The 112,575-nt window shown below is 38.7% G+C and overlaps 6 protein-coding genes across 11 annotated transcripts; 3 read left to right on the top strand and 3 right to left on the bottom strand.

Annotated features, from left to right (window-relative positions):
* Positions 1 to 7,405: 7,405 nt before the first annotated feature.
* On the top strand, positions 7,406 to 25,892 carry m6pr (mannose-6-phosphate receptor (cation dependent)). The gene is made up of 7 exons (XM_057833332.1): positions 7,406 to 7,677; positions 11,742 to 11,914; positions 11,978 to 12,159; positions 16,446 to 16,555; positions 18,186 to 18,316; positions 18,415 to 18,541; positions 24,791 to 25,892. The coding sequence occupies exons 1-7, from the start codon at positions 7,672 to 7,674 to the stop codon at positions 24,911 to 24,913; spliced, it is 852 nt and encodes a 283-aa protein (XP_057689315.1). The 5' UTR covers positions 7,406 to 7,671; the 3' UTR covers positions 24,914 to 25,892.
* A 3,292-nt stretch (positions 25,893 to 29,184) lies between these two features.
* Positions 29,185 to 55,987, top strand: phc1 (polyhomeotic homolog 1). 4 transcript variants are annotated; one of them, XM_057833325.1, is made up of 14 exons: positions 29,185 to 29,329; positions 35,412 to 35,557; positions 35,634 to 35,744; positions 35,814 to 35,879; positions 35,953 to 36,096; positions 36,179 to 36,328; positions 40,057 to 40,710; positions 40,769 to 40,904; positions 44,628 to 44,800; positions 45,081 to 45,144; positions 45,219 to 45,306; positions 49,748 to 49,922; positions 54,514 to 54,745; positions 54,824 to 55,984. In XM_057833325.1, exons 2-14 carry the CDS (start codon positions 35,420 to 35,422, stop codon positions 54,973 to 54,975), a joined length of 2,283 nt encoding a protein of 760 aa, XP_057689308.1. In that variant the 5' UTR covers positions 29,185 to 29,329; positions 35,412 to 35,419; the 3' UTR covers positions 54,976 to 55,984. The 4 variants fall into 4 exon arrangements, with proteins under 4 accessions (XP_057689308.1, XP_057689305.1, XP_057689306.1 ...); XM_057833322.1 differs by having other exon boundaries at positions 35,634 to 35,879; positions 54,824 to 55,986; XM_057833323.1 differs by having other exon boundaries at positions 29,198 to 29,329; positions 35,415 to 35,557; positions 35,634 to 35,879; positions 54,824 to 55,987.
* On the bottom strand, positions 55,591 to 70,830 carry styk1b (serine/threonine/tyrosine kinase 1b). Its single transcript, XM_057833331.1, has 10 exons — positions 70,754 to 70,830; positions 70,448 to 70,520; positions 67,261 to 67,431; positions 65,982 to 66,302; positions 65,731 to 65,912; positions 65,563 to 65,637; positions 58,921 to 59,129; positions 56,543 to 56,583; positions 56,346 to 56,442; positions 55,591 to 56,275 (listed from the first exon to the last, which is right to left on the bottom strand). Exons 2-10 carry the CDS (start codon positions 70,500 to 70,502, stop codon positions 56,086 to 56,088), a joined length of 1,341 nt encoding a protein of 446 aa, XP_057689314.1. The 5' UTR covers positions 70,503 to 70,520; positions 70,754 to 70,830; the 3' UTR covers positions 55,591 to 56,085.
* A 1,806-nt stretch (positions 70,831 to 72,636) lies between these two features.
* LOC130914291 (glutathione S-transferase kappa 1) lies at positions 72,637 to 83,301 on the bottom strand. The gene is made up of 7 exons (XM_057833333.1): positions 83,018 to 83,301; positions 82,852 to 82,933; positions 79,596 to 79,724; positions 76,037 to 76,182; positions 75,831 to 75,947; positions 75,662 to 75,755; positions 72,637 to 72,784 (listed from the first exon to the last, which is right to left on the bottom strand). The coding sequence occupies exons 1-7, from the start codon at positions 83,084 to 83,086 to the stop codon at positions 72,726 to 72,728; spliced, it is 696 nt and encodes a 231-aa protein (XP_057689316.1). The 5' UTR covers positions 83,087 to 83,301; the 3' UTR covers positions 72,637 to 72,725.
* Positions 83,302 to 84,019: 718 nt separating this feature from the next.
* rap1gapl (RAP1 GTPase activating protein-like) lies at positions 84,020 to 96,061 on the bottom strand. Its single transcript, XM_057833326.1, has 19 exons — positions 95,938 to 96,061; positions 94,447 to 94,803; positions 94,311 to 94,337; positions 94,072 to 94,198; positions 91,876 to 91,923; positions 91,589 to 91,786; positions 90,631 to 90,728; positions 90,141 to 90,219; positions 89,948 to 90,001; positions 89,789 to 89,872; positions 87,301 to 87,401; positions 87,090 to 87,219; positions 86,799 to 86,966; positions 85,023 to 85,094; positions 84,786 to 84,872; positions 84,535 to 84,687; positions 84,389 to 84,472; positions 84,262 to 84,281; positions 84,020 to 84,205 (listed from the first exon to the last, which is right to left on the bottom strand). The coding sequence occupies exons 2-19, from the start codon at positions 94,515 to 94,517 to the stop codon at positions 84,142 to 84,144; spliced, it is 1,665 nt and encodes a 554-aa protein (XP_057689309.1). The 5' UTR covers positions 94,518 to 94,803; positions 95,938 to 96,061; the 3' UTR covers positions 84,020 to 84,141.
* On the top strand, positions 95,831 to 111,579 carry casp2 (caspase 2, apoptosis-related cysteine peptidase). 3 transcript variants are annotated; one of them, XM_057833330.1, is made up of 12 exons: positions 95,831 to 95,978; positions 96,296 to 96,449; positions 99,600 to 99,749; positions 99,828 to 99,893; positions 100,807 to 100,876; positions 101,260 to 101,351; positions 104,354 to 104,536; positions 104,615 to 104,743; positions 104,824 to 104,914; positions 107,435 to 107,635; positions 108,333 to 108,469; positions 110,126 to 111,579. In XM_057833330.1, exons 2-12 carry the CDS (start codon positions 96,300 to 96,302, stop codon positions 110,258 to 110,260), a joined length of 1,404 nt encoding a protein of 467 aa, XP_057689313.1. In that variant the 5' UTR covers positions 95,831 to 95,978; positions 96,296 to 96,299; the 3' UTR covers positions 110,261 to 111,579. The 3 variants fall into 3 exon arrangements, with proteins under 3 accessions (XP_057689313.1, XP_057689312.1, XP_057689310.1); XM_057833329.1 differs by having other exon boundaries at positions 99,600 to 99,893; positions 107,435 to 107,623; positions 108,360 to 108,469; XM_057833327.1 differs by having other exon boundaries at positions 99,600 to 99,893; positions 108,360 to 108,469.
* Positions 111,580 to 112,575: the final 996 nt, after the last annotated feature.

Raw genomic sequence — 112,575 nt, 5'->3', positions numbered from 1 at the left:
TTAACATTCTTTCTGTGAAAGGGATCCACGGATAGAAAGACTTGTAATTCTTAAAAGATAAATGTGAGTACAAGTTATAGTAATTTTATATTAAAACCCCTCTGTATGTTTTCGTTTTAATAAAATCAAAAAATAAACTAATAGCTTGCCATTGTGGAACATAGTGATTGAAATACACCACAAGGTGTCAGGGGCGAGTTTTAAATTAATTAGAGATATAGCCAAGTTTTTCTAGTTCGTTTTGCCCCTCGACTGACGCTGTAGTTTCCGGGTTCATTGTACCTTATGTTCATTTGACTGTTGACTTCACAACGTACGAGACCTATGATAGTTTGTATATTGTGACTAAATATTGCCATGTAGTGTATTTGTTGAGCTAAACGAAATGGTTGAATAGAGTTTGACCAAAGTCTGAGTATTATTTTGCATAGCTATTTTGATTTGGAATGCCAGTTCTCTTTGCATTGAGCGATTTTCTTTTTGTGAACATTATTTTTTTGAGAGATGGGAATATTATTTTTGTTGCGTTTGCAGTAAATGATACTTTAGCGACTTAACTCTTCCGCCCAAATTCATGATGGGAAGTTGGGCAACCATGACTGTCAGTGGTGGCTGCAAATGGTATATCTTCTCTGCGTTGTGTTCAATACAGGGTGTTATGAAAAAGATCTTCGGTCATTCTACCCTATTCGCCACAATAGTTATAATTGTTGTGAAAGAGATGCCAAAGCTTATGCCAATAAATAGGGCGGCCCTATTGAATGCCTGAGTCCACTCCTCTCGCTTGTCTCTGCCTCTTAGCTCTCAATATACATAAAATGGCACATTGTAGTCTGTTTGTGGTAATGCACGAGTGGGTCGTCTCGCGAATGCGTTGGATATTTTAACGTGATTAATTAAAAAAATGAATTACCGCCCGTTAATGTGATAAATTTGACAGCCCTAGTTAAAACCCTTTCAAGTTGAGGAACATTAATGGGCACGACAGCACTGTCGAAATTTCATAAAACGAGCAGCAAAAGCAAAATGAACAGGAAAGACGGGATGAAACGAGACGAGAGTAGGACAAAAACGGTGTTCTGCCAAAATGTGCTACACCGGCATAACGTGCTACAAGAGGTGGATTTGACGCCCAAAGTACCTCCGTGGCTTTCAGCTTGTTTTGTTTAGATGTATAGACAGGACATACTAAAGATGCCTTAGGAAAATACTTAAACATAGTAATATCAAATAAGGTTGGGTTAAATATGCTACGTGACTAATGTGGTCAACAGATTGACAATCTGCTTTAAAGCTACCAGAAAACACAATGCTTAAAAGTATGAGAAGGAAACACATGCAAAAAGTATTTTGAGGCAATGAAAAGGTAATAAAAGATTCAATAAAAACACAAATAGTAAGTAATCAGCGCTTTTAACCGATGTGCGGATATGTTGGACGTCTCGCCGCGTAGAAGGAATTGGAGTAACCCGGTATTGTTCGTCTAGTGACCGTGACAATCTACGTCACCACCCCAAGCCTCCATTGCTCGCATAAAACATGGCGCCCTCCATAGGTCAAAACATGTACTAAATATTATAGATTTTTAAATTAATGACAATATTTTATGTGTTTCTAATAACTTATTTTAGTAAAAGATTCTGGCTTATTAGAGCCTATAAGTCTTTAAGTCCGAGGTACCCTTTAAAAATAAAGTGGGCAATTTCTTAAAAGAGACATTATGGAAACCTGACTGAAGTGCAAATAGCACTCTACAGCCAGTGAAATAACCATGGCTAAGTAGCGCACAAATCAGTGGTAAGAGCTTTAGCTTCTGATAATAAAACAAATGTATTACTGTTGCCTGGTGATGAAATTGAATCTCTATAGGTGCCAGTTTTCTGGCGGTCCACGCGTTTGCGTTAGAAAACAACGTAAACTTGTGAAATGCGGCACTTCATTGAAATTTTTAGAAGTACGGGGGTTGGGCAGTGTTTGTGTTTGGCAATGCATCTCTGCACCACAAAAATGCTACTTCAGAACTGTGGTTTTGCAAGTTGAATGAGTGAATAAGAAAATGGTGGCAAGAACCAAACTGGCAAGATGCACCAAAGCTTATTAGTAATCAATATGCATAATCTGATACTGTAAAGATAAATTAGTGCATTAAATGTTCCACTCAAATGAAGTTAGTACCATTGGTGGAATGTAATGAAGTTTTTGTTTCTGAAGATTTTTCTGATATCTGTACTTTACTTACATACTTTTTGTACATCCTTCATATGGTAAGAAATATAAGGTTACCCACCTTTAAAGCGCTATTAAGAAATGTAATGTATCAGTTCATGTGTCGACTAAATGAGTCTGAAAATAGTATTTTAATGCAAAAAACGGACCCTTCAAATAGTTATAGGTGTAGGTCAAGCATGTGGCACCATTGGCGTTAAAGCCTGTTTGTTGTGCACAGATAGTTTGTGTCTTTTTAATATTCTTTCTTTTGTAGTTTCTATTCCTGTGTTTTCTTATGTCATTTTTCTGTTGGTTTGTGTGCTACGGACACCCTGTGTGACTCCTGTATAAAGATCTTATATATATACAGTATACCGTATTTTTCGGAGTCACAGTTTTTTTCATAGTTTGGCTGGGGGTGCGACTTATACTCTGGAGCGACTTATGTGTGAAATTTTAACACATTATTATCTCGTTGCACATGTTATTTTTGTGTTTTGGAGTGACACTAATGGTTTGGTAAACTTGTTAGCATGTTCTTTATACTATAGTTATCAGAATAACTTTGAATAGCTATGTTACGTTAACATACCGGCCACGTTCACATTTCGTTGTTCATGCATCATGTAACAATATCATACTGTTGTGGTGACCCTTTGTTGGACATAATTCACCCACCCTACTTGTCTGTTTGGCCGAGCGCGTTACCGGCTGCGTCACAGTCACGTGACGGACCTTATAAAGAGCCGCGCGCGTTCCGGCTCATTAGAGTAGTGACGGGATCTGTCGTTCACTTGAGTAAACGAATCCATTCCGGTTCGTTCAGTAAAACGATTCGTTCAAACGAATCGTTCAACGAATCGTTCGCCCCCCTCATCTCCCTCCCCACCCAAATGAATCGTTCGGTTAGTGAACGGGAAGTGACGTTGCCGAACGAATCACCAAAGACCGCTTCGCAGTATAACTGAACGGGAAGTGACATTGCTTGGTCCCTCCCTCTCTTGCACATTGACCACTCGTCGTAGTTTCAGAAATGAGTGACAGGCGATATCATTCTGCTCTCAGAGACAGCCTCGTCTCCCTCCCGCTGCTGCAAAAGCGAGGGAGAACTTCCGCGTCGTCTGTCCTAGTTCTATGGGCTCAAAGTCATGGCTCGTGCTTGCATTTCGAATTAGGACACGGTTAAACATTTTCCTTTTGAGGGGGAAGTCGGGGTTTGGGGTCGGGGGCGCACGGACTTTCTTTAGCATGATCTTGCTCACATATACAATGCTGCTGCTAACAGCCAACGCGGCATGCCTGCTGTCACGAAAATAAAAATAAATCGAAAGTTTAATTTCTAATTATGGAACAGCCAACACATCATATTAACCTCTCGCTCTGTTGTATTTTTGTTTTTTATTATTAAGATGATCGTTTTGAATTTTTGCACTGGTATTAATAAATAAAATAATCCGGTCAGCTCCCCTGTCGTCCCCGCATCTCAGATCGTCAAATGCTGACGAGAAATAATTGTTTGCTTTATGATTTCGCCTTTCTACTCTCATTAGTCTGTTAAGAAAAATGTAGACATATTGCGACATCTCCCGTGTCCGCGCGCTTTGTTTTTGGGGCGCTTGAGTAGCACATGATGGACGGATTGACATAATTTGTCAAACCAACCGACACCCTCTGACACGAAAAAAAAAAAAAACACTCGGAAAAAATTGACATGTATATACAGTTTCATTGCAAATCAGTTATGGTGATCATACTAAATATTATTTTTTTTCTGTGCACATATGAGGTACATATCGCTGCCATGAAGCCTCCATATAGTGACAGTTCTCTGCCCGCTTCACTGCCGTCACGCGACCGCAGCTCAGGTTTTGCTTGCCTCGCAGCTACGCGTGTTTTAAATTACTGTAAATTTGATAGTATATCGTCATAGGCACAGTCCCGAGTCTGTTGAGAAAAGTAGAACACTAAACCATGCTCGCTAGATTTGTGTGGTGTTTTTGTCTTTTTGAGCAGCATTTGATAGGCTCCACGTTAACAAATATGTGACAAAGTCGTTTCCTTTCATTTTATGACTCGTTCACCGCATAGTCATTACTGGAAAGTCAAGTTAGCAGCAAGCTAGGTCAGGAACCGGAGGACCGAATCACTGAACGGGAAGTGACAAAACTCAGTCTTTCCCCCCTGCCTGCACGCTGGCTGCTTATTGGCCACACGTGGAAATGAGTGACATACGCCATGATTCTGTTTCCGCTCCCTCCCCTGCCCGCGATGAGGCTGGCGTCTGATTGGTCGTGTGCGATGTCAGAAGACGCTGCCGCTTGCTCAACGCCCTCCCACGCAGCGAACAAGCGCCACCAACTTCATAGAACGAATCAGTGCAGATGGTGATTAGTTCGGTCTCGTTCACCCAAACAATTCGTTCAAAAAGAACGAATCGTTCGCGACCGATACAACACTACATTAGAGAGAGAGTGCACGAGAGTTGGACACAGCAATTTGAGCAATAAAGACTCTTAGCAAAGCATCCCGCTTCACTGGTGACCCCGACAGCCTCGCTGAAGTCTCAGAGGCATTTTCGAACACTTTTGAGCAATGGCGGATTCTAGCTTTCTCGAGCTAGCGATGTTTTCCGAGTCTTCTGCGGCCGCGTGGTTCGCTAACGCGGAGGAGCAGTTCGTCCTCCGTGGTGTTTCAGAAGACACCATGCGCTTCTACCACGTGGTGGCCGCGCTCGGGTACTCGACGGCGGTTAGAGCACAGCGCTTCGTGGTCTATCCGCCGAAGGTGGGCAAGTACACGGGGCTCAAGGCGCACCTCCTCAGACTTTATGAACCGTCGTACAAATCGACTTCAGAGGCGCCCAAGGTGCCCGCCTCGCGAACCTTGCTGCCCGTGGTACCCGCCATAGATGGCGGCACTTCCGCCCCGGTTCCTCGCAGCCGTACTGCTGTCCCGGTACCCGCGCCACCGCCGCGCGCTTCTGCTCTGGCTCTTCCCGACGCCGAAGTTGCTGTCTCGCCTCCGGCCCCGCTCTCGCTCGCCTCGGCTCCGTCGCCGCTCTCCGTCGACGCCGCTGCGCCCGTCCCTGGCTTTCCCGGCTACGGCGCCGTTGCGCCCGCCTGCGGCCTACTCGACGACGGTGCGCCCGCCTGCGGCCTACTCGATGACGGTGCGCCCGTCCCTGGCTTTCCCGGCTGCGCCGCCCTTGCGCCGGCCTGCGGCCTACTCGACGACGCCCCGTCCGCCTGCGGCCTACTCGACGACGCCCCGTCCGCCTGCGGCCTTCTCGACGACGCCCCGTCCGCCTGCGGCCTTCTCGACGGCGTCCCGTCCGGCCCTGGTCCCCTCGACGGCGTCCCGTCCGGCCCTGGTTTTCTCGGCGACACTTCGCCTCACGACGTCATTGCTGCGCCTGCTTCTGGCCTTCCTAACGACGCCGCTCCAGCACCTGCGCCTCTGGAAGTCTCCGAGGTCGCCCCTCTACTGGCGCCACTGGACGCCGCCGCCTCTGACCTCACTCCAACGCCTCCGGGAGTCTCCGAGGTCAGTCATCAGCCTACGCCGCTGGCCATCGCCGCTAGCCTTGCTGCTGTGCCGGCGCCTCCGGTAGTCTCCGAGGTTGCATATCGGCCAGCGAACGCCGCCCCCGACGTCTCTCCTCGTCCTCCGCCTTTGGACAACGATGATGTCGCTCCGGTTTCGGCGTTTCCCCCGCTCCTGCTACGACCGGTCGGCCTGGTTCGTCTCGCCTGTCGCCCTTGTCCACGACCGGGCGACTCCGACCGCCGCACCGGTCGCCGTCGTCTCCGGCCTCGACCGGCCGATTCCGACCGCCGCGCCCGTCGCCCTCGTCTGCAGCCTCGACTGGGTGGTGCTGCTCGTCGCAAGTCTCGACCGCTGCTCAGCGACGCGTGCCGCCTCTCTCGGCGTCCGCTTCTCCGGCCTCGCCTGCGCGGTGCTGCACGGCGCGCTCCTCGTCATGGGCGTCCTCCAGACCGTTCTGCTCGGACGTCCCGCATCTGGCGTTCTGGACGGCCGCCTGATCGTCGCGTTCCGTCGCCCGCCGCCTGGCATCCTGGGCGTCCTCCAGACTGTTCTGCTTGGGCGTCCCGAGTCTGGCATCCTGGTCGGCCGCCTGACTGTCCGTTCGGTCGTCTTCCACTGACGTCCCAGCCGCGCAACCCTTCCGTTCCGTACTGTTGATTCGGGTTGCGCCTGGCGTCCTGTGTGGGTGAATTCTGGGGGGACCTGTGTGGTGACCCTTTGTTGGACATAATTCACCCACCCTACTTGTCTGTTTGGCCGAGCGCGTTACCGGCTGCGTCACAGTCACGTGACGGACCTTATAAAGAGCCGCGCGCGTTCCGGCTCATTAGAGAGAGAGTGCACGAGAGTTGGACACAGCAATTTGAGCAATAAAGACTCTTAGCAAAGCATCCCGCTTCACTGTACACTTATTCAGCATGTTTTTCTCTATTGTATTAATTAAAAAACATTAATAATAAAGTAGAATACACATGGGCCAGACTTATTTGAATTTATGTCTTCATCCTTCTTTTTTACCCTTTATAACAACCTGTTAATTTTGGGGGGGAATTTTAAAATATTATTTAAAAAAAATAATTTTCTCAAATGAATTTTATTTTATCTTTTAATTATTTATATATTTTTTTTCATTACAATTTTTTTTGTGCAGTTTTTGTAATTATTTTTTATTTAGTACTATTCAAATAATTTTTTTTTTACCCAAAATAGATCCTTAATTTTTTAAAATGTATGTATTATTTTTTTATTACCAATTGCAAAGTACATGCGGGCAACAGTAATATTACAACTGGAGGTCAAAAAGGGACCGCAAAATATTGTCGTAGGCCGCAATAGGCCCCTGGGCCGCATGTTTGAAACCACTGTCCTTTTTGAAAAGGCTAGTTTCGGTCAACTGTTTATACTTTGACTTTTGTGTATGTTTTAAAATTTTAAACAACCAGCTGTTTCCATCATGTTTCCCACAACCTGCTCAGTTCCTTTTGAACTGTTTTTTGCCGTTTGAAACCTCAATTGTACCCTATGTAGTCCACTTTTCAGGGCACTTCAGGGCGATTGGAACGCAGCTTTAATAACACTTCTGGTCAGCTGACATATTGTCAAAAAAAATCGCGCCAGTCATTGGTGGATTTTATCACGTGACTTTATGTTTGGTTTCACTTCCGCAATTTGTTCACCGTTGCACACTAGCCGGTCGGGTGACGTGTAAAACATTTGTTTAAAGAGATTATCGACCTGTTAAAAAAGTCCAGGCGTTTTTAGCCTCGTAAAACTATGTCTTATTTCATTTGAGGATAAATATGAAGTAACTCGTCTGTTAAGGTCAACCAGGAAGTGGTGTTAACGGTGCATCACTTGTGTACGCTCCAGTAACTAACTGGCTGCTTGGACGGGAAACAGCTGCTAAAAGCAGAAATAATGCAGGTAAGTTAACATGGCCTGAACATTGCACATTTACTTATTTGTTCAGTTTAACGTATAGCATTCGCTCTGTCCAATGCTATTTGAACTCGACACTGTTGCGATTGCACTTCAGCGTATATTTACCTACTTAAATGGGCTTTTTTTTAAATGAAGGCATTGAAAAAAGGTACGTAATCCTTAAACAAACAAGCCGAAGCGTTTAGAAAACGACAGATTGTAGCCCGAGTGAAATCCAATAAATACTTTAAATAACTACTAGGGGATAACAGGGTTGGTTGTCACAATTTTTACTCTTTCATGAATATTTTCCCAACACGTCTAAGTCATTCATTTATCACAAGGAGGCTTAATATCTTGGGTTGGATTTAACATCTTTCCCAGATAACAGAGAGACGTTGAAAAGATGTTGGGTCAACATTCCGTTGTCGATCTTATATCGTTGAACCCACGTTACTTCTACACCCTCAATTAATGTTGTTTCGACGTTGAAATCCTTACAAAACTTGAATGTCATTTCGATAGTTAACAATATTGGAACAATGTTGAATCAGTGTTATGTTTTTCGACCAAAAAGCCCGCTCATCCATAATTCAATGACTTTTCAATCATATTTCCCGGTCAATCATGAATCAAGTATTTGTCAACATTAGTTTATCAACTATAAAACAACGTTAACTAGGGTTGTTCTGATCGTGGTTTTTTTTTTTGTGCTCCCGATCCGATCCCGATCGTTTTAGTTTGAGTATCTGCCGATCCTGATATTTCCTGATCCGATTTCTCTTTTTTGCTCCCGATTCAATTCCAATCATTCCCGATAATTTTTCCCTATCATATACATTTTGACAATGCATTAAGAAAAAAATGAATAAAACTCGAATATATACATTCAACATACAGTACATAAGTACTATATTTGTTTATTATGACAATAAATCCTCAAGATGGCATTTACATTATTAACTTTCTTTCTGTGAGAGGGATCCACGGATAGAAAGACTTGTAATTCTTAAGGATAAATGTGACTTTGGATATGGTGACCAAATTTTGCCATCTAGTGTATTTGTTGAGCTTTCAGTAAATGATACGGCAGCAATTTAACTTCTGTCCAAAATCCAAATGCATGATGGGAAGTGCAACCATGACTGTGCGTAGGGGCACCAATTGATATATCTTCTCAGCTTTGGGAAAGAACATAGGGTATTAAGAAAATGATCAACTACTACCTTTCTTCCCCACATTACCTCCCACGTTATTTTTAATTGCTGAGAGAGGTATTGTAAGGCTTTAGCCACATATAAAAAATGGCTCCAAAGGCTGTCAAAATTCTCTCTACTCATTATACGCTGCCTTTTAGCGCTATCTATAGGTAAAATAACGTCTTTATAAATTGAACGCGACAATGCATGAGTGGGCCGTGCAGCGCATGCGTTAATTGCGTTAAATATTTTAACGTGATGAATTGAAAAAAACATTAATTACCGACGCTAACGGGATAAATTTGATAACCCTACCTTAAGCCTAAACTAAAGACTCTGGATGAGTGTAACATATTATGTCTGTAACGTTAAATACAATTAGAAAACGATTTAATTAAAAAATATATATATATTATTATTATATAATTATTATATATTAAAAAAGGCATGTCCGATATTTTTTTGCCGATTCCGATACTTTGAAAATGACGTGATCGGACCCGATCGATCAGGATGCCGATCGAGCGGGACATCTCTAATGTTAACCCAACCATAGCCTGACATACCATAGAACTATGTTGTTTCAACGTCACTTGACGTCAAAAATTTCGATGTCAACCACACTGATGATTTTGATGGAAAATCAACGTTTATTCAATGTTGGTCTGCTATCTGGGTTTTCATTTTTTAACTCGGTAGTTTTTAGTAATGACACAGACACCTGACACTTTGAGACATTATTTTTTTTTTTTAATTATGTTTATAAATAGGGATGTCCCCTATCCGATCATGTGATGATGGAAATCTGCCTGATCGGGCCATTTTTCAGAGGATCGGAATCGGGTGAAAAACATTGGATTATTGATTTTAAAATATATATTTTTAAGGGCTGAAAAAGCAACAAAATAGTCCAGTAATACAATGGCGTTGCCAAAAGAAACAAAAATATATACGTTTTATACTCCGCAACACTCCTGGAAAAAGTGCCCAAGTAAGTAAAAGTAAAATGAATGTGTTGATTAAAAAAAGAAACTCACATTAATTCCCAGTGGTTTCGTATTTTGATGACGTTATGCTATCCAGATCAAAACAACCTATAAGTCTATGCAGCAGTCATTGCTCTCTATGGGGCGTAAACACACTTCGTTCGCTCGCTCCCACGTGAACGCATGCAACCTGATTATTGCTGCTGATTGATTGTCAGTATCTCAGCACCCACCTAATGTTATACTACAAGACGACATGTTTCTGAAACCCCCAGCACCTGGCCAAGCACCGGGGGAAAAAAAGACAGCTCAGGAAAGAGAACGTCTCCAGAGGAGTTGAGGGAAAGCAAAATCAAATATGAAAAGAAAAGGGCGAGAAAGTTTCAGCCCCAGATTGCTGGAATTGGCTCGGCTACGATGTGACAAAAAAAACCGAGGGTTACTGTGAGGTGTGCAACTCAATGCCAACAAATGCAAACAAGTAAGTCCGAGAAAGGTTAACGTGTATGAAACCTTTGGTATGAACTAGGGCTGTCAAAATGATCGCGTTAATGGGCGGTAATTAATTTTTTAAATTAATCACGTTAAAATATTTGACGCAATTAATGCACATGCCCCGCTCAAACAGATTAAAATGACAGCACAGTGTCACAATGTCCACTTGTTACTAGAGTTTTTTGGAGTTTTGTCGCCCTCTGCTGGCGCTTGGGTGCGACTGATTTTATGGGCTTAAGCAACCATGAGCATTGTGTAATTATTGACATCAACAATGGCGGGCTAGTAGTTTATTTTTTGATTGAAAATTTTACAAATTTTATTAAAACAAAAACATTAATACCCCTTTCCCACTGGCCAAAAAACCTGTGTCAACCCGCTAACAATCGGCTTTTGGTGGCAGTGGGAAAGGTGCAGCGACCCGCTTCGACCCGTGTCAATCAACCCGCCAAGCGACCCGCGTTAAGATCACCTCGGCTCTGATCGCCATGCAGTGTGAAAGCAAAACCCCGGGTCAACAGTCAACACCCTAATCTACGTGGTGAATTCCAAACACACCCTTCTTCCTGCGCACAGCCCGCCCCACAAGAGCCTTCAAAAGACTGAATGTTTAACTAAGCATTGTCATTTTTTTCGTGAAATTCTGATATGGTGACTTTGGAACGAGTTTGCCCCTTCGCCTGAGTGTTTCTGTTTCGCCTTGCCGTTTTGATCTCTGTCGATCCTGAATAAATTGTCAACCTGTTTTCGGTGAGCCCCCTTTAAACCTTTCAAAAATGGAGTCAGTACAAAGGGTTAAGACTGAGGTGAATGCGCGGAGTTTGCCCTTCTGGCCTGATTGCCGGGGTCCCCCCGGACCGTTGGATCTGCGCCAGCGCGGGTCCGGCGGTTCGGCTAGCGTGATTCCGGCGATCTGGCTAAAAGGTCAGATTCCTTCAATAATTCGATAGGCGCGCATGAAAACAGTTAATTCCAAAATTTCGGAACAAACCTTCTTTGCCGCGTATGTCTGTGATGTCAGTGTAAGTGTTTCTGTTCTAGATGAACATGTTGTTGGAGATATTAAAAGATATTATAATTGTTGAAAGACCTGACGGTAGGAAAATGTGGCAAATAGGCAAAATAACGCTCACGTTTAAAGTAGAAATGTATGTGCGCCACGTTTTGTTGAAATTGAAGTCGCTTCGACTTCTTTTTTTACTACTATGATTTCCAGTATACAGTATTTGGTCAATCTGTGCATGTCAAAATAATTTCTTCCGACCAAAAGTTGGAATGTCTGTAAAAATAGTGCATCGGATAATTTTAATCCGAACGCTAATCGGATTAAAGAAAATTCATCCATGTAAACGTAGCCAATGCTAATTGTTCTATTGTCATGTTACAGGTGCTAACAAATTCCATTGGCGGGTCTCTCCTGGTGTGGACACTAGCGATCCAGTTGCTCCCGCTAGGAAGCGGAGTGCACGCCACCAACGTCACCAAAAACTGCAAACTCAACTTTGAGTCAGAGTCTGAACGCAAAGACCTCCAACGAATAGAGCCGCTCGGCCACAGGAAGTAAGTTGTGGATCGGATGGCCACAACAAACATGAAAGCTCACTTGAATCTCCCTCATTATAGCTTTTCAGCAGAATTCATTATCGGAGACGACAAGTACACATACGTGTTTCAGTTATGCGGCGATGCGGGCGGCGTTCCCGGAGCTGGTATCATTCAAGTGAAAGCCCAGAAAACGGAGCAGAGCACAGAGAAGAGTGTAACCATCATTGGCTTGTACAATGCAACAGAAGTCATTGGAGGAAGTAAGTTGCTATCCCTTTAAATTTGTATTTTTAAATATTTGCATGCCATTGACGGGGCTAGATATCCACTTCATTTAAACTGAGACGACTGGTCATGAGCGCTCATCTTTAAATGCCATTGACATTGTCATTCGCCCCTTCCAATTAAAATGGATTGGACGTCGAGCACTATCATAGCAGCCATTGAGTTAAAGGATTGTCCTATAAGGATTAAAAACAGGCATGAAAATCTCTCACCTTTCGGCGAAATTCGCCGTTTTGAAGTAAAAAAGGATGACCTACGTGAATCGTGTAGATCCGAGGAGAAACATTTTTAAGGTGGGGGGGGGGGGGGGGGGAGTCGTTTGTAGGCATGTGCCAGTTACCTTCACGGATTACCATGCTATGAAAACGTCGCGGTTACAAAACCACTAAAATTTTCCGTCATACAGTAGTACGTATTCGTTATTTTTCATGTGTCGAAAATGCAGCCAGAATTAGCTTGGCGCGGCAGCGCTTACCCCTTCCCCTGTTTGATGCTGCGTGTGTCAGTGACGCTATTCCAGCAAACCCAAAAACAAGCACTCCAAATGCAAGGCGTAAAAACTTTTTTTTAAATTTATTGATCTCTCAAATCGTGGTAACTGAAATATACCAAATGAATACATTTAAAACGTTGTACACTCGTATTTTTCCACATGTGAGTAGCTTCAACAGTTTAGCTTCATGAAAAAGTTCGTCAAAAACAAAACACACATTTTCCTTTCAAATTCAATACACAAAGTTACTAACAACTTACAAAGACGAATGATAGGCAAGGCTTAGCTAGGACAGCAACTTCATTGAGGTTAATCACAGCCGCTGAGAGAGAAACAAGTTTGTATGCGGGGAGGAAAAAAAGGAAAAAAAAAAAAAAAAAAAGAGCGTCAAAGATCGCTAATTGCGACAGATGATCTTGTACTAAGCACAAATTCACATTCGCTGGAGGAGGTAAAGTATCACTCCCAATTGTTTTTAGATGAATGCATTTGCCAGCATATTGAATTTAGTGAGTAATGGTTTTCGTTTTCATATTTTGTGGTATGACAAAGTTACTGCCGTTCGTTGCAGCTTGCGTTGAACACTGCCGGAGCGTCCGGTGAAAAAATAGCTCCCGTTAAGGTAGCGTCAAGCTTGTGTATTTAACGGTAATATAAAAGCAGTGTTGTCAATAACGCGGTATCGTAATGCGTAACTAATCTGATTACTTTCTTTCAGTAAAGAACAATCTAACGCGTTCATTTTTCTAAATCAGTAATCTGAGTAAAATTACTTTCCTTGATGCCTGTGCGTTACTATTTTGTTATTGCCCCATAATGTGTGTAGAATGAAGAATACTGTAGTCATGGGAGTGACATCACATGTCACATTTTTTAATCGGGGATGGAACAAAAAGGGTCTCGTGTATTACCATGATGCGTGAGCGCTGGGAGTTCGTGGCCAAAACAACATAGCCTTGCTACCTCGCCAGGATGCAATGAAATAGGCAGGAGATATACTACAAACGGCTGCATTTGCACACTGGAAACACAGCCATTACTTCACATTTTTGTCCAGTAAAGATAACAAAAATATCCCCGTGCGCTGCAAACTTTGCGCTGGCTCAAAAAGACTGTCCACCGCTATAAGCATCCATTTCAAGCACCACTTGGAATTACAGCACAACAGGTAACACGACAGCCAGGACTTTTTGATACTGCTCGTGCTCAATCCTCGGTTCAAGCTCAGTTGTTGTTGAGGGTTTTGAAAGCTTAGGTTTAAAGAAATTCTAAATATCCATCTTGCCTCCTCAGCTGTAGTTTTGGCTAAGCAATGCAAACGGCTGTCTCTAAGGTTATATAGTCACATGATCTGTTCGAAAAATAATTTGGACCCATTATGAAATACTTTGAAGGATTCCTGTTCATTTTATTCATTTGTGTTGTTTGTTTTATTGCTCTAAAACTTTTATAGACAACATTTTAAGGGCCATATTCATTGGTCTTTATTTTAAAGGGGAAGTTAAGAATTTTTTACATTAGGCTTAATCTTTGAGTTAGCCGGGGTTTAATTAGTCGTTGGAAATGATTTGAACAAATTCTGTGCAGTTTGACAGTTATTTGTTAGTTTCAGGGCTCCGGAGTGGCTAAGCTAGCGCGAGTCAATGGTGGTTGAAATCAACTCCTTCAACTAATTAAACCCCCGTTAACTCGAATATTAAGCCTTATGTGAAAAATTAAAATGGTCAAATTCGCCACATGTAGGACGTTTTGCCGACGGCGGACATTTTGGCAGAACGCCGGAACATATTTCCTCCACACCTTTCTCACCTTTTTAACCCCTGACCCATTTTCATGCCTGTAAAAAGAAGTCATCATTTTTGCATGAAAGGGTTACATCCAGTGTTGTTAATCTTACTTTAAAAAAGTAATCAATTACAGTTAAAATTTCTTCTCTGAAAAAGTAATTGCGTTAGTAACTCAGTTACCTGAATGTAAGAGTAATTAGTTACTTGGCAAAGTAACTAGTGATAATTTTCATGTTTTTTGTTTTTTTTAAAAAAAAAAACAAAACAAAAATAACAAAACAGGTCACATAATGTGAAGTTTAAAGGGTTTTTGGGACAATTAGACCTAGCCCAATTCTTTACCCTAAACTTAACTAGACACAGGGGTATTGCGGATATTGCGATAACTAGATAGTAACCTTTGCTATGTGTAGAAGTCATTTAATGTTGTGAATCAACCGTTAAAGTTGTTAAAATTGCTCCCGTTATTGCATTAGTTCCCCTCTGTCTATTTTTGACATGTGTAAATTTTAAAACTGTTTCATCATTTAATGATAGATTTAAGTTAAGTTTTGCCGATTTAGGAGCAGTTTAGATAAAAAGTTACTTAGATTCGCTAGGAAGGTTCTCTACAACATAGCCTTCCTGAGAAGTCTACTGCTTTAAGATGTCGGCTGTTTACTAACGCATCTACCCTAATTTTTGCACTATAAGGCGCACATGACTATAAGCCGCCACCCACCAAATTTGGCACGAAAAGGGCATTTGTTCAGGGATAAGCCGCACTGGACTATAAGCCGCGGTTGTCCTCACTGTATTATGGGATATTTACACCAAAAGATATTAACCGGTAACACTTCGATTGACAGCGGCATCATATGACTGTCATAAGATCAAATGAACCTCCATGAAGCTATGAACCAACTGGCTGCAAAGCTTCCTTGCTTCAAGGAGCTTCATTTGGCCATTGCTGCTCCCTTGGGATAGACAGTCAACCTCTGCTGCCACCTGCTGTCAACACTGTTGTTGTCCAACATGCCTCCTAGCATACATTGCACCGCTACAGATGGAAAGAACAATCAAAATTCATGTTCTGTGCTCATTATTTTTTCAGTTACTTTTGGAGTTGTTTCATTAATTGCTAGTTATGGTATTTGTTAACACTATATTTGACAGTGGCGTCATAAGGCTGTCATTAGATAAGATAATTATGACATTACACTGTCATGAGCATTAGTGAATGGTTTTACCAGATGTCATTTAGTGTTATCTGGCAATTTATTTCACTTTTGAATGGATGTAAAAGATCCAAGATTGACATAAATGGAGTTAGTGACACAATTTTCCATATGACACTTATGACACAAGCATTCATGATAGTGTCATGTCATAATTATGACGGTCTTATGACAGTTTTATGACGCCGCTGTCAAGTAAAGTGCTACCTATTAACCCATATAAATCAATAAATAAGCCGAACTGGACTATAAACCGCAGGATTCAAAATGACGGAAAAAAGTAGTGGCTTATAGTTCGAAATTTACGGTAGTTCTTTATTATACATGTTCCTAATGCCGCCGTGTCTGTCATTTGCATCTAGTTCGGTACATATGTGATACAGTATCTACCGAAGCATCATGTGGGCGTAGTTTGTAGGCTATCTGCTACAATCAGGTATTATTGGAGCCACCTAGCATAGTAGCATTTGCAATGGCGTCACACTCCCTTGCCTCCTCCCCGCTCCTGCTCTGCTCTCTCGTCTCAGTGAGTCTGTCTTTTTCAGACTTTTCTCGCGTCAGTCAACCAACATCATAACGCATAGTAACGCACGCCTTTCCTGCCTTAGTAACGGTAACGGTTTTGCCAAGATGGGAAAAGTAATTAATTAGATTACTCACTACTGAAGAAAATAACGCCGTTAGTAACGCTGTTATATTCTAACGCTGTTATTAACAACACTGGTTACATCTGTTTTGAAACTCCTCTGTCCACTTCCTCACAGCCGACTTTGTGTGGCTGGCCTACGGCAACGGAGAAAAATATGACAACCACTGCTCACAAGAACAGAGGAAAGCCTTTGTAATGATTTTTTGCAACCGGAATATCGACGTGGTGAGTACGTGGACTCAAAACACAGGCAAGATTAAAGTGCTTGTGACACGAAAAAGCATGTTTATTCCTGGATGATATGGGCCGCTTGGATGTGTGTGGAAGCGATCGCTATTTTTATTTAGTTTTTTGAATCCCGCGCCATGAAAATGAGTGACTTCCGGCTTCGGTCTTGCATTGAGGAGGAGGGCGCTGTGACGTGTACGGTAGAAGACGTCCTCTTCACGCTACAGTGTACTGTTGTGTATGAGGACGAAGGATTCAGCTGATTTTGCGGATTAATACGTTTTATTTTTCGCATCACGCCAGCCAAACGGCTGCAGAAAAATCATTCTGTATGAGGGAGAGGCGTATGCGCCTTTTTGGAGTTTCAAAAGGTTCCCATTCACTGTGGATATTTACTGTGGGACCATTGGACTTACGAGGAAGTGAGTAAACATCTTGTTTTGTATTATGTCAAATACGAATACAGCGATTACAAACTAAACACTACAAACTTCCTTTAAATGAAGGACTACTTACGTTTGATCATTGATAGGCATGTAAAAAACTCTCCTAATGCTCATTAGCAGCAGCACGTTAGCTGCACAACAAATCCAGCCACCCTCCTCCGGGGAACGAACTGTAAATTGCTATCCGCCGGGCAGTTTGCCGATCCACTAAGACAATCGACAACCGGGTCATCATGTCAAATAATCCAGGATAGTTATGTGTGATCTTCCACTTCGAAGACTTTGAAACATCACTCGGTCCGGGTTAGCATGTCGGCTAGCTGTCACGGCTTCTGGTTTGTTTACATTCTCCGAAGCCGGGGAAGGGAAATGACATATGTCCGATTTAGGTGTCATAAAATATCGTTCGGGAGGTGCGACAGTAAAGGTGAAGTCGACATTTTTGACCATAATGGAGTAATTTTGCCATGTCGTCCTGAATAAATGCATTTTTATTATTTCATATTCCATTCAGCACAAGACTGTTATTTGTTATGAACATGCCATTTATTTAGCAATTGGGGAAAATACTTGGATAAAAAGAATATCCTGTAAAAATATTGAAGTAAAGAGACAGAAACAATGACATTTTGCCGCTCTCTTCGTCGCGTTTTCCTCGTTGTGAATAGTTCCCCCTCGACGGGCTGACTGGTCCTTCTCAAGCCATTTATATAGCTATTGGGGAAAATACTTGGATAAAAAGAATATCCTGTAAAAATATTGGAGTAGAGAGACTGAAACAGTGACATTTTGCGGCTCTCTTCGTCGCGTTTTCCTCGTTCTGAATAATTCCCCCTCAATGGGCTGAATAGTAAAACCGATGAGCCCAGTCTACTGCTGACGTCATCCACCTGTTGGGGACGCTAAAGCCCTATAATGGTAGGCGTGGCTAACCGGCAGATTAAAAGACTAATTTCTCGTCATCTGCGCTTTGCTAAATTGTTGTATATAGTCGAATCGTCTCAAAATATGATTCTAATTCACATAATAATGCCGTTTAAGACTTTTTTTCTCGTGTCATATGCTCTTTAAAATGTTATCAAGTTTTTCCAGTAGGAAATAACAAACATTAAATGTATTTATACGAGAGTCAACAAATTTAGAGTGACAAAAGCCTTATAAGAGCTTTCTTGGTTTTCCAGAGTCAACTCGTAGTGGTGCAGGAGAACAGAGAACGGAAGCAGAACTGCTTCTACCTGTTCAAACTGGAGTCCAGTGCCGTATGCCCTCCTTTGGAATACAAGCTTAGCGCCGGCTCTATCATACTCATCATGTGAGTACGTGACGGGATAGGACGTAGTACAAACAGAAGTATGAATACCTTTTGAGATTTATCTTCTTCTATTGATTAATTCTCATCTCTTCTTATAGCGGGTTCTGCCTAGTGGCTGTTTACCTCATCGTAGGGTTCCTCTACCAGCGACTCATCGTCGGGGCCAAAGGCATGGAGCAGTTTCCCAACTACGCTTTCTGGGTTGAGGTCGGCAATCTCTCTGCCGTAAGTCCAACCTGCAGTCACCGAGTAGTAGGGTCATGTCGTACACAATCGTATTTTTTCGGACTAAAAGTCGCATCAGTCAGATGCACGAAGATGAAAAAACATACTGGAGTGTAAGTTGTTGTTTTGTTTTTTTTGTGGTGAGGGGTTTATTTTCTAAGAGATGAAGAACAATCAGTAATAACAATATACAGTAACAGAAAACAATAGGCTAAATAAGTGTCTCTCAACCAAATAGGTAATGATTGACCAATATGTGATTCTCAAAGTTGATACCGATGCCAATATAAAAAAATATATATTTAGCCAATTGCCGATGTTTAAAGGTACTATATGGAATTTATAGTGTTAATGTAAAATACTTTTCTACTCCATTCGTGCTCCACCAATGCCCCAATACACAGAGTCCAAAAAGCCTTTTTTCTTTCCATCAATAGCGAGTGTTCGGGTCAAACACTCTGGGCGAACACGCACATCCCCATGGCAGCATTGCTGTTTCACGGAGTGTCCGCGTATTCTCCGCTTGGCAAAAACACTGTGCACACACACGCGAGCAGGCCGGTAACTGTCCACAATTTACCGTCAATTCTGCAGACAATAAGAAGAGACCGGCTTCCAGCACAGCCCGAACTCCAGCTTTATGTTCGACCTTGTACAAGTATGCACGCCATTCACGAGGTTTACACAGAGGCTGCAGTTAAGAAAGAAAAAAAAAAAAAAGAAAAAAGTGACAAACTCCATATAGCACCTTAAAGCCGATTACTTTTTTTTCAAGCACATTGATTATCAGAAGCAATTTTAACATTCATTTAAATGTATATATTTGAGGTTATGTTTTTCTTCTACAGTCCCTGACAAAAGTTTTGTCGCTTATCCATTTTGTAGAAACAATTGCTAATAACCTGACTTTTAATTATTCAGTTGGTTTCAGAAATGGCTCATATAAAAGCTAAATCCCTCCCAAATGATTTTGAATGTACAAAAATATATTTGTTTCACTGAAAAAAGATTTATCATTTAATGAAGACATAAAGGTCAAATTTTGGCAAGACAAAAGTTTTGTCGCCTACAGAAAGTAGTGTGAAAATTGAACAAAAATGTACTTCAAATACAAAAACATGTTACATAATTAAGTAGTGGTGCTGTGAGATCCAAATTTGATATTTTGTATGACTTCCATGGGCTTCGGCAGGGTTCATACAATTTGTTGATGAAGTCATTAGGAACAACAAAGAAAGCAGTCTTTCATGCCTCCCAGAGTTCATCAACATTCTTGGGTTTCGTCTTCCATGCTTCCTCTTTCATCCTACCCCAGACATCTCAATGATGTTGATGTCTGGTGACTGGGCTGGCCAGTCCTGGACGATCTTGATCTTCTTTGCCTTGAGGAACTTTGAGGTAGAGATTGAAGTATGCCATTGAGCACCATCCTGCTGCAGATTTTGTCCCTTTTTATGGTTAGGAATGTAAGAGGCATCTAAGATTTGTTGATATTTCAGACTATTTATCTTTCAGGGTGCAAGCAATTAAAAAAACGTACGGCATTTGCCAAGGCCCACAGCCTGTCAAAAGGATGGAGGCTGGAAAAGTAACAAAAGGTGGATTTTTCAGATGAATCTTCCAATGAATTACACCACAGTCACCACAAATATTGCAGGAGACCTACTGGAGCCTGCATGGATCTGAGATTCACTCAGAAAACAGTGAAGTTTGGTGGTGGCAAAATCATGGTCTGGGGTTACATCCAGTATGGGGGTGTGCGAGATATCTGCAGGGTGGAAGGCAACATAAATAGTCTGAAATATCAACAAATCTTGGCTGCCTCTTACATTCCTAACCATAAAAAGGGACAAATTCTGCAGCAGGGCGGTGCTCTATCGGATACTTCAATCTCCACCTCAAAGTTCCTCAAGGCAAAGAAGATAAAGATCCTCCAGGACTAGCAAGCCCAGTCACCAGACATGAACATCCTTGAGCATGTCTGGGGTAGGATGAAAAAGGAAGCATGGAAGACGAAACCCAAGAATGCTGATGAAGTCTGGGAGGCATGCAAGACTGCTTTCTTTTAATGTTCCTGATGACTTCATCAACAAATTGTATGAACACTGCCGAAGCCCATGGAAGTCATCAATAAATTAAATTAATAAAATCCTTGCACAACCGCATGGATGCAGTCCTTCAAGGCCATGGAGGTCATACAAAATATTAAATTTGGATCTCACAGCACCACTGCATATGTTATGTAACATATTTTTGTATTTGAAGTACATTTTTTGTTCAATTTTCACACTACTTTCTGTAGGTGACAAAACCTTTGTCTTGCCAAAATTTGACCTTTATGTCTTTATTAAATGATAAATGTTTTTTCAGTGAAACAAATATATTTTTGTACATTCAACATCATTTGGGAGGATCTTAGCTTTCATATAAGCCATTTCTGAAAACACTTGAATACTTAAAAGTCAGGTTATTAGTAGGGCTGTCAAAATTATCTCGTTAACGCGCGGTAATTAATTTTTTAAATTAATCACGTTAAAATATTTGACGCAATTAACGCACATGTCCCGCTCAGACAGTATTCTGCCTTTTGATAAGTTTTACAGCAAGGTTTTTATTGCTGTCTAACAGCGAACTCTTGTGGTCGCTTTGCGACATGGTTTATTGCTTTCTTGCCAGTTCAATATGGCTGCACGACGTCTCGGGCTGACGCCTACGTTGTAATGTTGTGCTCATATGATCCTTGGACAAGATTTGTCTGTAAGTATGGTTGTTGTAAAGAATGTACATATTATGTTAGTAAGCGAAATGTTACATTTTTTGTATGAGACGATTTTTGTTTATGTTTAGTGAACCTGTATAGTGTGCTAAGCTAACGTTGTTGCTAATGCAATGCTTGTGTACTTTTTTTTGTAGTTTCACTACGGTCTAAAGAGGACAGTGGTTTGAGGCCATTTTATTAATATATCAGATGAAAAAGGAAGAAGTCTGATTATTAAGGCGTCGTTCACTAGCTGTCTAGCTTTGGAAAAAGTAGACGCTTCGGAGTGAGGACAGCATAGACAGATTTAAATGGCAGTAGAGTGAAATGCCCACTACAGTCCTTATGTACCGTATGTTGAATGTATATATCCATCTTGTGTCTTATCTTTCCATTCCAACAAATTATTTTACAGAATATATATATATATAATTTATAGAAAAATATGGCATATTTTATAGATGGTTTGAATTGCGATTAATTGCGATTAATTACGATTAATTAATTTTTAAGCTGTAATTAACTCGATTAAAAATTTTAATCATTTGACAGCCCTAGTTATTAGCAATTGTTTCTACAAAATGGATAAGCGACAAGACTTTTGTCAGGGACTGTATATTAGAGGTTATGTTTTTCTTCCACTACAGTACGTCCTTATGTAACACTGGCCACCAGGTGGTGCAAAATTACAAATAATATAGATCCTCACCCAAATAGTAAACATAAGTTTCCGCTTTGGGATTTTTTTGTTTTTTTTGTTTTGTTTTATAAATCTCTTGTGACCTCAGATAGCTTAACTCTTTGGCTAACATTGACGGCAATAGACGTCGCTTCCAGCCCCTCCCAATTAAAATGGCTTGGACGTCTATTCCCGTCAATTGGAGCGTTTACTATCTAGTTCCCTCTTTCAATAACTACCACAAGACATATTCTGACCTGGCCTGGCACTGTATGTGTTAAGCAGTGTTGTTAATCTTACTGAAAAAAAGTAATTAATTATAGTTACAAATTACTTCTCCCAAAAAGTAATTGCGTTAGTAACTCAATTACCTGAATGTAAGAGTAATTAGTTACTTGGCAAAGTAATTGGTGATAATTACTTTTTTACTTTTTTTTTTCCTCAAAAAAAAAAAAACATTGGCCACACTATGTAAAGTTTTTTTGTGAAGGTTTTTGGTCAAATTGGCCCGAGCCCAATTCTTTACCGTAATTTACCCTTTACCCTGAATCAACTGTTAAAAGTTGTAAAATTGCTCCCATTATTGCATTAGTTCCCTTCTCTCTACTTTCGACATATGAAAGTTTTAAAACTGTTTCATCATTTAAAGATAGATTCAAGTCAAGATTTTGCCGATTTAGAAGTATTTTAGATAAAAAGTTACTTAGGTTCGCTAGGAAGGTTCTCTACAACAGAGCCGTAATAAAAGGTCTACTGCTTTAAGATGGCGGCTGTTTACTAACGCATCTAGTGCCGTGTCTGTCATTTTGCATCTAGTTATATCCATATACAGTATATGATGTCTACCATGTCTACCATATCTACCATAACATGCGGGCGTAGTTTCTAGGCTATCGGCTACAACAGGTATTATTGGAGCTACCTAGCATCGCGTTTGCTCGGCGTCACAACTTTCTTGCCTCCTCCCCATTCCTGCTCTGCTCTGTCGTCTTGGTGAGTCCGTATCCCTCAGACTTTTCGACCAATATAATAATGCATAGTAAAGCATGCCTTTCTATCCTCAGTAACGGTAACGGCGTTGCCAAGATGAGAAAAGTGATTAATTAGATTACCTGCTACTGAAAAAAATAACGCCGTTAGTAACGCCGTTATATTGTAACGCCGTTATTAACAACACTGGTGTTAAGCTAATGACAAGTTTTGAATTGATGTCCACTGTAGTGGCAGTTATAGTCCGTAGAGGTGGGAATCTTTGAGCCCCTAACGATTCGATTACGATTCAGAGGCAACGATTCGATTATAAATCGATTATTGATGACACCCACAACCCCCCCAAGTTGTTAGCTGCTTTCAATGTTTCGTACATTAGTTAGAAAAATTGTACAAAAAGCCTCTCAGGCTTAAATAAACGACTATTTCAGTATTAAGTTAACAGTTCAAAACAGTAAATAAAATATTCAAGTCCCCATTCTGTATCAGCAGCTTTAAACTACATTTAATTAATTTAATGTTGTGAATCAACCGTTAAAGTTGGTAAAATTGCTCCCATTATTCCATAATTTCCCTTCTGTCTACTTTAGACATGTGAAAGTTTTAAAACAGTTTTAAAGACAGATTCAAGTCAAGATTTTGCCCATCTATGAGTATTTTAGATAAAAAGTTAAATTAGGTTCGCTACAACAGAACCTTCTAGAGAAGTCTCCTGCTTTAAGATGGCGGCTGTTTACCAAGGCCGGCAAGTTTGTAATTCGCATCTAGTTTTCAATACATGTGCTGCTAACGCCATTCAGTCTGTTATTTTGTATCTAGTTCTGTATAGATGATATCTATTACCTACCGTAACATGATATGGACGTAGTTTGTAGCGGCTGTCGGCAGCAGTCAGGTGTTATTGTTTTTTTTTTTTTTTTATCTAGCGGCATGAGTTGAGCCAGAGCCGTGAGTTGAGCATTGTCATTAGCCAGGTAATGTAAGTCGAGGAAATATGACAAAGCGTACGTAGTGTTTGGCTTCACTTTTAATACAGTGGGAGATGAGCAAAGACCAATATGTTTTCTGTGTCTAAAAATGTTGGCAGCGGACGGCATGAAGTAAAATCAATGAAGACGTCACTTAAAGACATTGGACCCCACTCACATTGATAAGCCGCTTGAATGTTTTTCAACGAAAATGTGCTGAATATTGCCAACAATCGTCCGCTTTGTGAGTGCTACATCAGTAAACTAGTGAGCACTGTTAAGGCTGATTTATGCTTCTGCGTTCCGGTGACGGTGGAGCGACAACGTAGACCCTACGCCGTCATTGTGCATTCGAAGTTTTGTGTCAAGGGTTATAAAGTTACACTTTATTGTAAGTTGATTTATATATTTTTTTGTTATTGTTAACGAGGAAAGAATGTTATGCAGACATGTGCCTATAATAATTTTATAGATAAATGGTACTATTTACAGTGGCAGCAGAAAGTTGTGTGGGGGGCGAAACATTTACCTTTTCCTGGGGGGTCGTAACAGAAAATAATTGAAGCACTGCATTAAGCAAATATGTCCATTGATTAAAACTACTGTGCTTTAGAAACTATTGATAGTAACAGTCTAGACTTGTGTAATATTCTTGAGCACCAGAGCTCGGTTTAGTACAAAAGGTATGATTTTTGTGCATTATTTTTACCGGTCTAAAAATATAGGAATCTGATTGGTATCGGCAAAAAATGTCTTTAAAAAAATCTGAAAGTAAAAAGGGAAGTAAAAAAAAATGCATCGGGACATCCCCACTTTCAATTCACTAATACGTACGTACGTCATCCCTTCCACAGGACGGCTGCGACTTTGTGTGCCGCTCGCGGGATCGAGACGACGCCCCGGCTTACAGGGGAGTGTCGACGGAGCCTTTGGACGAGGAGCCGGAAGAGCGAGATGACCACTTATTGCCAATGTGACCTGGCTTCCATCATTTTTTTCCCCCTCAATTTTGTGACTTTCTGGCGGCTTTGAAACTGCTTGTAGGCAAACTCAGTTGTTTCGGTGCACCTCTTTTAGGTGTTTGATGCTACGATTACAGTGAGGAGTTTTTGCACGAAATCAGCCAAAGTTTGCGTTCTACATATTCACACTGATACAGTAATTACTGATTTTGTTCCCTGCTGTTGACGTCTGAAAAATTTAATGTATAGGTTATCAAACACTGCTTTTCCTTTCGTAACTTTTAAGTTAGGAACAGTTACATAATGTGAATGTTTAAGTACAGCCATGTTACATGAATTCTTTTAAACATGCTGTTCTACTTCAAGTCACAAACTGTTAGCATTACTATGCGACCTACAAATTTAACATATGACTAAAACACACTTAATCCAAACTTTTCCCCTTAGACTTCTGTAAAAGCAGCTATATAAAACTAAGAAAATATATTTTAATACAATATATGCACTTTCATTGCACATTACCAAAGCTGATAGAAAATAATAATAATTTCAACTACTGGAAACAGCTAATTAAATGAATGGGGAAAATGAAAGTTTCTACATACAAATAATTTGAATATTGTAGCAACTTGAGCACTTGCCCTGTATTTTAAGATGTCCTAATGTTTCTGTTGAATACAGTTGAGAAGTGGTTGAGTTTTCCATTAAGCTGATTCAATGGTTTATTTCCATCAATTAGTCCCACGCTTCGTGGTATAATCAAGAAATTTCCAGTATCTGAAATTTGCTGTCGGCATCTTTAAGTTGGGAAGAAGGGACTGTTTTGGTCGCAATAGTTTGTACCTTTTGTGGCATTTCTGCATGCAGCAATGTTTAAATAAAAATATTTCATGCTCTTTCTTTTTTTTATAAAATCTTTATTGGAAGAGTTTTTTTTTCTCTTATGTCAAATATACAGTTATGTTGTTTACGATGGAATTTAGTTATAGCATTTTTACCTAGTTTTTTTTTTTATGTGAGTCAAAATACTTCATTTTTATATTTTTAACCCTTTCATGCACAAATTATGATTTATTATTATTTTTTAATCCTAATGTTTAATCTTAAATCTGTGGCCAAGGGACCAATTGTAGCCCACATTTGACATGTAATTGTACTATTGGTGTTTTCTACATATATTTTACAAAGGCAGGGGGGAAAAAAATTGAACAATTGAAGGATCCATTGCGGGGCTGTTTAGGGCGGACTATTATTTAACCCCTTCAGACCCACATTTTTCTACTGGATAAATAGAAAAAAATCTGCGCTGATTTTCACTCTACTCAAACACCAGATCAAAGTGCAATTTTTGGGGATATTTCATGCTTGCATTGGTTATTTTTAATGTTAATGTGTTTTTGATGATAAATGAGCACTTTACGTTATCCTTTTTGAAGTCTTGCGCTTGGTAAGCCATTTTCAAAGATGGCAAAGAGGCCATGGCAATCCTCATGATTTGATTTCGATGGGTAAAGTTTTATCTAATCATTCCCAGAAGTGGTAATAGCAACTATATTCAGTGTGTTTATTGGTTTAAAGACGCAAACGCATCATGTCCTTCAGCAGCATGCTTAGGTTTGAAGGGGTTAAATAGTAATAAGTAAAAAATAATTTAAAAAAAAAAAAAAAAAAAAAAAAAAAAAATTCAAAAAGCCATGAGTAATGAAAAAAATCAAGTTTAAATAATAGTAATTAAGACTTTAAAACATAATTTAAAAAGTTTTAATAAATTGTAAACTAAACATATATGGTGGAAAACACTAGGTGACTTGAAGTTTGCTCTGAGACCCTCAATTTGGTCAAATTTCAAAACTGTCCAAAATGCATTTGTGATACATAATTGGAAAGCTTAAAATCTCAATTTTCTGGGGGAAGAAAAATTTTGAACAGGAGGGCATTAAAAAAAAAAAAAAAACAAACTGGAGGTGAGAGCATGAGAGAGCATAATTAAAGACGCCATAATTTTAACGAGATATTATCACGTACTTACCTTGTTTCAATCCAAAAACTCAGTGTAGCATGTCTCACCAAGTGTCGAGACACAGCTGTGAACGGCCACAGCCGGACTTTTTGGGGATTTTATGGGTGAAATACGGTAATATAACAAGGGTCGAAATGCAGAAATCGCAGACATCAAAGAGGGGTCGAGATTTTCTTTTTTCAATTTTTCTTTGTTTGGACCAATTATCATCTAAAATATCAGGGAAAATGCGACATAAACCAAAAAAAAAAAAAAAAAAAAAACAATTAAGCGATAGAGATACTGTACTGTAGACGTATTTACAGACACTATTTTTTCATAGTTTAAAAGTTTAAAATATGCTCGTGAATAATTCTATAAAGTCGTTTTTTTTTTTAAAACTAAATATTAGACATCAATTAATGATTCCAAGCTAAACATGATAGACATTTCGAATGATAAATATAATTACTTACCTTTTTTTTTTTTTTATGGCTGGGTTGAAACAAAAGCGGTTGCGCAGTGTCTGTAAACGAGGGTCTCCTGGGTAAAACGGACAAATTAAAAATAGTTCGGGGGCTTAATGCACCATTAAACTGCTATGGCAGCATATAGACATACAGTATATCTCTATCAAACGCAACAGGTCTTTTGGCTTAAAATACAGCAGTTTATTTTAAAGAGGGGTGCAAGAGCATAAACTGCTTTTTCAGCCTTGTCTATGTTTTCCGCCATATCTCTCTCTCTCTCTCTCTCTCTCTCTCTCTCTCTCTCTCTCTCTCTCTCTCTCTCTCTCTCTCTCTCTCTCTCTCTCTCTCTCTCTCTCTCTCTCTCTCTCTATATATATATATATATATATACTATAAACACATACTCTGTGACCTGGGCTAGCAGTGAATGAGTTAAGCTAATGATAACTTTTGAATAGATGTCCACTGTCGTTACCACTGTTGCTAAAATGGGATAAATTTTACATAAGCAGATTTTAAGGGGGGGCAGGTCCCCCGGTGGCCGAAAAGTGTCATTGCATTTAAATGACTTTCCTATGTATATAAAAGTTGTAAAGCAATACAACTGCAACAAAAATGAATTTAATGAACAAAAAATTTTTTTTTATAATGGGTCAAAATTATTTTTCAAACAGATCATGTGAATAGCAACTGAGACGGTCATTTTCTTTGCATATAAATTTAAAAAAAAAAAAGTTTCAAATGATTTTTTTCTTTGATTGAAAATATATATATATTTTTGATTGAAGCAACATATTTTGGGATTAAATGATTTAGACACAAATTTCCCATATGGCCCAAACACAAAAAAGATTGCTTCAATCAAAGGAAACGTTTTCGATGAAAAATTAAGTGTTCAAATGCAAAATTTTCAATCGCAAATATTTTTTCGCATTCAAAAACGTTTATCATCATTGAATTTGAAAGTGATTTTTCTTTTTGAAAATATATATATTTTTTGAAGCAACTTATTTTTTTGATTGAATAATGACAAAAATGTACTAGCCAAAATGTGACCCAAACACAAATCAACATAATTTCAATCAAAGAAATTGCTTCAATCTTAAAAAAAAAAAAAAAAAAAAAAAATCTAACAAAAATAGCTTTCGCATGAGTTTCACATTTATTTTTGCATTCAAACACATTTTTTTTTTCGATTGAAGCGACTTATTTTTTTGGCTGAAAATATATATTTTGATTAAATAATAAAGACACAAATCTATCTCTATATGGCTCCGCCCAGGGGATACAGTTTTTGACTGAGGTAACTACATTGGCACGACACCAGTGGGCGTACCATATTGAATGGATGACGATCTTTGCGAAATGTATTGCCTAAGCAGCCTGATTTAGAATTCCCCTAAAAAATGATGAGAAACAAAAAACGCTCATTGTCAATATAAATATTGTTGTAAGTTAATTTTATTGCTGACACTGTGTTTCGAGGTCATCAACATGTTGTGCCCCCCCTGCCCCAAAAGTCAAACTCTGCCTATGTAATTTTAAACTGCCACCCTCCCAGTTCAAAAGAATTGGACATTAAGCACCAAGAATGGCAGCCAATGGATTGGACTTTACATCTGGAAATAACCTTTCCAATATCTGGTTCTTGCTTTTACATTGCTCTAGATTTGTCTGCCCTCTGGTTGGCCTTATATTTTGTATTTTTTCATGTAACGAACCTCGAAATGTTATGTGTAACGTCGATACTCTCCAATAGAGGGCAGAATAATTTTCTCATTCTATTCACCAAGCACCAAAAATTGAGGCGAGGAAAAAAATCGACCTGTTGGGGGCGGATTTTTTTCTTTATGGAGCCAAAAAGCCGATAAAAGACTTTCGGCGTCATCGTTTGAAACCTGTTTCGGAGCATCTAATTTCATGGAAATTGGAGAGAAATTAGCACACTTACTCAGAAAAGAGGTAAGAATACAAGCACGCCGTTTGAGACGCCGGACGATGACTTCTTGCATGGATGATCGCCATGTAGCTTCCAAGGCTAACTAGCTACTCCCATCTAAGAAGGTCATTATTCAACTTTTGCTTCGGCTGTTAAAACTCATTTTCAACTCGTTTTAAAATGCTACGCTTGTATGATCTAACGATCATATCTTTCTTCTACGACTTGGTAGCCTTTTGGTAGCCTTTTGCCTGTCCGGACTAATGATGCGCTTTCTTGCTGAACGCTAGTTATAAATTGCCTTCTTTTGGGAAAGGTTTGGTGTATTGTTATCATAGTTTGAGATGTACATGGAAACATCATCAATGTAGTGAGGTCTGCTTGGCTTGTTGTGAACAGCATCGGCTAGGAATATATATCCCGTTTATATTCTGGGTCCAGTGCAGCATCAGCACCAAAAAGATTAGCATGTTGAAATTTACATGATTAGACGTCAATGAATTACTTTAGATTTGTAAATTAAAAAAAAGATTTTCATGTAATTAATCGAGAACGCTTACATTTTAAAGCGACAGTGCCTAAAATGCACAAAAATAAACTAGTTATGACTCAGTAATCAGGGTTATCTTCTTTATTTTCCCTTGAGGCATGACAAATCCAAACATAAAGCATTCATATATATTAGGGCTGTCAAACGATTAAAATATTTAATCGAGTTAATCACAGTTTAAAAATTAATTAATCGTAATTCAAACCATCTATAAAATATACCATATTTTTCTGTAAATTATTGTTGGAATGGAAAGATAAGACACAAGACGGATATATACATTCAACATACTGTACATAAGTACTGTATTTAGGGCTGCAGCTATCGATTATTTTAGTAGTCGATTAATCGATGAACTAGTTAGTTCGAATAATCGAGTAATCGGATAAGGAACATGAAAAATTAAAATACCTGAGCTGAGCCTCAACCGGTATAAAAAAATAAATCAATGAGGATCTATGTACAACAAAGGAACAACTGGCTAACTTACATAGCAAAATTCCGCTAGCTTAAATGTTATAAAATGCTAACTTTTTTTTTTTTTTTTTTTTACAATGCTCTTAACAAATGGTTCAGACACATATTTCCGCAAAAATGGCTAAATATAAACTAAATTACGAATACATTAAAAAAAAAAAAACATTAGCTCATACAAAAACGTAGCTCATGTTGGTCTTAAAAGGGAGCAGCTGGATTCAATCATGTGAAATGAGGCACAGTAGAGGGCAGTGTATCCACCCAAATCAATAAAACTAAATGCAAACACTTTCAAATTAAACCACTACAACGCCACTTTAATTAAACGAATACTCGAAGTAGGGCTGGGTGATATGGCCTTAAGTAAGTATCACGATAAATTGAGCAGATTTACCTCGATAACGATAAATGACGATAAATTCGCCCAAGCAGACTGTTATAAAATTTGAATATTTTAATCAATGCATGGAATACAAATGATCCATTTCTCATTAAATTTATTTAACCAGCTTTCAATCTAACAATTGCACATGCAGTCTAAACATTAAGTATTAAAAAAAATCTTGTAAACAATAAGAATTCTAGTGTGAACATTTATAACAGCTTGTATGACTTGGAAAATGTACAACATTATAAAAATCAATATGATGACTGTGCAAACATGTCATTCTAACACAAATGACTTGCAGCTTTAACAGTACACTTCAGACAATTTATTGGTCATGGCTGCTGTGACATAATTGTTCAACACAAGTGTTTACGTCAAGGTTTCAGTTTTTTTTTGTTTTCCCCGAAACATTTTTAATACATGCACCCCACACACATACACAACCAGATTAAAGCTGTATTGCTCTGATGCCAATGAAACATTTAAGGTTTTATGATGGCAGAATAAAGCAAACACATACAGAAAAATAGCTGTGGCCATTAAACTGTCATATTATACAGTGCTGCTCGAAAGTTTGTGAACCCCACAGCGATGGTCAGATTTTTTGTAAAAAAAACTAAAATAACCTTATTAAATGTTAAGTTATACCCAAATCCACAATACTGACATTCCAAATAATGGACTGAAACAAAAGAAATAGTTATATTGTCATTCTTTATTTAACAAAAGTGGTTGATTTAAGAAAAACTCAGATATCATGTGTGCAAAAGTATGTGAACCCCTTCAGTTAATAGGATATTGCGCCTCCTTTTGCAGAGATTACCTCAACCAAACGGTTTCTGTAGTGACTAATCAGCCTCTCACATCTACTTTGGGGGATTTTTGCCCATTCTTCCTTGCAGAACGCAGTCAGTTGAGAGAGGTTTGATGGGCGTCTGGCATGAACTGCTCGCTTCAGGTCCCGCCACAGCATTTCAATGGGATTTAGGTCAGGACTTTGACTGGGCCAGTCCAGAACACGAATCTTCTTCTTTTTCAGCCATTCCTTGGTTGTATTGCTGGAATGCTTTGGATCATTATCATGTTGCATGATCCACCTTCTGCCAAGCTTGAACTTCAAAACAGATGGCGTCAGGTTATGTTCTAGGATTTGACAATATTCCTCAGAATTCATGATTCCCTGGACTATGTGGAGTTGTCCAGGTCCTGAGGATGAAAAGCAAGCCCAGATCTTGACATTCCCACCTCCATGCTTCACTGTTGGGAGAAGGTTCTTTTGGTGGTATGCAGTGTTGACTTTTCGCCAGACATGGCGGTTTTGGTTGTGACCAAACAGTTCAATTTTGCACCTACATCAGTTGATGAAAACTCTTTTTAATTTAGTCTCGACAACACAACTGTTAAAAAAACAAAAAAAAAAACTACTGAATTGATTGATTAGGAAATCAGGTTGAAATAATAGAAAATTCCAAAATGTTGAGGGGGTTCACAAACTTTTGAGCAGCACTGTATATAGGCTTCACTGTTGGATTAGGCTACTTTATGCTGAGTGCTTTACCATCATGAACGCTTCACACAGAGATGCCAAATAACGCGACATGATGATTTCTACATGAAGTCCGTGCCCAGTCCACTCATTAATTTCAGCCGTTTCGACAAGGTTAGAGCCGCTGTCCGACTCTTTCACGTTCATTTGTAGCCGTTGTTAGCTGCTAGCGTTAGCATGTGGCTTGGCTACCCGAAGAACGCACTGAAAGCATCCTCTCCTAATATCGTGAGAACCAGGGAGGACAGCGGGTGAAAGCCCGTCTGGAACCCGCCAAGAGTTTACTTAATGTCGGGTGAAAGTTTGGCGAAGCTAATTTAGCTAACTTAAGCCCGACTGCATCCCGTTTACTTTTAGCGTTAGCATTAGCATTAGCCTACCGGCCTTCTGTTTGATTGGCTTCCTGAAAACCACGTGACTCCATACGTCAGCACACTCTCTGCTTTCTTAAAGGGGAATGAACATAGCCGAACAACACAGCGTCAAAGCGGGATAAAAAGACTATATTTTCTTGTTTTATTAAATTACCGAATTTACCGACATGGTCAAAATTACGTCGGTCATCGTGAAGAATTTCGGTGACGGTAAATTTTCGGTTTACCGCCCTGCTCTAACTCGAAGCAGAAAAATTTAATTCGAATATTTTTTTCTAATCGAATACTCGAGGTAATCGATTAATCATTGCAGCACTAACTGTATTTGTTTATTATAACAATAAATCAACAAGATGGCATTAACATTATTAACATTCTGTTAAAGCGATCCATGGATAGAAAGCCTTGTAGTTCTTAAAAGATAAATGTTAGTACAAGTTATAGAAATTTTATATTAAAACCCCTCTTAATGTTTTCGTTTTAATAAAATTTGTAAAATTTTCAAACAAAAAATAAACTATTAGCTCACCATTGTTGATGTCAATAATTACACAATGGTCACGGATGGTGCTGAAACCCATAAAATCAGTCGCACCCAAGCGCCAGCAGAGGACGACAAAACACCAAAAAACACAAGTAACAAGTAGAGGTGGAAATCTTTGGGCACCTAACGATTCGATTACGATACCGATTCAGAGTCTACGATTCGATTATAAATCGATTATTGATGACACCCCCCTCTGCTATTAGCTGCTTTTAATGTTTTGTACATTAGTTACAAAAACTGTTAAAAAAAAAAAAGCCTAGCAGGCTTTTAAATAAACGACTATTTCAGTATCAAGTTAACAGTTAAAAACAATAAATAATATACTCAAATCCCCATTCTGTATCAGCAGCTTTAAACTACATTCAATTAATTTAATGTTGTGAATCAACCGTTAAAGTTGTTAAAATTGCACCCGTTATTCGATAATTTCCCTTTTGTCTACTTTCGACATGTGAAAGTTTTAAAACTATTTTAAAGATAGATTCAAGTCATCATTTTACCGATTTAGGAGTATTTTAGCTAAAAAGTGAATTAGGTTCGCTTGGAAGGTTCGCTACAACAGCCTTGCAGGGAAGTCTACAAACATCTTGTTTTGTATTATGTCAAATACGAATACAGTGATTACAAAGTAAACACTATAAAATTCCTTTAAATAAAGGACTACTTACGTTTGATCATTGATAGGCATGTAAAAAGCTATCCTCATGCTCATTAGCAGTTAGCTGTTAGCGCGTTAGCTACACAACTCCAGCCACCCTCCTCCAGGGAACGAACTGTAAATTGCTCTCCGCCGGGCGGTTTGCCGATCCGCAAAGAAACTCGACAACCGGGTCGTCATGTCAAATAATCCAGGCTAGTTATGTGTGATTTTCCACTTCGAAGACTTTGAAACATCCCTCGGTTCGGGTTAGCATGTCGGCTAGCTGTCACTCCTTCTGGTCTGTTTACATTCTCCGAAGCCGGGGAAGGGAAATTACATATGTCCGATTTAGGTGTCATAAAATATCGTTCGGGAGGTGTGACAGTAAAGGTGAAGTCGACTGTTTTGACCATTATGGAGTAATTTTGCCATTTCGTCTTGAATAAATGGATTTTTATTATTTTATATTCCATTTAGCACAAGATTGTTATTTGTCATGACCATGCCATTTATTTAGCAATTGGGGAAAGTACTTGGGTAAAAAGAATATCCTGTAAAAATATTGAAGTAAAGAGACAGAAACAATGACATTTTGCCGCTCTCTTCGTCGCGTTTTCCTCATTGTGAATAGTTCCCCCTCGACGGGCTGACTGGTCCTTCTCAAGCCATTTATATAGCTATTGGGGAAAAATACTTGGATAAAAAGAATATCCTGTAAAAATATTGGGAGTAGAGAGACTGAAACAATGACATTTTGCAGCTCTCTTCGTCGCGTTTTCCTCGTTCTGAACAATTCCCCCTCAATGGGCTGAATAGTAAAACCGATGAGCCTAGTCTACCGCTGACGTCATCCACCTGTTGGGGACGCTAAAGCCCTATAATGGTAGGCGTGGCTAACCGGCAGATTAAAAGACTAATTTCTCGTCATCTGCGCTTTGCTAAATTGTTGTATATAGTCGAATTGTCTCAAAATATGATTCTAATTCACATAATAATGCCATTTAAGACTTTTTTTCTGGTGTCATATGCTCTTTAATTTTATTTAGAATATTTCAGTTATTATTATTATTATTTTTTTTTAACTTAACATTATACTTATGTTCCAATTTGCTAATAGATTTTGAAAAATAAAAATCCTGTTCAACAGAAAAAAGTAAAAAAAAAAATATTATTTTTTTTTTTTATAAACCCAGATATCTCAAAGTAACAAATTTTAGAGCTGTTATTGCAATACCGTAAAACCGTGATATTTTTACTTAAGGTTATCATACTGTCAAGTAGGAAACCATTACAAATTCCAAAACTCTGTAGTTATCCAAGAATCCCACAATTTCCAACTCTAAACAAGTTCTAAATGAACTTCGACCTCCTGGCTCCCTCTACGTGTTAACTCAGAACTTACGTCCACGAATAACAGAAGAGCAATTATTTAAACTGGGTGGACAGGCTGTGAATGCTCATCTGTCAATACCATTGACGGCGACGCTAGACATCTAGCTGCATCAATGGGAGCTATTGATTTTGTAGAAATGTGCTCACATCAAGTTAAGGGATAAACGGCCACTGCTTTCTTTGTTTTCCAGCAGCTAACATGGACACAAATGAGGACCAAAACAGCAGCACCAGCACAACCAACACCGCCACCACCAATGGAAACCCTCAGACTAGCAGAACCTCCCGGCCGCCGCAGATAGCCCACATGTCTCTCTATGAGCGGCAGGCCGTACAAGTGAGCACCTGAACAAATTCTTCAGCAAATTCAAATTAAATTTGCCTTCCACTTTTGACTACATACTTCTTTTTAGGCTCTCCAAGCATTGCAGAGACAACCCAACGCAGCTCAGTACTTCCAGCAACTCATGCTTCAACAGCAGATTAACAATGCTCAGCTGCATAACTTGGCAGCTGTGCAACAGGTAGACCGAGGACGAATTTTATTGAGGGGATATAACTTTTGCTACAAGTCTTCTCTCTTTTTCAACCAGGCAACACTTGCAGCAAGTCGCCAGTCAAACACCCCAAGCAGCAGTATCTCACAGGCGACCACCACTGTACGCTTTATGATAATTACTCCTGTTCAAAACATGATTTGGATCAAAATGTTCGATTTTTACATTCTCCCAGGTGAATCTTAGCACCACGTCAGCAGGGGGAACCGCGACCACCCCTCGTCCCCACGGGCCGGCCACCTCCGCGACATCTACCACGCTCAACCAGTCAGTGTTGTTGGGCGGCAGCTCGCCAGGACAGGGGCAGATGTACCTCCGGGTGAGTTAGATGAGTGAACACCCTTTTGATACCGTTTTTTTTTTTTTTTTTAAGTATTATCTCTAAACAACATGTTTTTCAGGTGAACCGTTCTCTCAGGGCGCCACTGGCCTCTCAGCTCATCTTCATGCCAGGTGGCACAGCAACAGCTACTGTGGCCACAGTGGCTCAAACCCAGCAGCAGCAGACTGAAGCTCCTACCTCAGCCAACGCTCAATCCGACAGTGATCAGGTTGGTGCAACATCACACTCCAGTCACGTAACAATGTTTCACCCAGAAAACCTGCAAAGTGATAGTATAGAAGCTAGGAGTGGGAACCTCTTGTTACCTCACGATGCGATACGATTTGTGATACAAAGCTCACGATAACGATGACCTGACAATATGGCGATACCACGATTATCGATACATTGGTCAGGAAATCATTGTAGGATATTCTACAAACAACTAATAAACAGAAAAACAAGCTTCTGCTGCGAATTGGAATAAGTTTATCACTAGTAGACGTCCAATCCATTTGAACTGGGAGGGTGTCAGCGAATGAATGTTCATTCGCTGCCATCCCTCCCACTTCAAACGGATCGAACATCTATGGCCCCCATTGGCAGCCAATGAGGTAAATAGGCTTTTCCCAGAGTGCTGTATCAAGGCACCTCAGTGGGAAGGAAAAAGTGTGGCAGGAAACGCTGCACCCTGACCGCACCCTGAGAACGATTGTGGAGAAGGGCTGATTCCAGACCTTGGGAGACCTGCAGAAACAGTGGACTGAGTCTGGAGTAGAAACATCCAGGACCACCGTGCACAGGCGTGTGCTAGGAATGGGCTACAGGTTCCGCATTCCCCAGGTCAAGCCACTTTTAAACCTGAAACAGCGGCAGAAGCGCCTAACCTGGGCTACAGAGAAGCAGCACTGGACTGTTGCTCAGTGGTCCAAAGTACTTTTTTCAGATGAAAGCAGGGTTAGGGTCATTCGGAAATCAAGGTGCCAGAGTTTGGAGGAAGACTAGGGAGAAGGAAATGCCAAAATGCCTGAAGTCCAGTGTCAAGTACCCACAGTCAGTATGGTCTGGGGTGCCATGTCAGCTGCTGGTGTTGGTCTACTGTGTTTTATCAAGGGCAGGTTCAATGCAGCTAGCTAGCAGAGGATTTTGAAGCACTCCATGCTTCCATCTGCTGAAAAGCTTTATGGAGATAAAGATTTCGTTTTTTCAGCACGACCTGGCACCTGCTTACAGTGCCAAAACCACTGGTAAATGGTTTACTGACCATGGCATTATTGTGCTCAATTGGCCTGCCAACTCTCCTGAGCTGAACCCCATAGAGAATCTGTGGGATATTGTGAAGAGGAAGTTGAGAGACACCAGACCCAACACTGTGGATGAGCTTAAGGCCGCTATCGAAGCATCCTGGGCCTCCATAACACCTCAGCAGTGCAACAGGCTGATTGCCTCCATGCCACGCCGCATTGAAGCAGTCATTTCTGCAAAAGGATTCCCGACCAAATATTTCTAGTATTGGTCAGATGAAATATGCTAGTTTTTTGAGATAGGGATTTTTGTTTTTTCTTGACTTTTTTGCCAAAATCATCAATATTAAAACAATAAAAGGCTTGAACTACTTCAGTTGTGTGTAATGAATCTAAAATATATGAAAGTCTAATGTTTATCAGTACATTACAGAAAATAATGAAATTTATCACAATATGCTAATTTTTTTAGAAGGACTAGTATGTGAAAACAATTTCCCGGGTCGACTGACACGGAGATTACGCGGACATTCCACAGGTCGCGTCTAAGTATAATGTCCGGGACTTCCAGGGAAGCGGTGTGCGTGAAAGCAGGCATTAAATTCCTGGGTCACAGCACGATGGCTGATGACGTAAATATCATGGCGGGCCGATCGTCACTTACTCTCTATTCGCAGTACGACAGAGGAAGCGGTAAACAAACATCGTAATTATCAACATAGCAAGCTGGAAATAGCTAAATTAAACAGAAAACATAACGAAATTAAATTGCTACGGGATCATAGAGCCAAAAGAAGAAAGTCCATAGTCCATCTTTAGAAATGTGTGGTTTATTTTGTCGCCGATATTAGCATCCGCTACTGCGGAAACAAGGTTGTACTTCAAAGCACAAAACAACGGAGGGATGCGTTCAAGGGTTTATTAAATACCGAAAAAAATGCAGGCAACCACGGATAAGGGGGAATAACACAATTGGTCCGTGACAGTAAGTCGACAGGGATCAATAATACTAACCTAAGCAGTATGCAGAGAGCCGATAAGAAAACAAAACAAAGCCAGCGGGATTCTTCCTTTCCAAGCTAATGGGATTCTTCCTTCAACCCTTATTTTGGATCGCCTGGGCTTAAATACAGTCTTGATGAGCTTGAATTGGCTGCAGTTACGACGTCGGGAACGTGCCCTCCGGAACAAAACACGATTTGACAGACAGCCGATGCCGACAAAAAAATGACGTAATGTCCGGGTTATAAAATTGCGCCAGCAGCCCTCCCCGCACAGAGAGCGCCAGTGGGCAACACGGGTGAAAGAGTCCAACCCGTGTCATTCTCGGGACATCTCTACATGCGTGAAAGCAAAGACGCGAGTAAATCCCGCGTCACCTTACACCGGAATTTCTTGGATATGCGTGTGAAAAGGGCTAATGTGTGACATTTTATGTGTAGTTAGCCTCCATTGTGTTCCCCCTCCACCCTTTAGCCGTTAAAGGTCTGTGTGCTGAGTAATCATCACACACTAAATCTGACTCGTAGTGTTAGCATTGCTTTAGCATTAGGGCTAATGCTAACGGCGAGCATCCTCTTAAACTCTCGTACACTTTTTTTTTTTACTTACTGTTCGTGACGTCCAGGTGGATATAATTAATTTAAAATGATGGCCTTTTTTTTCCTGCTGAATGGTATTATCACCAGGAAGTTGGCATTGTCCTTGTAGACGCTCCAATATGGGCTTGTCGGTCAGTGTTCATTCAAATCGTTGGAAATCTTTATTTATTTTTAGAGTAAATTTTTAAAATTTTACAGACGAAAACATTTTTAGGAAATGTCGACTAAAACTAGACGAAAAGAGTTTTTGTTAACAACAATTAGACGAAGACACACATTAGAGGTGACTAAAATATGATTGAGACTTATAAGTATTATCGTCCAAAAGTCTAATTAAAAGGCCTGCCAAAAACAACACTGCCTGGAACTAATTAAATTAATATGTAGAGGTACCACTGTACAATGCAATTCACAGCAACGGCAGAGAGCTGGGACAGGTTTGTTTAGATATCATAAGATTTCGCCATTGCACTTTCAACCCGATTATCACCAGACGTAGTTAAAATCTTTTCATTTAACCACAATTTTTTATACTTTCTTTTGCAGCACTGTTTTATCCTGGAGGCAGGATGACCCTGCATAATGTCAACCTTATGTTAATTTTTTTTGTACATTTTTATATCCACAGAGGAAAATTGGTTTGTTTTATGGTGATGTGGGAGTAAAACAATTATGTAATGTCGCGTCGCTAAAAGAATAATAATACCGAATGATTGTGGTACAGCTCATTTAACCAGAACACTTGTTACATGGTGTTCGTGAGGTTTGGAAAACGTATGAAAAGCTCATATTACAAAGTAGTATTCAGTAATTTGATGATGGATTAAAGAAAACATTCTAATTTTGGTATCAGAGACAGAGTTAACCATTTGATTTTGAAATTAGGCAAATTCCAATCTGATACCTCAGCAATGGTTTAAGGTGATTTTAGGGGCATTTCCGGGTCACTTCCTATTCATTTTGGGGCATTTCTGCATCACTATTTAACCTATTCGTTTTGCATCACGTCCTGTCGATTGATATTTCTGTATCACTTCCTATTGATTCTTTGAAATATATTAAACTAAAAACTTTTTTTTCCCATTTATCTCATGACTTCTTCATGATCTCAGGTGCAGAATCTGGCCTTACACTGCGGGTCCACTCCCAGAGCGGTCGCCGTCAAATCCGAGCTCCCTGACAGGAAAGAGTCCAGCAGCTTTCCCCAAGTTCAACCCCAACAACAAGCAGGCAAATCATCGGCCACCACCATGGCTGGCAAAGGCGGCAACCAACCCGCGATGAGCGCCGCTCCGCCCGCCGCCTCGGTAGCCCCCTCCGCAACCTCCTCTCCGGCACTCCCGCTTTCCCAGCTTCTCCTGTCACCCTCTGCTGCCCCCGTAATCCTGGTGCCCACCTCCAACGTGCCTACCTCCACCCAGGGTTACTCCCTCGGCTCGGTCGCCCCCAAGGCTAACGTTAACACTCAGACTCTCGTGGTGCAGCCGCTCCAGCAGGCCGGCGCCGACAAAGGCCCCGTGCCCATCCAGCCCAAAACGGCACAGGGACACCGCTTACCTGTGCAGGTGTCCCCCCGTCAACCGCTGCCCATTCTCCCTGCGCCGGCCAGCAACACAACCCACAACCCGCCACACATTCCCGTGCAGCTAGTGGGAGCCAGACAGTGCGTGGCAGGTAGCGTGCAAGCCGTTGCTCTAGCACAAGTGCGAAACGTCACCACCCAGGACAACGTCAACGCTGCGTTGCATAACTCTTCTACGACTGTGGTAAGCTCACTCATCATTATTTTAATCAGATAGGTGGTAATTAAACCTGTTCTGCCAGAATAAGTCTGCCAACGGCTCCCTGAAGAGGAAGTCTGACTCCGATGCGCCGAACGACACCAACGCGGGATCGTCCGAATCGACTTCGATGAAAGAAGCTGCTCCTAATTTGACTCCGGCGCCGACAAAGGAGTCAGGTAATGGTGGGAACGTGACAAAAATCTTAAAAGCCTTAAATTGACTAATCTTGATTAAGTGTAGGGCTGCACCTATCGATTATTTTAGTAGTCGATTAATCGATGAACTAGTTAGTTCGATTAATCGTGTGATCGGATAAGGAACATGAAAAATTAAAATACCTGGGATGACCCTCAAACGGTATTGAAAAATAAATGTATAAGGATCTAAGTACCAGTGTTGTTAATAACGGCGTTAGAATATAACGGCGTTATTTTTTTCAGTAATGAGTAATCTAATTAATTACTTTTCTCATCTTGGCAACGCCGTTACCGTTACTGAGGCAGGAAAGGCGTGCGTTACTATGCGTTACTAAGTTGGTTGAATAAAAAAAGTCTGAGAGAAACTGACTCACGGAGACGAGAGAGCAGAGCAGGGCAGGAGTGGGGAAGACGCCGTTGCAACCGCGATGCTAGGTGGCTCCAATAATACCTGACTGTAGCCATAGCTGACAAACTACGCCCAAATGACACGGTAGATATCATATTATAGAACTAGAAGCCAATGACACAGCTACATGCGTTAGTAAACAGCGGCCATCTTAAAGCAGTAGACCTCTCAGGAAGGCTCTGATGTAGAGATCCTTCCTAGCGAACCTAAGTAACTTCTTTTTTTTTATTTTTTATTTTATTTTATCTAAAATGCTCCTAAATCGGCAAAATCTTTAAATGATGAAGCAGTTTTAAAACTTACACATGTTTAAAGTAGACAGAAGGGAACTAATGCAATAACGGGAGCAATTTTAACAACTTTAACGGTTGATTCACAACTTTAAATGACTTCCACACATAGCAAAGGTTACTATCTAGTTATCGCAATACACTTGTGTCTAGTTAAGTGAAGGCTAAAGAATTGGGCTAGGGCCAATTGTCCCCCAAACCCTTTAAACTTCACATTGCGTGACCTGTTTTTTTTTTTTTTTTTTTTTTTTTTTTTGAGAGAGAGAGGAAAAAAAAAAGAAAATTATCACTAGTTACTTTGCCAAGTAACTAATTACTCTTACATTCAGGCAACTGAGTTATTAACGCAATTACTTTTTGGGAGAAGTAATTTGTAACTGTAATTAATTACTTTTTAAAAGTAAAATTAACAACACTGTTAAGTACAACAAAAGATCATTTGGCTAACTTACATAGCAAAAGTCTGCTAGCTTAAATGCTATAAAATGCGAAGGTTTTTTTTTTTTTTCTCCCACAATGCTCTTAACAAATGGTTCAGACTCATATTCCCACACAAAAAAAAAAACAGCTAAATATACAGTGCAAATAAATTACATTACGGATGCATTCAAAAACACGAGCCCTTTTTTAACAATGCTCTTAACAAATGGTTCGGACTCATATTCCCACAAAAAAAAAAAAAACTGCTAAATATGCAGTACCTATAAACTAAATTACGGATGCATTAAAAAACATGAGCCAAAAGAAAAACTTAGCTTACGTTGGTCTTAACAGGGAGCAGTTGGATTCAGCCATGTGAAATGAGGCAGACCAGAGGGCAGTGTATCCACCTTAATCATTAAAACTAAATGTACACACTTTCAAAACAAACCATTAAAACGCCACAATGAAACGAATACTCAAAGCAACAAAATTTAATTCGAATATTTTTTTCCTAATCGAATACTCAAGTTAATCGATTAATTGTTGCAGCACTAATTAAGTGTCTTAACTCGTTTGGCTGGCATTGACGGCGATCTGAATGAACCAGAGTGTCTGGGAATGCTGTAGTTTCAGTGCCACTGAGGGAGCTAGACGTCTAATCCATTTTGACACGCACCATCAATGGCAGCCAAGAAGTTAAAATGAGTGCCCTGCAAAAGTGTAAACTATTAAATTCACTGCATTGCATGAAATAGAAGTTTTGACATTCTAGCACAGGGGTGGGCAAACTGATCCTCGAGGGCTGCTGTGGGTCCTGGTCTTTCTTCCAACTTATTCAGCACAGATAGTTTACAAGAAGCACCTGACTGAAATCAACTTATTGCCATTGTAAGACACCAGATTGGTGTAAGGCTATCCTCATGATGGGTTGGAACAAAATCCCACACCCACTGCGGCCCTTTGTGGAATAGTTTGCCCACCCCTGGTACTGATTTTTTTGCGAGGTCGGTGGATGAATTTTCCACAGAATTGGAATTAAATTCTGTTTAAGGACTCTTAAAAAGGTCTTAAAGACTTAAAAAATTGTCTAATAAATACTTAAGAGGTGAAACAGTAACACGTTTGAAAGGGATCCATGGTTAGAAAGGCTTGTTTCTTAAAAGATAAACGTTATTATGAGTTAAAATAATTTGATATTGCAACCCCTCTTGATTTTTTTCATTTTATACAATTTGTAAAATTAGTTAAACTAGTAGGTCGCCATGGTTGTTTACGTTGCAGGGTGGTGACCTCACATGGTTATGCTGCCGGTCTTTCAGAGTACGACTCTAGCGACATAAACATGTAACCTGTGAACCCTTTCAATTTGAACCCGAGAGGAACATTAATGAGCACGATAGCACTGTCGATATTTCGCAAAACAAGCGGCAAAAGCAAAATGAACAGGAAAGACTGAATGAGACGATGAGAGTATGACAAAACCGGTGTTTTGCCAAAATGTGCTACACCGGCGAAACGTGCTACAAGAGGTGAATTTGACACCCAAAGTACTACCGTGCGCTTTCAGGTTGTTTTGTTTGGTTGCATACAGACAGAACATACTAAAGATGCCTTAAGAAAATACTTAAACGTAGTAATATCAAATAAGGGTGGTTTAAATATGCTACGTGACTAATGTGGTCAACAGATCAAAAATCTGCTTTAAAGTTACCACAAGAAAACACAACCTAAAAGTATGAGAGGGAAACACATGCAAAAAGTATTTTGAGGCAATGAAAAGGTAATAAAAGACTCAATAAAAACACAAATAGTAAGTACTCGCTACTTTTAACAGATGTGCGGATGTGTTGGACGTCTCACGATTATTAAAAAATAATGTTCACAAAAAGAAAAGCGCTCAATGCAAAGAGAACTGGCATTCCCAATCAAAATAGCTATGCAAAATACTCATAAAACTTACTCAGACTTTGCCTTGGTTAGATCTCTAAGTAATTTAAAACTCGCCATTGAAACCTTGTGGTGTATTTCAATCACTACCTTACATAGTTAAAGACACTGTGGAAGAACGGCAGGGAGCCCATGTGACGTCTCGGCGACGTCAACAATGGCAAGCTATTAGTTAATTTTTTTATTGAAAATTTTACAAGTTTTAATAAAACGAAAACATTAAGAGGGGTTTCAATATTAAAATTACTATAACTTGTATTCAAATTTATCTTTTAAGAACTACAAGTCTTTTTTTCTATCCGTGGATCCCTTTAACAGAAAGAATGTTAATAATGTTAATGCCATTTTGAGGATTTATTGTTATAACAAATACAGTACTTATGTACAGTATGTTGAATGTTTATGTCCTTCTTGTGTCTTATCTTTCCATTCCAACAATAACTTACAGAAAAAAAGGCATATTTTAGGGACTGTTTGAATTGCGATAAATTACGATTTATTAATTTTAAAGCTGTGATTAACTTGATTAAAAATCGTTTGACAGCTCTACTTTAAACTCATGGTGTCAGATTAATTATTCAGATTTTGTATAGTCTTTTTGCCCACCTTAACTATCAACTGTGTTTTTAACAGCTCCTCCTTCCGCGGCATCCTTCTCGCTGCCGCCCGCCTTGTCCTTGCTGCTATCGAGAGGAAGCCACGGCGACAAAGAGCGGGCGCCGCTCCCTCAGGCGGTGGTCAAACCTCAAGTCCTAACACACCTCATCGAGGGCTTCGTCATCCAGGAGGGAGCAGAGCCTTTCCCTGTGAGATTTTTCACTCAATGTTTCACTGCCATTGATTAAAATGATAAACAACTGCATGAACTATCAGTCTAATTAGAAAATACCACTCATGTCCACAATTATCCACCCACTCTTTTCACTTATCATTAACCAGGAATCATATTTACAAAACTATAATTTTTGCTCCATAAAATATAAGTTGCCGCTCTAAGTTAAACACTTCTGCCATGAAATTATTCTGAATGTCAATTGCAGTCTGATGTGCACAATCGTAAAGTTTTTTTCTGTTTTAATGCGTAAGGTGGCTGGACTACTTAAAGATCGAGACTTTGCCTTGGGCGCCCGTGCAGAAAACGGTCCACCTTGTAAGTAATTTATCAAAACATAAGTTCAACGTTTTGCGACATTTTTTTGATGCCCTGTTTGAACATTTTTGCAGTGTTGAAATGCGAGTATTGCTTAAGCCTGGCGCCAGCAAGCCAGTTCAGAGGAACCAAGAGATTCTGTTCCAACACTTGTGCTAAAAGGTAAATCTTTTTTTGACATTTGTCACTGTTAAAGGAGCCTTATGTAAGCTTGGTGGCCATAAATAGTATTGTAACCAGGATCAAAATATAGGAAAGGGTCGATAAACATTTCTCTGTGTGTTTGGAACGTGGGATGTCATCATAAACAACACAGCAAGAGGCATGAAAATCTCTCACCCTTCGGAGAAATTGGCCGTTTTGAAGTAAAAAAGGATGACCTACGTGAATCGTTGTAGATCCGAGGAGAAAATTTTTAAGGGGGGGGGTGTCAGGTGTAGGCATGTGTCGGTTACCGTCACGGTTTACCATGCTATGAAAACGTCGCAGTTACACCACTAAAATTTTCCGTCATACAGTAGTACGTATTCGTTCTTTTTCATGTGTCAGATATGCAGCCAGAAGTGGCTTGGCGCGGCAGCGCTTACCCCTTCCCCTGTTTGATGCTGCGTGTGTCAGTGACGCTATTCCAGCAAACCCAAAAACAAACACTCCAAACACAAGGCGTACTTTTCTTCAATTTATTGAGCTCTCAAATCGCGGTAACTGAAATATACCAAATGAATACATTTAAAACGTACAATTGTATTTTTCCACGTGTGCGTAGCTTCAACAGTTTAGCTTCATGAAAAAGTTTGCCAAAAACAAAACACACATTTTCCTTTCAAATTCAGTTAGGGCTGCAGCTATCGAATATTTTAGTAGTCGATTAATCGATGGACTAGTTAAATGGAATAATCGAGTAATCGGATAAGGAACATGAAAAATTAAAGTACCTTAGCTGAGCCTCAAACGGTATATATATTTTTTTAAATGAGGATCTGTGTACAACAAAAAAAACAATTGGCTAATTTGCTAGCTTAAATGCAATAAAATGCTAGGTTTTTTTTTTTTTTTTTTTTTTTACAATGCGCTTAACAAATAGTTCAGACACATATTCCCACAAAAAAATGGCAAAGTATACCTATAAACTAAATTATGAATGCATTAAAAACATTAGCTAAAACAAAAACTTAGCTTACGTTGGTCTTAACAGGGAGCAGTTGGATTCAGCCATGCGCAAAGAGGCAGACCAAAGGGCAATAAAACTAAATGCAAACACTTTCAAAATAAACCATGACAACGCCACTTTAATTAAACGAATACTCGAAGCAACAAAATTTAATTTGAATATTTTTTTCTAATCGAATACTCAAGTTAATAGATTAATCGTTGCAGAACTAAATTCAATACACAAAGTTACTAAAAACTGACAAAGACGAATGATAGGCTTAGCTAGGAGAGCAACTTCATTGAGGTTAATCACAGCCGCTGAGAGAGAAACAAGTTTGAATGCAGGGGGGGAAAGAGAGCGTCAAAGATCGCTAATTGTGACCGATGATCTTGTCCTAAGCACAAAATCACGTTCGCTGGACGAGGGGAGGTCTCACTCCCAATTTTTTTTTTAGATCAATGCATTTGCCAGCATATTGAATTTGGTGAGTAATGGTTTCAATCGTTTTCATATTTTGCGGCATGACAAAGTTACTGCCGTTCGTTGCAGCTTGCGTTGAACACTGCCAGAGCTAGCCAAATCTCCGGTGAAAAAATAGCTCCCGTTAAGTTGGCGTCAAGCTTGTGTATTTAACGGTAATATAAAAGCAGTGTTGTCAGTGACGCGTTATGTGAGTAATGCGTAACTGTAATCTGATTACTTCCTTTCAGTAAAGAGCAACAGCAATACAGGTTACAAGACAGCCAGGACTTTTTGATACTGCTCGTGCTCAATCCTCGGTTCAAGCTCAGTTGTTATTTTTTGAAAGCTTAGGTTTAAAGAAATTCTAAATAACCATCTTGCCTCCTCAGCTGTAGTTTTGGCTAAGCAAAGCAAACGGCTGTCTCTAAGGTGCTATAGTCACATGATCTGTTCGAAAAATCATTTGGACCCTTTATGAAATACTTTGAACGATTCTTGTTCATTTCATTCATTTTTGTTGTTTGTTTTATTGCTCTAAAACTTTTATAGACAACATTTTAATGGCCATATTCAATGGTCTTTATTTTAAAGGGGAAGTTCAGAATTTTTTACATTAGGCTTAATGTAAAAGTTAGCCGGGGTTTAATTAGTCGTTGGAGTTGATTTGAACAAATTCTGTGCAGTTTGCATTTTATTTGTTAGTTTCAGGGCTCTGGAGTGGCTAAGCTAGCGCGAGTCAATGGTGGTTGAAATCAACTCTTCTTCAACTAATTAAACCCCCGCTAACTCGAATATTAAGCCTTGTGTGAAAAATTTTAAATTTTAAAATTCGCCTCATGTAGGACGTTTCGCCGACGGAGGACATTTTGGCACAACGCCGGAACATATTTCCTCCACACCCTGCTCACCTTTTTAACCCCTGACCCATTTTCATGCCTGACAGCAAAAACATGCCAACTTCATTCATATTCCAGTTTAACGTACATAAAATAGAGGAAAACGTTTAAGAACATCACCTGTTTAAGAGAAATTGTGCAACTACGGCATCTGTTGTCAATTTTGTTTGTTTTTGAGTTGTCTCCTTTGATTGAAGGCATATCATTGTCTTATTTCTGATTTTGTCATGACTCATTTGAGATTTGCCTTTTTTTTTTTTTTTTTTTTTTTGCTGTAGATGACATTGTTAATTCAGACTGTTTGTAAAAGTTGAAGCAGCCTTAGTTTAGGTATCCTAAGGATTATATAGCTCAGGCAACTTGGATGCAGACACGGAACTGATCTTGTAATTAATTGATTGGTGGAGGACGGGACACCCGTAGTAAAAAGGGCTTTATCATTGAGTGTCATGTTAGAAGTATTTGTAAAAAATCAGGTTTCTTTAATGCAGTGTACTGTTGTGTATGAGGATGAAGGATTCAGCTGATTTTGCGGATTAATACGTTTATTTTCCGCATCACGCCAGCCAAACGGCTGCAGAAAAATCATTCTGTAAGAGGGAGAGGCGTATGCGCCTTTTTGGAGTTTCAAAAGGTTCCCATTCACCGTGGATATTTACTGTGGGACCATTGGACTGACGAGGAAGTGAGTAAACATCTTGTTTTGTATTATGTCAAATACGAATACAGCGATTACAAAGTAAACACTACAAACTTCCTTTAAATGAAGGACTACTTACGTTTGATGATTGATAGGCATGTAAAAAGCTCTCCTAATGCTCATTAGCAGCAGCACGTTAGCTGCACAACAAATCCAGCCACCCTCCTCTGGGGAACGAACTGTAAATTGCTCTCCGCCGGGCAGTTTGCCGATCCACTAAGACAATCGACAACCGGGTCGTCATGTCAAATAATCCAGGACAGTTATGTGTGATTTTCCACTTCGAAGACTTTGAAACATCACTCGGTTCGGGTTAGCATGTCGGCTAGCTGTCACGGCTTCTGGTTTACATTCTCCGAAGCCGGGGAAGGGAAATGACATATGTCCGGTTTAGGTGTCATAAAATATCGTTCGGGAGGTGCGACAGTAAAGGTGAAGTCGACATTTTTGACCATTATGGAGTAATTTTGCCATGTCGTCCTGAATAAATGCATTTTTATTATTTCATATTCCATTCAGCACAAGACTGTTATTTGCCATGAACATGCCATTTATTTAGCAATTGGGGAAAATACTTGGATAAAAAGAATATCCTGTAAAAATATTGAAGTAAAGAGACAGAAACAATGACATTTTGCAGCTCTCTTCGTCGCGTTTTCCTCGTTGTGAATAGTTCCCCCTCGACGGGCTGACTGGTCCTTCTCAAGCCATTGATATAGCTATTGGGGAAAATACTTGGATAAAAAGAATATCCTGTAAAAATATTGAAGTAAAGAGACAGAAACAATGACATTTTGCCGCTCTCTTCGTTGCGTTTTCCTCGTTGTGAATAGTTCCCCCTCGACGGGCTGACAGGTCCTTCTCAAGCCATTTATATAGCTATTGGGGAAAAATACTTGGATAAAAAGAATATCCTGTAAAAATATTGGAGTAGAGAGACTGAAACAATGACATTTTGCGGCTCTCTTCGTCGCGTTTTCCTCGTTCTGAATAATTCCCCCTCAATGGGCTGAATAGTAAAACCGATGAGCCCAGTCTACCGCTGACGTCATCCACCTGTTGGGGACGCTAAAGCCCTATAATGGTAGGCGTGGCTAACCGGCAGATTAAAAGACTAATTTCTCGTCATCTGTGCTTTTCTAAATTGTTGTATATAGTCGAATCATCTCAAAATAGGATTCTAATTCACATAATAATGCCATTTAAGACTTTTTTTCTCGTGTCATATGCTCTTTAATGTACAATATAGAAAGCAAATATTGTACTTGAGTAAACATTCAAATGACCCACTAACCACAGACATACCATGTCTAACGTGTTTGGCAAGCCATCCATTTACACCGTACCTTTTGTGAAGTCATAAATTTGATTGATATTCTCTTTTACTAACAGGTACAACGTAAGCTGCAGTCAACACTACAAGTCGAGTAGAAGAAATGGCGGCGGGACGCCAGCGCCGCCTCCACCTCAACCTGTGGTTGAGAACGCCGTAAGGCGCCGCGGACCAACTCGACGAAGCACCGTTACCAACGGTGGGAAGTTGTCTGGACAGCACCTTAATGTTAAGGTAACAAATAATTCACAATTTTTAAAAGTGAGGTTTTGACTATCTTAGCTTTTCAATGACATTTCAAGCATTTTTGTTATGAAGTTTCATGTACAAGAAATAGCAACTTGAAGTTGGGTTGATGTTAACGGTGGGATCCTGGGTGCCTCACGATACGATACGCGATACAAGGCTCATGATGACGATCTCACAATATGACGATACATGGGTCAGGAAATAATTCTACAATATATTTTTTTTTATTTTTGGCGGGGGCATTTACGGATCACCTTCTGTTGATTTTGGGTTTCTGAACAGGAAGTAGTGACGTGTAAATGCCCTAAAATGAACAGGAAGTCAATTATAATTGACCCAAAACCGGGAAGCCTGGCTTTGATTGCTCTGATTCAGTGCCATTTATGGCGCTAGACGTCCAATCTTTGACCCTCCCAGTCAAAATGGATTGAACATCTAGCACCGTCAATGGCAGCCAATGAGCTAACACAGACACTATTGTAGTGGAGATTTTAGTAGCAACTTGTTGGTTCCTTTGTTTCCCCTCCCAAACAGTGACACATTTTTAAAACAATGAATCGATTCTTGGCAGGAGCATATGTAAAACCTTCTGGGATACATCAACATTTCAATATACAGTATTGTCACATCCCTAGTTGACGTGCATGTTGAATTTCCATAATTTGTAGAAAATGAATTTTAAAACTCGAATGATTGCTTCCAGCCAAAGTTCCCTCTAAGCTGTGCGCGTGCGCAATCACGCAGTGCTTGCACAGACTCGGCGCACAAGAAAATCTATGCAGCGCACAAAATAAAATTCAACAGAAACTTATTGTAGCGTCAATAGGATTACTGTCCGTTAGCCCCGCATTGACGTGTCAGCGCGACAGTCCTATTGGTGCGTTTGATACAGCAATGCGACGCTCCCATTGGTGGAGAAAAGTGAGCTTGACTCCCATGCTGATTTACTGAACATTCCGTTGCCAATCTTAGCAAGCACTACAGTATTATTATCTAACTTTAGAACTTATATAACCTAGTTAAATGGACTGACAAAATTGTTTCCTGCACCATTTTGCAACGTAACTCAATGGGCGACTCCTGTCTATAAAAATGTGCTTTCAAATAATGTTTTGAAAAATATTTTTGGATTAAGAACAATTCTGACCTTTCAAAGCTTTTTAAATATACTAATTTATTGCTTAAAATAAGTCTTTAAAGCCTATTTTCAGATTGCTATTTTTTTTTATCTCAATAAATCGGAGTAAAATTTACGTGAAGTCTGGCGGATCATTTCACTTATTTCTAGTAGATTTACACTGAAAACAAGGGAATTTAACTAGTTTTAAGAAGGTGTGTTTTTGCAGTGTAGCTGCTCAGACACGGAGAATAGGAATCTTGAGTGTCCTTATTTTATTAAGTTTTAATGTGGGACTTTGATATCCTTTGATACATTGTGGTTGTTCATTATGTTTATTTATTAACTCACCCTTGCCACAACTGGACCTTACCCAGGCCAAAGCAGGATCTCTCATATAACATTGTGCACATCTCACAAACAACAAGATTTTGGTCTATTTTAAGTTGGCCAAATCAATATTAAAAGTACACTAATGAAAATTGCTGCTGTATATCATTCTTTTAATAAGCCATGTAACTTGCTATGATCCAAGGCTTTAAACAGGCGTGATACTGGTATGAGGCTACCGTGTACACATCTGCTGTTGCTCACAGTGGTCTGCAGTGTGCTCAGGGAGTTTGTGCGTCTGATCAGACGCATGAAAAATTATTAGAGATGTCCCGATCGATCGGCATCCCGATCACATCATTTTCAAAGTATCTGAATCGGCCAAAAAAATATCGACGATGCCTTTTTTAAATATATATATATATATTTAAATTAAATCGTTTTTACGTATTTAACGTTACAAACATAATATGTTACACTCATCCAGAGTCTTTAGTTTAGGCTTAAGGTAGGGTTATCAAATTTATCCCGATGCTGGCGGTAATCAATTTTTTAAAAAATGTATCATGTTAAAATATTTAACGCAATTAATGCATGCGCTGCACGACCCACTCACGCATTGTCGCGCTTAATCTGTAATGGCTCCGTTTTACCTATATAGAGAGATAAAAGGCAGCGTATGATGAGTAGAGTGAATTTTGGCAGCCTTTGGAGCCTTTTTTAATTGGTTAAAGCCTTACAATCCCTCTCCCTACGATCAGAAATATCATGGGAAGCAACGTGGGGAAGCAAGGTAGCAATTGATCTTTTTTTTAACACCTTAAATTATTTCCCAACGCAGAGAAGATATATCAATTGGTAGCACTACGCACAGTCATGGTTCCAATTCCCATCATGCATTTGACCATGGCTACAGTATCATTTCCTGAAAGCTCAACAAATACACTAGATGGCAATATTTAGTCACAAGTCTTTCTATCCGTGGATCCCTCTCACAGAAAGAATTTTAATAATGTAAATGCCATCTTGAGGATTTATTGTTATAACAAATACAGTACTTATGTACTGTATGTTGAATGTATATATTCGTCCGAGTTTTATTCATTTTTTTCTTTATGCATTGCCAAAATGTATATGATCGGGAAAAATTATCGGGAATGATTGGAATTGAATCGGGAGCAAAAAAAACGCAATCGGATCGGGAAATATCGGGATTGGCAGATACTCAAACTAAAACGATCAGGATCGGATCGGGAGCAAAAAAACATGATCAGAACAACCCTAGTCATAAGCATTCAATAATGCTCGTGGCAGTGTCATAATTATGATGGTCTTATGCAGTGTTGTTAATAACGGCGTTACTAACGCCGTTATTTTTTTCAGTAGTGGGTAATCTAATTAATTACTTTTCTCATCTTGGCAACGCCGTTACCGTTACTGAGGACGGAAAGGCATGCGTTACTATGCGTTACTATATTGGTCGAAAAGTCTGAGGGAGACGGACTCACCGAGACGAAAGAGCAGAGCAGGAGCGGGGAGGAGGCAAGAAAGTTGTGACGCCGAGCAAACGCGATGCTAGGTAGCTCCAATAATTCATGTTGTAGCCGATAGCCGACAAACTACGCCCGCATGTTATGGTAGACATGGTAGATATCACATGTACTGTATATAGATATAACTAGATGCAAAATGACTGCCGCCATCTTAAAGCAGTAGGCTTTTTAGGACGGCTCTGTTGTAGAGGACCTTCCTCGCGAACCTACGTAACTTTTTATCTAAAATACTTCTAAATCGGCAAAATCTTGATTTGAATCTATCTTTAAATGATGAAACAGTTTTAAAACTTTCATATGTCAAAAGTAGAGAGAAGGGAACTAATGCAATAATGGGAGCAATTTTAACAACTTTTAACAGTTGATTCAGGGTAAAGGGTAAATTAGGGTAAAGAATTGGGCTCGGGCCAATTGTACCAAAAACCTCCACAAAAAACTTCACATAGTATTTTTTATTTTTTTATTTTATTTTTTTTTTTTTTTGAGGAAAAAAAAAAAAAAGTAATTATCACCAATTACTTTGCCAAGTAACTAATTACTCTTACATTCAGGTAATTGAGTTAGTAACGCAATTACTTTTTGGGAGAAGTAATTTGTAACTATAATTAATTACTTTTTTTCAGTAAGATTAACAACACTGGTCTTATGGCAAATAAAGTGTTACCAAATACCATAGGTAGCAATTAATGAAACAACTGGAACAGTAACTGAAGAATTAGCACAGAACATGAATTTTGATTATTTACGGTATTGGCCTGAATATAAGACTGAAAAAGTGGAGGTTGTCTTATATTCGCGGTCTATACGTTATACCCATTCATAACGCTAGAATGAAGGGATGTTCTGTCATAGATCTTAGCTACTCTCAAGTTTAACCAGTTTGCATTATTTTATTGCCATGTTTTTCCTTATTCAGATTTGTTTCAAGATTACAGTTAGACTTTAATTTGATGGTTAATTCAGTTATTGCAAATTTGTTTATCACAATAGTTTATTTACATTTCAAAAACCAGAAGCCATTCATTTACGAATGTGATTGCATTTTACTTTACATATTTAAATGTTCAGATATTAAGATTTGAATGAGGCAAAATAACATGCTTTTTCTCTCAAATCTATTGTTATAATCATTTGTTTCAGTTGTACTGTAATTATTTTCTGTATAAAAAATAATTTGGTGTTCAAAAGTCTTTTTTTCAAACTTGAGTCTTGAAAAGGGGGTCGTCTTATATTCGGACCAATACGATACTTCTGTAGCGCTGCAATGCATGCTCGGAGGCAGCAGTGATGGCCCAACGAAGCTTTGCAGCCAATTCGTTCAAAGCTTCATGGCGATTCATTTGGTCTTAGTCCCATGATGCCACTGTCAAATAAAGTTTTACCGGTTAATATCTTTTAGTGTAAATATTCCATAATACAGTGAGAATACCTGTGGCTTGTAGTCCAGTGCGACTTATCCATGAACAAATGCCGTTTATGTGTTAAATTTGGTGGGTGGTGGCTTATAGAAAATTAAGGTACACAAAAAATGAAGATAATTTCATTATGAATCTCTCATCTGGTCTGAATATTTTAGTGCCACTCGGACTCCAGCCGCTCAGAGGACGCGTCCAGCGAGGAGGAAGAAGAACAGGATACGCCTTCACTTTCTCCCAGCTCATCGCATTCCAGAGGCGATCTTAACAACGCGCCCCAATCTGACGCCTCGGCTCCGGGGAGCCTCCCCATGGAGACGGGCAGCTTCCTGTCAGCCACTCCCGCCCAGTGGAGCGTGGAAGAAGTGTGCAGGTTCATCTCGTCACTTCAAGGTGAGCCCGCTTGGATGTTTGTTTTTTCAAATATATTTTTTCTACTTCCTTCACGTGTTAATAAAAATGTGTTTCCAGGTTGTGAGGAACTTGCAGCTCACTTCCTGTCCCAGGAAATCGACGGGCAAGCTCTTCTGCTCCTACGCGAGGATCATCTCATCTCCACTATGAACATCAAATTGGGTCCTGCTCTCAAGATTTGCGCCTCTATTAACAGTCTGCGCGAGTGAACAATTGTTTGACACGACGCTACGATTAAGTTTACATTCTGGACCTTGAATGTGCCAAAATGTCTTTTTTCTGAATGTAGTGTTAACCCATGTTAATCCATTGGCTGCCATTGACGGTGATAGATGTCTGTTCCATTTTGACTGGGAGGGGCGTAGCACCGTCAGTGGCAGCTCATGAGTCAAATACGCTAACCCAATAGTGAGTAGTGTTTTGACTTTTTGTATACTACATAAGACACGTTGCCTTTTTTGCTGTATTTAAAATGGTGCTTCAATTTTTTTTCTGTTACGAGTCCAATAAGGGAGACATGCATATTGCTTTGTAAAGTTTAGTTTTCTATATCTTTTACATTTTCTACTCGAGTATTTTTCATGTCCAGTTTGTGGTGCTGTAACCAACTTAACTTGACAGGACTTAATGTAGTGATGCTTTGAGATATCATTTTAAAGAAATGTGACTCTTGAGTCAGTCGCTTGTATCTCAAGGCATTGCTTTATATTCGAGACATAACGTTTTATTTTCACCTCTGAAGTAATCCTGGAGTGTCTTGTTTTCTTCCTCCTCTCCTGGAATTATTCTTCCTCAGCAGCTAAATCATTGCAGCAATTTTGACGTCATTCATGACTTGAAAAAAGTCCTTAGGAGGAATCACAGGGAAACCAGGTTAGGTTGTTTTAGCATGGCTATGTTCACTCTGGACATTTTCAGGTTTGAAAAATGTAACACCAGTCCTGGAACCTTTTTGTTTTTTTTGACACAGCCAATGTCATCCTCCATGTAGGCTGTGATGATGATTCTATTTTATTATTCAGTTCACAGTCCTTCAACTTGGAACCATACTAATACATAGCAATGCACCTGAGGAAAGTGGTAAACAAGACAGACAAACCATCGTTCTCCAACTTGGTGATTTTCAAGTTTACATCTGCTTCAAAGTCTTTTCCTTTTGCCTAAACCTTTAAAAAAAAATTGGTTTTTCATTAGGAAAAGCTTAATAAACATCTTGAATATACAAAAATGTTGTCTCCTTCATGTGCAAAGTGGGAACTGTAACAGTTGAGGTTGAAAAGTGCACTAGTAATTTAGAAAAAAAAAAGTGGCAGTTTTAATCAGAAGATAGTGTAGCTGTTGCTCTCGCCATATCCAGCCTCCTGCAAGTACCGCTCCACGTTAACTGCCGTCCCCTTTAAGACTTTATCCGAGGCGCTTTTCTCCCCAGACGCGAGTTTGCGGGTCACCTCGGCCAGCGTGGGTCGATCCGCTTCTTTCCACTGGCAGCAACCTTTAATGAGGGCGTAGCTGTGGAGGAAATCAGTGTTCAGACGTCACGGATGAGTTTGCGATTTTGAATTAAATGTTGGGTGCGTACAGGCTGTTGGTGCAGTTGGAGTGCTTCTTAAGACTTTTGCCTCGTTGGTGGAATTGAAGGAGTTCGTTGACGGGGATTTCTGCAAACGGGGCTTCTCCTAAAAGCGATGAGTTTGGGTCATTGGTCTTGTTAGTGTGAATGGTTTTCTGTGATTGGCTGCAGAATGGCTAGAATTGTTGAATAATAGAAGAACTTACCCAGTGTTGCCATTTCATACAGCAAGATACCAAAAGACCAACTGAGGAGAAAAAGAGTCAATACAACAAACTCATTAGATGGAATACAAAAACAGTACATTGAGTTAAGACTTTTTTTTTAATGTTCCACGACCAAGCTTTTAACTTAATTTACTTGTTAATAAATCCATTTTTCCAATTGAAATTACAAGCCACAATTTTGCTATGTATTTTTTATTAAAAATAAAACAAATGTAATCAATGATTTGACAAATACCCTAATTTTCGCACTATAAGCCGCCACCCACCAAATTTGGCACGAAAAGGGCATTTGTTCAGAGATAAGCCGCACTGGACTATAAGCCGCAGCTGTCCTCACTGTATTATGGGATATTTACATCAAAAGATAATAACCAGTAACACTTCGATTGACAGCGGCATCATACGACTGTCATAAGACTAAATGAACCACCATGAAGCTATGAACCAATTGGCTGCAAAGCTTCCTTGCTTCAAGAAGCTTCATTTGGCCATTGCTACTCCCTTGGGATAGACAGTCAACCTCTGCTACCACCTGCAGTCAACACTGTTTTCCAACATGCCTCCTAGCATGCATTGCACCGCTACAGATGCAAATAATCAAAATTCATGTTCTGTGCTAATTATTTTTTCAGTTACTTTTCGAATCGTTTCATTAATTGCTAGTTATGGTATTTGCTAATACTATTTGACAGTGGCGCCGTAAGGCTGTCATTAGATAAGATAATTATGACATTACACTGTCATGAGCATTAGTGAAATGCTTTTTCCAGATGTCATTTAGTGTTATCTGGCAAATTATTTCACTTTTGAATGGATGTAAAAGATCCAGGATTGACATAAATGGAGTTAGTGACACAATTTGCCAGATGACACCTAATGATGTAAGCATTCAGCATTCATGATAGTGTCATGTCATAATTATGACGGTCTTATGACAGTCTTATGACGCCGCTGTCAAATAAAGTGCTACCTATTAACCCATATAAATCAATAAATAAGCCGCACTGGACTATAAACCGCAGGATTCAAAATGACGGAAAAAAGTAGTGGCTTATAGTGCGAAAATTACGGTAACCCTAAAATAATCAATTTTTTTATATCAGTTTTGATTTTTTTTTCTTCAATAAAATTGGCTTAAATCTTGTTATTTCTGCTTCTCAACAGTAAATATTTATCTAATTTCTGTAGTCCTCAATGAAAGACTGATTAGCTTTATAATTAATGAACTGACGTTCTCAAACATCTGCTTTTGTTTTGGGAAAACAATTTTCCCCGATTTTCTGACATTCTACGGACCACAACAGGGACTGAATCATAATGACTATGGATAGAAAAATATATAAAGGCAACAATCTACCGGTATTAAGAAATAAATTCATTTGCAGCCTCAGGTTGAATAAGCTGCAAGTCACATTACTTGAATTTAAAAAAAAAGGGAGAAAAATCCTTACAGGGTACCGATTTAAGTCATTAGTTGCCATTGACGGTGCTAGACGTCCAATTCAATTTGACTGGGGAGGCAATGAATACAGTGATCCCTCATTTTATTGCGGTTAATGGGGACCAGAACCTGCCACGATAAGTGAAAAACCACGAAGTACTGCCCCCCACATAAAAATCTTTCTTGGGGTGTATTCAATGTATCTATTCAGATTCAGCATTGGAAAGGGATACATGTTTTTTCACTTGTAACCGCCCCCCCCCCCCCCAAAATAATTTAATAATAATAAATTTAATAATTTTGATATATTATTATGTTTATTTATATTTTAATAAATCAAATGTAATTATGATAAGTTTTAAACATATTACTGTCCGACCGAATTATTTTTAAACAAAAACGAAGTAGAAAAATGCTTGTCTTTATCAAATGCGTCATTGAGTAAGTCCACTCAAACCCGCTCTAGCTGCTCACTTACACACAATGAGTTGCCACAGCAACTGTTTGACATGCTGAACGATGATTGACGCATGCGACGCTTTGAAGCTTCGGCTTCCGAGCGCCAATCGCAAGATCAAACCTTAACGCCCGTTAATCATCTTTAATATTCAACTCCAGTGCACTGCCAGACCAAGAAGAGAAGCAGGAAGGAGAGGGAAACTGATCGGATCGCGATAGCTCATCTGTATTTATTTACTTATTTTTTTAATTAAAAAAAAAAAAAAAAAAGAGGGCGCGAAGTTTCAAGCGCGCTGTTTCACTGATAGTAGTCAATCACACCTTAAATTTTGCTAGCTATCCAAAGCAACGAAGCAATAAAAATGCCAAACATAGTGTTATAACTTGTGGCACTCAAAAGTGAAGTTAGCACTGCACACATTTCAAACAAAATCATCAAATCCGTCAGGATACTCACACATCACTGCTAGGACCGACGTTCCTCTTTGCTAAAATCTCCGGTGCCTGCCACTTCTTCATGCTGGGGTCGTCCTTTTTCGTGGCCGCCTGGTTCGTGCGCATGAAGACCCCATGTAGGCCCCACAGTTTGGCCGTGTGTGCCTTACTGACTAGTACGCTACGGGCACGGATGTTACCGTGCAGGAGGTCTTTGCTGTGGAGAAATGTCTGGGGGGGAAAAGTACACGAGTTGAGAACAGCAAATCCATGACACTGTGAAGCAACAATTAAGTGCTTATCCACTAGATGGCAGAAAATGCATATTTAACTTCTGAATTCAGGTTTGGTGACATTCTTCAGGATTACTTCATACATTTCATTTTACTGTGCAGCTCATTTAGGTAAATCAAGGTAACGATAGGTCACATCAAATATACAGAGATCCCTCGTTTTTTTGCGGATGATGGGGACACCCCGCAAAATTCTGCGAGGTGGAGGCGGAAAAATATTTTTTGGGGGGTGTTCAATATACTGTGTTTATTCATATTTAACAGATTTACTATTGGAAAGAGATTCATATAAGACATGTTTTTTTACCCCCCCCCCCCCCCACAAAGTATTAAAAAAAAAACAACAACAAAAATAAAACCCTTTTATGTACAGTATATGTATATTTTAATGTTTTTTAAGCACTGCAAATGTAATAATTATGATATAAATGAGATATATATACAGTGGGGAGAACAAGTATTTGATACACAGTGAAAGGGAAAACCCATTGGCAGTGTATCGAATACTTGTTCTCCCCACTGTATATATATAAAATAAAATTATTTGTACATGTTTACATGCATAGACTTTATCTTAACATTTTCAAATACTGTATTATTATTATTATTATTTTTTTGGTTAATTAAAAAAAAACAGACTGAGGGCGCAAAGTTTGATGATATAGCGAGGGATCACTGGATACCAGGAGTGCCACAAACCATTATTTTGATTCATCACCGATCTTAATTGCCCAATTCCAGGGGCGGACTGGTAATCTGTGGGTTCTGGAGGATCACAGAACGGCCGGTGCCCTGGACGGCCGGCGGCCGCCATTCATTATACATCACTGTTTTTGTCCCCCCTTGCCTCTGATTATCTACAGTTCGCATCCAATCCAACAGGTGGCAGCAATGCACCTGGCTGTTCATCGCCAGTCTGATAGAAGAACGAAAGAAGCACAAAGTTGCCTTCATTGGTTCCTTGTGGAAGCAAAATGGCGACGAGCGTTAATGCACAATATGGATGGTGGTGGCAAAAAAAGAAAAGAGAAGGGTGGCGCGAAGAAGGTTAGGAAGAAAAAAATTAAAGAAACTGGAGAGCGAAGCATCAAAATGTCATAAGTTGACAAATATTTTCGCAAGCAGCAGTCTGGCTGCAACGGCCACGTCGGGTAACAGCAGCCCACTCCCGGCGTGAGAGGGGGAGCGGCAGCCGCTCTGACGCGCAGCCGGTTCGAGAGGCCGGTTCAGGGAGAGAGAAAAAAAGAGGGAGGGGGTAATGATAAGCTGGTGGAAGTTCGAGAGGGAAGTTCCCCAGACAAGCGCAGAGCAAGTAAAAATGGATGAAGAGGGTCACTTGTTCGGTATACTGGCAATTGTTATCCACCAGGTAGGTACATTTTAAATGAAATAAATGACAATTAAAGGGTTAGTGCCAGCTAGTCGATGTACCCGTTGGCAATCGTGTCAAGTTACAATATGCTAGTCCTACTATCACTCTCCTAAGAAAAAATATTTTAGCTGTAAAACAACGTATACACACGCAGCAGCAATATTAATTCAGAAGAAATATAACAAAATATTAATAAAATGAATGGTTTTACTTTACAGTTTAGGTAGTTAAATTGATATATATTTTTAATCATTTATATATCGTTTTGTTTTCTGGTGAATACTTTCCAATGAAGGTTATGTATACAGGATTTGTCTTGAAATGTTTATTGTATTTTCATTGAAATTTATTATTTGTATGGCAAGATTAATTATGGCAGGGGTCTCCAAACCGGTCCTCAAGGGCCACTGTGGGGCCTGGTTTTTCTTTCAACCGATCGAGTACCGACAGTTTAACCAATGAAGTTTCTGCTAAAACAAGCAGCACCTAACTGCAATCAACTGATTACACTTGTAAGACACCAGACTGGTGCATAGGTGTTGTCTTGTTTTGTTGGAATGAAATCCTGTGCCCGCTGCGGCCCTATGTGGAATAGTTTGGAGACCACTGAATTATGGCATAAACAATGAAATTGTTTTATAGACAGAGATATATAGAGATATATTATAATCAATCGGATACATGAATGAATGAATTTATTGTCATTGTCATCATCATCATAATCATTGACAGTTTCAGAATGTGGAATTTGCCCGAATACTTAAAACTTGCTTTGAAAAATACATTCTTTCATTTGTTTATTTAGGTCTATCATAGAGCTAGTACAGAAAATGAACCCAACTCCAGTTCAGCCTTGCAGTACTTTTAGCGCCCCAAGTCAGACAGTGACATTTATTCATTCATTTTCCATGCCGCTTTTCCTCACGAGGGTCACGGAGGTGCTGGAGCCTATCCCAGCCAACTACGGGCAGTAGGCAGGGGACACCCTGAACTGGTTGCCAGCCAATCACAGGGCACAAGGAGACATACAACCATTCACGCACACACTCATACCTACGGACAATTTAGAGTGTTCAATCAGCCTACCATGCATGTTTTTGGGATGTGGGAGGAAACCGGAGTTCCCGGAGGAAACCCACGCAGGCACGGGGAGAACATGCAAACTCCACACAGGAAGGCCGAAGCCCGGGATTGAACCCTTGATCTCAGAACTGTGAGGCAGATGTGCTAACCACTAAGCCACCGTGCCACCCAGACCGTGACAGTCTAAACATATTTTCTTCATTTTCTCTTAAAGTGCAAGAAATTGATGCATTTTACAATCAAATGTAAAAAAAAAAAAAAATTCTCCCCGGGGTTGGGGGGTTGGGCGGTATGCCCCCAGACACCCCTAGGGGGTCTGTTTCCCTTCGTAAAGCGATTCTTGTGGGCTGGGCTGAGTCAAAGTCCAGGGCTGCTTTTTAGTCCCAGTCCGCCCCTGCCCAATTCAAATCACAAGTTACTGTTTTATCCGAAAGCATGGTGATGCTCCGAGAATACAACAAATTTCATGTTTGTATTTATATGGTTCCGTCTCCATTTGAACGATGTCGCAAAAGCGTACCGCACGAATGCTATTTTTAGACCGCAAGGCTGCGTGACGTCACCATCATAAACTGGAAGGGGGTCAACAAACAAGCCCGCTCGCATGCAACCAATGCTAGTCCTGCTCGTTTTCTGCCCGGTATCTTTCAAAAAAGAACATGCAGAGTAAACACTGCTGCTATAGAGCTTGTATAAACGACTCTAGACATTACGACCGTCCACATATGAAGGATGTTTTTTTTTTTTTTCATACGTTTCCCGCAGCAAAAAACTCGTAGGAAAAAATGTGAACAATGAATCAACTTGTGCGGACGTCCAAAAGACCAATTCAACGCCAGCAAAGTAAAGCCATTCACCTTCATATGCAATAAAAATTTTGTTGGGGGCCATGGTCCTACAGATGACAATCTTGATCCATAGCCTGCCCGAAAGAGGTAATTCATTTTGATACTTATTGTTTAGCTTGGCGTTTTGCCGTGCTGCTTGTCTGACAATGAATGACCAGACAAAAAAAAAAAAAAAAATATATATATATATATATATATATATATATATATCTATATATATATATATATATATATATATATATCACAACAGTCATGTAGGCATATTTTTCTAAAATACAGATATTTATATAAAACAGCCATGTTTGTCCTTGGTCTTTTTGTAGTTTGCCTGTTCATGCCTACAGATAGGCTTTACCTTGTCAGTTGTAAAGAAACAACCTGAGTAAGGTGCAAGTGAAAATAAATTAATAGAATTAAGATTTGTTATTAATGGAAAAAAATTTAAAGTGTTCGTTGGCTGTCACTGAGTAGCATTTGCGATCGTTACACAAAAATAGCTATATAAATTACCCCCAAGAACGGTCAGAGACGTAAGACAACCACAGGACATAATATACAAGAAAGACAGGGCATATGGTGGTAAAGGATAACTTGTTGAAACAGGAGAATGTCATTGTCAGTGATGTAAGGCAATGCAAATAAGAAAAAGGTGTCAATAAAAAAGCTACCTCTAAATCAGGTTGGCTCTTTTTAAGCCTGCAACACTCAAGCCATCTCTCTAACTGAACATTTGTATGTTCTTCCACATCTTTACCAGTGAATTTGGCACCAGCGACATAATTTCAGACAGAATAGGTAGGTTTAGATCAGTAAACATCTCGTCCGTACACTATTTACATACAACTAGCATGAGGGACAAATGCAAGTTTGACCCCCCTAGCAACAGTTGCTAACGTCATGAATATTAATGAGCAAAGGTGACATGTTACGTGCAGTACGCTATTCCGCATGAAAACAATGTAGTATTCATGCCAGGCCCTAGGGGGCAGTGCAGATTTACAAGGCGACAGCCAGTTATGCACTTCCTTGACACCATCAACCTCCTCAGCTCCAGAAGACAACATACCCGCCTACTCCAAGCAATGGCATTTTTCTTTTGCTCCAAAAGGCACAAAAATGCAAATATGAAACATATTTAAAGTTTATAAAAACAGTAAATTAAAACCGACATTCCGCCATGATTGCTGTTTTTAATGTTTAGTAGCAGCGATGCACACGCCTAAAGTGGCATGTGTGAGTGCTGACATCATCGGCGCGAGAGCTTTCCATTTATATGGTTGCGGAGCAAGCTTCGCAATCGAATCCTTCCACTTTGGAGCCCAGAATCAAAGATTTGCGTCTTCGCCTTCCATTTTCGCTGTCAGCATATAATGGCGAGGCCATTCTGCAAAAGCTTCCCACCCGTCCTTTGAAATAAGGAATCATTCCGAATTCGGAATTAAAAGTTGTGTTCCGTATTGAACCAATACAGTATATTATATATATATATATATATATATATATATATATATATATATATATATATATATATATATATATATATATAGAGATACATTTCTATGCATTTCAGGAATTTTGGGGATGTCACATGTACAGATTTGGACGCGAGGGGGGCATCCCTTATTTCTAATTCTGAAAGGTGGCAACCCTAATTCCGCAACACAATTGTTGCGTCTTGGTGTCGCAGCGTCACCATGTAAAACGGCCCCTTAGAAAAGCTGGACTATGAATATTATGTAAGCATATAATTATTTTCCAAAGCACAAAGTAGATGCTCTCAAATATCAAATTTAGATTCATTAATCTGATTGTTTCGACTACAAAAATCTGAAATTGTTAACCGTTTTCGTTTTTTAAATGAAAAATAAATCATTTTTAAAATAAAAAGTAATATTGACTACTTTTATAATTAGGGCTGTCAAACGATTAAAATGTTTAATCGAGTTAATTACAGCTTAAAAATTAATGAATCGTAATTAATCGCAATTCAAACCATCTATAGAATATGCCATATTTTTCTGTAAATTATATATATATTCTGTAAAATAATTTGTTGGAATGGAAAGATAAAGACACAAGATGGATATATACATTTAACATATGGTCCACAAGGACTGTAGTGGGCATTTCACTCTACTGTCATTTAAATCTGTCTATGCTGTCCTCACTCCGAAGCGTCTACTTTTTCCAAAGCTAGACAGCTAGTGAACGACGCCTTAATAATCAGACTTTTTCCTTTTTCATCTGATTTATTAATAAAATGGCCTCAAAACATTGTCCTCTTTAGACCGTAGTGAAACTACAAAAAAAAAAGTATACAAGCATTGCATTAGCAACAACGTTAGCTTAGCACGCTATACAGGTTCACTAAACATAAACAAAAAGCGTCTCATACAAAAAATATAACATTTCGCTTACTAACATAATATGTACATTCTTTACAACAACCATACTTACGGACAAATCTTGTCCAAGGATCATATAAGCACAACATTACAACGTAGGCGTCAGCCCGAGACGTCGTGCAGCCATATTGAACTGGCAAGAAAGCAATAAACCATGTCGCAAAGCAACCACAAGAGTTTGCTGTTAAACAGCACAAAAACCTTGCTGTAAAACTTACCAAAAGGCAGAATACCGTCTGAGCGGGACATGTGCGTTAATTGCGTCAAATATTTTAACGTGATTAATTTAAAAAATTAATTACCGCGCGTTAACGCGATAATTTTGACAGCCCTATTTATAATACATAAATAAATATAACAATCAGAATATTGGCTTTTTTGTTCTTTTTTTTTTTTTTTAACTGAAAAACCGTTTTCCTTAAAAAATTGAATTATAAAACACAAAAATTAATTTAGTATTAAGAGGCTCAAAAAAGATTTTGTCAACAATTATCAACAATAAAAAAAAGTTACCAATTAATTTCATAATCGATAATTCATGGCAGCTGCAGATACAGCTAAGCGTAACATTAGTTCAAAACAATATGGCCTTCACGCCATCTTTACCTGGCATCCTCATGTTCAGATTTGCTATTCAAATTACTTAAAAGAATGTATACAAACCAGCGCTGAGACCACATGCTGGGCCATTGTATATATGCGCCGCTCTGTCATCTCGCAAGGAGGAGTCACGTCTTCCTGTATAAATAGACACAAAAGCAAATCAGTTCTGTGACGCTGGTTGATTCCAAAGTGTTGTAAGCACATTTGAACTTTTTAGCGTTTTCTCACCTGCCTGCACCGCCACAAGAAGCCGAGTAGATCCCGGTTCTCCAGCTCTTCCACTACCGTCACCAGAGGCGCACGCAGGGAGACCACGCCCAGAAGCTCGGGCAAGAACGGGTGCGGGCCCACCTTGGCCAGGAAGGACGCGAAGTCCAGGAAGTTGTGTCTCTCGGTGGCATCGGCAGAGTCTGCGGTGAGAGTGCAAAGTTAACAGGTGACCTTTGACCATTCATTAGCGCTCTTTGATATCTCCCCACCATTCAACACCCGCAAGATGACGTTCCTATTTTCCATACGAGCCCTGTAGAGTGACACGGACGAATCGGAGCGTAGTGAGAAGGAACCGGGCAGCGGGGTCACCAGGTTAAAGGACTCGGGCAATCTCTGGCGGGGTAACTCTCGGGGCTGGACGACAATTTCCGACGCGGGATCGTAGGCTGCGCCGGACGACACTGGAGGCATGTCTACGGACAGGGAGAGCTTTTTGTGTGTGTAGGTGATGGGCTGGTTGAAGGTGGAGTAGGTGGGCATGTCCAGGGCAATGCTTTCACCCTCCAGCACGTTGATTCCAGGGGGAGCTGAGAGACGAAAAGGAGAAATGTTTAAATTTGTATAGATTTCATTATCGAATTATTTTGAGCTTTTTATTTTTATTGCAGGTGAAGAAAAAATTGATTGATTTAGGTTTTTTTTGTGTGTCAAAAAGGAAGTTTAAACCACTTATTCAATAGATTCTTTCATGAGAAAGTTTGTTTCTTTCTCTGTGATATTATTACTTTGCAATGGGGGCTGACAGCACAAATAGAGGGAGGAAAAAAAGATAATTAGATTTTGTAATAATGGTGCATTAAAAGTATTTAATTTTTCTTTTAAATACCTAATTAAACTTATTTTTAAGAATATAACCCAAATGGTGTCTATTTTTTTTTTTTGCTTGATGGTCAAATATTATTTTAAAATGGGTGATCAATAGTAGATGAACTTAAGATTATTTTTTCAAATGTTTACCCAAAATATCTCATAAGTGTCCAATCCTTATTTTCTATTAAATATTAAAGATATTATCCAATCAAAAAAATGATAAAAATTATTTTTGTAGTCTAATGTTTAAATATAAAATATGTAATCATGTTTTGTCCTTTTAATCCTTATTTGTTATTTAATCATAAAGGAAAAAAAACTACTCCAACCAAATTTAGAGGAATAATATTAAATGATTCCAACAAATAATGAATGTGTGTACTTCAAAGTTCATCATCGTGGAGAGCTTTGTATTTTTTAAGGAGGTACTCGTTGTAAAAGAGTCAGTGATACGGAGGACAAAAAAATGATGTCCCCTTCAGAAGAATCTTCTGAAGGGAAGAATTTTTGCAGGCAATTGTAATAGGTGTCAGCCGTTTTATTCAGTCTGCCTTGTTAGGCATTACAAAATCTATCAAAATGTAAATGGATTTCATTATGGCAGCTTAGCAGTTGGAAGCCTTTTGCTGTCACCTCATTCACACAATTACGATTCACAGCACAATGTTGACTTACCGTCGATGCCATGCAGCTCTCTTCTGAAGTTAGACTTTAAGCTGCTGATGCGGATGCGGTCGACCTTCTCGGGACAGAAGCGCAACAGGAAGATAAAGACCAGCGTGACCGTGAATGTAGCCAGCAGCAGGATGGGCACCACAATCACTTCCTTCTCATACAAGCGGATCTCTTGAGAAAAAAAAACAAAAAACGTATATATATGTATTATTACTAGGGCTCTCAAACGATTAAAATTTTTAATCGAGTTAATTACAGCTTAAAAATTAATTAATCGTAATTAATCGCAATTAATCGCAATTCAAACCATCTATAAAATATACCATATTTTTCTGTAAATTATTGTTGGAATGGAAAGAAAAGACAAGATGGATATATACATTCAACATACGGTACATAAGGACTGTATTTGTTTATTATAACAATAAATCAACAAGATGGCATTAACATTATTAACATTCTGTAAATGTTAAATTCATGGATAGAAAGACTTGTAGTTCTTAAAAGATGAATATTAGTACAAGTTATAGAAATGTTATATTAAAACGCCTCTTAATGTTTTCGTTTTAATAAAATTTGTAAAATTTTCAATCAAAAAATAAACTAGTAGCCCTATTCTGTCCTCAATGTGTGTGAGTACACAAATTGACAGATAGCGAACATAAGTTCCAAAAAGAAATCAGACGGTGTGGCAAAGTTGCATGGGCTTTACTGAAGTCATCTCTTTTTGACAGGAGCACGTTTCTTGTATTTTTGTAAAACTGAAAATAACAAGGTAATGTGTCAATAACTTGCATAAATCACAAAATAACATAAAATGTACACACACGTGTCCATTTGAGCAGCAGCACTAGCCAATTAGCTCACAAGCATCTAACAATGTAACTGCATTTCACCATATATGTGAATAAATTCAAATACACATCATCAATAACTATCTAATGCTCATGAATATAAACAAAGGAGGAATATAACTCACAAGCGATGCATGTATTAGACACAAACAGTGTGATGGGGCTATGAGAACTGCCACTGAATACTGGATGCGGACGTTAGCTGGTCTGAAGAGCACTGTCTATTAGTGTGAGTTCGCGTCGACATATAATCACGTCAGAAAAGCGCGCCGAAACCCAAATAATCAGCTGCACTGAATCGCCAGCAGAGGGCGACATTACGCCACATAACATATGCAAGTCACACCCAAGCGCCAGCAGAGGGCGGAAAAACTCCATAAAACACAATTAACAAGTTGGCCTTTCACTGTACTGACATTTAAATCTGTCTGAGCGGGCCTAGTGTGTTAATTGCGTCAAATATTTTAACGTGATTAATTTAAAAAATTAATTAACGCCCGTTAACGCGATAATTTTGACAGCCCTAATTATTACACAAGCTTACCTGAAATCTAATACCAAATGTGCCCATCTCGTGTCTTTCATAATACATTTTACTGCAAAGGTCAAGAAACTCAGTCCATCGCCGACCCCCCCACCCCCAATAAAAAAAAAAAATAATAATAATAATAATAAATGCAGTATTTGATAGAGCTGTACTGATACGATCACGTAGTCTCTAACTCTCGCTCCTGCCACTTCTCTTGGTCAGGCAGTGCACTTGAGTTGCTTATTAAAGTTAACGATGATTGACAGACGTTAAGGTTTGATCTTGCGATTGGCACTTGGATGCCGAAACTTCAATGGGCCGCATGCGTCAATCATCGTTTACAGAGGTGTGCAAAATTTCAGATTCTTAGACTATTCGCGATTCGGCCGTGGAAGATTCGAGAACGATTCACAAACATCCAAATTCCGATTATTGAAATATGCCAAGTAAAGCGGAAGTACAACACACTCAGCGCGCCGCGCGGTCTTTGGGGTGCAACGAGGAAGAACGCAGCGAGAGTAGCTAAACATCATGCTTCTCATTACCCGGCCCCTCGGGTAATGCCAATGCTCAACTCACGGCTCTAGCTCAACTCATGCCACGACATAAAAAAAAACCCAACAACATACCTGACTGCTGCCGAAAAGCTGCTATAAAGTACGTCATCTACATAATGTAATGGTAGATATCATTTATATAGGACTAGATGCACCATTGATTCGGTAGCGTGAGCAGCACATCTACAAAAAGCTAGATGCGAGCGTTAGTAAACGGCCGCCATCTTAAAGCAGTACACTTCCCTGCAAGGCTGTTGTAGCGAACCTTCCAAGCAAACCTAATTAACTTTTTATCTAAAATACTCCTAAATCGGTAAAATATTGACATGAATCTATCTTTAAAGTAGTTTTAAAACTTTCACATGTCGAAAGTAGACAAAACCTACTTTGCGGTTTTAACACTTATCGCGGGTTCTGGTCCCGGTCCCCGTTAACCGCGTGAAACGATAAATGACCATGTGAAACACTCACTTAAAATATTTAAGTATACGAGTCACACATTTCTTAGTGTTTAATATTGGAGAAAACAATGTTCAAACTGGAAAAATTACACCGCTTGTGAGCACAGCCATTTTGTGACGTCAGAGCATATATTTTTCGTTTTGTTTATTTCATTTTATTAAATACATATGTTTATACTGGAGTGCCACATCAAATTTCGTCGTTCACAATGTTCCGTCGTTGACAATGACAATAAAGACCTATTCAATTCTATACCACACTATAGCCTCAAGCACTAGTGCAACTGATCATGTGGATTAATAACATAACGATGAAGGGCAGGCAGTCAAGGATATTTGCATTTGAGTGGCCTAAATAGTACCAGCATTGATAAAAGTAACCACTGACTGAAAATACTGGCTTTTACTTACGTTTATCTCCACTATTACACATCAGAAAAATGCAATTCTGTGTTTTTACTAATTCATTAAACACTAGTCTTTTCACTGGGATCCACATAAATGTCTGTCCCTTTAAACCATCATCATTTTTCTAGTCCGTTGTTATGTATTTGATTGAATAACAATGTGGTAAAGTTTCAGTGATCAATCCTTTGTGAGTGAATTCAGTCATATAACTTTTTTAGCGAATGATTACATTTGGCTCACACTAAAACTGTTCCAGCATTAAAAGGTATAAGGAAGCAAAAAAAGGAAGACTTAGAGACACGATATACAAGTTGGCACGGCAGTATTATCAAACCAGGCCTGAGGTTTAAGTAAACTTAAATGAACTTTTGAGCTTACCGCAAAGGGTGTCTCCTTGTTGGCAGAGGAAGTCTGCGTTTGATATCGACGACATCCTGTCAAAAAGACGCGCCTATGAAGGCAAGGCAAGTTTATTTGTATAGCTCTCTTCATACAAAAACCAACTCCTAAGTGCTATACAGCCAGAATTATGTAATCATTAAAAACGAGATTCAAGGAAGACAGTTTTAAGGACAGATTGATATCATTGGCGGTGATATCACATCCATCGCCGTCAATGGCAGCAAATGAATTCAATGTACTGACAGTTGTAGCAGCTCTCTGGTTCTGAATTCTTTTACTCACTGAAAGCAAAGAGTCGAAATTTTAAGACCGGTGTGATGGGTTTTCAGTTTCCGGGTGCTAGGAAGAACTCGAGCTGCGGCATTCCGAACCAGTTGCAGCTGTCAGATTGATCCATTTGGTTCAAAGCTGGAAGATCCCTGTTACAAATATTTAAAAATGAACGTGTGAACAACCTTTTGAGTCTTGTTTGTCAAAAAGGGCATGATTGTCATCGAACATTAAACAAATATTGACATTTTAATCCGGCAGGGTTTATATATGGTACCTGGGCCATATTTATACAACTGCTCTGTATAGCATTATATGTGTATATTTTAAGAACTCGAACCTGTAATGTACAGTAACTTCTGTTCAAACCCATGTGTGTATTACACAGCGCTGCCCTAGTTCTTTATCAATGACAAGACAAGAGCAATAATCAAAGTAGGTCTTTGCTCTTACTACATTATGTGTGTTGCACTTAATTTAGGGCTGAGCGATTTAAAGATCGAAACAAATTATAGATCAATCTCGATGATTAGCTGTGTCATATTTAATTGACAATATGCAGATGCAAACATTAGTTTGGCAGATTTTAAACAGTAAATTGTAATGTTGATGGTTTTCTGAGAGTTAAGAAAACTACAGGCCAAGTAAACTGTAAAGCTTAACAAAGAAAATGACGAATATTGTGCTCTAAAATAGAAAAGGCATAGGATGTTAAGCACCATTGTATTAAAAACTATCATTAAAAAAAACAACTAAATTAAAAGTAGATTTCCAAAAAATTGTGTGGTTGGAATGTCAAGATCGGACGATATGGAAAGAAATGTGATGTGTGATATGTGATCCTTTCGTGTCCAGATCGCCCAGCTCTAATATAATGGACACTTTTTTCCCTAAGCAAAACTATTGAATTAACCAAACACGAAACAGGAAAACATTACTTTTTCAATGGTAGTGATGTAAAAGTGTTATTAATAAGTTTTCCATAGCAGGAATACTACTGGAAATTCTACACTTGACCATAACCGTTTTGACGTCAGCATCTGCAAACCTGTCCATCTACATTTCTGACGCTTTGTTTACACGCCCATAGGGAAAACTAAAAGAGGTTCATCACAGACTTTAAGTTAAAAATTAAGCTCAAAAACACTCTCAAAATATATTTTATCTAATCTAAATTCACTGCAGCGGATTAGGATTATCTCAAAATAAACATTCAGGAGAATGAAAAATTGTCTTACCTTTCGTTTTCAGTTCTAAATCCTCCAGAATAGTCTTGCCTTCATGGAATCAGTCGTCTCACATCCAACTAGCAAAGTGTTAAGTCTACATGCTCTTGTTTTCGTCCGTCTTGACTGTCAGGGGATCAGTGTACACCTGTTTGTCGACGCTCTAGCGCCTATTGTTTTTAACTCCACCCTCCTCTCCGCCGCCTTATACCACGATTGCGCCTTCCTCCTTCCATTCCCCTCAAGGGGCGAATCAACACGTTTATGGTAATCTACAGTCCTGCCCTGCCTCCTCTTTGTGTTTGCTTCTGTCACTTCAACTTTCCTTTACTTTGTCAAAAAACTGGTCTTGCTGCTCTTTGACGTTTTGACCGCCCGCAGCTTTTTTGTTTCATTTGTTTTTACCCGTACAACGGGCTATGAGCTTTCGGGAAGATTGAGTCAGTGATAAGCCCTGTCTTTGCACTCTTCAAACAAAAAAAAAAAGACCTTTGCCTCTTTAGGAGCACCATTTTATTCCTAAGGAAATATACAGTATATGATCTGGAGAGGCACAGCAAATGTTTAGTTTAGGCGCAGTAATGATGAGAGTGGCTACATTAACTCACTAGCTGCCATTAACTGTGATCAAAATTCAATCCATTTGAACAATGAGAGGCTCGCAACTCTGCTATTCCAAACGGATTGGATGTCAACCGCCCTCAATGGCAGTAATCCATGACAATTCATTAGGTTAGTGTTTGAAGGCAGATTCCGTCTCACAGTTTGGAAGACGACTTTTCAGGATGAGCAGGCTGGGGTCCAAGCCATTTTTCACCTAGAAAGGAATAAAAGAATAATAATTAAACAGACTCTCAAATAGGCCTGAACGATATTGGAAAAAACTATTGCTGCGATTTTTTGGGGGTTTGAGATATATTGCGATATTATATTGCGATATTTAAAAAAATGTATATATAATTTTTTCAAGAAATTTTCACAAGATTACTTAAATAGCTGTTTGGAAAGACTTTAGATGACTCACCATCACCACAGTGTACAGTCATCCCTTGTTTTTCGCAGTTAATGGGGACCAGAACCCGCCGCGATAAGTGAAAAACCGCGAAGTAGCGCACCCCCCCATTTTTTTGTGTGTGTGTGTGTGTGTGTTTTTTGTGCCCAAAGTATTGATTCAGATTTAGCATTGGAAAGAGATACATATAAGACATGTTTTTTTCTCACTTTTCCTCCCAAAGTGATTTAAAAAATGTATAAAAATAAATGATTTTTAAGCACTTCAAATGTCATAATTATGATAAGTTTTAAACATAACTGTCCAACCAAATCATTTTTGAACAAGAATAAAGTACTGTGGCAGATAAATGTTTGGCTTAATTAAATGCTTCTGTTTATCTACTTTAGCTGTGACCGTTGAAGTGACATGTAGAAATTTCAAACTCCTCATGATCACTTCTGGCATTTAAATGTCTCCAACGTCCCTACAGTACACACATTCATTCCAGCGCGGCTTCCTTGCAACTGTTTAACAAGTTAAACGATGATTGACAGATGCCCGTGTGAAGTCTGCTTCTTTGGCCAGATCAAAGCCATCGTTGTGCAGCAGTGGCTGAGAGGATCAAAAGGCTGGGAGAGGGAGGGTAGGAGGCTGTGCCGCAGACCAGAAAGTGAGGCGTATGTGGATCAAAAAAGAAGAAAAACTATCGCACGTGCTTGCGATGGGACTATCGCGCACAACATGCACATCGCGATGGCGATGTTTAAACGATATATCGTTCAGGCTTACTCTCAAACAAAAATGACTAAAACAGAATCTTTTGCCATTTAAAAAAGTTGAACTTTCAGATCAATTTCACTGGCTTTTTTCAGGTTTGATGAATAACACAATACAAGTTAGCTCTTTAAATTCAACATTCTAAGTGAATTGGACGTCTTTTTAAAGGGATGCACGGATAGAAAGACGTGTAGTTCTTAAAAGATAAAGGTTATTATGAGTTAAAATAATTTGATATTGAAACCCCTCTTGATGTTTTCGTTTATATACAATTTGTAAAATTTGTTTAACTAGTAGGTCGCCATTGTTGTTGACGTCGTAGGGCGATGACGTCACATGGTTACGCTGCCAAGCTTCCAAAGTATTACTCTAGCGTTCAACCCTTTCAACTTGAAACCCGAGAGGAACATTAATGAGCATGACAGCACTGTCGATATTTCACAAAACGAGCAGCAAAAGCAAAATGGACAGGATAGACAAGATGAGACGAGAGTAGAGGGAAAAAAAAAGGTATTCAGCCAAAATGCGCTACACCGGCGAAACGTGCTACAAGAGGCGAATTTGGCACCCTAAGTACTACCGTGCGCTTTCAGCTTGTTTTGTTTAGATGCATACGGACAGAACATACTAAAGATGCCTTAAGAAAATACGTACACATAGTACTATCAAATAAGGGTGGTTTAAATATTCTACTTGACTAATGTGGTCAACAGATCAACAATCTGCTTTAAAGCTACCACAAGAAAACACAAAGCTTAAAAGTATGAGAGGGAAACACAAGCAAAAAGTATTTTGAGGCAATGAAAACACAAATAGTAAGTACTCGCCGCTTTTAACCAATGAGCGCATGTTGGACGTCTCACCGTGTAGGAAGGAATTGCAGTAACCCGGTAGTATTCGTCTAGTGACAGTGACAATCTACTAGGGCTGCACTATCGATTATTTTAGTCGTCGATTAATCGATGAACTAATTAGTTCGAATAATCGAGTAATCGGATAAGGAAAATAAAAAATTAAAATACCTGAGCTGAACCTCAAACGGTATGAATAAAATAAATACTGTAAATGAGGATCTATGTACAACAAAAGAAAAATTGGCTAACTTGCATAGCAAAAGTCCGCTAACTTAAATGCAGCACAATGCAAACTTTTTTTCTTTTTTTTAACAATGCTCTAAACAAATGGTTCACACACATATTCCCACAAAAAAACGGCAAAATGTACCTATAAACTAAATTACGAATGCATAAAAAAATTTAAAAAAAAACCTTTAGCTCAAACAAAAACTTATCTTATGTTGGTCTTAACAGGGAGCCATTTGAAATGAAGCAGACTAGAGGGCAGTGTATCCACCCAAATCAATGAAGTGATAAAAAATGCAAACACTTTAAAAACAAACAATTACAACACCACTTTAATTAAACGAACACTCGAAGCAGCAAAATTTAATGTGAATCTTTTTTTTTTCTAATCGAATACTCAAGTTAATCGATTAATCGTTGCAGCACTACAATATACGTCATCACCCAGCGCGTCCATTGCACGCTTAATACATGGCGCCCTCCATAGGTCAAAACATGTAATAAATATTATAGATTTTTAAATCAATGGCAATATTTTATGTGTTTCTAATAACATATTTAGTAAAAAAAAAGACAATAATTGTGGCTTATTAGAGCCTACAAGTCTAAGTCTGAGATTCCCATTAAGGAAATATGGAATAAATTATTTTGATCCAACCAGCAGAACATGCACACAACTGAGGTAAACCCCCGATATACTCAGACCCATATACTTGAAAGTTCAATTCAACTCAGTTAATCAAATTCACAAAATTAACTTGTTAAAATGAGAAGGGAATACTCCGAATAAGTTACTTATTAGAATTGAAGAATATGAATTATGTTTTCATAGTGCTCTTACCAAGACAGTGGGCCATGAGCTCAAATCTGTCCGAGCCAAAGAACATTTCAGGTTTTCCGTTGATGTGACAAATAATCAAGGGAAAGCCAAATGCCTGAGTACAAAAAAAAAAAAAGTTGCGTAATTTCATGTGAATTTCTTTTGTGAGTGGCGCTGGCAAAGAACCAACCCCGTAATCCAGTGCGTCCTGTGTGCTTTTCTTCAGTTTGTCTTTGATTTCCTGCGTGGTGCACATTTTCTGCAGCTCTTCAATCTCACTCCCTTTCAAGCCAGCTTTCTGTGCTGCCTAGAATCAAAATCACCACACCAGCAATATATACCGGTAAGCTTTCTTTTTTTAGGTCTCATTTCTCAAAGCTTTGGATAGTGTGCTACCTCAGCCAGTGATGCAGGCTCAGTAATGTCTTTGTCTTCACTCCAGATTCTTCGCCAAAGTTCTCTGGAGACCTTCTCCACCTGTTGGTCTCCACCTGGGTCTTTCTCCTGCACTGCTTTCACAAAGCGCATTGCATTCAAGGAGCCTGCAAAAATAGAGATCAAATACAATTACCAAATCAAGCAATACTGTATGAACTTGAGCTGTCGCCATTAATCGACAACTAATCGATGAATAAAGTCAACGAAAATTATTTTGCTAGTCGATTAATCATTTCCAAAACTTGTTTAAGAACTGTCCAAGTCCTAATCTTTGTACCTCTTAACAGTGAAAATGTTCAGATTTCTGCAGTCCTTGATGAAGGCAGGGTGTTCCTTTTTATTCTAGTCTTTTTCATTTTTAATTTGAAAAATATATATTTTTACATTTTTTAAATATAAACAAAAAGAAAAACATTTTTTATTAACAAAAGAGCTATCATTAAGGATTTTAGATAAAGAAAAAACTGTTTTTAAAATTAATTTTAATTTACCAAACCAACTTCTGCTTTGCTTTTGGGAAACATTAATACAATTACCATAGACTTCATAACTTAGGAATTTTGAAGTCTATGTAGTTACATTGTTTAGGGTTTCCCTAAGTCCTTTATAAGCCTAGTGGGCTGACAGGTTTTTCTTGCCCCCTCCTCCAGGCTAAAACAGTACTACAAAAGAAACTATAAAAAGAACACATATTTTAGCTATATTTAAACCCCGTCTGGTGATAGGCTTGAAAACGCAATGGCAATTTTTAATATAGAGATATGAACAAACCAGCCCCAGCTCTCTGCCATTGCACTGAAATGCATTGCATTATATTGTTTGTTTGTTAAAATTGTATTTCTAAACGGTATAATTGATAAATTGATTATAATAACACACAAGACATAAATTAAACATTTCCGTCAACAATAATAGTTATTTTTTTATTAATTAAAAAAAATATATGGTGGGTCACCAGTGGGCTTTTCCACCACCAGGATTTGAAAGTTTTCTGAGGGAAACGCTGTACAGGTAATCTCCGGGTTACGAACGAGTTCCGTTCCTACGCTGACGACGTAACCCGAATTTCTGCGTAAGTCGGAATTAACCCTTTAAGTACCCCTGCAAAAAAGCTATCCAAAAAGTAAAATAATATTGTATTTTGTTTAATGATGGAGGATACACTGCCCTCTCGTGGCAGCATTGGGTCTGGCTGGACTGTCGCCTTGTACGACAGATTCAGACTGAGACGTCTGACATGGATAAAGGATAGCTGTGCTCTGGTTTGGCCCACATAAATCTGCAAGTTGCTTCAGCTAATATATGTTTGTGTATGCATTTGTAATTAAGTTTACAGCTACAGTTCGTGAAGTTACGTGTGAGCAATTTGCTATGAGAATTGTAAATACGTTAGCATTCGTAGCGTTTAAGGTAGCTGACTTTTGTTAGGCAAATTAGGCTAATTTAATCTGCCATAAATTTACATATTGATCAGACTGGTTGGATGTTTGAACACCAAGTGTTTTGTGTCAAGTGTTTTATTGACAAAATGTGTGTCATTTTGAACATAAGAGTACAGTACATGTAATAGATTTACAAATTGTCAACAGTGGAGGACGTAAAAAGCTTCAAAAAGTACAATTGCCTTTTTATCTGTCTGTAAAGCTGAACAACTTCACGTTTTGTGAGGACAAAACACATCATTTTACAAAAGTATAGGATAAAATAAGATACTGTGATGTATAATAAGGTACTCTTCTTGTGAGTAAAACAAAAAAGAAAAACAAAAAAATGACTCGAGACAAAATGGCAGCAGAGACTCCGGTGTCATAAAGTCGAAATCTCACAAGTCGAGTACGACGTTAAGACTCGTAACCCAGGGACTACCTGTAGTTACATAATATTTATCACCCAACTTTGATCAGCTTATGGTTTCAATACAGATTTACTACATTTACAGCCAAAATGTCAAACCTACAGTAATACAACAGTGAATAACGCGTTTCATACATGAGTTGATTAGTTGACTAATCGTAAAAATAAATGTTTGTTGCAGCACTGGAATAAATGCCATCTATCTATATACTTTTATTCCAATTTTATCTGCCAGGGGCCAAATAAAATCGCTCAACAGCACTGAATTTAATATAAGACATTAATGTCTGACCCCATGTCTAGATTTTTTATTTTTTATCTGCAAATGTCAGAGTAATAACCTTAACATTGAAACTTACTTTCTATGCATCCTCTGTTTAAAGGAAAAACAATATGCTGTGTTTAAAATATATATTTTAGAGATATAAACAAGAATATATGAAAATGCAAAATAATATCCTAATAAATATGGTGGAAAACACAGACAAGGCTGAAAAAGCAGTTTCTGCTCTTGCACCCCTATTTAAAATAAACTGCTGTATTTTAAGCCAAAAGAACTGCTGTGTTTAATAGAACAATATGTCCATATGCTGCCAAAGCAGATTCATGGTTCATGGCGCATTAAGCCCCCGAACTATCTTTAATTTGTCCGTTTTACCCTGGAAACCCCCGTTTACAGACATCGCGCAACTGCTTTTGTTTCAACCCAGCCATAAAACAAAAGTAATTAATCATATTTATTATTCAAAATGTCTGTCATTTTTATCTTACAATTAGTTGATGTGTAATACCTTGTTTATATATACTGTGTAAAAACAAATCAAAAAATTATTCACTCGCATATTTTAAACTTTTAAACAAACGACGTCACAATGAAAAAAATGGTGTCTGTAAAAAAGTCATGGATATCTACTTCATAACGATCGCTTAATTGTATTTTTTTGTGACTGTCGCATTTTCTTCGATATGTCACAAGATGCATAATCGATCAAAACAAAGAAAAATTGGAAAAAAAAAAAAAAGTTTAAAAGGGAAAATATATGAAAATCTCAACCACTCCTTGATGTCTGCGATTTCTGTATCGCAACCCATGTTATATTACCATGTTTCACCCATAAAATCCCCCCAAAAATCTAGATGTGGCCATTCGCAACTGTGTCTTAACACTCAGTGATACATGCTACAAGGAGTTTTTGGTTCGAAACAAGGTAAGTACACGATAATATCTCGTTCAAGTCATGGCGTCTGTAATTCTGCTCTCGTGTGCTCTCACCTTCAGATAGGGTTTTGTTGTTTAAAAAAAACTTTTTTACTTCTTTTTTACTTTTTTACTTCCAACTTTTTTTTTAAAATGCCCTCCTGTTCAAAATTTTTCTTCCCCCAGAAAATTTAGATTTTAAGCTTTCCAATGAAAGCACACATGCGTATCGGACAATTTTGAAATTTGGCCAAATTGGGGGTCTTAGAGCGGGACTTCAAGTCACCTGAGTGTTTTCCGCCATATACTATAATACTGAACCCATTTGATATTTTAAAAAAAAAAGTTTAATTTTTGACTAGAAAAGTTTGCGGATACAGTTTGTACACACTAAAATTTTAACATTCAAAGTGACTACCAACAAACATTTCTGCTATTATAATGTCCACCAAGCGTGCAGTGTACCTTTCCTGAACATGGCTTCTGCAGGGTCTGAAGGAGGATGCAGAGGGACGTTGAAATATTCTGCCAGGCGGTCCAGGTCCTTTCCCATAAACAGAAATTTATTTGGAACTAATCCAGGGGGCTTGTTGCCTGACACGGTGAGATGTTACACAAATTGAATGTCAGTGGTGGGAAGTAGAGATGTAGAAAAAAATACTGTCTTATATATGTCTATATTTATTTAGTTATTTTGCATCATCTGGCATTTTTCTGACTTTTTTTTTTTTTCATAGAATTCCTACATTTAAAGCCAAAAACGCATTATGTTTTTCTACCACCAGGATTGGGGGGAAAAAAACTTATAACTTGGGAATTTTATAAATAAGAACATCTCTGTGACTGAAGTACAGTACCTGACAAAAGTCTTGTCGCTTATCCATTTTGTAGAAACAATTGCTAATAACCTGACTTTTAATTATTCAACTGGTTTCAAAAATGGCTCATATGAAAGCTCAGACCCTACCAAATGATGTTGAATGTACAAAAATATGTTTCACTGAAAAAAGATTTATCATTTAATGAAGACATAAAGGTCAAATTGTGGCAAGAGAAAAGTTTTATCGCCTACAGGAAGTAGTGTGAAAATTGAACAAAAAATGTACTTCAAATACAAAAATATGTTTCGTAACTTAAGCGAATTAAGTAATGGTGCTGTGAGATCCAAATGTAATATTTTGTATGATTTCCATGGGCTTGAAGGACTGCATCCATGCGGTTCGGCAAGGATTCATACAATTTATTGATGAAGTCATCAGGAACATCAAAGAAAGCAGTCTTGCATGCCTCCCAGAGTTAATCAACATTCTTGGGTTTCGTCTTCCAAGCTTCCTCTTTCATCCTGTTCATGTCTGATGACTGGGCTGGCCAGTCCTGGAGGATCTTGATCTTCTTTGCCTTGAGGAACTTTGACGTAGAGATTGAAGTATGCGATGGAGCACCATCCTGCTGCAGAATTAGTCCCTTTTTATGGTTAGGAATTTAAGCGGCAGCTAAGATTCGTTGATATTTCAAACTATTTATGTTGCCTTCCACCCTGCAGATCTCTCACACACCTCCATACTGCATGTAACCCCAGACCATGACTTTGCCACCACCAAATTTCACTGTTTTCTAGAGCTGAAACGAGTACTCGAGCAACTCGAGTAACTCGAGTTTAAAAACTGATTCGAGTAATTTTATTCACCTCGAGTAATCGTTTATTTTGACAGCTCTAAGCATCACGTTTTGCTCGAACTACTTTTAATGCGGGACAACGCGCTGTCACGTGCGGAGAGGAAGAAGGAAAAAAAAAAAAAACTTACTGCAGCCGACAGCCGCCACAAACGACGCCGACGTTGCTAAATACTAGCCCGCATGATGCTACGTTGGTACAGGTAGCGTCTAATGCGTCTCATAGAGATCACATGTATGTTGAACTAGATGCAAAATGACAGACTCGGCCGCGTCTGGGCAGCGTTAGTAAACAGCCGCCACCTTAAAGCAGTAGAGCGCTAAGCGCTAATAAATAAGATTAACGTTACTGTCGCTACTAGCTCACGTAACATTAGCCCTGCGGAGGGCTAGGTTTCAATTAATTATGACCACTGTCGATGCGTGGCTAACGTGTCTTACATACAGGCTTTAACATAACATAGCATTGTGGAGTGATGAGGGTGTAAAATAAAAACTTAATCATGCTAACTATCAATTTTAGCTCAGTAGTCATTGCTGGATAAACACCAAGTAGCACTGGTCCCTAATGTGCTCCAATACAGCCTGTATCATACATTTATTTTGAACACTGCAAAAACTCAAAATCCTATCAGGACTTACAGTTTAGACTAACTTAAAACGTAACTAGAACTTAAAAATGGCTTGACACAAAGAGAAATTCAATTGAAACACGTGGGAAAAAATCTTAACTTTTAAGTGATGTGTGTTATCAAGCGTGACGGCATTTTTAGGTAAGATATATATATATTTTTTTTAATAAGATCTAGAAGTTTTTTGAGTGAAAGCAGTGAATTAGTCTTTTTTTTTAATTCTAGTTACATCTGAGATGCAATTGTTGGCTGTTTTCAACAATATACATCGAAAATAAAGACATTGATTGACTGAAAATGGTTCAAGATTAGATGAAATGTCTTGTTTTCTCATGTATATTTATAATTGCTCTTCACCTAAAAATATATTTGTTTTATCCGATTACTCGATTAATCGATAGAATTTTCAGTCGATTACTCGATTACTAAAATATTCGATAGCTGCAGCCCTACTGTTTTCTGAATGAATCTCGGATCCATGCAGGCTCCAGTAGGTCTCCTGCAATATTTGCGGCGACTGTGGTGTAATTCAGTGCAAGATTCATCTGAAAAATCCACCTTTTGCCACTTTTCCAGCATCCATCCTTTTGACAGGCTGTGGGCCTTGGCAAATGCCAAATGGTTTTTTAATTGTCTGCACCCTGAGAGATCTGCAGGGTGAAATATCAACCAATCTTAGTTTCCTCTTACATTCCTAACCATAAAAAGGGACAAATTCTGCAGCAGGATGGTGCTCCATCGCATACTTCAATCTTTACCTCAAAGTTCCTCAAGGCAAAGAAGATCAACATCCTCCAGCACTGGCCAGCCCAGTCACCAGACATGAACATCATTGCGCATCTCTGGGGTAGGATGAAAGAGGAAGCATGGAAGACAAAACCCAAGAATGTTGATGAACTCTGGGAGGCATGCAAGACTGCTTTCTTTGATGTTCCTGGTGACTGCATCAATAAATTGTATGAATCCTTGCCGAACCGGACGGATGCAGTCGTTCGAGCCCATGGAAGTCATACCAAATATTGAATTTGGATCTCACAGCACTACTACTTAATTCACTTATGTTATGTAACATATTTTTGTATTTGAAGCACATTTTTGTTCAGTTTTCACACTACTTTCTGTAGGCGACAAAAGTTTTGTCTTGCCCAAATTTGACCTTTATGTCTTCACTAAATGATAAATCTTTTTTCAGTGAAACAAATTTATTTTTGTACATTCAACATCATTTGGAAGGGTCTTAGCTTTCATATCAGCCATTTCTGAAACCAATTGAATAATTAAAAGTCAGATTATTAGCAATTGCTTCTACAAAATGGATAAGCGACAAGACTTTTGTCAGGGGCTGTATGTTTACATCTAGTAAGTACAGAGATTGAGTCTACCTGCCACTACTGCCGAGTGTTAAGTAACCTTACCAGAACCTTGCATGACACCACCCAGAAATGCAGGTCTCAGCTTGAGGTCAATGTTCCATACGTTTTTGTAGCGGCACATGACCTGAAAACAAATCACTTTAGGTCTGCTTTCAACATGTAATAGTATCGTTATTTATGCCACGAGGAAAATAAATAGAAGACAAACCTCAAATGCGAGCCAGGAGTACGGAGACACCACATCGAAGAACAATTCGACCACTTTCTTGGAGGTCATTTTGACGCGTGCACTCCCTCAAATACCAAATTAAAACGTACAAAACTTGCACAGTGTGTCAAAGTTCAACCCGTTGGGATGCAATGTCCGTCGGGCTAATGATAAAATGTCTCTTAAGTCAACTACTCCCGTGGCAAAACACGTCAATTTCGTTTTTTTTTGTTTTTTTTTCACGACTGGACCAAAGTTTACACTGATTTGATAACATACGCGTACGACGTTTGTCAAATTATTTATTTGCTAAATTCTTCTTCTACGTAAAATGCATGCGCATTGTTATATACTGCCATCTATGGAGAGGGAGGTACATAGGCATTTTGAATGCAAGTAAAGAGGTCATGTAAGGATATAATCGATAGCAAGAATTTACAAATTACATGAATTTACACTTGATTTATTTATCAATTCGTTTGAATGATCAATAGTAAAAAAAAAAAAAAAAAAATCCCAGAAAATTTCTTTATAGATTATCGATCCTTTAACAAACACAATAAATTTAAGAATTATTGGCACCATGGGTCATACTGGTGTCACCCCCATTCCAATGAAATGCTTTTTCATATTTTATTTAAAACACAATAAATACAGTTCAATATTTGTTTTTATTGTATGTATAACTACAATGTATTTAAAATATTTATCAACCATAATCTAATCTCACATAAATACAAAATAATTCCTGAAAAATTTATTTTTTTCGTACAAGTGTTTTATTAAAAAAAAAAAAAAAAAAAAAAAAAGTACTAGTTATTAAATCTTATTGAATTATTATGAGATGGTGACAATGCCACCGAAATTCTTTTTTTTTTTTTAAATCAAGTAAAGCAATCTTTATTGCTTAATTATCTTAATCGCTTGATTTTCTTGCGTAAAATTACACACAATGACACCAACATTTTCAGGCCTTTTATTTAGCATACATGTCACTGAAATAATGACTTGAAATATCTCATATCACACATATTACTGCTTTGCAGTATAATAATCACATCAGCAGCAACGCTACCATGACTATTTACAAAAGTCATCCACACATAATGAGGTCAACATAAAGGCTATAATGATGAGTTCTTCTTTGCCTCCTCTTGAGGACTTGCTGGATCTGGTGCCATGCTTTCACTGTAATAATGAACATTCATTCATGTTATTATTTTAAATCAAAGTACGCGTCTTACCTCTCTGAATCCTTGTCTGCCTGTAAAAGAAGATTCAAACACATCATCTTAATAAGCATTACTTCATGATTGCATTCTTTCATTTGTTAGTCAAAGATCAATACTTGTTTTTTACATCGCATTTTACCTTTGGTTTCTGTACTGAAATGCCACTGATCTTCCTCGGCACTCCGAGGGTCTCGAAGGAATGACTCCGCACTCTGATGGCCCTCTACGAAAACAAAATATGATTGCATGTGAAATCGAACGGAATGAAAAAAATTTCAAGCTGACCTTAAAGTTCTCTATGAATCCCCCGCTGCTTTCAGATGCCCCTCTGACACTCTCAGCAGTGGGGAGAGAGGATAACGAATCTCCCAGCATGCAGTGCGAACGGGTGGAGAGTTCTGCCAGCAGACTCTCCAGAAGTGATGAACGAGTGCGCAGCTTTATATCGATTTTTTTTTTTTTTAAAGGAAAGAATAGAAAATGTGAGGTAACCAAATTAACAATATTTCCAATCAAGAGGCGTGATAAGCATATACCTCCAGCCTGCTGAACTGCTCAGCTTTATAGCAGGAAATCTCTGCATTGATGAGTTTGGTCAGGAGGAATTCTCTCAGTAGGGAGTGCTTAGGACAAAGCAGAGATATGCTTGACTTGTTAACAGTTCATTACCACAGTGATTATTCTATAAAGGAGAGTATAATTGGCATGCTCTCAAAATACAGTAAAAATTAAGAATTAGGTTTTAATAAAGGTTTTTTTTAATAGGGTCTCACATCTGTAAAGATTGGAGGATCTGGAAGGATGGGACCAAATAGAGGAACATCCTCTCTGGCTGTTACAGATATCTGTGAAAAGGAGGAAGTACGATAAATACGTTTACTGGCCACGACAATTTCTTAATCTAATATACAGTTTAAAACCAAATGCATCAGCAGTTCTCACGCTTTTCACACTAAGTACCACCTCAAAAATGCATACAGTAGCACCACAAGTACCAGCACAAGGAGCAATGTCATATTAAGTGCTCATAAAAGTTATTTGTTTTTTGAAGTTTTTCTTTAAAAATTTTTTTTTTTTTTTTAATGCACTTCAAAAAGCACTCATTTAACTCATCGGCTGTCATTGATGGTGCTAGACATTCAATCCATTTGTACTAGGATGTGCGAATGAAGAATTTTTTATTATTATTATTAACGTAAGATTATTACTAAAAATAGTCACTTGGCCGATAAATAGTTAGAATGGCACTTTATTAAATCAAATGTTTTAGAGGCAAATGTATGGAACCTAGTAGTTAATAAATACAACAGAAGTGTACTTAAAGTACAAATGTGTCGATTACCGGTTTCAGGGTATACCATGGTATGAAAACGTCACAGTTTCAAAATCACACAAATTTTACGTCATACCGTCCATAAGGTATTAGCTACTTTTTATGTCCCAAAAATGCAAGGAGAAATCCCTCGCTTGCAGCTGCAAGGCTCAAACCTCCCTCACCGGTTGTTGTGCGGTGTCAGTGAGTCAGCTGTGCTACAGGATGGCTAGAGGAGGTGAAAGTCCTGAACTTTTTCCCCCATCGAAGAAAACAAAATCACTGGTAAGGGAATACTTCTGCTACAGAAAAGTTGCAGATGGCCGCGGCTTAGAGGAGGAGGGCCAACCGACATGTAAGACATGTTTGCAAAGGAGGTGATACCTCCAATATGATTTTGCATTTATACAAAATTAAAGGTTAGTAAACACCGTCATGAACGTTTCCCACCAGCAATGAGAGTTAACCCCAGTGTGTTTAGTGTGTCTAGCGGTGGTAAAATGTTTTTTTTTTCTCTCTGGCAACTCTCTGTTGAGAAAGAGAGTGTGTGTATTATGTAAAAATGATACGAGTCATACACACGTGCTTTTTATGGAAAGTTATTTAATTATTTTTTTATTTGATGGTAATAATGTTGAGATGTGGCTGTGTGTTTAGGCTCACCTAAATGACTGATCTTTTTATTTTGAATATTTCAGTTATTTTTTTTATTTTTTTAATCTGTTTTAATTTAACATTATACTTATGCTCCAATTTGCTAATATGTTTTGAAAAATAAAAATTCTGTTCAATGGAAAAAAAAGTTTTGTTTTGTTTTCTAACCCAGATATCTCAAAGTTACACATTTTAGAGCTGTAATTGCAATACCATGTTACCGTGAAACAGTGATATTTTGGCTTGAGGTTATCATATCGTCAAAATTTTATAATCTCAGAATCTCTCAAGCATTTATAATTTTACTGTACTTGGGACATCAAAAACAAATTGTCGTTGTTAAAAAGAATGTTTCTAGACATAACCAAGCTTCATCTAAATTTTGATTTTATTTCATGGTTTTTTTTAAGGTTTTAATTGGTTTTCTTTCATGTTATATCCCTCATTACATGCATTGAATAAAATAATTGCCCAATTAAACATACCGTAGCTTTTAACAAATAATTCTTGTGTATAGATTGTAATGAGCATGTGTATTAAATGAATTTTGCACTGGCTATATTTGGCTCTGCTTTACACCCACCTGATATGCAGTTTGGCCAGTATCGTCGGTCTTCCCACTCTGAACCCTCCGGACCACAATAAAGCAGTGCAGGAAGTGTGACTTAATGACATCAGCAAGGAAAGGAGTTGAACCCTCCTGGTAAACCAGCGCCACAATATCATTACCAATGTGTCTCTTTCTTTGCAGCTATGGAAAAAGAAGGAAACATTTTGCAGTGTTTAAAAAAATAATACTTATTACTTTACTATTTCCCACTATTTGACTGAAACAATACTCTTAACAGCACTGTGGTGGAGAGTAGTAGCTAACCTGCTGGGGATCACCCTCTGTGAATGGCAATTTAGTCGCTACATGGAACATGACTTCTCTGCCGTGAAAGGAAGTGAAGATGGCCTCACTTCCTGTCTGGCCGTGACACACATCAAGACCTCCTCTGAACCTAAGAAAAGGGAAATCAAATGAGATGTTGCACTGTGAGTTACCTCTAACCAATCTAACCAAAGAAAGGATATTAGATTACCCAGTGAAGCCATGAAGTTGAACCGTGTCTCCCAAGATAGAGAGAAACTCAGTAAACTCAGCACTTTCCTCGTCGTTACCGAGTATGTCCTCCTCAGTAAACTGGGAAAAGATTTCAGGATTTTTGCAGTACAAGGATATGGAAGGTCCCATTGGTTTTCCTCGAGTCACCACATACTAAATACACCCCTGATTCTGATATACTGTATTTTTCAGACTATATGTTGCACCGGAGTAGTCCCTGACAAAAGTCTTGTCGCTTATCCATTTTGTAGAAACAATTGCTAATAATCTGACTTTAAATTATTCAATTGGTTTCAGAAATGGCTCATATGAAAGCTAAGACCCTCCCAAATGATGTTGAATGTACAAAAATATATTTGCTTCACTGAAAATGATTTATCATTAAATGAAGACATAAAGGTCAAATTTTGGCAAGACAAAAGTTTTGTCGCTTACAGAAAGTAGTGTGAAAATTGAACAAAACTTGTACCTTAAATACAAAAATATGTTACATGTTACATGGTGCTGTGAGATCCAAATTTAATAATTTGTATAACTTTCATGGGTCTCTGCAAGGATTCATACAATTTATTGATGAACTCATCAGGAACGTCAAAGAAAGCAGTCTTGCATGCCTCCCAGAGTTCATCAAAATTCTTGGGTTTCGTCTTCCATGCTTCCCATTTCATCCGACCCAAGACATGCTCAATGATGTTCATGTCTGGTGACTTGGCTGGCCAGTCCTGGAGGATCTTGATCATCTTTGCCTTGAGGAACTTTGAGGTAGAGATTGAAGTATGCGATGGAGCACCATCCTGCTGCAGAATTTGTCCCTTTTTATGGTTAGGAATGTAAGAGGCAGCTAAGCACCACTAAATTCGCTTATGTTACAGTATGTAACATATTTTTGTATTTGAAGAACATTTTTTGTTCAATTTTCCCGCTACTTTCTGTAGGCGACAAAACTTTTGTCTTGCCAAAATTGTACACTTATATGTTCATTAAATGATAAATGTTTTTTCAGTGAAACATATTTTTGTACATTCGACATCTTTTGGGAGGGTCTTAGCTTTCATATGAGCCATTTCTGAAACCAATTGAATAATTAAAAGTCAGGTTATTAGAAATTGTTTCTACAAAATGGATAAGCGACAAGACTTTTGTCAGGGACTGTACAAGTCACACGAGCCAATAAATGCACAATGAAGAGGAAAATAATTTAATTAAATCGGACTAGCCGATATACAGTGAGGAACATTTTTATTTGAACACTCTACGATTTTGCAAGTTCTCCCCCTTAGAAATGATGGGCGGGTTTGAAATTTTCATGGTAGATGCTTGTCCACTGTAAGAGACAATCTAAAGAAAAAAAATCCAGAAATCACAGTGTATGAGTTTTTTAAACAATTTGTTTGCATTATATTGCTGCATGGGGGTGGTAGCATGTGCTTTGGGGGGGGGGGGGGGGGGGGGGGGGGTTCTGCACATGGGACTGGACGACTGCACTGTATGACGGAGAAGATGACCAGGACCATGTATTGTAAGATTTTGGGGAATACCCTCCTTCCCTCAGTTAGAGCATTGAAAATGGGTCATGACTGGGTCTTCCAATATGACAATGGCCTGAAGCAGACAGCCAGAATTACCAAGGAGTGTCTTCGTAAAAAGCATATCAAGGTTCTGGAGGGGCTTCAAACCCAAACCCAATAGAAAGTTTTTGGAGGAAGCTCAAACTCCGTGTTTCTCAGTGACAGCCCAGATAACAGATTGATCAAGAGAAGATCTGTGTGGAGCAGTGGTGCAAAATCCCAACTGCAGTCTGTGCAAATCTGGTGAAAAGTTACAGGAAACGTTTGACCTCTGTAATTGTAATCAAAGGCTATTGTACCAAATATTGACATTGATTTTCTCTCACATTCCTACCATGAAAATTTCAAACCCGCCCATTATTTCCAAGTGGCAGAACTTGCAAAATCGAAGGGTGTTCAAATACTTATTTTCCTCACTGTAGTAAGACATTCTTGGTTGGGAATTTCATGTTATCAGAGACCAAGATGAAAACTATACATTATAGTAAAAAAAATATAATGGAGTACATGCTAAGTGTGTCTGTTCATGTAATGTACAACAGATATTCAGATTACTATAGCTTAAACAACACAACATAGCAACTTGTTTACTAAACTGTCACTCCAAATCAATACCAACCCCTAGTATAAATGGTTGCTTTTTATGGAAATGGCAAATTTCTTAGACTTCTGAAAATAGAAAAAAATAATGTTCAAACACATGATAAATGTGTTGTCTTTCTCTTTAAAGCCTTCCGTGGCTGTCAGTGTGAAAAAACATAAACGTCGCACCTGAATATATACTGTATAGTCCAGAAAATATGGTACAGATACTCACCAACAATAGACACCAGAACTGCCTAGTTCTTATGTTTGGAAAACTTGCAGGGAAAAAATAAACAACATTTTTGCTCCTACCTGATTCTCCTTTTGGTATAATACGCCAAACTTGAAATTGGAAGACATTCTATGTTCATCAAATGCACTTATTAGTCCCGGGGCCTTAAAAATGATAGAAGATATACAGTAACAGTGGAATCAAAATTAAGTTATGTCTTTCTGGTCATTAAGAATTACCTTGAGGTAGGTGACTGCTTCAAATTTTGACACAGTCACTCTGTCACACAGCATCTAGAAAAAAATAAGGTTATTATTTTTCACTTGCCTGAAGCCAAGTTCTGCACCAGCTCAATCTATCCGAACATGAGGCCAGAATAACATTTAAAGGGGCCGATGTATTTTTCCTTTTCAACCGTGTTTGCACTATTACCTTTGCTAGTTCTACAGCAGACGGAATGCCGGAAAAAAGCGACAGAGAGAAAACGCCATGTCGTGTGTACTCTTTCATTCTGTGAAACAAGACATAACAAGTCTGGAAAAATAACATAGGCTCACATTTAGTGCTTCTATTGGTAAGTATCCCCAGGAGTCTGCAATACTGCACTGTGATTGTGGAATTTACCGCAGATTTCGATGTGCTCGGAAAACAAAACAGACCGCGAAATACAGAGCGAGGTGCCGAACATTAAATTTTACCTGTATTTTACATCACGGCAACTAGAATAAATAGCATCCATCACACACAGGGAAAAAAACTGCATTTAATTGCCTGATTTACTGGTTACATGTTTTTCCAGTCGTCAGAATTTTTATAAAACAGGTGGATTGTTCTCTGTGGAATCAATACATTTTTGCTGAAGATTCCTGGGTGGACTATTTGGTGAATTAAAATCTCTCAGATGTAAAATATTATCATTTACCTTAGTATGACTCGCATCCTATTATCTTCTTCCTCCAAACACACAGATAGAACTAATGGGCCTAATGTTGGATCCACTGCTGTGAATGAATGGTGATACTGGCAGGTAGGGAAACATGACAAACCTCAGATTATTTTCTTTTTTTAAAAACAGAAAAAAGGAAATGAAATGAAATTGCTTCCATCTATCAATCCATTTTTTCTATTTACAGTATTTATCCCAATTCAAATTTGACTGGTTGCATAAAACCACAAATAAGTTCATCTTGTATATAAACTAGGAATTCACAGAACAGCTGCCTGAGACATTGCTGTTGGTTGAACTCTGTAAAAGATGTAAAAACATAGCAATGAATAAAATACAACAAAAATAATAATAATAATTGAAAAATGAAATTGCTTCCATCTATCTATCTATCCATTTTTTTCTATATACAGTATTTATCCCAATTCAAATTTGACTAGTTACTTAAAACCGCAAATACAAATGTAAAATATAATATATATATTTGCTATAAAGGCCCAAGAGGATTTGCGGAAAGAAGATGGTCTGGTGTAGTAATAGAAATACATATTTAAATTTGTCTTTATTTAAAATATCTGTTTAAAAAAAGATTTTTAACAGTTGTTTTTCTTTTGTTTTAATTTTAAAAGTCTAAAATTAAGAAGTAATATTAAATAAATAAGGGACTACAGTACTAAGAAACGATAAGTTAAGCTAAGATAAGATGGCCCTCTTAAGGAAATCCTAACAATGATGTGGCCCGCGACAAAAATGAGTCTGATACTCCTTAGTTAAGGGCAGAAAAAAATATATATACTCCTTTTATTGTTGTCACCCATGAAATGTATTGAATGAAACATTATAATGGACTTGAGAACATCATTTTACTTTCATAAAACGAACAAAAATAAACAGTTACTTTGAATGATCGTTCTGGAATAGGAAGCAAACTGACCCGTGAGCGAAAGAAGTCATGGTAGATTTTGGCTTCGCCATCCCTTTCCATGAGTTCGTTGCTGTCTGCTCTAAAGCTGTAATGGGAGGAGGTGGGACTGATGTCTGCAAGCCTATGCAAAGGAGGATCTATCCAGTAGCGCCCTAGCTTTGAAGGGAGGATGATTGGCAGCTCTCCACCTATGGTCAAAAACTGAGACTAAAATAGACGGTTATGAGGGCCTGTGTTACTTGATTATGGAAACACAGCAGTAGAAACTTGTTTTTTTTGTTTGTTTTTTAACCAACCTTAAGAGGCAGGGGGAATTCACATCGTTGCTCATCAAGTCTGCTGCCCTGATGAACATTAGAGACATTGATCACAAAAACAGCCTTTAACTAGAAGGTGTCGGACCGAAGGCCTGGCGGCAAGATCCGGCCTGCCACATTATCTTGTATGGACCGAGAAATTAAATCTTGTGGATCTTATGTTTCTTCATAGACTTCATAATTATATTGACGGGACAGATTTGCTTTTGACCAAGAATTGAGACTGTTTTACGTCCATATCTATATAAAATTCAGGGATTTAAGCATTTAGTCACAAGAATTTTCAAAGTAAAAAGCTCTTTGTTGTAAGGCTGCCGCCACAGTGGCTTAAAGACTAGCAGCACATTCAACATATTTACATAAAATAAATGCTAACTGCCCGTTTTTTTGCTCTTTTAACAAAGAATCGAGGCCGCTTTACGTCCATAAGTATAAAGAATTCAGGGATTTACGCATTTATTCACAAGAATTTTCAACGTAAAAAGCTCTTTGTGGTGATAAGGCAGCGCCAAAGTGGCTTGAAGACTAGCAGCACATTCAGGCATATTTACGGTACGTAAAATAAATGTTAACCGCCGTTTTTTTTTGTTTTTGTTTTGCTTTTAACCAAGAATCGAGACTGTTTTACGTCCATATCTATAAAGAATTCAGGGATTTAAGCATGTATTCACAACAATTTTCAATGTAAAAAGCTCTTTGTCTGTGTTTCCACTCGTTCAGCTTTGACGGAGATAGGCCCCCTATTAATCGGCCCCGCGCCCCGTCAATATATTATGAAGTCCATGGTTTCTTGTTACAATAAAATCAAAATGTATTTGACGTCTAGCACCGTCAGTGGCAGCCAATTAGTTAAATGAGGGCCCTATAAAGGGTTACGAGGCACAAAAAAGAGAATTTGGAGAACTTTTAGGTCAATGTTGCCTCAAAGGCTACGTTCCTACTACAAGTCTTAATGCACGAATCCGATTTTTTTGTCATATCTGTTCTTTTTGGGGGGGGCCCATTCAGACTGCCTTTTTGCATTGAGACCATTCAAGTATTACGCATGCGCACTAATTCGGAGTCCGACAAGCGCTGAGCAAGACGACCCGCATGCGCAGAAGCATCAAAACAAATGAGCACACATGCTGGCTGTCATCCGTCATTCCAGGGATATCATATTTTGCTTTTTAAAAAGAGGACACAAATAACAGACATAAATAATCCCAGTTTAGGCTTATATTCAAAGTATATGGATCGATAGCATGCACGCACTGTCGGTGCATGTCACACACACATACGCGCAGGTTGCCCCGACTATCGGCTGTGTAAGCAATGTTGAAATATTGCTTATATGGAGCAGACAGAAAACCGATCATTCTCAGGCTTATCCTCAAACAATTTTTATTTTTTTTTATGACTGTTGTCAAGTCCGACCCTCCCTAAAAAGCCGTGTTCAAGGCAAGCTAGGCGCTAATAACGCAGAGCTGCACCGCTACCGTGGCGTCTCTCTCGCTTTTTGATGACGTAATTGCTGCATGAATTCCGATTTGAGAGACTGGACAGTACAGACCGCCGCGACAGTCTGGAAAAATGTGGCCCAGATCGGATTTTAACCACATACGAATGTGACCCAGATCGGATTTGAAAGAAATGGTCCAGTTCTATGCGACTTGTCACGTTCAGACCGTCAAGTTAATGCCTCACTCGAGTCGGAAAAACACGAAAAAATTGGATTCGTGCATTAAGACCTCTAGTATGAACGTAGCCTAATTGATTCAACTATTGAAATAGTTTTCAATTCATATGCTAATTCATTAGTTGTCGATAAATCAATTAATTGGTGGAAAGCCCAGTTGGCAGATATAATGACAAACTATTTCCTTCAAACATGCAAGAATTGCTGCTGTGTCCTCGACATTTGTTTGTTTTCTGTTCAGCTTAGTTGTCGCAGTTTTATTTTGACATAGGTGGGTGTGGCGAGTAAATAATGCGTCACTGGCGCAGACTACAACGTCACAGCAGTCCGTATTGGGCGCAGTACCCATGCGTGAACACGACTGCCTGGCGAAGGATAGTTCCTATAACTACAGGAGAATCCTATAGTTATAGGAACTAAGTACTCAGGCTCCTACAGTCTGAAAGCGACTGTTGACACCTTTGCTTCAACATGTACTCAAATTCACAGTAACTTACCTGCAATTTTTCAATTATTTCAAACAGCTCTGTGTCTTTCTGGCTGATGCTGGCAGACAGGCCTGGTTTGGTGTCATTGACAAGGCAGTCCAAGATGTCCATTGTGTTGTTGTCCGCAGGTTCCGTTCTGCAGCAACAGGTGCATTTACGCAAGCAAATTGAACATTCAGCTCTTCAAAGTCTTTTTGTCGTAAAGTCAGGTCAAAAGTGCTTCAATAAATGAAGGAATAAAGCCTCACCCTGTCTCATCCCCGGATATGTCCACACTGTAAACAAGAAAGTAAGAATAGTTTACACAGTTAAAGTATTGAACGCAGTTGGAAAGAGTGTTAATTTGTCAGTCAAACACAATTTTGAAACTGTCTGTTGACTCACCTTCCATACGCACCGAAAGTAAAACTTCTCCTTCTTGGAAAGAACGTGTCTTCTCCCTTTTCTTCCTCCATGGCGAGACTGTTTGTACTGTACTTGCAAGTTTGCGGTATACAGTCAATCAGGGCTGGCAAAGGCTGAATTAATTCACTCAATAATTCTGTCACTCCTCCTCCATGACCCCCTGCCTCCCACTCATTTAAAGCTTCCTTTCCTCTCCTTTGGCGCTGCTGTCACTCATGCAGGATAAACCCCTCGTGCACAGTCACATGCAGGTGCAAGCAACAACACCACAGCACATACAACTGGATACACGCCAAAAAGGGCTAAACACTTGCCGGTTTCTCTGAGCTTCAAGACCTACTTGTGAATAAATAAAGAAATGACACATGAGACATATTCAGCCGGACCTGTTACCCTTTGAGAGTCACTAAAGACCATCAATTATTGACAGCACACAGTGAGGGTGAGGAGATAGACAGCAGGGGAGGGTGAAGCCTAAGAGCAGAGGTGCAGTAAGCAGACAGTGGAAAGAAATTACAATATTGAGCACACCTACAATAAAGTACAATGTAGCACAACGTCACACGCTTGCTAACTGCCGCACGTTTCATTACGAGGCAAATTGAATGTTTGCATATACCATATGAATTCAGTTTTACGCTTATTTTCACACATAATCAGGCGGTGAGAGATGTTTGAACTGTGTAGAAATAGGTTGCTTGTTTTTGTTGGTACTACAACTGAAGTTTGTCCACTTTTAGCTCTCACATTAGCACATCTTAGGAAAGTTGGAAGTATCTGAAATAACTATTTGGGTTAAATAGGGGGAAGTAGAAGAAAGTCACACAAAAATTAACACAAGTTGGTCTACAAGGCTTTCTGTTTCAAGCTCATGGTTTTCCTGCAACATGGCGGTCAAATGAGGTTCATGTGTCTAATACTAATTTTAAATTGCGACATAAACAATTAAATAGACATTTTTACGGATGGAACGGGAAATGTCTGTTTCACACATTCAAATACTAAACAAATAGGAAAACCAATATATCGGAAAAAGTATTTAATGTAAGTTAGTAAAGGCCCACTACAACTTTTAACCACAGGATAAACCTGTTCTCATTCACGTTATATAACACATGTAGTTAACTGAAAGGTTTGCTAGCCAATGATTGATATTATTAACTATAACTTCAACAGGAACGACGTATTTAATGTGAAATACTTTGATTGAAAATTAGCTGTTTGTTTCTTCAATATCCCGCCATTATATCAAATTTCAGGAGACGTCAGGAAAACAACAAAAGTTTGATTGGCAGTCAATTGTGTCATTCTAGATTCACGTTCTGTCATTGGTCCAAATCATTTTTAGCTCCACCCACCCATCAAATTGCACCCTTGTAGTATCTCGGAAGTTGGACGGTCGAGCTGAGGTGGTCGTTTACATCCGTTAAAATACAGATAAACGACGACGAATTTCCGCAACCCCCTTACAAATTTGCTGCTTCGGTGCATCACCGGAAGAACCGCTGAAGGTAGGAGAAACTTGGCTTGCTTTGGTCCTGGAGTTCACTAGCTTAGCTTAGCCATCAGCTCTCAACGTGTGTCGGTTTCTTCCTAAACGCATCTGCTGCTAATTGTTATTGTTTACTTCTATAAATCATAATTTTCAACGGCTGTCGCTTGTTATTTTTTTCTGTATGTGTTTTGTAATACCGAGCATATTCAAGGTATTTCGTTGTAAGTTGTGATATTGCAAGTTTTAACCGAAAGCATGGTTCATCGAAAGAGAGTCTTTCTTTGTCACCCCCTTCTCCAACTAATACTGTACATGACAATGCGTTTGTTATAGCATAATGTTGGAGTGTGGCATGCTGGAGAGGGACAGACGAACTCTGCGGAAGCGATCTGCTGCTTTGGTTAAGCAGCTGGTGGTGGATGAGTTACTGGTGCAATTTCTGCTGGAGGACAACATCCTCACGGACAGCATGGCTGAAGGCATTCTGGTATGTTTGTTTTCATTTAGCGTGGACCGAAAAATTAATGCTGCACTCAATAAAACTTTTCACAATGTACTCTACTGCTGCAATATTGTAAGCTAGTGAGTTCCAATTCACGTGCAAAATTGGTCGACAGATAACCTGTACAATATTTGCTACATAATGTAATTGTGTTGCTCACATTGTACTCAGCAGCTAAGACGCCCCTTTGATGTCCACAGTAAGTTTAAATCCGCTTTTCTTTTTTGTAATCACTGGTCATATTCTGGTATAGCATCACAAATGATCACCTGGGGAGTTAATGCTTTAGGTGTATCACAAGGTGACACCACAAGTGTTGTTTGACATTGGAGGCATTTTTTTCCTCACCACAAATTTGGTTAAACTTTGTGCTGTATGAAGTGTATTGTTCTTTAAAGGGACAGACAACAAGTATAAATGACCTTCATGTGAATGGTGGTTGCTCAAAGTACAGGAAATCCCCCAAAACGGGAACTTTTAACAATCCAATAAAACCAAGAGTGATGTAGAGAAATATTTTATTCATAATAATTGAAACCGGCTTAAAACATGCTATTTAAGAAATTGTTATGGAATTTTCATTTTTTAAAAAAGTCCTTTGAATGGTGTCCTCCTGAACGAATGCATTCTTAAAATCAAATGTTGAGATTCCTCATTGACTGCTGCAACATCTCAACTGAGATACTTTGAATTTCATCCTGAATTCACAACGATTATTAAAATTGCAGAGTATTTACTTGCACAAGGTCTTGCAGTGCTGCCACTTGCTCATTTCCACAACAGAAAGTTTTTTTTGTAATGGTATGTTTTAAGGTTTCGCTTACTCTGAATAAATATTTTTCTTCCATCATTCTTGGTTTTTTTTTATTGGCGTGCTAACGTTTTTTTGGGTCACCCTGTATTTACATGTACATGCGAATGGTGACTTTCTTAGCCCTTGGAAAATTGATAAAATAATGTGGTTTTTTATGTGACATATGTAATACCCATGCACGTACACATTGTTTTTCTCCACGATTACGCATCAGAATAGTGAAATTTGTGTTTTTACAAATTACATTAAATACAAAATAAAACAACAGAGCTAAAAACGAACATTAAGTGCAGAGAAAATGTAACTCTCCATACGCTAAATCAACCATTTTTAACATTGGCGTCTCTTAAAACTTGACGGCAAATATCCTTGACTGCAAGCATAATGAGTTATCTCCAATCGTGAAAGGTTTCTTGGCTTTAGACACACTGTTCGCCACGAGGTATGATTGCTCTCGGTGCATTCGCTTTTGTTGCCTTGTTTGCTAGCTTATAGCCACATATTATGCTGAATGGACTTGTTTGTAGGCTCCTCTTCTGGTTTAGCAGGTGGCTTTTTCCCCGTAAAAAGTTGTCCAAAGATGTCGCCGCCCGCAGTACACATCAGGCAGCAGCTAACTTCACTGTTTACATTGACTGACGCTGGGCTGCAAACACCCCAACCACTAGAGGGCGACGTACACACATCTATACTCACATTAGTATTGCTGTCTCAAGAGTCACTTGCCAGATTGCGGTCGTTAACAAATTATTCATTTTTTTGTCTGCGGCCTGGTAGCAAATGCGCAACGGACCGGTACTGGTCACCGGCCCGGTTGTTGGGGATCACAAATCTATATGATATATAGAGTATGTGATATTGCCCATGTTTACCTTTTCACTAAATCTCCATATCCCAGTATTTTCTATTGCTAGAAAAATACTTAATTTTTCAGTCTTTGCCATCACTAATGAAATCATGACTCATTTCAAAAGATTTTTGCTTTGCTTTTCACCATGTGTGAGACAGTAATGACTACTTCCTGTACCCAAAAGAACAAAATTCCTTGCAAATGGAGAATATATAAAGGGATTATCCTGAAAGGGACTTTACATCATCAGATATTCATTCATCTTTCAACCCGCTTATCCTCACAAGGATCGGGGGGTTGCTGGAGCCTATCCCAGCCAACTATGGGCAGTAGACGGGGTACACCCTGAATCGGTTGCCAGCCAATCGCAGGGTACAAGGAACGACCAGGTATATTCTTTGTAAATGTGTTAGCCCAAAGTGAGCAATTGTGATGAAAATAATAATAAAATGAATGAATAAAACGAACAAAATTAATTCATTTGGAGCTTTGAATGTGTTTATGTGGCCTTGCATCACAGGGTTACTGCCAAAAAATGTCATTTTCAAAGGGTTGTTACTAGTAACATGTAAGTAGGGCTGCAGCTATCGATTATTTTAGTCGATGAAGCGATGAACTAGTTCGAATATTCGAGTATTCGTATAAGGAACATAAAAAACTAAAATACCTGAGCTGAGCCTCAAACGGTATATAAAAAATAATAATAAATAAATAAATAAATGAGGATCTAAGTACAATTGGTTAACTTGCATAGCAAAAGTCCACTAGCTTAAAAGCTAATGGTTTTTATTTTTTTAAACAATGCTCTTAAAAATGGTTCAAACACATATTTCCACAAAAAACGGCTAAATATAACTATAAATTAGGAATGCATTAAAAAAACATTAGCTCAAACAAAAACTTAGCTTATGTTGGTTCTAACAGAGAGCAGCTGGATTCAGCCATGTAAAATGAGTTATGTCATATTTGCTGTTGCCACCAGATGGCAGTGTCTCCACCCAAATTAAGAAAAACTAAATGCAAACACTTTCAAAACAAACCATTGCAACGCTACTTTGATGAAACGAATACTCGAAACAGCAAAATTTAATTAGAATCTTTTTTTCCAATCAAATTAGTAGAGTCAATCGATTAATCGTCTCAGCACTACATGTAAGTGACCAATGTTTGAGCAGCTTTGCAAGCTATTAACAACGCTTTAGATAACTCTAAATTCACATAAAATTAATTTGGCTCCTTCCCTTTCATCTGCGTTCTGAACTATAACCACGTCGTATCATTGAAGTTTAATCACACGTCACATAATATGCAAACTAAACACTATGATGTCACGAATTGTACACTCTCTGAACCCTTTGCCTTGCTACTAAAGACTGTAGCAGGTGGTAACAGATGTGCTTGTTTGACAAAATCCCATCTTTTGTTAGTCCCTTTTTTCATTTGCCACATTTCTGGTGGCCAAATTTCTTAGGCTGAGCAAACGTCCCATAAGCGAAGCTGGCGTCTGCTGTTTCTCCTTCCCAAGCGAGGTCCTCGAGCCTTCAGCAGCTTCTGCTCAGCACTGAGAGAAACCGAGCAGCGGCACCTGTGCGAGCTGCTCTCACAGTCGCAGGACACTCAAGTGAGTGAGCGTTTAATAAGGCAATCAGTCACACACTCACGCGCTAATTGTTACGCCTTTTATGGACATAATTTTCAGCTTGAGGAGGAGTCTGAAGGACGGACAGCTCGGCAGATAATGCAGACATCAGAGAGGAGGAGAGAAGTGAGCCACCTCACCTTCACAATTGCTACTCCTATGAATGATTAAGTAGCCTGCACCTTAGATATACTGTACATGCACAGAGTACCGAATAGTCTTTTGTACTGTTTTGATGGTATATTTATACCCTACTGTTGTGGTTAAATAAAAAAAGACAGCGTGGTCTTTGAAGGCATCACTCAAAACTGAATATAGTAAAAACATGTTTATTTTCTATTCTTTCCATCAAAATTCAACAAGATGAAAGCAAAGCACTAAAAATGGCGCAGATGACCGATCATTTTTCACTAACACATTTAGCATTTACACTACTGGTGTCAAATTCAAGGCCCGGGGTCCAGATCTGGTCCGCCATGTTATTTTGTGTGGCCCGCATAAGTAAATCATGTGCATCGAACTGATGTTTTTCACTTAAATGAAATTTTAATCAAATTAATATAAAATACGATATTTACGCCACCCTTTTTAATATTTAATAAATAACTATTTTAAAAATGAAAAAAAGAATGTTAATTTCTTTCAGATTTTTTAATATACTAGTATACAAAAGCTATTTACTGTTTTTTCCTTCTCATTTTTTGTATAAAAAGACATAGAAATAAGATACTACTCATTTGCTTATTGGTTAGTGGCTGATTAGGTGATTACGATAATCGCGGCAGCCCTAGTTGGCTGACACAATGGCCCTTCGAAGGAGACTAACTATGATGTGGCCTCCGACAAAGATGTGTTCGACACTTCTGATGTACACAATCATGAAATCATGTTTAATAAAACGTTATACTCTACGATAATTGGGTCTACCTAGCCAGTAGACCTGAATAAAACAAACTGAAATGACATCACATATTGAAAAAGGAATATGTATGCCTTGACTTGTATCCTTTTACATGAAATTACTGTATCTATATTGCAGATGTATAATGACTCCTCTCGACCACTTTCCACGGAAGAAGAAATTGCAGCCAAACGAGCAAGGACACATGGTGAGATATCGCCTAAGTGTCACTTGTGTCAGTATTTGTCTGTTTCCATGGATATGCAGTATGATAAAAAGGAGTCCATCCATTGTCCAGACTCAGGAGATGGGTAATCAAATATACTTGGAATTCACGGGGTATTTTTCTCAGTGAGTTGATTGTTTTTATATCAAATTACCGAGGAGAGTGCACCCACCACACCTTGTGAGTGACTCATGCACAGACTTGTAGTACAGTTTGTCATCAACTGCGGGTTTGACGTAATCTGCTCACCGTGCACATTAGACATACCTGTTTTACAATTCTTTTCTTCTTAAGTGATGTTGTGACAAGAGGGAAAGAATAACTTTTGGTTTGTGTGACAGTTTGAAGTTTTTGTTTATTTTCAGAGTCTATGGAGTACAGCCTGGATGCAGACAGTCCAATCGCCTCTCCCATTCTTCCTTGCACACATGACCTCTACCTCTCTCAATGCCTAAAGGTAATAACTTAGACAAATGAAGTATCATTATGCAGTAAATATTAGAGACAAGTTGCTTAATGAGGAAAAAGCTATTTATAGTGCATGGAAGCATATTTGTTAACTTTCGTCAAAATGGACTTTGTTTTCTACTTTAAGACCGTACAAGCATGTGTTTTCTCTCAATCTGTAAATAAAGTGGCATTGAAGCTATAACTAAATGATGAAAGACAGGTATATTGTATCCATTGGCAATCCTAGATAAGAATGCAGACATTGTTATATGAAAGGAAAAACTTAAAGCAACACTAGGTAACTTTTCAACCGTAATAAAATATTTTCATAACATTTGTGATATGTCAACAAACAACTTTTTTTTTTAAATTTTATTTTTTAAAATTTATTTCCTTTTCAGGCGTGGACAGGCAACAATCCAAACGTACAGCATTCATTTATGTTTACATTCAATTAAACCCAAAAAGAAAAAGGGCTGACGGGAGAACCTGAAGCTTATTAGATCCCATTCCCAGTATACCATAGGACGCAAATGATCAAATAACAATTTTGACATTTCAAATTGTGTTGAATGAATTGAACTTGTTGAATGACACCTCGTTTTATATCATGAGAGTATCTGTATCGCTTTTAACGGCACTAATTCACTTTGAGGAGGGTGGAAGGAATCCTACCACACAAAAAAAAAAAAAAAAAACTACAAATGTGCTGACTTCTTAGCCACACTAAGCCACACATTTGCTAACCGTCTTATGCTATCGTTTAGCCACAACTGGATTCATTACCTTATTACTATTAATCCTTCACACAGCCGCTGGAAACTGAAATTATGTTTAATCCATCTGCAGGCGACCGGGAGATTGATTTTTGATTGATTGATGATTTTACGACACCGTGCGGGTGTGCGCTGGTCCTCATGGGAAACGCAGCGCCAGTCCTCATGGGCAACGCAGTCTTCCTTTAGGCCAGTACTTCTCAAATAGTGGGGCGCGCCCCCCTAGGGGGGCACAGAGCGATGCCAGGGGTGGCGCATGTGACCTCGGGGAACATGCTTTTTTTTTTTTTTTTTTTTTTTTTTTTTAATCGTACTAGAATAAAGTGTACTTGCACATCCACTCAGTGGGTGGCAGTGGCGCGCTCATTTTCAGAGTGCACGCAGTATTTTTGAACTACGTAGTAAGTAAGAGGACAGACAAGAGATATGAAGAGCTGTGCGCCGTTTTCCGGCCGGACTCACGCAGCGATCCACAGTCTTCTCCGGTTCTCAGGTGTCCGCCCGAGAAGTGCCATTTTAGGCTTGGGATCGTCACGACGACCCCCCTCACCTACGGATCTTCCTTGGCCGCAGAGAATGCGCTTTTTTCGGGCCGTTTGCCTTTTGGCTTTGACTTTTAATACAGTGGGAGATGAGGAAAGACCACTGTTTACTGTGTCTAAAAATGATTATAGCGGACAGCCGGAAACCAAATCAAGTATGACGCCACTTAAAGACATTAGACCTCAATCTCATTGATAAGCCGCTTGATTGTTTTTCAGCGAAAACGTGCCGAATATTGCCAACAGTCGTCCCGCTTTGTCAGTGTTATATCAGTAAACCGGTGAGCACTGTTAGCATGCTCAGTGCAAAATAGTCCCACAACACTGCAAAGGACTAAGGAGGTGATACTGTGAGCAGCGAAAATAAAAACTGTCCTTCCGTCCAAAGACACTATTTTTTTCCGTCTTCTATTCAGTTTTGTTTTTTCAGTCATTTTTTTTGGCAATTGTCCTCCTGAGTTAATGTTTCTAATCAATTTGAATTAGTTATTGTTTACTGATTTTATTACATTTTTTCAGTAACCAATGGTCAAAAATGTACCTTGAGTGTATTTTTAGTTTGGATGTGACTTTTTTTTTTAAATTCAGGCAACAAAACAATATTAATAAAGTTTACTTTATTATAAGTTGATCTATGTTACTTTTTTCTTTAATAGAAAAAAAAGGACAATGTTAGGCAGAGGCGTACTTATAATAGTCATATTATAGACAAATGATACTATTTACAGTGGCGGCAGAGAGTTTGGGCGGGGCCGCGAAACATTTAAGTCCTCTTTGGGGGGGGCGTAACAGAAAATAATTGAGAAGCACTGCTTTAGGCAAAACACTACCGCTTTTGTCCATCGGCTTGGCTAAAATCAAGCGCAAGTGAAAAGTTACCAAGTGTTGCTTTAAGGGAACCTTAATGCAATAGTTTAGTTTTGGTTTATTAGCATGCTATGTTAAGAATTAAATAGTTCAATAATCAGAATGGACAATAAATGAATAATTTCTAAAGTGTTGCCTTCTAGTCATTCATTTTGGCATAATAACAGCGGTATGTATAACATTTCGGCAAACTATAATTGCGAATTGAGCAAGTTTCCATTTAAGGCTGTTTTTCAAAAAAGCCTAATAAAAAACGTGAAGTCTCATTCCGCAATATTTCCCTAAGGAAGGATACACTCACAAAACCTATTGCGTGTGGAGATTAAGTGACCGACTGGATATGTCACGGCCTTTGGCATTAAATCAGAAAAGTGTTTCCATTGCGCTCTAGTGATATCTTTTTATATCGAAACCTCCGAAAAATCAATTCATGAAAGTGTAAAAACTTTTTTTTGGTGAAGTTTTTTTTTTTTTTTGTTAAATTCTATTAGTTTTTCTTTGCAAAATTTCAGTTTTGCGAATTATGTGAATTACTGTCGGTAGTGGAAACACAGCTAATGATGTTTTTGGTGTTTATGATATTTGATCCCCACCTGTGTGGTTGAGGTTTATTGACATGGAGGGCTTTTTTCAAGTTCATCTTTGACATGTCATCTCTTCAGACGGCACAAGGGGGAACCAATTCCCCATTCAAATGCCAGTTATTTTCATGATACCATATTGGAATGCATTAAAGTAGCCACTCATAATCTCTAGTAATATATTATGTGAATGTTTATTTTAGATTTTGAAACTCATAGTAATGGTTTTTCTCTGCTTTGCAGTCCTATACAATGACTTCTTCCCCACGTGGTTTTGCCCTGGTCATCAGCAATGTGAAGTTTGACCCACACGCCGCGCCTGACCTCGACATCAGGAACGGAGGCGAGGTAGATGAAAAGGTGCTCAGGAAACTTTTCACAGACCTAGACTACGTGGTGACGGACCACAGGAACCTGACAGCCGAGGTGACGCCATCTTGCCCAGCTGCTCTTCTCCTTTACCGCGGCCTCAAATGAACTTCTGGCTTCTCTGCATCATTCCAGCAAATGAGAAGTTGCATCGACACCTTCCGCAGGCGTCCAGAACACAGGAATGTGGACAGCAGCGTGGTTTGTCTGCTCTCACACGGCGTGGATGGAGCCGTGTACGGCACAGATGGCCAACTCCTGCAGGTGTGCGACCATCTTGTTCATCACAAAAACATTACATTGACATCTAATCTAACATCCGCACTTTCTTTTTCCCTATTCAGCTGGAGTCAGTGTTTGAGGCTTTCGATAATGTGCGCTGCCCCCTGCTACAGAACAAACCAAAGATGTTTTTTGTGCAGGCCTGCAGAGGAGGTAAGAAAATTAAATTCATACTGTTGATACACCAGTGTGATAGTTTCACATTCAGAATTTTCATCTGGATTCAGACAAAAAATGTAAGATCCTGATAATCACAACAAAATACAACAAGCTGAGCCTGATTAATGAGATTTCCTACATTAATATTCTGTATCAGTTTAGTCTGACATTTGGGTTAACATTGCAGCTTCTGGCTATGCATACACATTTGAAATTTGTTTGTGTAAATCACTTCTTAAAACACACTCCTGCTCCTTGCTGATCCCCAACCATGCATAACGACTTACCAGCTTTCTGTTTTATTTAAGACATACATCAATCTTTTATTGTTTTAATCATAATGTTAGATTGATTTATACCCGATGTTTTTCTTTTTTTGTTTTTTTGTTTTTTAATGAATTTGACTGCGCTTTAGTAATTCTTCTTATTTTTATTATGATCTACAAGTCAACCCAATTTGTTTTAGGGTTCAAGAAAGAAAAAAAGTTTTTAAGACTGTTAAAAAAAAAAAAACTTTTTATAAGTGATAGTGACTTAAGATTTTAAGTAGTCTTAATTTAAATTCTTACGTTCTCAGGAGTAACTTAGTCTAAGTATTTCTGATTTCCACTTTTTATGTTTCCTCAAAAACCCTCTCCGGCTAAACCAAACTACAATTTCAGTATCAAGTTAACAGTTCAAAACAGTAAATAAAATACTCAAGTCCCCATTCTGTATCAGCAGCTTTAAACTACATTCAATTAATTTAATGTTGTGAGTCAACCGTTAAAGTTGTTAAAATTGCTCCCGTTATTCCATAATTTCCCTTCTGTCTACTTTCGACATGTGAAAGTTTAAAACTGTTTCATCACTCAAAGAGTGATTCAAGTCAAGATTTTGCCGATTTAGGAGTATTTAAGATAAATAGTTAATTACGTTCGCTACAACAGAGCCTTTCAAAGAAGTCTACTGCTTTAAGATGGCGGCTGTTTACGAACGCCAGCTAGTCTGTCATTTCACATCTAGTTCTCTATACATGTTCTAATGCCGCCGTCGTCTGTCATTTCGCATCTAGTTCTATATACCGTATTGGCCCGAATATAAGACGTCCCTGATTATAAGACGACCCCCTCGTTTTCAAGACTCAAGTTTGAAAAAAGACTTTTTGAACACCAAATTTTTATGCAGAAAATAATTACAGTACATCTGAAACATGATTATAACAATCTATTTGAGAGAAAAAACATGTTATTTTGCCTGATTCAAATCTTAATATCTGAACATTTAAATATGTAAACTAAAGTGCAATCACATTTGTAAATGAATGGCTTCTGGTTTTTGAAATATAATAAACCAATCTATTGTGATAAAACAACAAAATTGCAATAACTGCATTAACCATCAAAGTGAAGTCTAACTGTAACTGTAGTCTTGAAACAAATCTGAATAAGGAAAAACATTGCAATAAAATAATGCAAACTGTTTAAACTTGAGAGTGGCGGAGATCTGTCATGACAGAACATCGCTTCAATGATATCTGGCGCCATCTAGCGTCGTGAATAGGTATAATGTCTAGACCGTGATTATAAGACGACCCCCACTTTTTCAGTCTTATTTCAATGCAAAAAACACAGTCTTATATTCGGGCCAATACGGTATATGTGATATCTACCGTAGCGTTATGTGGCCGCATGTTTTGTAGCAACTAGCAACTTGGCGTTGTTTGTAGCGGCTGTTGGCCGCAGTCAGGAATTATTGTTTTTTTATCTAGCGGCATGAGTTGAACATGATATCTACTCTCGGTCCGTTCCTCATTATGTCCCGAAGACCGCGCTGACTATGTTTTAGTTCCGCTTTACCTAGTATAATTAAATAATCGGAATTTGGTTGTTTGTGAATTGTTCTCGAATCTTCCACGGCCGAATCGCGAATAATCTAAGAATCGGAAACTACGCACGCCTCTAGTTTTGAGAATAAACTATTTCTGTCAATTTCATATTGTAATCCTGATAAACTTAGTTGAATTAACTTGCATGAGCAGGTTTGTTATTTCTAGCATAGTGGATCAATCCCCATCCAGACGAGTTTTAGGAGAAGATGAATTATTGGTGTTTGTATTGTATTAGGGTTAGAAATATTTACCAACACTTTGAGCAAAGTATGGTTGAGGGCACGATAGTTCAGCAATGATAGCAGACATTTGAGTCAAAATGTCTCTAAGCTGGTTGAATGGAAGACGAATAGCGAAAAACCATGGTGAGCAATTAGTGGACCTCAACCTTTAGTTTTATTATGTCACTAATTAATATCTGCTACAAAGCTAATAACACCATGCACAAAATCCACAGACCCCTTTGGAGCGACTCCAATTATTCCACTACTTTCCTTTTAACAGATTTAATCCAAAACCACAGGTGTGCTATCCAAATGCCACTCTGTGCGGTCATCCACTTCTTCTGAAGTCAGAAATTGAAATTAGTTTCTTTGACAGGGTAATATTCTTAATGGTTACATAGTTATATTGTTGTCTTACAGTGGAGATGGACTGCGGAGTGGAGCAGGTGGATGGGCCAGGTAGGATCAGCTCACCCAGCTGTGAACAGCGGGATGCTGGGCGAGAAGGTCCCGGGGACGCCGGTGCCAGACAGGGAGGACGCCAAGAACTGGCCAGGATTAAGCTGCCCCAGCGGTCTGACATGATCTGTGGCTTTGCCTCTCTCAAAGGTCAGAGAATTTGTAAGTTTATCCCTTTTTAAAATTCTTTTATGGTATTAGTGAACTAAATTTAGCCCTGGGCTCTTCTTTCTAGCATATGGCAACTTCACGGCGTGCGGCACATTCCTTGAATTAGTTATCATTCATTTAGTGAACCATTCATTAAAAATGCAATGCAGCCATAAGTTTGATTCTGTTAAATTAGACAAATATTGAGGGGAAATAGTTTGTATCGAATCTGGCGCTACACGGCAAACTGCTTTTTGATGTTAAGTTAATTGAGTTGAATTCATAACCTTCATTTCGCGCTTGTGAATCAAATTCCAAAGAGAAAAATTGTCACAATCTATTAGCCTATTTCCTACGGTAAAATCTAGTTGCAAATACAAACTTAGGGCAGCTCAACCAGCATCCTGGAATGCACTGTCGGGCCTTAGAGGTTCCTCTGGGCCTGTTCATCTCACTCGTGTTGACACCTTCCTGTAAACATCTTTCGCAACATTACAGCGTGAAAACTGTTATTTATCTCCGCTAGGATTCTCTTGACAATATTTGATACATCTCTCTCTATTTACAATTGGATCGCGTCACTAACAAAAAAAAATAAAGAAAGAAACAAGTGCAAACAGTCACACTGTGTTTATTTGCGACCTTGTCGTGGGTGCGGTGTCCTTGAGTATCGTCTAATTGTTTTTTTTGTTTTTTCTGCGTTATTAAGCTGCTCTTGTTTGCGATGCTTTTAAAGGCACGGCAGCCATGCGCAACACCAAGCGAGGATCCTGGTTTATCCAGGAGCTCGACTCGGCCTTCCGCCGCCATGCCAGAGACACACACGTGGCAGATATCCTAGTGCAGGTGAGTGCACGTTACATCTTAGGTGAGCGATCTGTTTTCAAGGATTACAAATTATCGCAGGCAAAACTCTGCTAAACAGACCATGACTACACCAGTGCTGCCGCAATTATTCGACTGTCAAATTGACGATAATTTTAATGATTTGACTATTTTGTCGATTAGTCTTTTGAGACATCGTTGACCTAAAAATTGTCCAAATCCTTTTTTTAAGGCTCATTGACTGCGATTGACGACAGTAAACATCAACTTTTATTTACCATCAGCTGCAGTAAATGAGTTAAAAATGGCATTTTATGTTATTACATTTGTGTGGTGTCTATTGGTGTCAGTGCCGCAATTGTGTAAATGCTTAATATTCACTTTTCTTCATTTTTGTTTATTTTTCTAATTAAACAAAAATGCAAAAAGCAAAATTTCCATTTCATTTGTGTTTTTTTAACGAAAGAAAAGAAAAATCTCATTTTTAAATTGATCAATTCTAAAAATAGTTTACCAAAAAGAAAAATTAAATAAACCTAATTTCAGTCTGTATTTTTTAATTAAAAAAATTAACAAAAAATAACAAAATAAAGTAAGAGTGAAAGATAAGTATCTTTAGAAACACTCAAAATTAAATATTTGTAAACAACTTTTGCACTGCAAAACAATAAGAGTATGTAACAATGAACTAGGGCTGCAGCTATCGATTATTTTCGTAGTCGATTAATCGATAAACCGTTCGAATAATCGAGTAATCGGATAAGGAACATGAAAAATTAAATTACCTAAGCTAAGCCTCAAGCGGTATAAAAAAATGAGGATCTATGTACAACAAAACAACAATTCGCAAACTTACATAGCAAAAGTCTGCGAGTTTAAATGCTATAAAATGCATTTTTCACAGTGCTCTTAACAAATGGTACAGAAACATATTCCCACAAAAAATAGGCTTAAAAAAACCAATAAACTAAATAACGAATGCAGAAAAAAAACATTATCTCAAACAAAAACGTAGCTTATGGCAGTCTTAACAGGGAGCACCTGGATTCAGCCATGTGAAATGAGGCAGACTAGAAGGCGGTGAATCCACTCAAATCAATAAAACTAAATGCAAACACATTCAAAATAAACTATTACAATGCCACTTAAATTAAACGAATACTCGAAGTAGCAAAATTTAATTCAAATCTTTTTCTCTAATCGAATACTCGAATTTAATCGATTAATCGTTGCAGCACTACAATGATCTAGAGAAGCACTTTAAAAGAGCAGACTTCCACTTAAGTAGCCAATTGAAAGCCACATTTAGTATAGTGGGCACTCACTTTTAAGTATGAAAAATTCTTTTATTACCAAATGTGAGTTCAATAGGCTAATCTGTTATCAAGTTTTTGTAAAATTAGTTTTCCGGCTCTCGACCTCATGACCCCAAAATGTAATCACCACTTCTGTTTCATCTTACAAACATCCTGCAAGTTTGATAGTAATCCCTTCATTCGTTCTTGTGTTATCGTGAACACAAACAGACATACAGAACCGAATGCATAACCCCTGGCAGTATGTGAGCAGATTAGCTGACTAATCGCAAAAATAATTGGTGATTAGTCATTTATCCAAATCATTTGTGGCAGCCCTACTATGCTTCCCATCCACGGTTCTCCACTTTTCTTCCCGCAGATCAACGGGCGGATCAAAGAGCGTGAGGGTTACGCCCCTGGCACACCTTACCATCGCTGCAAAGAGATGTCCGAGTTCACCAGCTCGCTATGCAAAGATCTCTTCCTTTTCCCAAAATATCAGCCCCACTCATAATGCACTTCCACACTCACCATTCCTACCAGTGTGTTCACACGTTCCCTCATTCCAAGCGTATTACTGCCACACACTCCAGCATTCCAAAGCTGACACACACACACACACGCTGGCATCCAAACATTTATTCATTCACATTTTCTATGTTAATACTGCCTCAGCAAAACTCCATACGCACTCAGAAGTCGAAGGGGAGCTTATGCTAATCGACATGTACAACATCCTGGTGTACAATTCATCAGTGTGTGGAGCGTGTTAATCCCTCGCATGAGTATAATTGTAAAATGTATTTTTTACACAGATCTATTTTTGTTTCTTTTTGTACGGAGTTCATTGTTCAGGATTTTGTGAAATAATGCCTGCGTTTTAATGTGTTTGTTCAGCTGTACCGTCAAGCTGTCATGATGCAGTGCAGTAAGAGGCAGGGGGCGGCATTGAGCAGTCAGGTTAGTGCAGCAAGTTTTTCCCTCCAAAATAGGAAGCACTTCAGCATTCCAAAATGTGTTCTCTACTCTGATGACAGTGTCACTTTTAGTCAGTTTAATCCCTCTGACATGCCTTGAATTGCAAGATGATGTTTCTGTGTTTTTGTAAATATTTAGTTTTAAAACGTAAATGTCAGGGGAATGTGTGGTGCTACTCGTTGGGCCTTACACCTACAGTGTGAACTTTGATCTTTACGCTCACTCTGACACTTAATCACGCGCTTCTCTGAGGGGGGTGCTACGAATTTAGTGACACGTCCACTCAACCCTCTGTTTGCTTTTTCGTTTTTTTCATTGTATGACGTATAGTGACAAATGTTCATCTCAAGTCTTCCTGGAAGTTTTGAAAGAAAATATGCAAGTTGAAGTATGATAATAATTATTTTAAGTTTATTGATCCCCACCCTCGATTCAAGCATACAGCATTTCTCATTGCTGCTATTGATGTTTCCTAGAAAACCCAAAAGGGCAACATGTGTTTGGTTACAGTGTTGTGGAGGAAGATAGTATATGTTGGAACTGAAGCAGTATTGATTGGTGACAGGAGATGCTTTTAAAGGGGTGCGTTCATCTGTTGAGCCCTCTTGAGTATTTGTTTTAATGATAGGAAAGGAATGGTGAAGAGGTGACCGCACAGAGAGGATGTCGAGGTGATTTGCTGCCAGTCTTGTGTGGGAGGGGGGGGGGGTTGTTATTCCTGTCATCACCAACGACTGCCAAATCTTCCTAACAATAAACAAGCTGATGTTTGTTAAAAAATGTTTTGTTTTTTTTAAACGGCACTCGTTCTACTTGGTGTGTGAGTTCCACTACGTGTAATAATAAAGCTATAGTTCAAACCAACAACAAGCATGAGAACAATAATTTTGAGCATCTGACAGTTCCTGGCTGAGAAGATCATCGCCATGCTGGAGTAACCAAAATATCAGATATTTCAAGTTTTTTATGCTTTCATGGGAAAGTTGTTTTTTTTATTTAATTTTTTAATTAATTTATTTATTTATTTATTTTTTGGCGATATTAAAATATACCACCAGAGCGCAACAAAAACGCTTATAAATTTATACATCACAGAGCCTGACTTGCCGAGTCACATGATCATTTCTCAATTCCCTCCGACTAATCATTGATTGGTGCAAATGGTGAGATGGTGGTAGTTAAAGGGTTTATTCGGGTCATTAAAAAGCATTAAAAGTAAATTTTGTCAAAATTCAGGCTTTAAAAAGCATTAAACCAAATGTTCGAGGCATTAAAAATTATGTAAACGATGGTTAATTTTTTTTTTTAAAACAATTTATCAAGGTTTTGTGTAAAATTAATAGGTAGCCGATAATATCAGCCGATAAAAGCATTTTAAAATGATATCGGATAATATCATCATCGGTTTTGGGCCAATATGCATCTTCACAGTGAATGTAGAAGTCTCCTGTCTTTGTACAAGGGCTGGACACAGTTTAGCACAGCAGTTATGCTTGTTGACCATTAAATGTATCCAAACTAAGATTCTTGGGATTTGTGACATGAGCAGACCAATTTGTATTCATGGTGCAAAAATTAAATGAACAATAAATTATTGAAAAATAATGAATTATAAACTCATGACATACCTCATTCACTGTACTGAAGCTGTGTGCCTTTGTTGTTTTGAGCCAGAAGCACTGTGAGCCATACAGTGCTGGCCAAAAGTATTGGCACCCCTGCAATTCTGTAAGATAATGCTCAATTTCTACCAGAAAATCGTTGAAATTACAAATGATTTGGTTGTAATTATTATCTTCATTTATTTGTAATTATTACTTGCAATCATTACTTGCAATGAAATAACACAAA

The sequence above is a fragment of the Corythoichthys intestinalis genome, chromosome 4 (genome assembly GCF_030265065.1).
Source record: "Corythoichthys intestinalis isolate RoL2023-P3 chromosome 4, ASM3026506v1, whole genome shotgun sequence".
NCBI lineage: Eukaryota > Metazoa > Chordata > Actinopteri > Syngnathiformes > Syngnathidae > Corythoichthys > Corythoichthys intestinalis.
This window is presented reverse-complemented; position numbering and strand designations above follow the sequence as displayed.

Excerpts from the sequence above, each read along its gene's own strand:
- LOC130914291 (XM_057833333.1), bottom strand. The coding sequence starts at position 83,086 with ATGACCTCCAAGAAAGTGGTCGAATTGTTCTTCGATGTGGTGTCTCCG. Across the intron at positions 75,756-75,830 it reads AGGACGCACTGGATTACGGG|GCATTTGGCTTTCCCTTGAT; the intron begins GTTGGTTCTTTG and ends TTTTGTACTCAG. Across the intron at positions 72,785-75,661 it reads GCTCATGGCCCACTGTCTTG|GTGAAAAATGGCTTGGACCC; the intron begins GTAAGAGCACTA and ends ATTCCTTTCTAG.
- m6pr (XM_057833332.1), top strand. Across the intron at positions 12,160-16,445 it reads AACAGAAGTCATTGGAGGAA|CCGACTTTGTGTGGCTGGCC; the intron begins GTAAGTTGCTAT and ends ACTTCCTCACAG. Across the intron at positions 18,317-18,414 it reads GGCTCTATCATACTCATCAT|CGGGTTCTGCCTAGTGGCTG; the intron begins GTGAGTACGTGA and ends CTCTTCTTATAG.
- phc1 (XM_057833323.1), top strand. The coding sequence starts at position 35,420 with ATGGACACAAATGAGGACCAAAACAGCAGCACCAGCACAACCAACACC. Across the intron at positions 44,801-45,080 it reads AGGGAGCAGAGCCTTTCCCT|GTGGCTGGACTACTTAAAGA; the intron begins GTGAGATTTTTC and ends TTAATGCGTAAG. Across the intron at positions 54,746-54,823 it reads GTTCATCTCGTCACTTCAAG|GTTGTGAGGAACTTGCAGCT; the intron begins GTGAGCCCGCTT and ends ATGTGTTTCCAG.
- casp2 (XM_057833327.1), top strand. The coding sequence starts at position 96,300 with ATGTTGGAGTGTGGCATGCTGGAGAGGGACAGACGAACTCTGCGGAAG. Across the intron at positions 104,744-104,823 it reads CAGATGGCCAACTCCTGCAG|CTGGAGTCAGTGTTTGAGGC; the intron begins GTGTGCGACCAT and ends TTCCCTATTCAG. Across the intron at positions 107,636-108,359 it reads TCTCAAAGGTCAGAGAATTT|GCACGGCAGCCATGCGCAAC; the intron begins GTAAGTTTATCC and ends ATGCTTTTAAAG.
- styk1b (XM_057833331.1), bottom strand. The coding sequence starts at position 70,502 with ATGTCGTCGATATCAAACGCAGACTTCCTCTGCCAACAAGGAGACACC. Across the intron at positions 67,432-70,447 it reads ACAAGGAGACACCCTTTGCG|AGATCCGCTTGTATGAGAAG; the intron begins GTAAGCTCAAAA and ends TTTTTTCTCAAG. Across the intron at positions 56,443-56,542 it reads GTATGAAATGGCAACACTGG|GAGAAGCCCCGTTTGCAGAA; the intron begins GTAAGTTCTTCT and ends CATCGCTTTTAG.
- rap1gapl (XM_057833326.1), bottom strand. The coding sequence starts at position 94,517 with ATGGAGGAAGAAAAGGGAGAAGACACGTTCTTTCCAAGAAGGAGAAGT. Across the intron at positions 86,967-87,089 it reads CAGAGGGTGATCCCCAGCAG|CTGCAAAGAAAGAGACACAT; the intron begins GTTAGCTACTAC and ends CTTTTTCCATAG. Across the intron at positions 85,095-86,798 it reads CTGGCCAAACTGCATATCAG|ATATCTGTAACAGCCAGAGA; the intron begins GTGGGTGTAAAG and ends TCCTTTTCACAG.